General features: G+C 46.0%; 7 protein-coding genes and 1 non-coding gene across 12 annotated transcripts; 7 read left to right on the forward strand and 1 right to left on the reverse strand.

Moving 5' to 3' along the window:
• The first annotated feature begins 498 nt into the window (after positions 1–498).
• Nicn1 (nicolin 1, tubulin polyglutamylase complex subunit) lies at positions 499–5,586 on the forward strand. Its single transcript, XM_051140565.1, has 6 exons — positions 499–722; positions 2,935–3,111; positions 3,562–3,675; positions 4,104–4,175; positions 4,828–4,932; positions 5,007–5,586. The coding sequence occupies exons 1-6, from the start codon at positions 591–593 to the stop codon at positions 5,046–5,048; spliced, it is 642 nt and encodes a 213-aa protein (XP_050996522.1). The 5' UTR covers positions 499–590; the 3' UTR covers positions 5,049–5,586.
• Positions 5,587–6,926: 1,340 nt separating this feature from the next.
• On the forward strand, positions 6,927–11,892 carry Amt (aminomethyltransferase). Its single transcript, XM_051140525.1, has 9 exons — positions 6,927–7,259; positions 7,386–7,553; positions 8,200–8,280; positions 9,360–9,491; positions 9,776–9,854; positions 10,163–10,308; positions 10,871–11,051; positions 11,453–11,608; positions 11,708–11,892. Exons 1-9 carry the CDS (start codon positions 7,035–7,037, stop codon positions 11,884–11,886), a joined length of 1,347 nt encoding a protein of 448 aa, XP_050996482.1. The 5' UTR covers positions 6,927–7,034; the 3' UTR covers positions 11,887–11,892.
• A 1,683-nt stretch (positions 11,893–13,575) lies between these two features.
• On the reverse strand, positions 13,576–17,393 carry Tcta (T cell leukemia translocation altered). Of its 2 annotated transcripts, XM_051140709.1 has the most exons (3): positions 16,850–17,364; positions 16,506–16,560; positions 13,576–14,888 (listed from the first exon to the last, which is right to left on the reverse strand). In XM_051140709.1, the coding sequence occupies exons 1-3, from the start codon at positions 17,070–17,072 to the stop codon at positions 14,846–14,848; spliced, it is 321 nt and encodes a 106-aa protein (XP_050996666.1). In that variant the 5' UTR covers positions 17,073–17,364; the 3' UTR covers positions 13,576–14,845. The 2 variants fall into 2 exon arrangements, with proteins under 2 accessions (XP_050996666.1, XP_050996665.1); XM_051140708.1 differs by lacking the exon at positions 16,506–16,560 and having other exon boundaries at positions 16,850–17,393.
• Positions 17,394–17,514: 121 nt separating this feature from the next.
• Rhoa (ras homolog family member A) lies at positions 17,515–51,571 on the forward strand. 2 transcript variants are annotated; one of them, XM_051140705.1, is made up of 6 exons: positions 17,515–17,682; positions 27,185–27,260; positions 43,118–43,275; positions 45,594–45,714; positions 49,007–49,137; positions 50,715–51,571. In XM_051140705.1, the coding sequence occupies exons 3-6, from the start codon at positions 43,120–43,122 to the stop codon at positions 50,886–50,888; spliced, it is 582 nt and encodes a 193-aa protein (XP_050996662.1). In that variant the 5' UTR covers positions 17,515–17,682; positions 27,185–27,260; positions 43,118–43,119; the 3' UTR covers positions 50,889–51,571. The 2 variants fall into 2 exon arrangements, with proteins under 2 accessions (XP_050996662.1, XP_050996664.1); XM_051140707.1 differs by lacking the exon at positions 17,515–17,682 and adding an exon at positions 18,046–18,220.
• On the forward strand, positions 46,626–46,762 carry LOC127184509 (small nucleolar RNA SNORA31). The gene has a single exon (XR_007830147.1). It is a non-coding gene; the product is annotated as a small nucleolar RNA SNORA31 (small nucleolar RNA).
• Positions 51,572–53,817: 2,246 nt separating the features above from the next.
• Gpx1 (glutathione peroxidase 1) lies at positions 53,818–54,878 on the forward strand. Its single transcript, XM_051140465.1, has 2 exons — positions 53,818–54,122; positions 54,331–54,878. Exons 1-2 carry the CDS (start codon positions 53,874–53,876, stop codon positions 54,688–54,690), a joined length of 609 nt encoding a protein of 202 aa, XP_050996422.1. The 5' UTR covers positions 53,818–53,873; the 3' UTR covers positions 54,691–54,878.
• A 7,757-nt stretch (positions 54,879–62,635) lies between these two features.
• Usp4 (ubiquitin specific peptidase 4) lies at positions 62,636–114,226 on the forward strand. Of its 3 annotated transcripts, none has more exons than XM_051140005.1 (22): positions 62,636–62,801; positions 64,594–64,721; positions 71,487–71,617; positions 73,678–73,804; positions 76,389–76,534; positions 76,663–76,724; positions 79,764–79,904; positions 80,891–81,008; positions 82,143–82,316; positions 83,809–83,967; positions 85,328–85,552; positions 86,519–86,602; positions 87,162–87,256; positions 89,843–90,034; positions 90,847–90,935; positions 92,353–92,580; positions 103,682–103,752; positions 103,999–104,117; positions 104,489–104,638; positions 109,273–109,376; positions 113,223–113,311; positions 113,937–114,226. In XM_051140005.1, exons 1-22 carry the CDS (start codon positions 62,701–62,703, stop codon positions 114,096–114,098), a joined length of 2,895 nt encoding a protein of 964 aa, XP_050995962.1. In that variant the 5' UTR covers positions 62,636–62,700; the 3' UTR covers positions 114,099–114,226. The 3 variants fall into 3 exon arrangements, with proteins under 3 accessions (XP_050995962.1, XP_050995963.1, XP_050995964.1); XM_051140007.1 differs by lacking the exon at positions 62,636–62,801 and adding an exon at positions 62,982–63,135; XM_051140006.1 differs by lacking the exon at positions 79,764–79,904.
• A 1,011-nt stretch (positions 114,227–115,237) lies between these two features.
• On the forward strand, positions 115,238–120,019 carry C32H3orf62 (chromosome 32 C3orf62 homolog). The gene is made up of 3 exons (XM_051140633.1): positions 115,238–115,769; positions 117,494–117,585; positions 119,605–120,019. Exons 1-3 carry the CDS (start codon positions 115,354–115,356, stop codon positions 119,868–119,870), a joined length of 774 nt encoding a protein of 257 aa, XP_050996590.1. The 5' UTR covers positions 115,238–115,353; the 3' UTR covers positions 119,871–120,019.
• Positions 120,020–130,819: the final 10,800 nt, after the last annotated feature.

A 130,819-nucleotide genomic window follows, 5' to 3' on the forward strand; every position in this document is an offset into this window, starting at 1 on the left:
TTTATGTTCAGGCTATACACACTACTTTTTTTCTTTTTCCTGGCACTCCCTATATACCGAGTGCTAGGATTAAAGGCGCGTGCCACCACTTCTTTTTTGTTGTTGTTGTTGTTTTTCGAGACAGGGTCTCTCTGTGTAGCCTTGGCTGTCCTGGACTCACTTTGTAGACCCGACTGACCTCAAAGTCATATAGATCCATCTGCCTCTGCCTCTGCCTCCCAAATGCTGGGATTACAGGAGTGAGCCACCACGCCCGGCCTGGATTTTTTTCTTAACCTAACAAAGTAGCAGAATCTAAGAGGTTTAAACCCGCCCACAGCACTCTGGATCCTTTGGATAAAGAATGGCTGGACGGTTGCCGGGGGCGGCTGGGGGGGGGGGGGAGGTACTCATAGCCGCGTGGTGATTGGTTGAAGAAGAACTTCCGCAGGCACTTCCGACTCTGGGCCCGCCCTGAGCATCGGTGATTGGCTGGCCTGTACGAGCACTATGTCTCCTGGGAGTTGTAGTTCCTTTGGTTCGATAGGTGACGCCAATAAGGGCTACTGGTTGGAGACTGTTAGCAGTGATTTCTCTTGGTCGCCCGCATCATGTCCCGAATGTTGGTGCCCTGTCATGTGAAAAGCACCGTAGCCCTGCAAGTGGGCGACATGAGGACCACCCAAGGTCGGCCTGGCGTGCTGGTTGTGGATGTCACATTTCCCAACGTCGCGCCTTTCGAGGTGAGCGACCCCCCAATAGGCGCGACCAAGGCGGGGAAGACCTAGTAACTTGGGCGTTTCCCAGCCATTTATTCTTCCACATCCTCTGCAGTGTCCCTTGCTTTTGCGAACTGGCCTTATTCAGTACCATAGACTCTCTTATTAGACTATTAGTCTCCTGCTCTCTTCAGCAACTCTTCCCAGTGCTCAGGACATCACTGGAAATACAATTTTGAACCTTAGTACAAGAGAGAGGGTGAGTGTAGTGGCGCACGCCTTTCTTTCATCCCGGCATTCCGGAGGCAGAGGCAGGTGGATTGCTGTGAGTTCGAAGCCAGCCTGGTTTACAAAAACGAGCCCAGGACAGCCAAGCCCTGTCTCGAAAAAAAACCAAACCAAACCAAACCAAAAACAAGCGAGAGGTTTTTGGCCATAGCTGGAATCGTCCCTATTCCAATGGTCCCTGCCCCAGGTCAGGTGCAACTCATGCTTTATCTAGGGCCTCCTAATGAGTTGTTTCCAATCCCTCGTCGTGTTTCTGTCTCAGCTGACCAAGTGACAAGGCGTTGCATGACCTCAACACAAGACAAAGCCTTCCTCTAATGGCATAGCATTCTGTGCCTCACCCACCCTCTTGGCCCTGTATGCTTTGTGTTACAGTGTGTCATTCTCTCCCAAGATGTTGCTTGCCATTGGGTGGGGAAACTTAATGGAAAAACTGAGTCAGTGTGCTTGAGGCGGATCTTTGACATCTAAGTATTTATTTATTTAATGTTTTTATTTTTTAAAAGGTTTATTTATTTTAAATTTGGGAATGTTGTATCTGCATGTATTTTGAGGAGGCTAGGGAAAGTTCTGAATCCCCTGGAACTGGAGTTATGAACAGCTAGCTGTAAGGTGCCATATAGGTGCTGGGAACCAAACCTGCCTCTGCAAGAGCACCAAGTACTCTTAACCTCTGAGCTGTCTCTTCAGGCCCGATATCTATATTTTCAATTTTTAATTGATTATCTTATATATTTTACATTTTTTGGTACAGGGTTTCTCTGTGTAGCCTTGGCTATCATGGACTCGTATTGTAGACCAGGCTGGTCTTGAACGCACAGGGATCCACCTGCCTCTGCTGGGATCACAGTTGTGTCCTGGGCGACCTTACTATTCTTAGTCTGGTCTAAGTCTGCTAATTCCTTCTGAAAGAGAGAGAGAGAGAGAGAGAGAGAGAGAGAGAGAGAGAGAGAGAGAGGGAGCGGGAGGAAGGGAGGGAGTGCTCGAGTGCCTGCTTGCCTTTGTTATTACCAAGCTGATTTACGTACTAGATTCTCAGGTTCTCTCACTCTGGTACTTTTTAATTTTAAAAAAAAATTTATTTACCTTTATTTCATGTATTTTGCCTGTGTGTCTATTTGAGCATGTCAGATCTTGGAGTTACAGTTGTGAGCTGCCATGTGGGTGCTGGCATTTGAACCCTGGGTCCTCTGGAAGAGCTGTGTTCTTAACTGTTGCGCCATCTCTCCAGCCCCCCCGCCCCCTACCGCCCAGTACTTTTCCTTTTTTTTTGTTTTTTGTTTTTTGTTTTGTTTTTTGAAACAGTCTCTCTGTGTTAGCCTTGGCTGTCCTGGGCTAGCTTTGTAGACCAAGCTGGCCTCGAACTCAGAGCGATCCGCCTGCCTCTGCCTCCCGAGTGCTGGGATTAAAGGCGTGCACCACCACCACGCCCAGCTTTTTTTTTTTTTTTTTTTGAGTGTGTGTGTGTGAAATCTCAGTAATCCCAGAGTGGCCAAGAATAGCTGAGGCTTATTATGAACTTCTGATCCTCCTGCCTCTGCCTCCCAAGCACCGGGATTACAGGTATGCATCACACAGCTGCTTTATGCAGTACCGAACCTTTCACACAGAACTTCAAACGTTCTGGATAAGGCTGGCACCGTACCAGCTGAGCTGCATCTTCAGCCTTCATTGGTCCACTTAGCAAGCTCATCCTTTTTCAGGTTTCACATGCCTGTTTTCTGTCTTCCTTGGGGTTCGGGGTCTGGCCGCCTGGGATACCATCTTAGATATGTTGGCATGGTTTGTTTGCATGACTTACTGGACTGTGAGCACTTTTAGGGAGGCAAAATTGTGTTTGGGCCCCAGTACTTGTTGAATCGTTTAGCACAAGTGTACATTACGAAAGTAGGAGATGATGTCCCTGGGCCTGGGCCTCCTTTCTCATGGTGGCTTGCGTTTATTCTAGTTGCAGGAGATCACATTTAAGAATTACTACACAGCTTTCTTGAGCATCCGTGTCCGTCACCATACCACAGCACACGCACCAGCCAAGTGGGTGACCTGTCTGCGGGACTACTGCCTGATGCCTGACCCACACAGCGAGGAGGGAGCCCAGGAGTATGTATCCCTGTTCAAGCACCAGGTGAGCTGGGCTCAGCATGGCCAGGGACTTCCTGCCTAGGGAGTGGGCAGAGTAGCAGGAAGGGAGAGTGGGGCTGGACTCGGCTCGACTGAGGCTTTCAGGCAGGTACTTTGGAGGGACCGCGGTTCTCTCCTTCCCAAAGGCTTGGGGAAGCATTCGGTTTACTGTTGGTTGGGAGGTTTTTAGTACACGAACTGCATCTTCAGTTGGTGTTTTGTTTGGTTTTTTGTTTGTTTGATTGATTGATTGTTTTTTTGAAAAAAAAAATTTTTTTTTTTTTGAGACAGGGTTTCTCTGTGTGGCCTTGGCTATCCTGGGATTTGCTTTGTCCACCAGGCTGGCCCTGAACTCAGGGAAAGGAACTGCCTGCCTCTGCCTCCTGAGTGCTGGGACTGAAGCCGTGCTGCAACACCACACCCTGCTCAGTGGGCCATTTTGTATGTGTTTCAGATGCTGTGTGACATGACCAGAGTGCTGGAGCTGCGCCTGATTCTGCGGCAGCCATCACCACTGTGGCTGTCTTTCACGGTGGAGGAACTGCAAATCTACCAACAGGGACTGAAGGTAGGTGACTCTCAGAAACCTACTGGCTAGCCCCTTTACCTTAAGGGCTTCTAGCTATGGCTAGGAGAGATGGAGCACCGGGGTGGGTCATGGGCAAGGATGGTGAGACTCAGAAGGAAGCCTTCATGGAAGATGGAGGCGTGTGATTGCAGACGTTCATAATCAGAGGTGAGGTTCTGTCCACTCAGACCGTTGAGAACACCCAGTGCTTGTCAGTGCTGGGATATCCTTTTTTTTTTTTTTTTTTTTTTGAGACAGGGTCTCTCTGTGTAGCCTTGGCTGTCTGTCTTAGACTCACTTTGTAGACCAGGCTGGCCTCGAACTCACAGTGATCCGCCTGCCCCTACCTCCCGAGTGCTGGGATTAAAGGCGTGTGCCACCACGCCCGGCCTCTGCATCACTTTGGACAGTATGCCTTTGCTTTGCAGAGCCCCTCCTTGACATTCCCCACGTGGCTTTCCCACCCAGTGTCCACCGAGCAGCCTGCTCCCCGCCTTGAGGTAAGTTCTCTTGCATCAGGGCATTAACCACATATATATACATGGTTCTGAGGTCCAGCGCATGTACTAATGGTTCCTCTGCCTGTCCCTGTGGCTGCCTAGGGATGTAGCTCAGTGGTAGAATACTTACCTAGCATGCATAAGGTCCTGGGTTTGATTCCCAGCACTACAAAAGTTTGAGAGTGGACTCAGGGCCCACGGTTCAATGTCGTCTTCTTTTTTTTTTTTTTTTTTTTTAAAGATTTATTTATTTTATTTATTGCATATGAGTGCTTTATCTGCAGAAGAGGGCATCAGATTACATTATAGATGGTTGTGAGCCACCATGTGGTTGCTGGGAATTGAATTCAGGACCTCTGGAAGAGCAGGTGGCGCTCTTAACCACTGAGCCATCTCTCCAGCCCCCTCAATGTCTTCTTGAGTGCTCTGTGGGATTGGAGTCAGACCTGGTGTAGGTGTGGATTGCTTGCTGAGTGGACAGCAGCCCGCTGTCACAGGTTCTGCAGGCTATCCGGGAATGTTACCGGTTTCAGCTGGAGTGCCCATAGCTTATATCTCTAAGGGCACTTCTCAGGAGAGATTCCTGACCACCCTTCCTCCCTCCCTCCCTCCCTCCCTCCCTCCCTTCCTTCCTTCCTTCCTTCCGGAGCAGGGTCTCCCAGACCCCAGCAGAGTGTCCTCCGAGGTGCAGCAGATGTGGGCACTGACGGAGATGATTCGGGCTAGTCATACTTCCACGAGGATCGGCCGCTTTGATGTGAGTGATTGTTCCCTCTGGCTGGCCTATGTTGCTTTGAGGCGGCTCAGGACTGATGGTCTCTTGTGTTGCAGGTGGATGGCTGTTATGATCTGAACTTACTCTCCTACACGTGAGCAGCAGCTTTGATTGGGACACTGGCCTTCTGTGCCCACCCAGGCGTGGTTTGGCCACCAGAAGCTGAAGCCTGTTCCCTGTGCATCCAAGTTCTATCTGGGCAAAATTTACAGCTCGGGAACTCTTGACACTCACCTAGTTGTTTGAGCGTGACTTCCTAGTGGGGGCACTTTCTGTCTTTTCCTGTCTGACATGCAAATTCCATCTCTTCCTCTCAAAACTCACCAATTCTATTTAGAATCCTCTTCTCCTGCCTGTCCTGTTTGGTACTCTTTTCCCCATTGCTGAGATAAACCTGTTCCATGTAGCCTGGGAAGCCACTGCTGTTTTGACACTCATGACCTAGGGAGCTTGAGGAAGAGATGCCCCCTATACATCCCTCTGCTTCTGCTCATGGCCTTTTTTCTTTATATCCATAAAAAGAAAATGTCCTACAGCCAGGCAGGATGGCACACACCTTTAGTTGCAGCAGTCTGTGAGTTCAAGGCCAGCCTGGTCTACACAGTGAATCCCAGGCCAGTCAGAGCTACATAGTGAGATTCCATCTTTAAGAAAGAAAAGCTAAGCCGGGCAGTGGTGGAGCACGCCTTTAATCCCAGCACTCGGGAGGCAGAGGCAGGCGGATCGCTGTGAGTTCAAGGCTAGCCTGGTCTACAAAGTGAGTCCAGGATGGCCAAGGCTACACAGAGAAACCCTGTCTCAAAAAAACCAAAAAAAAAAAAAAAAAAAAAAAAAAAAAAGGAAAGAAAAGCTGGGCGGGGTGGCACAGGCCTATAATCCCAGCACTTGGGAGGCAGAGGCAGGCGGATCTCTGTGAGCTCGAGGCCAGCCTGGTCTACATAGGACAGCCAAGGCTACATAGAGAAACCCAGTCTTGAAACCAAAAAAGGGAGAGAGAGAGGGGGGTGGGGGGGACTGCCCGCCTTGAAATGTGTCTGCTCCCAGCCTAGGAGGCGAAGCTGGCATTTTTGGGAGCTTGAGTGTTTGAGTCTCTGAACTGGCTCCTGAAAAGTGTTCTCTGTTGGTTCTGGGCTGGTGCTTTAGTCACAGCTGGGGCCTGAGAATGAGACCTCAAACCTGTTTGTCATCAGACTCAGCACAGAGCACATCCATGGCCCTTTTCCCAGTGGCTCAGGGTGGTGAGAGATCAGCTTTGTGGGGAATGTGTCCAATGAACAGCAACTCACTGATGTTTTTGGAAGGGCCGAGGCCCTCCATTACCCCCAACACAACCACTTAGCAAAGGCTGCTGTGCTTTCCTGTGATCCAATTTTGTTTCCCTCTAATTCTTCTTGCTTGCCCCTGGGAACACCCCAACCCCACCCTCACAGCCTCCTCCCTCAGAGTTTCTCTGTGTAGCCCTGGCTGTCCTGGACTTGCTTTGTAGACCAGGCTGGCCTTGAACTCAAAGAGACCCACCTGCCTCCGCCTCACTGCACCAAACTGCCGGGTCTCCACCTGCAGGATCATTAAGCCCCATTGGGTTTTTGCTGAAAGGGTGATTGCCATAGTCCTGAGTTCAGGGAGCAACAGTCTTCAGAATGTAAGAGTAAGGAGGATCCTGGGGTGGCAGGGACCGTGCCTAATTCACAGCTGTGTTCCTACCTTCCCAGCACTGGAGCCAGTGTGCAGCAGGATCAATAAATACTTGTGGAAAACACAACTGTGTTTGCTGCTTGTGTGTGCCCAGTGGGAAAGCTAGAGGCCACGGTAGGAGGCTAGGCCAGACCAGTACTGTGCCTGCCCAGCGGCCTTCATCCTCTAGTGATCGCTCCACCCCCCACTGCTATTTGACCTGAATGTGTAATTCAGGCTTTTCAGCCATTTGCCGAACTTTGACCTTCTGGAGGCAGGGAGTTCTACCTCTAAATTCTGGTTCTAGGCAGCCTATTCAGCTCTGAACTGACTGACTTGCTTTGATTGGCTAGAGGAAGATCCTGAGGTCATCGCGTGTCAGCTCTCAGTTTTAAATCTCAGCCTGCCCTATGGGCTTCCCGCCCCCCTTTCCCAGCCTCTTCGGACCAGAAAGACCTGTCCAAGCAGGGGTTCGGACTACATCTCCCAGCGTGCCTGGCAGAGTAGTGGCCTCTGTGTGCCGGCAGCACCAGTTGCGGGTGACAATGCAGCGGACACTGAGTGTGGTGGCCCCTCTGAGTTTTCGCCTGCAGACACAACCTTTGGTCCAGAGTCGCCCGCTCAGTTCTGTACAGGTGGGATAAAGGGTGCTGGAAGTCTTTTTTTTTTTTTTTTTTTTTTTTTTAACTGGACTTGGGCGGTGGGGGAAGGACGCTGGTGGTGGCTGGGGCCCTGGTAGCATTGAGCTTGGCTGTCTGCAGGATGTGCTGCGCAGGACTCCACTCTATGACTTCCACCTAGCCCACGGAGGGAAGATGGTGGCGTTTGCAGGGTGGAGTCTGCCTGTGCAATACCGAGATAGTCACGTGGATTCGCACCTGCATACACGCCGGCACTGTTCTCTCTTCGATGTGTCTCACATGCTGCAGGTGAGTCATGGTGGACCAGGCCCTCTACTCTGCAGCTTCGTCTGAGGATATTTAGACTACAGTGTTAGGGGCGCTAGAGGACGAATTCAGGAGGTCTTCAGTTATCTCTGATCTCTCCTGTTCCTGTGGTGGTCTGTTTGTTAATTAATTAATTAATTAATTAATCTATTTATTTATTAATGGTTTTTCAGGACAGGGTTTCTCTGTGTAGCCTTGGCTGTCCTGGACTCACTTTGTAGCACTGGCTGGCCTCGAACTCAGAGATCCTCCTGCCTCTGCCTCCCTGAGTGCCGGGAGTAAAGGCATGCACCACCACACCAGGCCCTTTCTTGTTTTAATGCCTTTGGGTTTGCTAGAGCTGATACCCACTCCCATTTGCTGTGCCGAGTATTGGTTTAGAAGTTGCTTGGGTATCTCAGTAAGATGCTAGGTCCCCTTGAATTCTTACACCTTCCTGAGGTACACCGAGGCTCGGATGAATAGGGAAAATGAGAAGATGGGACTTCTGCCATCTCTAGAACCAAAAGACTGTAGTCAGTCACTTCTGAGCTGGGCTGTTGTGTGTACTGGAAGATGCTTTCCTTGACTTATTGTCTTATAGGCTGCAGATGCTGCAGCAGCCTGGGCCTTTCCATCTTTTCCCTAGACCAAGATATTTGGCTGTGACCGAGTAAAGCTGATGGAGAGCATGGTGGTTGGAGACATTGCAGAGCTAAAGCCTAACCAGGTGGGCCCAGTCAATCTCTTCCCAGTGGGTATTTTCAGTCATGAACCAGTAAACAGCGTGCCTCAAGCATAAGAGGCACAAAGCTTGCTAACTTTTTCTTTTTCTTTTTTTGGTTTTTTGGTTTTTCCAGACAGAGTTTCTCTGTGTAGCCCTGGCTGTCCTGAACTTGCTTTGTAGACCAGGCTGGCCTCGAACTTACAGAGACCCACCTGCCTCTGCCTCCCGAGTGCTGGGATCACAGGCTTGGGGCTTGCTAACTTGATGGAGCCTTTGGGTTGTTTCTAGCTACCCAGCCAGCTTTGGGGAAGCATGATCCCAGCCTTACTCCTTGGGTTGGGAGGCCAGAGACCAACATTTATATGCCCTCCTGACCTCTTCTGCTGCCCATACCTTTTCTATTCAAGGTGTGGTGGTCACTGACCCAGCAGCCTCCCCATCTTCTTGGAATATGCTGAGGCACTGCTCTGGACCTGCTGAGCCAGAATCTTAGTTTTCCCAGGATCCCTACATGGTCGGTGTGATCTAGCACAGGCTTTGTCCATCCAGTGGCAAGGGTGAGGCCAGCTGTAAGTGTTTTGAACACAGTGCTGAAGACTATGGTGGGAGCCTGTGGGATCCTGAAGATGGTCTTTGAAGCATTTATCCTGGAGGTTGGCAGGCGGGTAGAGTTACCTGGGCAGGGTGGAAGAGTAGTTCCTAGGTGTCACAGAGTGTGAGTGAAACAGGTTTCTTTTTCTTTCTTTCTTTTTTTTTTAACTCTGTAGACCAGGCTGGCCTTGAATTCAGAGATTCGCCTGCCTCTGCCTCCATAGTGCTGGGATGAAAGGCAACACTACCATGGCCAGCTGTGAAACAGGTTTCTAAGAACTGAATAGGGAGGGAACCAAAGGTCCCACTAGTCTGAGGAGACCCCTTAAAATGGGAGGGGTGAGAATTTGCCTGACAAATGAAGGTCAAAGGCTCTAGATTTGAGCCTTGCCTTCACTCAGCTCTGTGTTTATGAGTTCATGTGGTAGCCACTCCACACTTGGCTTGGGCTTCCTGGATCCGGAGACAAGGATGCTCTGCTTTACCGCTAGGGAACACTGTCACTGTTTACCAATGAAGCCGGAGGCATCTTAGACGACTTGATTGTGACCAATACTTCTGAAGGGCACCTGTACGTAGTGTCCAACGCTGGCTGCCGGGACAAGGACTTGGCTCTCATGCAGGTACCCTTTATTCTAGGCACTTTGCATTCTTTGTCCATAAAGCAGTGCCCGGAGCAGACAGGGGCTCAGAAAATGAGTCCGAAGAAAAGAACAGCCAATAGACTGAAGAGTAGGCCCTCCTGGTGCACATCAGCATTTGGGGATGGGGAGTAGAGGAGGTGGGGAGATAGAGCTGAGCCTGAAATGAGCATCCTCTGGTGAGGCTTAAGGTCTGCAGCGTCCAGTCTACAGCAAGTCCTCAGGAATGGTTGCAGGCACTGATGTGTCTCTGTTTTTCATTTCAGGACAAGGTCAAGGAGTTCCAGAACAAGGGCAGGGACGTAGGCTTAGAGGTGGTAGATAACGCCCTGTTAGCTCTGCAAGGTGAGTTCGCCGGGTCGGGGCTAGAGCCAGCCCTCATCTTCCTGACTGTGTTTGCTGCGTGGCATAGGGGCTATCCCAAGAGGAAGGTATGGGTGCTATGGTATCTGTATGCCATAATTCCAAAGTTAAATATCTTTCCTCTTTTCTCACTTCTCACCATGAGCAAGGCTGTTCGTGGGCTAGGGTCAATGGCGTCCTCTCCCCACTTGCAATGTTGGGCTTGCTGAGGGTCTCTTCTGCTTCTTGTATGAGGGCTGTAGTCCAGGGGGTGTTGGGCCCAACACTGTGGTTATTCTCTTTGGACTCAGGACCTACTGCAGTGCAGGTGCTGCAGGCTGGTGTGACAGACGATCTGAGGAAACTGCCCTTCATGACCAGTGCCGTGATGGAGGTGTTCGGTGTATCTGGCTGTCGTGTGACCCGCTGTGGCTACACAGGAGAGGACGGCGTGGAGGTACACCAAGAAGCAGTTATTATTCCGTTTGGTATCGCATGCCTGTAATCCCAGTACCTTGCAGGTAGAAGCAGGAAGATCTTAGTTCAAGGTCTAACATAATGAGCTCCAGGCTAACCAAGACTATTCAGCGAGAGCCTAGCTCAAAGAAAACAAAACCCAGCCGGGCGTGGTGGTGCATGCCTTTAATCCCAGCATTCGGGAAGCAGAGGCAGGTGGATCGCTGTGAGTTCGAGGCCAGCCTGGTCTACTAAGTGAGTCTAGAGCCACACAGAGAACCCCTGTCTTGAAAAAACCAAGAAAAGAAAAAAGAAAAAGAAAACAAAACCCCAAACCAAAAAAGAGATGGCTGTAAAGCTTGGCATGAGGTACAGACAGAAGAATAATAAATTACAGACCTATCTGGGATACCTGTCTCAGTAAGAGGGGTGGGATTAGGCAAGGTCGGGATATACTGCAGCGATGAAGTGTTTTACTCCCACACAACCAAAGGGGGTGAAAGTAATTACTGGACGTAAGACTTAGGGCTAACTGTCCATCCACTTCTTGGTTCTTTGTGCAGATAGCAGTGCCAGCAGTAAGTGCAGTCCACTTGGCCACTGCCTTGCTGAAAAGCCCAGAGGTGAAGCTGGCGGGACTAGCAGCCCGAGATAGTCTGCGCCTGGAGGCAGGCCTCTGTCTGTACGGGAATGACATTGATGAACATACCACGCCTGTGGAGGGCAGCCTCAGCTGGACACTGGGTGAGCTGGGCTAGCATTCAAGGGGTCCTGAGAGTTCAAATACTCTTTAATGACACCACTTAGCTCATGACTGCTCCCTAAGGTTGGCCTGGCTAAGCCTTCACTCCCTGAGGTGCTACTGTGTCTTTGCCTGTTATAAGCTGAGGGTTGTAAGTATGGCTTCCAGGGGGTAAGGGACGACTGATGACTGACTGAAGAACAGAGCCCAAGAGCCTGGTCAAAGCTGGGCACGGTGATGCACGCCTGTAATCCCGGCACTCGGGAGGCAGAGCCAGGCGGATCCATGTGAGTTCCAGGCCAGCCAGGACTACAGAGCGCCTTCAGGACAGGCATGCTTGATGGATGTCAGTCACTTGGGGCTCCTGTGGACTATGGCTGCCATGTGGTGTGTTATCCTTCAGGGAAGCGTCGTCGAATTGCTATGGACTTCCCGGGGGCCAAAATCATCATTCCTCAGCTGAAGGGTGAGGTGCAGCGCAGACGTGTGGGATTGGTGTGTGAAGGGGCTCCAGTGAGAGCACACAGCCCTATCTTGAACCCAGAAGGCACCGTGATGGGTAAGTGGCCCAAGATGGGGACATCGACTGGCAGGATGTCCAGGGTAGGGGGTACTGAGTTGGCAGAATGGTGTTAACCTATGGCCTATGCCTGGACAGGTACAGTGACCAGTGGCTGCCCTTCACCCAGCCTGAAGAAGAATGTAGCAATGGGTTATGTGCCGTTCAAGTACAGTCGGCCAGGAACACAGCTGCTGGTGGAGGTTCGACAGAAGCAGCAAATGACGGTGGTTAGCAAAATGCCCTTTGTGCCCACGAACTACTATACTCTCAAGTGAAGATGTGAAGATGGCCCTGGAGACGCCCTTCCTTCCAGGAGTCATTCCCTAAAGGGCAGACCACAGAGCTCAGAATAGTGAAGTAGAACTCATAGGGGGTGGGAGTAGGGGGTGGGCGGGCGCTGGAGAGATGGCTCAGTGGTTAAGAGCACTGTCTGCTCTTCCAGAGGTCCTGAGTTCAATTCCCAGCAACCACATGGCGGCTCACGACCATCTGTACTGGGGTCTGATGCCTTCTTCCCGTGTGCCAGGTGTACATGCAGATAGAGCACCTGTATACATAAAATAAATACAATCTTAAAAGGAAAAGAACTCAGGGGGTGGAAGCTAAGTGTGTGGTCTGCTTCGGGTGGGGAGAGCGCCCCATCTGGACTCTTTCCCTGACAGGACATTCTAACTTTAGGGCCCAATTTTTAGATGACAAATCACCTTAATGTGCCATTTTAATCCACAGCCCCACTAACCTTATTCTGCTGGGTGCTTGCCATGGAGCAAAGGTCTGCCTTTGTGTGGAGGATAACACCTGCCCAACCTACCTCACCATGCTGTCTCTAATTTCAAAGGGCTCTTACTGTGGGCAGTGTAGGCTTAGGTACCTTCTCCACTTTGCTTTCTATGAATGCATACTGCTGCCTTTCCCTGGACAGAAATGACTCCTGGTTCAGTGTTGGCTGAGCTGGTCCTGTGTGCAAACTTAGGGCTGGCTAAGCAAACATGGACTCACCCTTTCACATTCCTTAGTCAACTCAGCCTGCTGTGCAGTAGCCAACATGGCAGGCTTAGTACCTGGGCTGACCTCAGCTCTTGTGAATAATTATACTTTATTAACTCTTTTTTAAAAAATTAAAGTTTTTTTCTTGTTACTTGCCATGATTTCTAGCTTTATTGTTTTTTTATTTTATTTTATTTTATTTTTTTCCCAAGACAGGGTTTCTCTGTGTAGCCTTGGCTGTCCTGGCTTGCTTTGTAGACCAGGCTGGCCTCAAACTCAGAGAGACTGGCTTCCCTGAGTGCTGGGATTAAAGGCGTGCGCCACTATGCCCAGTGCTTTATTGTTTTTTGTTCACTGGATTTCTGGGGTGTCGACCCCAAGGCCTGTCTTCTTGGCCTTCAGGATAGGCTCTGGGTAGGATCTCCTTGAAAGGGGCCAGTTATATGAGAACTAACTGGGATATAGAAGTGATGTGCTCATGTGGCACGGTGTCACATGCCTTTAATCCCAGCACTTGAGAGGCAGAGGCAGGCAGAATATGTGAGTTTGAGGCCAGCCTGGTCTACAAAGAGAGTCCAGGACAGCCAGGGCTGTTCAAGACAGAGAAACCCTGTCTCAAAAAACCAAAAAAAAAAAAAAAAAAACAAAAAAAAAAAAAAGAAAGAAAGAAAGAAAAAAAAAGTGGTGTGCTAGCATCCTCTGTAATCTCAGTCCTCAGTACTTGAAAGTTGGACACAAGAGTAATGGAAGTTCAGAGTGATCCTCAGCTATATATTGAGGGCCAACTTGGACAACATGAGGCACTAACTCAGCTCCCCCAATCCCTCCTATTCTAAAATTTATGTGATATTACCCCTATTCGGCAACACACCATCACTCTAGGGAGCTGACATCACTTCTCCACCTCTGCAAGTTGCTGTATTTTGGATCCTGAGAGCAACAAACCCAAGATCCCTCACGAGTTGCCCACATGTACACACACTGTCCTGTTGGAATAACCACACAGCTCATGCATTTCAGTGTTTATTATGCCACATCTTCAGTCACTTCTGGGCTAGAATGTGAGACCTTGACTCTTTGTAGCGATGTCAGTGGGTGGGTATGGGGCTGTGGAGAACATCGTTCTGCCATACAGATAGATGACATCTCTGGGTATGTTCATGGGCATGAGGGGCTCAGTCCAGTTTCACTTACAGTATACCTGCTACAAAGTCTCTGTAGGCAAAGGCTGCCAGATGCCTATGTGACATCTAACAGAGAGTGGACACCTGAGGTAGCTAGTGGGCCAGCAGAGACAGGAGGACTACCATTAGAGAAGGCGACAGATCCAGGGCCAAAATGCTTTTTAGGAACCATAGTATTCTCCAGAAGTGGTATTTTTTGGGGGAACTGGCTACCCACCCTTTGGAACCTCTTGACTCACTGTGAAGGGCCCAGGACTGTCTGGCCTGTGGCTCACTTAGTGATATTCCTCAGGACTGAAATGATGCTAGTGGGTCCTCAAGATTAGGCCCTTCTCAAGACAAGAAGTGATAAGGCCAAATGGCACAACGAAATCATTAAACTGACTGTTTAGTGCCTCCCTGGGAGGGGGCAAGGTGCACACCAGAAACCCCATGGGTACTTAGGCAGTGGAGATGGTAGCCACCACTAGGGCTCTGAGTGAGCAGTCTCTCAGGGACTCAACCTGCTCTCAAAGAACAGAAAAGTAAGTCAGTTGGGAAATGATAAACTTCCTCTGCCTGGGCCAGGGAAGTATATGTTTGGTGCCCGAGTCCAGACCAAGATTAGCTGCCTTTTTGCCTACAAAGCAAAGGATAGGAAATCAGGGTTTAAGGGAGAACAGATTTTCCTTATAAATCTCAGAACTGGTCAATCTCTTGAGATCCCTCTTAGGACAAATTTCTGTAAGATCCCAAGGGGATGAGGAAGTCAGGAAAAAGCCAAGGCAAGAAAAAGAATGACTGACATCCTCAACTAAAATGCTTTTCAGCTCTGACCCTTGACAGACTCTTTCCTTAGGGTAACCACACAAGGGTAGAGACAAACTTCACCTGCCCAGTACCTGTAGCTGCTGGAGGCAAGGCTGAGGGCAAAGGAAGCTCACCCTGGAAGCACTGTTGTACTCCAGCCCCCCAACCCCAAGCCCTCCGCAGTTGTCCAAGGGGTCTGGGCCACAGCAAGATGCAGCACAGGAGCCAGCAGACCCAGTGGTGTCTCTGGAGACCCTTCTGCTGCTGCCTTCCCTTATTCTCTGTGGGTTTTGAGAGGTTCATTTGCTGCCATTTCCCTGGAAGAAACAAAGAGAAGCAACGTTATCTCATGGATAGCAGAGTGGTCCCTGACGTTGGCTCTTCCTTCTTGGCTAAGCTGGGCTCACTGATCTCTCATAGTCCTTGCTGGGTCCATCTAATCTCTGGAAGAGCAGGTGTTTTTGTTGTTGTTGTTGTTTTTCCCATTTTTTTGAAGACAGGGTTTCTCTGTGTAGCCTTGACTGTCCTGGACTCACTTGTAGTCCAGGCTGGCCTTGAACTCACAATGATCCACCTGCCTCTGCCTCCCAAGTGCTGGGATTAAAGGCGTGCGCAACCACGGCAGGTAGTTTTTTTTTTTCAAGATTTATTTATTCATTTAACGGGTGAATGCTTTAGCTGCATGTACACCTGCAGGCCAGAAGAGAGCATGAGACCACAGTGTAGATGGTTGTGAGCCACCATGTAGTTGCTGGGAATTGAACTCAGGACCTCTGGAAGAGCAGGTAGCACACTTAACCACTGAGCCGTCTCTCCAGCCCTCCACCAAATCTCTTACAGTCCTTTCTTCCTGGCTCCCTACATTTTGGTGATTGGCTAAGACAGTGACAACCTTCCTAAATGATGTCTTGTTCTCACTCTTCTAGTCCTTTGTCTTCTTGCCATTAAGAGGCCGTTATAAAGCCGGGTGCTGGTGGCGCAAGCCTTTAATCACCAGCACTTGGGAGGCAGAGGCGGGAGGATCTCTGTGAGTTCGAGGCCAGCCTGGTCTACAAAGAGAGTCCAGGACAGCCAAGGCTACACAGAGAAACCTGGTCTTGAAAAAAAAAAAAGAAAAAAAAAAAAAAAAAAAGAAAAGAAAAAAAAAGAAAGCTGGTAGTTATAAAGGCAAATTAGATTAGCGTATTGACTTGCTGAATCAGTTCTTCAATCGCTCCATGGTTTCCCTAGGCCTTTGTGTCCAAAGTTCACCATCACTGTCTGATCTAGACTCCTACTGCCACATTCTCCTTGCTAGTGGGCCTTGCTTTATCCGTTTTTTTTTTTTTTTCCTTGTCCAGTATACTGTGCTATTCTCCCTCTTTGGTCTCATTTTTGGTGTCACGGGGTGCGGGGGTGGGGGGGTGGCATGGGGGGCGGCTCTCCCTAGACTTTTTCCCCTGTTAGCAGAGTCTAGGTTGTCCTTGTTTTCTGGGCCTTCTGTGACCTCTGCCATCTGGTAGAAGCTCAGAGATAAGCTGAATGAAATGTCCTGATAAGCAAGTTGTTGTTTTTAGAGATTAGGAGGCTGACTTGATGAGGTAAGTAGGCTAAGAATAGAGGCTGTGAGTTACAGCTCCAATGCTAACAGTACTTGCCGAAAATAGATGCTCTTGCCTTCCTAGTGAAGGCCTTCCCAACCAACAGACCTGCCACTTCATCTTTCTGAAATTATGGTATCACCACCATCCCCACTGAATATGCTGAGGAGAGGCTCTAAAGACACGGGGAACCCACGACTGGAATCCTAAGCTCTGCCTGCGGACTTGCGGGATTCTTGTCAAGGCCACTAAATTGGTGCACTCATGTCCTGAGAATTCTCTTTCCGTCACCAGCACTGAGAGTGTCCTCTGCCTGCCAAGCATGGGGTTGGGATAGACAAGAGATTTACTCACCATGAAGGGAAATTTGTGGAGCCATCAGGTGTGGATCCATTCTGGCCACCCAGACCTGGAGGCAGGAACACACCCAGAGCTGCAGGAGGCTGAGGGTGGGGATCTGAGCAGGCATTAGCCCAGGGGCCTCTGGTATAGTTTAACAGAGATTGGGGCTGGGATACTAGGGACTAGTAGTATTGTCCGGTAAGGGTTTTGATGATGGACAGGTAGGGATTCTGGTGTAAAATGGTATAAGGCTCCTAGGGGACCAGAGGTAGTCTACGCGGACACAGGAGAACCCAGTGGTACAGCTTGGTGGTGGTAGGGGCAGCCAGGCCAAGGAGGTTCGTAGGGAGCCTCACCTGGACGGTGATACAACCCGGTCACCGTGTTCCCGTAGAACCCCCACGCCAGCTGGATGCCTAGGAGACTTAACACCAACCACAGCAAGAGCAGCTTGAAGAGAGTCACTCGCATGTCCTGGGTCTCCCACTCCCGCAGGAACTCGCTGCCCAGGGTACCCAGAGCTCCGAGCACCGTAGCGGGAAGAGCTTGTAGAAACTGCCCAGACCAAGGTTCCGCCATGACTGGCCAGCGCCCCACCGGGTTTACTGTCACCTTAGTCCTCACTGCGCAAGCGTATGGTCTTCCGGGGTGAGGCCTGTCAGTGCGCACGCGTAGTATGAAGCAAGGAAGATCTACTTTGCTTGCGCGAAGTGTTGGCAGTTTGGGGCGGGGTTTTAAAACCGCGCAGGCGCACCCGGCCCCGCCCTGGTTACTTAGAGGATGAGTGATTCGGTGAGTATAAAATAGCAACTCGGTCTTTTATAGCCCCAGAGTTCCCGTGATGCTCCACGCGGCTGCGATGATTGGTTAAGCGTCTTGCTTTTAGGGCGTGGACGCGCTCTTGAGCAATCGTGGCCGCACTGCGAGTGTGCGCGCGTGCGCGGGGCCGCGACTGGCGGCCAGCTCGAGCCCGCAGGGCGCTCGGGGGCGCGCACGTCGCTCCCCGCCCTCCCGCCACCGCCCGCCCTCGTTCGCTCTCGCTCCCCGCCCGCCGCCCGCGGTCCTCCGTCGGTTCTCTCCTTAGTCCGCCGTCTCTCACGGAGCTGCCGGTCCTCGTCTCCGAGCTTGCGGACTCGCGGACAGGCGTCCTCAGCGCGAAGAGGCCGGAACTCGGAGTCGTCGCCTCGAGGTGAGCAGGAGCAATCCCTCCAGCCGCCTCGGTTCCGGGCCCCGGCCGGTCGGCGGGCCGGCACTTTTCCGGCCACCCGCCCGTCGCCCGCCCCGCGGTCGCGCCCCACCTGCTGCTCTCGGCCCGCGCAGCCCCTAGTCCCCGGCCCCTTGACCTGGGGCCCCGCGCCCGAGGCGGCGGCGGCGGCCCCGCCCGCGCAGTCCCCGGAAGCGCGCCCCGCCGCCTCCAGTCCCCCTTCCCCCGCCCGCCCGGCGGGGCCTGGTGGAGCCCTAGCCGCCCGCCCGCCCGCCCGCCCGCCCTCCCCGTCGCTTCCTCTCAGGGCTGCGCCGGGCTGGGCGGGGGCTCCCGACCGGCCCGCGACCGCGCTCGGGTAGCCTGCCACTGCGAAGCGCGCGTGGCTGTCGGGAGTTAGAATAGGCAAGAAACTCTTCGACAACTCCATTTTGCCTTTTACATTAAACGTGTATCATTAATCACCGTTTTATACCGGGTGAAGACAGGCTCTGGGTGTTTTCAGTGCCGTGTTATTGGAGATTGTGTAAGTAAAAGATTGTTTTGAAATGGTAGCGGTTATGACTTGGGGGAAGGTATCCAGTTGAAAAAAACATTTTGAAGATAATTTGGCGAGGTTGCATTGAAATAGATGCATTTCTACTTAAAGTTACTTTATTTAAGAATCACTTACTGATGGGTTCCTCTTTCTGTTCGTTGTCATGAAATTGCACTTTTTGCACCCAGATCGATTTATTTTTTTAAAAATTCATGTTTAGTAGCTTATAGTGGAAATTGGCACCATTTTCCTTTTTGTTTTTATTTTTTTGTCAAAGAATTGGTTCTACTTGTATTTTCTAATAGTCCTCACTAAAATCTGATTTTGTTGGTTCTTTATGTGTTTGTTGCAGGTTATATGTAATATTGTGTACACACACACACACACACACAAAACTAGGTTATATTCCCCTGCAAACCTGGAAGGGGGAAAATTGAAACTTTAGGATGCTGTATGTGGTGAAAATTTTCAGCCACTTAGTGTCACATGCCCAAATATGTATGTATCATGTGGATGGTTTTTCACCTTCCACATGGTGATACTGTTTTGAGCGTTTAACACAAGTTATTGTTGTTAAACTAAAAATAAAAGGTCTTAATATTGAAGGCTCTCTTTGAGAATTTGTCTACTTATGTGGAACAGTGATGTTTCTTAGGGACATAAAATAATGTGAGCTCTCCCCCCCCCCCCCCCTTTCCTATTTTATTTTCCTCTTTGGTATTGGGGGTTCGGACATAGTGAGCAGTCCTGTGTCTCTGAGCTTCACTCCAACCCTACAACTAAATTTGGGTCAAAGTCTAATGCTCAACTTACATAGCCTCTACTCAAAAACCTACTGGAAGAAGAGAATAGGAATATATCTGATTTACTGGTTTATTTTAATAGATGTAGCGTTTTAGACTGGAAAAAAAATTAAGATTTACAAGCCAACTCTATTTGTAGGTGTAGAAGCTGAGCTCAGGGAGGTTTGTTTGTTTTTCTTTTTAAAGAGAAAGGTTTATTAGTACTACGCAGAGAGAACAGTGGGTGTGATAGTAACAGAAGACCCTTCAGCCTAAGACACCGGGTCTGACTTGAGACCTAGAACTTGATTTTTGTAGATGAAGCTGGCCTCAAATTTTGATAGTGCTCCTCTTTCTGCCTCCTGCACAGCCCTGGGCTTCCTGGGAGTGTGCCGCCATTCCTGCTGAGACTAAGAGTGTTGGAAGGTCATGTATGTAGTTAGACGAGAACTTCCTTTGTGTGAGGCACTCTCCATGCACTTTCAGCTACACTCAGGGTTCCAGGTTACTCTCTGTTTTTTCCCGTGCAGATTATGCATGTTTTTGGAGGCTCTGGCCAGTCCATTTGCCAAGCTAACTTTAAGGTTTTGTATGTAGTTCTCTTCTGGCTAGGCTTTGCCTTTAAATGTATTAGTTTTCTTAAGGACCCAGCTTCTGGGAGCTCACTGTTAGCAAGGACAACATGATGAGGTCCACCTAGAGTGTTTTCAGGCAACTAGAGGCCCCTGACTCAATTTTAAGTGGAAGTGGTGGGGCTCTGCATGCATCAAGTAAAGTGGTCAGTGCACATGTGTGAGAGTGCTTTTGTTGGAGTGCTTTCATAGTCCTTATACTTTCTCTGTTTGCCATTAACTCCTTTTAAAAGTCCATCTTGCCCAGCACTCGGGAGGCAGAGGCAGGCGGATCGCTGTGAGTTCGAGGCCAGCCTGGTCTACAAAGTGAGTCCAGGATGGCCAAGGCTACACAGAGAAACCCTGTCTCGAAAAACCAAAAAAAAAAAAAAAAAAAATCCATTCTGGTCTATCAGGGATGTAAGCTATTGGAAGAGTGGAAACATCTTCAGTGTTTCAGTGTTTCTTATTCTTCATGGGATGGAGTCAGAGTAGTAACAAGAGGTTGAGTGCTAAACTAGTCTTTTTACTCAGCTTTAAAGAGCCAAGAAATCAGCCGGGCATGGTGGCGCACACCTGTAAGCCTGTAGTCCCAGCACTCGGGAGGCAGAGGCAGGTGGATCTCTGTGAGTTCGAGGCCAGCCTGGTCTACAAAGTTCCAGGACAGCCAGGGACCCTGTTCTTGGGTGAGGGGAAACTAGAGCTAAGAGATAAGTTTCTAAGCTCAGTGGGTTTCTATAGACAGTACATTTGGTTTCCATTGCATTATAGCTACTAGCAATGATTACAAATTGTGCATAAATGCTGAATTTTAAAATTGGAAGTAGGTAAGGTGACAAATGTAATAGAAGCACTCCAGGAGGTAGGCGGATTGCTGATTTGAGGCCAGCCTCAGCTGTGTAGAAAATCCTGTCTTTAAAAAAAATAAAAAAATAAAAATCTGGGGGGCTGGAGAGATGGCTCAGTGGTTAAGAGCACTGTCTGCTCTTGCAGAGGTCCTGAGTTCAATTCCCAGCAACCACATAGTGACTCACAACCATCTATGATGTGATCTGATGCCCTCTTCTGGCCTGCAGGTGTACATGCAAGCAGAGCATTGTATACATAATAAATAAATATGACTTAAAAACAAACAAAAAATCCCAATAATGTTCTTTCCTCTTAATGGTCCTATCCAGTGGAACTCAGTTGTTACATTGAAGTGTTAATAATTAACTGTATGTTACTTATCTGCTTTTTGTGGTACTGAGAATTGAACCCAACTTTGATGCTAGTCAAGCATTCTGCTTGGCTATACTATTAGCCTCTCTATAGTTTAATTAATTACTTTTCAGCCTGAGGCTTGAACCCAGAGCATTACACATGCTTTGCAATGGCCGTGCTACTAAAGTATATCCCTAACCTTGATTGTTTAGAGATAGTCTTAGTACATTGTCAGGCTCATCTACAGCCTAGCGTATGGTCCGTGCCCCCCCCCCCCCCCCCCCCCCCCCCCAGATAGGGCTTCTCTGTGTCCTGGACTTGCTTTGTAGATCAGGCTGGCCTCGAACTCACATTGATGAAGGTGTGCGTCACCACCGCCTGGCCGCATGATATGATCTTAAACTTACAACCTTCCTCAGTCTCCCCGGTAACTGGGACTAAAGGGATACTTAGGCCTAACTGTAACTGCATTTTTATTTATCTTCCTACCTATCTTTTTGTTTATTTATTTGCTCATTTTTTTCTTTTTTTTTATTATTTTTTTGTTTTTTTGAGACAGGGTTTCTCTGTGTAGCCTTGCCTGTCTCGGACTCACTTTGTAGACCAGGCTAACCTCAAATGCACAGCGATCTGGGATTACCAGTGTATGGCACCACACCTGGCTTCCTACTATTTATTTGTTTATTTACTTATTTTGAGACAGTTTCACTCTATGTGAGGCTAGCCTGGAAACAGTTCTCCCTTAGCTTAGCCTTCCTGAGTGCTGGGGTTGCAGGTGTGAGCCACCATACCCAGCTTAAAACATTTAAGTATGCAATTTACTGTTACTGTTTTGGTGACATTAGATATTTTGAGACAATCTTGGTGTGTGTTTGTTTTTAGACAGGGTTTCTCTGTATAGCCTTGGCTTTCCTGGACTTGCTTTGTAGACCAGGCTAGCCAAGAAATCACAGTGATCCACCTGCCTCTGCCTCCCAAGTGTTGGGATTAAAAGGCGTGCGCCACCACTGCGCCTGGCTGAAATAGTCTTGAGTGTAGCTCTGCCTGGCTTGGAACTCTGTAGGTCAGGTTGGCCTCACAATTGAGCAATCTTCCTGCTTCAGTCTCCATTGTGCTAGAGTTACAGGTGTGAGCCGCCATTCCTGACTCATTTTTTATTTTATTTATTTATTTTTAGTTTTTCGAGACAGGGCTTCTCTGTGTAGCCTTGGCTGTCCTGGATTCGCTTTGTAGACCAGGCTGGCCTTGAACTCACAGCGATCCGCCTGCCTCTGCCTCCCAAGTGCTGGGATTAAAGGCGTGCGCCACCTCGCCCGGCCCTGACTCATTTTTAACCTATGGTGCTGCAGTATTTTAAGTGAAGATTTCTATGTTCATAATTATGAAACCATGTGACTGAAAACAAGTTAGGCACTAAAGATGATTATTCTGGGTATTGGTTTCAGGATGTTGGTGTTTGCTTCTGAAGGAATCTGGATGTACTTAAAATTTTTCTTTTGAATGTGCCCTTTTAATACTGAGTGACCAAAGTATAAAATACAGGATTGGTTGTTTTATTTATTTTTTATTTTTTGGTTTTTTGAGACAGGGTTTTTCCTCTGTGTAGCTTTGGCTGTCCTGGACTCTCTTTGTGGATGAGGCTGGCCTCTAACTCAAGAGGTCCACCTGCCTTCTGTCTCCTGTCTGGGATTAGAGGAATGCAACACCACACCTACCAAGCTTGCTCTTTTTGTTTGGAGACCTGTGGCTGTAGCTGAGGCTGGCCTAGAACTCACTGTGTAATTTAGGCTGGCCTCATAACTCCTGGTAGTCCTCTTGTCTTAGCCTCCTGGGTGTTGGATTATAGACATGTCCACTGAGCCTTGTCTGGATTTGGGGCTGTCCTGAGAGAAGATGCTTATTAGGTGTTACATTTGTTGCTTTGTTTGGAAGTTGGAAAATAATATGATCTTGAAGTTTTTTTTTTTTTTTTTTTTGAGACAAGGTTTCTCTTGTCCTGGTTGTCCTGGACTCACTTTGTAGATCAGGCTGGCCTCAAACACACAGATCTGCCTGCCTCTACCTCCGAGTGCTGGGATTATAGGCATGTGCCACCATGTCTGTCTCTGAAAAAAAATTTTTTTGAGACAAGGTCTCTTAGAACCTGGGCTGCCCTAAAACTAGTTATGTAGCCAAGAATGGCCTTTAACTTCTTGATCTTGCTGCCTAACCTTTCCTGGTACAGCTGTGAATTTCTGGCGTTTTTGTGAGGCTGGCTTGAACCTTCTGATCTTTTGCCTTTTGCCTAAGTGGCTTGGGTCTTAACAGTTAGTGGAGTTACAGTTACAACTCCTTTTTGTGCTTTGATTTTTATTTATTTATTTATTTGTTTGTTTTGTTTTACTTTTTCGAGACACGGCTTTTCTGTGTAACAGCCCTGGCTGTCCTGGAACTCACCAGGGCGGCCTCAAACTCCCTTGTTGTTGTTGTTGTTGTTGTTTATAATATAGAGGGAGAGTTGGCAGGCTGGAATGTTGATGGCTCATCTGTTAAAAGTGGAGGATCCAGATTGATTTCCAGCACACATGTGGTGGCTCCCCATCATTTCTAAGTCTAATTCCAGGATATCTGACATCTTGTGACTTCCTTGGGCACCAAGCATGAAGTGGTACACAGATAGGCATACAGGCAAAGTGTCTATACACATTACAATAAACAAAACTCTTGCTAGCCTGGTGGGTTTTAGTGTATGCCTGTGATCCCAGATTGCAGGAGGCTGAGGCAGGAGGATTCTTCCAAGTTTGAGGCCAGCTTCAGCTCCATACATGTTGTACATGTGTGGGCATCCTTGTGGAGGCATGGTTGCCGTTGGTGTCTTTCTCAGTTGCTCTCAACCTTATTTCTTAAAACACTGAACACTTGGCCGGGCATAGTGGTGCATGCTTTAATCCCAGCACTCGGGAGGCAGAGGGAGGTAGATCTCTGTGAGTTTGAGACCAGCCTGGTCTACAAGTGAGTCCAGAACAGCCAGGGCTACACAGAGAAAACCCTGTCTCAAAAAAAAACCAAACCAAACAAAAACCACTGAACACTTAAGCAGGCTAGCTGCCTAGGAAGTTTCAGGGATCCTCCTGTGTTAACCCTTTCCAGGGCTGGGCACTGCTGTGTCCAACTTTTACATGGGTGCTGGGCATCCAAACTCAGGTCCTCAAGCTTACAAGGCAAGCCCTTTATCAAATGAGTTATCACCAATCTAGTGGTTTCTTTTTTCTTTCTTTTTTTCCCCCAAGCCATTAGTCTACAAACAGCTGCTTTTAACTTCCTTGTAAGGTCTGTGTAAAAAGGAATATAGGGCCTTGCTGTACTGTCTTAGGGTTTCTGTTGCTGTGATAAAACAAGGGAACCAAAAGCAACTTGGACGAAAGGGTTTACTTGTGTTGAACATCATAGTCCGTTGAGGGAAACCAAGGCAGGAACTCAAACAGGGTAGGAACCTAGAGCTGATGCAAAGGCCAAGGAGGAGTGCTGCTTACTGGTTTGCTAAGCCTACTTTCTTATAGAATCCAGGACCACCAGCCCAGGGATGTACTGTGCCCTCCCCTATCAATTAAGAAAATGTCCAACAAGCTTGCCTATAGGCAAATATTATGGAAGCATTTTTTTTTAATTAAGTTTTCTCTTCTTTGACGCTAGATTGTATCAAGTTGACATAAAACTAGCCAGCCCAAGGTGCTTGTAAAACACTTGCTTATGAGCACTCAGTATTCAGAAACAAAACTTAAAAAGGAAATACTATTTGATAAGGACAATCATTAAAATGTTACATGGTCTAGAAGATGTAGTATTCACTCTAAAGGTTTTCTAACTTTAGATGATGAGAGGTTTATATAATAGGGGGACTAGAGGGGCTGGAGAGATGGCTCAGTGGTTAAGAGCACTGACTGTTCTTCCAGAGGTCCTGAGTTCAATTCCCAGCAACCACATGGTGGCTCACCACCATCTATGCTAGAGTCTGGTGCCCTCTTCTGACATGCAGGTGTACATGCAGATAGAGCACTCTCATCTATATAAAATAAATTAATAAATCTTCAAAAAAAAAATAGGGGGACTAGGATGATGCTCAGTGGTTAAGAGCACATACTATTCTTTTTTTGTTTTTTGTTTTTTGTTTTTTGAGACAGTGTCTCTCTGTGTAGCCTTGCCTGTCCTGGACTCGCTTTGTAGACCAGGCTGGCCTCAAATTCACAGCAATCCACCTGCCTCTGCCTCCCGAGTGCTGGGATTAAAGGCGTGCACCACCACGCCCAGCTAGCACATACTGTTCTTGCAGTGGACCTGGGTTCAGTTTCCAGCACCCACATGGTGGCTCACAAACATCCATAACTCCAGTTGAAGGAGATCTGGTGCCCTTTTCTTAACTTCCAAAGGCACCAAACACACATGTGATGCACATACATAATTTCAGGTAAAACACTAATATGCATAAAAAAGAGAAAAAAGAGGTGGGCGGTGTTTGCGCACGCCTTTAATCCCAGCACTCGGGAGTCAGAAGCAGGTGGGTCGCTGTGGGCCTGGTCTACAAAGTCAGTCCAGGACAGTCAAGGTTATACAGAGAAACTCTGTCTTGGACACCCCCCCCAAAACAAACAAACAAACAAACAAAAAGATTTGTATAACAGAGCCAACAAGGTAAAGATGTCTGTATCACCAAGCCTGACCACTGGAGTTGTATTGTTGGGACCCACATGCTAGAAATTAACAGAATCAACCTCTATATGCTATCCTCAGCCTTTTACGTGTGTACTGTAACATCTGCTTCTACACATGTATATACATGAACACACAAGACACGCAAGTAAGTAAATGGGGCAGAAAGAAAAAAACTGTAATGAAATTTTGGAGTTGAGTATGTTGCTTTACTCCTTAAATTCAAACCCTTGGGAGGCCACCTGGAACTCCTGAGTTTGAGATTATAGATGCAAGACCTTCAATAAATGTATGTGTTGTGTGTGTGTGGTTTTTTTGTTGTTGTTTGTTTTTGCTTTTTGTTTTTTGCTTTGTTTTGTTTTTTGAGAGACAGGGTCTCTGTATTAGCCTTGGCTGTCCTGGACTTGCACTTGCTTTGTAGACCAGGCTGTCCTGGAACTCACAGCAATCTGCCTGCCTCTGCCTCCTGAGTGCTGGGATTAAAGGCGTGCGTCACCATGCCTGGCTTTTTTTGTTTGTTTGTTTGGGGTTTTTTGTTTTTCAAGACAGGGTTTCTCTGTGTAGCCTTGGCTTACCTAGGCTGACTTTGTAGACCAGGCTTGCCTTCAACTCACAGAGATCCACCTGCCTCTGGCCTCCTGAGTGGATTAAAGGAGTGAGCCACCATGCCCGGCCCTCACATGTTTTATATACACATATTTACATCCTTTTTGTTGGAGGATGAGTTTCAAGACAGGATTTCTCTATGTATCCCTGACTGTCCTGGAATCCACTCTGTAGATCAGGCTGGCCTCAAATTCACAGCGATCCTGCCTCTGCTGGCATTAAAGACATGTGACATCATGCCCAGCTAAAAGTTACTATGTTTACAAAGGAAGGTATGAATGATAATTTTTGTGATACTAATGACAGCTTTTCCCTTTTACCATTAAATTGAGCAGAAGCTCTGGTATGTTCAGGGTTTAGCTTCACCTACATCCCCCACACGCACCACACCCGAGGAAAGTGTTGTTGCTAGAGGGGTAATGACCTTAACACTGCTTTACAACACGCACTAACGACTACCCTCATCAATGGTGGCTTAACAGGTGGAATTCATTAAGCTACCAGGGCTGTTTTTGTGTGCTTGCATCTAATTGTGATGAGCCTGTGTGTGTGTCAATTTGGAGGAAGTGGTGTGGTATTGAGCACCAGATCAACCCAGTTGAGGTTGATAACAGTGACAGAAAACCGAAACAGTGAAATAGGTAGACCTTTGCAAAATTGATTGGGGATTGATGGGGTCGGGGTAAGGGAACACAACCCATAAAACAGTGGTTCTCAACCTGTGTTGTCACCCTTTAATAAACCTATCTCCAAAAATATTTACATTATGATTCATGACAATAGCAAAATAACAGTTGTGAAGTAGCAACAGAAGTAATTTTATGGTTGGTGGTCACCACAGCATGAGGAACTGTATTAAAGGGTCAGAGAGAGCCACTGCCCTAAAGTGTGATAGGTTGTAGTCCTGTGTAATGGTTAAGGACTATGGCAAAGAATCTCAGGCCAAGGATGTCATTGGCGAGTTCTTTAAATGTAGTTAAGTGGTGCTGCACATTTTTCTGTCTGGAATGATGTTTACATTGTTTTTATCCTTATGAATAAACTTATATTTCTTATTTTTATAGCCTTGCATCTGAGAAGTTCCAGGTACTTTGTACAACTGCTGTCACAGAAGCTGTGTGTTTGCAGCGCCTTTGTAAGGTATGTTTTCCTCCTATTGAAACATCATTATTAGGATAAAATCTGGAAATGTGATTGCTGCTAATAATTACTATTAGTGATTCTCTTTTTCCCCAATCTTGAAGGCATTTAAACTTTTTCTATGACTTGCTTTGTATATATGTGCATGTGTGTACACATGTGTGGAGATTGGAGGACACCTGTGGAAATCAGTTCTCTCCTTCCCATCTGGCCAGCTTCATTGTTTTTGTTTTTTGAGACAGAGTTTCTCTGTGTAACAGTCTTGGCAGTCCTGGATCTCTCTTTGTAGACCAGCCTGGCCTCAAACTCACAAAGATCCACCTGCCTCTGCCTCCTGAATGCTGGGATTAAAGGCGAGTGCCACTATGCCAGGCTCAGCCCCATTTTCTTTAACACTTGTACTTCAGGCAGGGATGTGGTAGTCAGAGGACAACATGCAAGAGTTGGTCCTGTCCTTCCATCACAGGTGTTCTAGGGTATAATTTGGGTGGTTAGCTTTCATGGAAGTGATCTTAACCCCCTAGAGACAGCTCACTGGCCTTGTCTCTCCCCCCTACCCCCCCCCCCTTTTTTTTTTTTTTTTTAAAGATAGGATCTTGTGGGGGTTAGGCTGGTCTTGAACTCATGATATTTCTGCTCTGGTTGCCTAGCAATGACTATATCTTGCAGCTGGTTTTGGTTAACTTTGAATTCTCTGTTATAGTAAGAGGGATGTTAAGGTGGTTTGTGTGGGCTTTTGTTTGTTTGTTTTCTCAAGACAGGTTTTTTTCTGTATAGCTTTGACTATCCTGAACTTTTTTTTTTTTCTTTTGTTTTGTTTTTGTTTGTTTGTTCTTTTGGTTTTTCGAGACAGGGTCTCTCTGTGTAGTCTTGGCTGGCCTAGACTCACTTTGTAGACCAGGCTGGCCTCGAACTCACAGCGATCCGCCTGCCTCTGCCTCCCAAGTGCTGGGATTAAAGGCGTGCGCCACCACCGCCCAGTGATAATATGGTTTCTTAAAAACTACAGTATGCCAGGAAGTCTGCTGGAACATCTGAAGGAAGCTTCACTGGATGGCCAGCAACCACCAAATGGGTGAACCTAGCACGCAGAGATCCTGTTTCAAAAACCAAGTTGTAAGGCTCCTGAGGAATGTCAACTGAGGTTCACCTCTGGCCTCCATGTGCACCTTCATACATGCAAAAATACGTACATACATACCCCCCAAAATTTTTTTAGGTGGGGTCTCATCTTGTGGTCCAAGCTGGCTTCAAACTCTAAAAGATCTACCTACCTCTGCCTCCCAAGTTCTGAGTGTAAAGGTTTCCACAACCACACCAAGCAAAATAAGCATCTCTTTACATAATTTATGTTGTGTATTTCATTGACCCATGAATGAAAATTTAAAAATCTGTTATGCCACAGATTGGCTATATAAGGATAGTTTGCTTCTAAAACTATGTTCATGGCTGGAGAAATGGTTTAGTGGGTAAGAGTACTTCTGTGCAAGTACAAAGAAGAGCTCTGCCTGGCGTGATGACACACACCTTTAATCCCAGCACTTGGGAGGCAGTCATGTGGAACTCTGTGAGTTCGAAGCCAGCCTGGTCTACAAAGAGAGTTCCAGGACAGCCAGGGCTATTACACAGAGAAACCCTGTCTTGAAAAACAAAAGACAAACAAACAAAAAGACATGCACCCATGAAAAAAAAATTCAGACTGATTGTGTGAGCTTATAACCCTAGCAAGAGTGTGATGGAGCAGAGGTAGAGACAGGTGGATCCTAAGACCTTCCAGCTGAGCAAAGCCCCATCTTAGGCACTGAGGCAGAGAGCAGTGGAGCAAGACATCAAGTACCCGCACCACACAGAGACAGATTTGTTTTATTTGAACACTGCCTGTTACGTACTTGTCCAGTAATGGTGACTACTATAGATAACGTTCTTTTTTGTTGTTGTTTTTCAAGATATGGTTTTTTTTGTAGTCTTGGCGTCCTAAAACTCCCTCTGTTGACCAGGCTGGGCTCTAACTCACAGAGTTCTGCCTGCCTCTGCCTCCTAAGTGCTGAAACTAAAGATGTGCACCACATGCCCCAGCCCCCAGCAACACATAATATTCTCATTTCAGTGTATTTTGGCAAGAGGAAACCCTGGAAGAGAATTAAGATGTGTGAGGCTGCCTGGCGTGGTGGCGCACGCCTTTAGTCCCAACACTAGGGGAGGCAGAGGAAGGCAGATCTCTCTGAGTTTGAGGCCAGCCTGGTCTACAAAGTGAGTCCAGGACAGCTAAGGCTACACAGAGAAACCCTGTCTCAAAAAAACAAAAAAAAAAAAAGTGCGTGTGAGGTGCTACAAGAAAGCACTAAACGGCCTGATCTAAGTTGGGAGCCGAGGAAAGGCCTTTGAAATAGGGATGTAGCTCTAAGCTTGACGAGAGGAAGATGGATATTTTATTGTTTTGGCAAGAATAATTAAGGCTTTGGGTTTAGAATTTTAGAAGTTAATGACTCCACATTTATTTACTTATTTATTTATTTGGTTATTGTTAATTGCAGTGCAGTACTCTACCCAGAATTCAATCAAGGTGTTTTTTATACTGCTTACATTGTTTCACACAGGCAGAACACTCCTACATGTTAAACAAAAAGGAATCCTTACATTTAGCAGTAGAGGACAGAGCAATGTCTTGGCTGCTGAGAGCACTTGCTGTTCTTCTAGAGCAGTGGTCCTCAACCCCCCTGGTGCAGCAACCCTTTAATACAGTTCCTCATGTTGTAGTGACCTCCAACTATACAATTACTTTCGTTGCTGCCTCGTTACTGTAATTTTGTTACTATTATAAATTGTAAGTATCTGATATGCAGGATATTTGATATGTGACCATTGGGAAAGGGTCCTTAGACACCTCTCTCTCTCTCTCTCTCTCTCTCTCTCTCTCTCTCTCTCTCTCTCTCTCTCTCTCTCACACACACACACACACACACACACACACACACACACACACACACCAACGGGTCATAACCCACAGGTTGAGAACTGCTGTTCTAGAGGAAGCAAATTCAGTTCCCAGCACCCACATGGTGCTCACAACTTTCTGTGACTTCAGTTCCAGGGCTCCTCTTCTGGCCTCTGTGGGCACCAGACATGCAAAGTGGTATATAGACATTCATACAGGCAAAACACCTGTATGCATAAAATAAAAATTAATAAACCTTTAAAAGAAATTAACACTTAATAAAACCCAGGTTTGCAAGAAGTATTTATACATTCCAGGCTCTATTTTTTTTCCCCTGAGACAGGGTTTCTCTGTGTAGCCATGGCTGTCCTGGAACTCTGTATAGCAGGCTGGCCTCAAACTCACAGAAATCTGCTTGCCTCTGCTCCCTGAGTGCTGGATTAAAGGTGTGCACCACTATACCTGGCTAACTCAAAGTCTTTTTTGTGTTAATTTTTTTGGGTGGGGGTGTTCAAGACAGGATTTCTCAGTGTAACAGCCCTGGGTGTCCTGGAACTCACTTTGTAGACCAGGCTGACCTTGAACTCACAGAGATCCACCTGCTTCTGCCTCCGGAGTGCTGGGATTACAGGCATGTGCTACCACGCCCTGGTTTTGGCTTAAATTTTCAGGTTTATTTCCTAAAAGGCTAGACAACTTCTAATAGTCACTCGCATCATACATATTTTCAATTTAGAGAAAAACCTAAGATGTGTAAATTTTAGCATTACATGTTTGAGAGCTAAGGTTTTAAGTACTGCAAATAGGGTAAATGTTACAGCCTCAAACTTTAATGTTATATCTATTAGAGGAGGTACTTCATTTTTTTGTAATTTTAAGGTTCAAACTCGAGGCTTTGCACATATGCCAGAGGAGAGCTCTGCTGCTGAGCTGCATTCCAACCCCATCGCTGAGCCCTTGACAAATGAGATTGTTTTGCGTTTTGTTTGGTGTCCAAGTGTCTAAAAATGGTAGAAAGCTTGCTATAATCATCACTGTTTCTTCTGCATAATTAGCCTTTTTGAAGATGCATGAGGTAAAATTATAATTATGTTAAGTACAGTGAATTAGTCATTTTTAAGGCTATGGTTATTTTATCTGCATGGAAATTTATTCATTATCTTTTAAAATATTATAAACATCTTGATCCTGCAGAGGCAGTGTAATTCAGATGAATTATTTTCCACTTCTGCTTTTTGGCTGGAGGATTGTTTTGTGCTTCCTGATAATTAGTGTTTGGCTAATAAGTGAGGGTTTTTATTTATTTATTTATTTATTTGCTTGGTTTTTTTCAAGACAGTTTTACTGTGTAGCCTTGGCTGTTCTGCACTCACTTTGTAGACCAGGCTGGCCTTGAACTCACAGAGATCTGCCTCCTCAAGTGCTGGGATTACAGGCATGGGCCACCATGCTTAATTTATGTATGTATATATTTTATGTCTGAATGTTCTGTCTGCATTGTACTTGAATGACAGAAGAAGGCATCAGACCCCATTTATAGTTGGTTGTGAGCCACCATGTGGGTGCTAGGAATTGAATTCATAACCTTTGGAAGCGCAGCCTTTTTTTTTTTTTTTTTTTTTTTTTTTTTTGGTATTTTTAAGACAGGATCTCTCTGTATAGCCTTGGCTGTCCTGGTCTCACTTTATAGACCAGACTGGCCTCGAACTCACAGTGATCACCTGCCTCTGCCTCCTGAGTGCTGGGATTAAAGGTGTGTGCCACCACACCTGCCTGGAAGTGCAGCCTCTTAACCATTGAGCTAGTCTCAAAAAAGTCTTAAGGGTAGGGGACGTAACTCAGTGCCAGAGCTCTTACCTAGCATGTGCAAGTCCTTGGTTCATGCCCTAGCATTCCCAAAACAAAACAAACTCTTTTGGCCAAATGTGGAAGTAGAGGCATGTGGATCTGAGTTCTAGGCCAGCCTGGTCTCATAGTTACTTCCAGGCCACTTATGAATACATAATGAAACCCTGTCTCAAAACAATTTTTTTGTTTGTTTGTTTTTTTGAGACTGGGTTTCTCTGTGTATCCTTGGCTGTCCTGGACTCCCTTTGTAGAACAGGCTGGCCTTGAACTCACAGAGATCCGCCTCTGCCTCCCAAGTGCTGGGATTAAAGATGTACGCCACCAAGCCCGGCCCTCAAAACAATTTTTTTTTAAGCCCTCATACCTTCTTTATATGCCAGCAACACATTTATATTTGTTTATTTGAAAAGGCTAAATTCCTTAATCTTGTAAATATCTATTCAATGCGATTTTTTACCCTGCTAAGTATATAGGGACCATAGAAATTAAAAGAAAGCCCTTTGTTGCTAAACCTTATACATCAGAAAGTGCTGTCTAGAAAAAAAGTTACATCAGCCGGTACAGCTTTCCTCTTCTTCCACTGTGGGATTTAAGGATTAAATACAGCCCTTTTGGTGACAGGTGCTTTTATTAGCCCAGCTATCTCATTTACATGCCCTTGAGTTTTTAATTACAATTTTAAAATTTTTTGTGTATGAAAATGTTTTCCTGAAGTTATATATGTGAATCATATGTGTTCCTGATGCCTACAGAGGTCAGAAGATGGCATTGGATCCTTTCAAACTGGAGTTATGGATGGTTGTGAGCCAACATGTGGGTGCTTGGAACTAGATCCTGGTCTTCGGCAAGAACAAGTGCTCTTAACTAACGAACCATCTCTTCATCTCTTTTGATTATTGTTTTTGAAGTAACGGTCTTATATGGTAGCCTGAAACTTACTATGTAGCCCAAGCTGGCCTTGAATGTTTACATGTCTTAATTCTTCAAATGCTGGGATAACAAATGTCAGAAGTAGTGGAATTCAGGTTTTGGTTTGAATATAATTTGGGGTTTTGTGGAATTTAGTTCTTGGCTTGAATCTAGTTAATCTTGGTTTATTTCCTTGTAGGGAGTGACCAGTGTTGGTTAGACTGGTGTTCTTGTTTGCTTTCTGTTGCTGTGGTAAACATCATGACCAAAAGTAACTTGAGGAGAAAAGGATTTATTTCAGCTTACAGGTCACATACAGTTCATCATCAAGGGAAACCAGCGCAGGTACTGGAGGCAGGAACTGAAGCAGGAGACTCCAGAGGAAAGAACACTTGCTCGCTTGCTCCCATTGTCTTGTTCAGCCTGCTTTCTTGTACAGCCCAAGACCATTTGCCCAGGGGTAGTGATGCTCACCGTGGGCTGGGCGCTCTGGCATTGATTATTCATTGAGAAAATGCCCTCATGGACTTGCCTACAGCTTAATCTGAAGGATGCAGTCCTTCAGTTGAGGGTCCTTCTTCAGAGGTAACCTAGTTTGTGTACAGTTAACCAAAAATGGATGGGTTGTGATGGCACATGCCTTTCATCCTAGCACTCTAGAGGGCAGAGGCTGGTGGATCTCTGAGTTTGTGGCTAGCCTAGTATCCATAGTAGTTCCAGGGCAGATGGAGTCTCAAAAGAACAGACAAAACATACGCACATGAACACATACACATGCACGCATGAGGAAGGGTGAGGTGTTGTGGAGCATGCCTTTAATCCCAGCAGTTGGGGCAGAGTCCCTGAGTTTAAAGCCTGGGCTACACATCAAGGTCCAGGACTGCCTAGACTATAGAGAGACTGACCTGTCCAAAAAAACAAACAAACAAAACAAAAACTAATCAGCACACCTAGGGAGGCTCTATGGAGTTAAAATAGCAGTATACTCTTACAGTCTCAGATGGAGTTATAGTTTCTCACTCCACAAGGTCCCTTCTGCCAGTAGAGACTGTGGAGATCCACTGGTTTTGCTGCCGCCCAGAAGCATGTGCTTCTGCAGGCAGCATCTTTCCTGGGTCTCATGGCACTTGTGGCCTGTGCACACCTTGGGGCTGGTTTTCTGCAGAATGATGAGATAATGAACAGTGCATAATCCACTGCTTTATAGACACTGTGTGATGTACTTTTTCCACATGATGGCTATGCACTAGTAATTTATTACTGATGGCAACAGCAGAGGGATCAGTTATTAGCCTTGGTCAAAGAAGTGAGGACACTGAAAATGACATCAATAGTCAATTGTTAAAAACAAGGCAAAGCAGCTGGGCGTGGTGGCTTGTGCCTTTAATCCCAGCACTTGGGAGGCAGATGCAGGAGGATTGATCTGAGTTTGAGGCCAGCCTGGCCTACAAAGTGAGTCCAGGACAGCCAGGACTCAACAGAGAAATCCTGTCTTGAAAAAAACAAAAACAAAAAAACAAGGCAAAGCAAGCTAAGATACACTTTATTTCTCATTCCTTTGACCTACAGATTGTTTTCAAGTGAGTCCATCTTAAAATATATTAATGTTTTTTAAAAGTATCCTCATTTCATTTGGTAAATAAGATACTACAGAAGGATATGTGGTCCCTAGAGGGGTACGTGTCGTTGTGTATTCAATATTCAAACACTGAAATTCTTTGGCCCCACTGGAACTTAGAGTTCATTGACCTACCGTCCTTCCATTGCCGCTCCCTTTCAGTTCATTGCTCTATTATCACCTCCTTGTGTGTAAAATTTTAACCCTTTCCCAGCTTTATCCTCTCACTTCTCTCTCTTCTTTTGAGATAGTATCTCATGTGTGCCACCACACTAGGTTTCTTTGGTGGGAACTGAACTGGAGGCATTGTGTATTAGTCAGATTTTTGGTTTTTTGAGACAGGATTTCACTGTTGTAGCCTTGCCTGTCCTGGACTCACTTTGTAGACCAGGCTGGCCTCGAACTCATAGTGATCTGCCAGCCTCTGCCTCCCAAGTGCTAGGATTAAAGGCGTGCACCACTGCGCCCGGCTAGGCAGATTTTCTACTTGGTGAGCTATCAGCCCACTCCTTCTTTCTCATCTTTTTTTTTTTTTTTTTTTTTTTTTTTAAGATTTATTCACTATTACATATACAGTGCTCTGGCTCCACGTATACCTGCAGGCCAGAAGAGGGCATCAGATCACATTATAGATGGTTGTGAGCCACCATGTGGTTGCTGGGAATTGAACTCAGGACCTCTGGAGGGGAGTTAGTTAGTGCTCTTAACCTCTGAGTCATCTCTCCAGCCCCTCCTTTCTCATCTTATCTAGTAGAACTTCAGCTATGGTTAAATCCAACTCTTCACCTATTCTGTACCTGTAACTGAGTGCCAGACAAAGTATATAAGTGGTCTCATTTTGAACTAATGACTGTTGCCTTCAAAGGCAACATTTGTCCATGCCTAGCTATTCTAAAATTCCTTAGTTTATAGCCTTGTTTTTTGGAATAGTGGGATATCTCTTTTAATGCAAACACATTTCCTTTCCCAGTATCACTCTCAACTGATTTTGTTTGTTTTTTGTTTTCAAGACAGGGTTTCTTTGTTCTTCTTGGCAGGACAGCCTTGACTTTATAGACCAGGCTGGCCTCAAACTCTGAGATCTGCCTCCCTGAGTGCTGGGATGACAGGTATGCATGATCATGCCTGGCTCAACTGTTTAAGTCTTGCTTCTTTTGAGAAAAAAAGGGCCAGGGATGTAACTCAGTGGATGGAGTGCCTTATTGCTGGATCTTCTGGAAGCATTTTCTCAGTTGAGATTCCCTCCTTTAAATTCCTCCCTTTAAATGACTCTAATATGTGTCAAGTTGACATAAATCCAGCCATCATACTCACCACCAGAAAAAAGAAAAAAAAAAAAAAAAGCCTTACTTTAAAGCTGTCATCTCTAGTCTTTTATACCATTTCAAACCTTAAGCAACCACCAATTGCTCTGTTTCCATAGACCTGCTATTTTAAACACTTTATAAATGAAATCACAAAATGTTTTGTCTTTCGTGGCTTTTTTTTTTTCATATGTAGAATGTCTTCAAAGTTTGTCTTAGTTGTAATGTATTCCCTCATGCTTTGGAAGAACCTTTCACACTGCCCATCTCAACGTTTACATCTCCCCACTCTTCTCTCAGTTCTCTCTTGGTGGTAAATTAAAAGGTTTCTCTGGTTGCTGGAAACTGGAAGCTCTTGTTGGTTACGCAGTCTGGGTCCTTCCTTTGTAATTTTTTTCTTTTGTTTTTCAAAACATGTCTCATATATCCTATGCTAGTTTTGAGCTCACTATATCTGGCCACGAACTCCTAATCTTGCCTCTTCCTCCAGAGTGCTAAGATGACAGGTGTCTACTGCCACAGTCAGTTATGTGTTGCTGGAGATCAAAGCCAGGACTTCATGATTAATAGGCAGGCATTCTGTCAAGTTAGCTTCGATTTCAGCTCCGTTTACTTGTTTATCTGTTTGTGTGTGTGGGTGTTTTGCCTGCATGTGTGTCTATTACTACTTGCATTCCTGGTGTTGGATCCTTCGGGACTATAGTTTTAGGTAGTTGAGAGCTGCCATGTAGATTCTGGGACTAGAAGCTTTCTCCTGTCGGTACTAGGGATTGGCTCCAGAGTCTTTGTTTTGTTTTGTTTTGTTTTGTTTTGTTTTCGAGACAGGGTTTCTCTATGTAGCCTTGGCTGTCCTAGACTCGCTTTGTAGACCAGGCTGGCCTCGAACTCACAGCGATCTGCCTGCCTCTGCCTCCCGAGTGCTGGGATTAAAGGCGTGAGCCACCACGCCTGGCTGGCTCCAGAGTCTTATACATGCTAAGCAAGTGCTTGGACACTAAACCATATTCCCTAAACTGTGTTTGTGACAGGGCTTGCAATGTAGCTCAAGGTGGCTTCAAATTCCTAGATTTACAGGGATGTGCTGCTATGCCTTGTGTGTGCTCTCTCTTAATATTGATTTTATTGCTAAGTGTGATGGCACATGCCTTTAATCCTGGCACATGGGTGACAGAGGCAGGTGAATCTGAGTTCAAGGCCAGTCTAGTCTGTAAAGTAAGTTCTGGGCCAGTTGGGGTCATATAGTGAGACCCTGTCTCAAAATAAAGGTGCATGGTAGCGTGCACCTTCAATCCCAGCACTCAGGAGGCAGAGGCAGGCAGATCTTTGAGTTTGAGACCAGCCTGGTCTACAAAGAGAGTTACAAGACAGCCAAGGCTACACAGAGAAACCCTGTTTAGGGGGGAGACTTAATATTATTTTATTTGTGTGTATGCAGGTGCCCATGGATGTTGGAGGGGCCATTAGATCATTTGAGCTGAGCTGTAGTTAACAGGTGTTCTTGAGACGTCTATTGTGGATGCTAGCATCCTTTGATCTCGTTCATGCCTGGTGTCCTCATCAGATCCCCTGAAGCTAGAGTTACAGGTGGTTGTGAACCATCATGTGGGTGTTGAGAACTGAACCCAATTCCTCTGCAGGAACAAGTGCTCTTAACCTCTGAGCAATATCTGGCTTCCTAACATTTATTTGCCAGTCTTTTAAATCATTTGTAAACTTAGGACTCCTAACTAGTTCTTTTTTTTTTTTTTTTTTTTTTTTGGTTTTTCGAGACAGGGTTTCTCTATGTAGCCTTGGCTATCCTGGACCCGCTTTGTAGGCCAGGCTGGCCTCGAACTCACAGCGATCCACCTGCCTCTGCCTCCCGAGTGCTGGGATTATAGGCGTGCGCCACCACGCCCGGCTCCTAACTAGTTCTTGTAGTTCTGTTATCTTAACTGCTTTTTATGTACCTTTCATTCTAAAGTGTTAACTACTACAGTGATTGGCAGAACAGAGAGAGTTCCAGAAGCATCAGTAAGGAGCACTTTTACCCTTTTCAGTGAAGGAAAAAAAATCTGTTAATTAAGGACATGTGGCTGGAACTAAGTCCTGCCAATCAAAATCTGTACTAGAAAAATTCTTCCAGCTTGAGCTAGGCTATCTAAGCTCTTCTTTGTAAATTATACTAAATCCCTAAATTCCCTGAGTATCATCTGGAAAGAGGCAGCGTGGTCTACAGAGCAAGTTCTAGGACAGTCAGGACTACATAGAGAAACCCTGTTTTGAATAACAAAACAAGCTGGGTGTGGTGGTGCACACCTCTAATCCCAGCACTCGGAAGTCAGAGGCAAGTGAAGTGCTGAGTTCGAGGCCAGCCTGGTCTACAAAGCGAGTCCAGGACAGCCAAGGCTATATAGAGAAACCCTGTCTCAGAAAAAAAAAAAGAAAGAAAAGAAAAGAAAACCAACCAAACAAAAATAATGATATTTAAAAACAGAGTCCACACTATGTCCAGAAAGGGGTGGCCCACAACTTACTATGTAGACCAGGTTGGTTCCAGGTGCTAGGATTAGAGACATAACACCACTACTCCTAGCTGGCTTTACTACGTGGTGTTTTTTGTTGTTGTTGTTGTTGTTGTTGTTGTTTTTGGTTTTTCGAGACAGGGTTTCTCTGTGTAGCCTTGGCCATCCTGGACTCGCTTTGTAGACCATGCTGGCCTCGAACTCACAGCGATCCATCTGCCTCTGCCTCCTGAGTGCTGGGATTAAAGGCATGCGCCACCACGCCCGGCTTTACTACATGTTTTAAAGGTTAGTGTATACAATGTTTATAGATTTCTTTTAATTTTTATTTTATATGTAGGGTGTTTTGCCTAGTTGTGTGTATATGCACCGCTTGCAGGTTTGGTGCCTGTGGAGGCCCCAGAGAAGGTATTGGATCCCCTAGAGCTGGAGTTATTTATTATAGGTGGTTGTTAGGGGCCATGTGGGTGCTGGGAATTGGACCTAGATCATCTGGAATAGCAGCCAGGTTCTCTCAACTCTGCTGAGCCTTCTCTTCAGGGAGCCTCTGCCACCACCTTTGGATACTGGGTTGGGCTTGTTTTCCCCCCTTTCAGAGTCCTTCGGCCTCATTCCATTCAACATTTGCTACTGGCATATGCCACCATGGCTAGACCTTTATGTTTTCATACTTTCATGTATATCATTGTTGAGCATTTATTTTTAATTCCCCAACCCAGTTTAATCTAGAAAGACTCTAAGTTTAGTTAAAAAACAACAACACAAAAACTCTAGGCTAACTAGCTAGGTTTATGCCTTTAATCCCAGCACTCAGGAGGCTGAGGCAGGCAGGTCTCTGAGTTCGAGGCCACAGCTGGTTTATAAAGTGAGTTCCAGGGTAGCCAGGGCACTATTACACAAAGATACACTGTCTCAAAAAAACCAACCAACAAACACACACAAAAACTAGAGGCTAGAAGAACAGCCATTAGATTGTTCCAGAAGGACTTCAGAACGCTATTCAGACAAATGTGAGTCAAGCATAGTCATACAAACATGACTGCTGGATACAATGGAGAGAACTGTACATTGCTGTGTGATTGTGGCTTAGCCACTTGAACATCTTAAAAAATATCTGAGCTGGGTTTAGTGGCGCATGCCTTTAATCCCAGCACTCAGAGAGGCAGAGATCTACCTACCTCTGCCTCCCAAGTGCAGGGATTACAGATGTGAGGCACCGTGCTTGGCTTCTGGCAGATTTTTTGTTTTGTTTTGTTTTTCGAGACAGGATTTCTCTGTAGCCCTGGTTCTCCTGAAACTCACTCTGTAGACTAGGCAGGCCTCTGCCTCCTGAGTGCTTGGATTAAAGTCGTGTGCTACCATGCCTGGCTCTCTCTTTTTTATTTTCTTTTTAAGATTTATTTATTTTATTATTTACACAGTATTCTCCCCGCATGTGTGCCTGCACGCCAGAAGAAGGCACCAGATCTCATTATAGATGGTTGTAAGCCGTGTGCTTGCCGGGAATTGAACCCAGGACCTTTGGAAGAGAAGTTTTCTTAAGCATTGAGCCATCTCTCCAGCCCTCTGGCAGATTCTTACAGTAGTATTCTCATATGGAAAATAACACCTTTAATCCTAGCACTCAAAAGGCAGTGGCTGGTATCTCTGAGTTTAAGGGCAGCCTGGTCAACACAAGAAGTTAGAAGACAGCCAGGGCTCTATAGAGAGACCCTGTCTGGCAGAAACAAAGTACAAGTAGGTTACAATGGAGATACTCACTAACTTAATGATTGATTTCTTATTTGGCTATAAAGTGAAAAGGTGGGGCTGGAGAGGTGGTTCAGTGGTTAAGAGTACTTAGTGCTCTTGCAAAGGTCCCAGGTTCAATTCCCAGCACCCACATAATGCCTTTTAATCAACCATTTATAACTCCAGTTCCTCTTCTGACATAATATGGTACGCATATATTTGTCATAACACAGGAGTTAGAATTCACTGATGCAGCATCCATGTTTAGCATGCATATGGCCCAGAACTCCCAGTACTAGAATTAAAACAACAACAAAAACTGATAGAGGTTTTGGAAAGATAGAAAGCAAATGTTGTGGATGGTATTTTTCAACTCTAAAGGGATCTCATAGAACATCGCCAATGGCAAGGACAGAAGCAGCTTCAAGGAAATAGTTTCACTTGCTTAATCAAGCAATCAATCAATCTGTCCTCCCCGCCCCCGCCCCCTCTCTCCTCTCTTGTTTTGTTTTTCAAGACAGAATTTCTTTTGTGGTCCTGGCTGTCCTGGCCTCACTTTGTAGACTAGGCTGGCCTCAAACTCAGAGAGATCTGCCTGCCTCTGCCTCCTGAGTGCTGGGATTAAAGGAGTGTGCCACCACTGCCTGGCATCATCTGGCATTTTTATTGTGTGTTCTGAAGAGATCAAACTCAATTTGGACTCTCTCTGTAGACCAGGCTGTCCTTGGACTCAACAGTGATCCATCTACCTCTGCCTCCCCGAGTGTTGGGATTAAAGATGTGTTCCATCACCAAACTTCACCTTTTTCTTTTTAAATAATTTTTATTAAGTGCCCATGTATGTTTGCTATGGCACATGTAAGGAGGTCAGAGGACCAGTTATAGGAATTGGTTCTCTCCTACCCTGTGGGTCCCAAGAGCTGAATTAAGGTTGTTAGGGTTGGTGTCAAGTACCTTAACCAATTAAGCCATTTCAGCACCCCTAGCCTCTGCCTCTACCTTCTAAGCACTAAGATAACAGGGGTATACTACCATACATGCATATTCTTGGAGTTCTGTTTGTGGGGTGTTTTTGTTTTTTCTTTGTTTATTTGTTTGTTTTTCCTGAGACAAGGTTTCTCTGTGTAGCCTTGACTGTCCCAGACTTGCTTTGTAGACCAAGCTGGCCTTGGACTCACAGCGATCCGCCTGCCTCTGCCTCCCGAGTGCTGGGATTAAAGGTGTGCGCCACCACACCCGGCTCCTACTTGGAGTTTTGGTACAGGATCTCACTATGCCTAAAGCTGTTCTCAAACTTAAACTTGGTTTTATCTGGTTTTGAGGTCTAGGGATTAAACTCAGGTTTTGGCAAATGTTAGTCAAGTAAGTGTTCTACCACTGAGTTTCATCTCCAGTCCTTGAATGCACAATGTAGCCCAGGTTTAAAATCATGCCCCATGATACTTTGCAGAATTTATTTTGCTTTTATTTTTGAGCTATCATACTATAGTTTACACTGGCCTAGAATGAACTAGGTAGCCCCCGCTGGCCTCATACTGGAAGTAAGTAAGCCTCTTCTTGCCTGCGCAGTCAGGTGCTAGGATGACAGGATGAGCCACCACGTCAAGCTGTGAAATTGCTCATTTTCCAGATTGTTCATTGCTAATGTATAAAAATATACTTGCTTTTTAAATTTTATTTTGGTTTTTCAAGACAGGGTCTCTCTGGGTTGCCTTGGCTGTCCTGGACTCACTTTGTAGACCAGGCTGGCCTTGAACTCACATCGATCCGCCTGCCTCTGCCTCCCAGCTTTTTTATTTATTTTTATATGCATTGGTGTTTTGCCTGCATGTGTGTTTGTGTGAGGGTGTCGGGTCATGGAGTTAAGGACAGATGTGAGCTGCCATGTGGGTGCTGGGATTTCAACTCAGGTCCTCTGGAAGCGCAGTCAGTGCTCTTTTTGTTGTTGTTGTTGTTGTTGTTGTTTCTGAGACAGGGTTTCTCTGTGTAGCCTTGGCTGTCCTGGATTCGATTTGTAGGCCAGGCTGGCCTCATGATCCACTTTCCTTTGCTGGGATTAAAGGTGTGTGCCACCATGCCTGGCACAGTCAGTTCTCTTAACCACTAAACCATCTCTCCAACCACCACTTGCTGTCTTTTGATAGACTTTCTATGCTGGTAATCTGAACTCAGGGCCTTATGCTTTAAGCAGCAAGCACTTTATTGAGCCAGCACTTTGATTGATTACTTGGTTGATTTTATTGTTTTGGTTTTGATTTGAAATAGGGGCTCACTGTGTAGCTCTGGCTGTTCTGGAACTTGTTATGTAAACCAGGCTGGGCTTGAACTCACAGAGATTCAACTTTCCAAGTACTGCGCTTAAAGATGTATGCCACCATACCTGGCCTTCTTTACTTATTTTTGAGACAGCTGCCTACCTGATTACTTACTGCCCAACCCATATCCTACATTATTACATTATTCATTCTGATAATTTGTATATATTTAGTTTTTATTTGAGACAGAGTCTCATACTGTAATCTAGTTCCTATTCGTTGTCAACCTACTGCCTCAGCCTCTCAGTGCCAAAATTAAGGACACAAGCAACTATACCAGACTCTTTTTTTTTTTTTTTTTTTTTTTTTTTGAGTGGATTCCTTTAAAATTTTTACCTAATGGCTTTAGGTAGAAGTGTCAAGGAAAAAGAAAAAAGAAGTGTCAAGAACAAATCTTTGTTTTGTTCCTCATCTTATGGGGATGGTTGTTAATCTTATACCATTAAGCATAGTTTTTGGTGTGTAGCTTTTGAGTGCCAAATAGAACTTCGTTGCACATTTTGGGGTGAAGGGCTTTCAAGAACAGTAGTCCTACTTGTCCTGGACTCACTTTGTAGACCAGGCTGGCCTCAAACTCACAGCGATCCGCCTGCCTCTGCCTCCCAAGTGCTGGGATTAAAGGTATGCGCCACCACGCCCAGCTGTTTACGGATTCTTACACATTCTAGATAATACCTTTTGTTTATGTTTAAGCGATGGCTGCCATCAGGAAGAAACTGGTGATTGTTGGTGATGGAGCTTGTGGTAAGACATGCTTGCTCATAGTCTTCAGCAAGGACCAGTTCCCAGAGGTTTATGTGCCCACGGTGTTCGAAAACTATGTGGCAGATATTGAAGTGGATGGAAAGCAGGTGAGTACAAAGTCCACAATAGCTGTTGCGATTGTGTCTTAGTACCTGTTTATGTGGCTTGTTTTGTTTTTCTTGATTTTGTTTTTTGAGACAGGGTTTCTCTGTGTAGCCTTGGCTGCCTGGAACTCACTCTGTAGACCAGGCAAGGCCTTGAGCTCACAGCAGTCCACCTGCGTCTGCCTCCCAAGTGCTGGGATTAAAGGTGTGCACTACTGCCGCCTGGCTCGAGTAGGCTTTTTTTTTTGTACATAGTGTAGCAAAAATGTTAGAAACAGAAATCTATTATCCCCTGCCACATTTATTTATTCTGAAGCAGGGTCTCACATGTTCAGGATTTTTCTTCCACAGCTTACTACATGGGATAGTTACAGGTGTGCAGTAGTACCCACCTGGTGTCGTGGGTTAGATAGCTGCTCTGAGTACCTATTTTGGCCAAGAATACTGTAGAGAATAAAAGTTGGACATGATAATTCATGTTTGAAATACTACAGAGTAAGTTCCAGATTGGGGCTAGAAGATGACTTGTAGTTAAATGCTTTCAGGGGACCTGAATTCAGTCCTTAGAACCCATGTGGTAGCTAACACCTATCTGAAACTCCTGTCTAGGAGATCTGACATCGTTATCCCCAGCTACATACATACATACAAACAAACAAACAAAACACTTATACACTCACAGAGATTGGCCTGCCTTTGTCTCTCTTGAATGCTGGGGTTACAGGTGTGCACCACCATGCCTAGCTAAAAATAGTATTTTTTTAAGTTCCACATCAGCCTCAGCTAAAGAATAAGACAGTGTCCATTAAACAAACAAACAGACAGACAAGTAAATATATATGGGTGAGTAAACAGGACTTGGGATGTAGCTCAGTTGGTAGACTGATTGCCTGTAGCAGGACATTAACCGGATATGGTGACACATGTTTCTAATCCTGGTGCTTGACAGGTAGAGGCAGGAAAGTCAAAATTTTAAGGTAATTCTCAGCTACAAAACAAGTTTGAGGCTAGTCTGTAGTACGTGAGGTCTTACCTCTACAATAAAATAAAATATAAAGATATTCTAGCCCAGCATATGGCGTGGTAGTTATACACATCAGTTGGCAGGCAGAGGTGGACTGCAAGTTAGAGGCTGAAGTAGGCTGAATAGAAAAACCTTGCCTCAGAGAATCAAAGAAAATTGTTAATGGTAACACAGGCTTTTAGTTGAGGCTACTTAGAAGGTTGGAGCAGAGGGATCACAAGTTCAAGGTCAGTCTGACAACTTAGTGAAATGACTCAAAATTAAGCATGTGCACACATATACATAAAGTAGCGGTTATGTAGCTCAGTTGTATAGCACTTGCCTAACATGGTCCATTGTCATCTTTTTTGTGCTGTTATCCTTGAGTATGACTTACCTAGGAAAGATAGGAGAATCCTTCATTCAGGAAGAGGTACTGTCTGCCCCAGAGCCACTCAGCAGCCCCAATGGAGAAAAGTTACCTAGTCTGTTACTCAAAGCTTGATTTTCTTTCTTGGGTGTCCTTTTTCTCTTGTAGCATGGTAATATAATAAACACTTTAATAAAAATGACTTTTTAAATTTTTTTGAAATTATAATTACATTTTTTTTTCTCTTTCCCTTTTCTCCCTCTAAACCAGTGGTTCTCAACCTTCCTAATGCTGCAACCCTTTAATACAGTTTCTCATGTTGTGGTGACGCCCAGTCATGAAATTATTTTTGTTTCACTTCATAACTGTAATTGTGCTACTATTCAAGAACTGTAATGTAAATGTCTGGTATGCAGGAGATCTGCTCTATGACCCCTGTGAAAGGGTCATTCCACCCCTAAAATGTTCGCAATAGATAGAGCTAGAAAGCCACTGCTCTAAAGCCTCCCACAAACCCTTTCTGTTCTTCAAGTTCGTGTGTGTGTGTGTGTCTGTGTGTGTGTGTCTGTGTGTTTCTAAATACACATACATACAACCTGTTCAGTCTGTATGTTAACTTTTATGTATGCTTTCAGAGCTGACCATTTGGAGATGGTAACTAGTTGATGTACTCTTTGCCCTTAGTTCTTTGTGTAGGATTTCATAAACTACAATGTTTTATTAACTGGACATTTTGAATTGTAGGCTTTGTTCTGTTTATAAATGGGCTATTCTGATAAAATAAAACTGTTTTAAACAGCCTGTATTTGGATTTGATTCTCATAAAGAGGATCAGCTGTCTCTGTAGATTGGATAGTCTGCTGTTGGAGTGTATGTAGTGAGTGCCCCTTTTTTGAAAAATGGGGAGTAAGTTAACATTGCACTTTTGTGGTTGTTTTCCTGTCACAGGTAGAATTGGCTTTGTGGGACACAGCTGGACAAGAAGATTATGATCGCCTGAGGCCTCTCTCTTATCCCGACACTGATGTTATACTGATGTGTTTCTCCATTGACAGCCCTGATAGTTTAGGTGAGTGGGGCAGGCTGCTGGGTTGTCACTATTTAGATAGGAAAACATGTGGTTTCTTGGGCCCTTTCTAGTATCAAGTGGTTCAAAAACATATTCTGACATTCTTTCAGAAAGTGAGTCATGCTGGGCAGTGGTGGCGTACACTTTTAATCCCAGTGCCCCAGAGGCAGAGGTAGGAAGATCTCTGAGTTGATGTCCAGCCGGTCTACAGAGTTAGTTCTCAGACAGCCACGGCTACACAGAGAAACCCTGTCTCAAAAAACAAAACCAGAAAAGGAATCATGGTATTCAGAGTTCTGGGCCAATGAGAGTGGAGCATGGGCTTGTGATCCCATTTCATCTTAGGTCTCTCATGGCTTGTGTGTGTGTTGGAGGTGGGGTTAATTTTTCAAAATGATCACATGATGGGTCCCAGTGCGATGGCTCAACAAGTAAAGGCACCTTTCACCAAGCCTGATGGCCTGAATTTGTTGTATGACGGGAGAGAAGTCACTCTTGCGTTGGCTCTGACCTCTGCAGGTATACTGGAATACATGTATGCCCATACACACACACTAGCACATATGATAGGTTCTTTGTTTTGTTTTGTTTTTTAAGTGTTTTTACACTGGCAGAATTAAATTTCAGGTTTTCCCATGTGTTCAGAAGTGCCTGCCAGCTGCGCTGAGATTCTCACACTTGGGAAGCAGAAGCAGGTGGATCTCTGTGTGCTAGAGGGCAGTCTACAGAGAGAGTCCAGGACAGTCAGGACTACACAGAGAACCCCTGTCTCAAAAAATAAAAACGAAGGAAAAGAAAAGCTAATGTCACCCTAAAGTTGGTGTTCAGTTTTCTCAACCTGGTTGGATGTTTAGTATCCTAGCCTTGAATTTGCATGTTGGGTAACCTGCTGGGCCTCACATCATAATTTTGTGCATCTATTTGACAGACCTAAAGCAGTTAACGGTCTGCTTCTTAGGTTTACATTACAGATGCAAGAAAAAAGTGTTTCCTTGCGCTTTCTGTCTGTCTCACTGTGGCAGCCAAGATTGAATAAAGGAGTACAGAGACAAAAGAGAAAGATTTACTCACCCAGTAATAATCTTGTGAACAGCCAATAGACTGTTGAAGCAAAACCTAAAATTTTACTTTATACAAGAAATTGCTGAGAAATATCCCTTATTACATCTAGATGATTACATCTTGATAGTTTAAAGGTTAAAGCTAATTTAAAATGCAAGCATAGACCTAGGCTAAAGGTCTGTGGTAGAGGACTTGCCAAGCTTGCATTAATCCTGAGTTGGAAGCGGAAGCAGGGAGACCACATAGTGGGTCTGAGGCCAGGCTGGGAGCCATGAGACTGTTTCAACAGGAATCTTACGGTTTTGAACCCAGAGCTTCACAAGCTCTAGGCACATGTTCTACCCCAGAGCTACGTCTTTGTCCTGTAACATTGGAATCTTTGCACATTTTGACCCCACCGCTGGCTGACCTATGACAATCAGATTGCCTTTTGAGACTTCTGCTGTCTCATTAACGGTTGGTCTGAAATATACATTATAGAGAAGGCTTGGGTTAGAGAGGTTGTTATTTTATGATGCAGAAGAAATGATCTGGTGCCAGTGGTGGTAGCAGTGCACGCCTTTAATCCTGGGACTTGGGAGGCAGAGGCAATGGATCAGTCTGAGTTCAAGGCCAGCCTAGTCTACACAGTTAATTCCAGGACAGCCAGAGCTGTTATGTAGAGAAGCCCTGTCTCGAATTGAATTTGGGGCTTTACAAATGCCAAACAATAACTTTTTATTGTTGTTGTTGTTGTTTTTTGTTTGGTTGGTTTTTTTGTTTTGTTTGTTTTTTGTTTTTCGAGACAGGGTTTCTCTGTGTGGCCTTGACTGTCCTGCTCACCTTGTAGACCAGGCTGGCCTCGAACTCACAGATCTGCCTGCCTACTTCCCAAGTGCTGGGATTAAAGGTGGCAATAAAAGAAATATTTTAGTCTTTCGTGCTATGTTTAGCTTTATCTTATCTACTCACCTCAAACATCCTTAGGACTGGAGAGAGTTCAATTAGTAAACTACTTGGTGTACTGAGTTTGGGTCTCCAGCAGGCAGCATGCATCTGTAATCCCGGCTGGAAGAGGGACGCAGGCAGATCCCTCATGCCTATCCATCAGCCTAATTGGTGAGCTTCAGTTCAGTGAGAACCTGTCTCCAACATGGTGATTGAGAATTAAACCTGATGTCAATGTCTGACCTACAAAGGTATTATCCACAGAAATAAGAGAGCACTTCATTTTGTTGGGGTTGTGGTAAAGCTTTAAAGACTTTACCTGAGCATGGTGGCACACAGTGATAATCTCAGCATGTGGGAAAGCAGAGGCAAGAAGATTACTGGTAGTGTGCCTCCATTCTGCCTACATAGTAAGCCAGGCCAGTTATATATAACAAGACTCTAAAAACAAAAAGAGCACGAAAGGATGTCTCACTCATTTCTTTAGTCCCCTGCTTTGGAGGTAGAGGCAGGTGGATGTGTGTTGAGTTTAAGGCCAGTCTTGGTCTACATAGTGAGTGTCAGGATTATAACAGAGAAACCCTATTACTCTTGTGTTTTCTGTTTCTCTCTGTAGCCTTGGCTGTCCTGGACTCTGTAGATCAGACTGGAATTAAAGGCATGCGCTACTATGCTCTGAGAACCTCAGCAACTCTTTTGATGGGGCTGAGAAAGGCTAGCACTATTTAGTATTTTTAGTGTTTGTAGAGTGGAAGTTAGGTTTTGCCTTTTTTCTATATTTTGTTTTGTTTGAAGATGGGGAGCCCTGGCTGTCCTAGAACTCACTCTGTAGACCCAAGGTAACCTCAAACTCAGAGATCCTCCTGCCTCTACCTCTTGAGTACTGGGATTAAAGGTGTGTATCACCACTGCCCAGCCCACTTTGCATTTTTCTTTGATTTTGAAATTAATGGATTTTTCCATTACATGGGTCTCAAAATGTTTTTTTGTTTTTACACTGTGTGTGTGTGTGTGTGTGTGTGTGCGCGTGCGCGCGCGCATGCATCATGGTATACATGAAGGTCAGAAGACAACAAACAGGAAACAGTTCTCTTCTACCATGTGGGTCCTGGTGTTGGAACTCAGGCTTGACGGCAAACTCCTTTACCTGTTGAGTGATTTCGCCTGTCCCCAGTGTGCTTTTGCAACTACAGAGGAAAGGGAAATCCCCCTGAACTTAACTAGGGTTCTTGGAGTTTTTCAAAATGAGATTACTGTATCTTCAAATTCTGTGTGTGTTTTTTGTTTTGTTTTTTCCTTTCAGAAAACATCCCAGAAAAATGGACTCCAGAAGTCAAGCATTTCTGCCCAAATGTGCCCATCATCCTGGTTGGGAACAAGAAGGATCTTCGGAATGATGAGCACACAAGGCGGGAGTTAGCCAAAATGAAGCAGGTGTGCTTTGGGGCAGGGCAGCTGGAGCTCTGTTACACACACTTTAAGACAGGGTCTCACTGTAACTAGGCTGGCTTCAAACTCAAATCTCATTTCCTCTTCCTTCTGAGCCTTGGGATTAAAGGCTTGAGCCACCACACCTAGCTTTCCTATAGCAGTCTTAAACTTTGTTACCAGAACCCTGTTTTAGAATCCCTGAAGTTCTAGCTGGGCATGGTAGTGCCTTTAATCCCAGTACTCAGGAGGCAGAGGCAGGTGGGTTGCTATGAGTTCCAGGCCAGCCAGGTCTACAAAGCGAGTCCAGGCTACACAGAGAGACCCTGTCTCAAAAAAAAAGGATTCCTGTGGTGGTTCTCTGCCCACCTGGTATTCATTGGCTGAGTCTCACCAAGGAGATCCCTAAGGCTCCTTATTTTCTGATATGGGAGTTAGGAGTTCCACCTGGAAAGAAACCACCCTAGCAATAGTTACTGCTTCAGACCCAAAGAGTTTGTCAGACACCTCCTTTCCCTCTCCAGCAGCTAAAGGGTCAGGAAATCTTAAAGGTGCTTATTAGTCCAGACAGAAGGTGCAAGTTCCTTTGTAATAAATAAACCTTGACCTTTCAGGTACCAGGTGTTTTAATGTCAGGGCTTCTCCAGTGAAGGAGGAGTGTTAAGGTCTTTAAAACACCCCCCCCCATAAATAAACAAACAAAAAACCAACCCAGGTTTCCCCTCAATATCAAGGACAAGCACTATTGCTAATCTCAGGCATTCATTCCTCTGTAAACCTGGACACAGGCAGATTATTATTATTACCTAACCTGTTGCTCCCTTGCACTATACTTAAAGTATTCTCGGATTGAAACTACAGTTCAATGGCTTGGGGAGTACCAGTTGGGTAATATATCTGTGTGTGTGCGCGCGTGTGCGTGTGTGCTGTTTTCATGCACACTAGAAAAGGGAATCAGATTCCATTATAGATGGTTGTGAGCCACCATGTAGTTGCTGGGAATTGAACTCAGGACCCCTGGAAGAGCAGCCAGTGCTCTCAACTGCTGAGCCATCTCTCCATCCCGCCCGCCCCCCCCCCCCCCCCCCCACACACACACCGTTATAGGTTTAATCACCAGCATCATTGTAATAAAAAAGGCTTAGGACCAAACAGCTTGCCCTGGATTCCTTGCTTAATCTCCCAGAGTCTGGCTTCCTCTATGTACAAAAAAAAATCAGGCTTAAATTTGGATTGGTGTAAGCCAAGAGTGGTGGCATGTACCTGTAGTCCCAGCTGTTTAGGAGGTTGAGGCAGGAGAATTACCAGGTGGTCATCGTCAGGAATGTTAGTGAGGCCCTATCTCAAACAAAATAGTTGGGAGGAAAATGTTTCAAATGTTCTACATCTACATAATAAGATTTAGAGGCTGGGTGTGGTGGTACATGTCTTTAATCCCAGCACTTGCAGGTAGATCACTGTGAGTTCAAGGCAAGCCTGGTCTATCTACAAAGGGTAGCTAAGGCTACACAGAGAAACCCTGTCTTGAAAACAAGGGGAAAAAAGAGTAAGACTTATCTAAAACACTCTTCTTTTTTTACTAGGAGCCAGTAAAACCTGAAGAAGGCAGAGATATGGCAAACAGGATTGGCGCTTTTGGGTACATGGAGTGTTCAGCAAAGACCAAAGATGGAGTGAGAGAGGTTTTTGAGATGGCCACGAGAGCTGCTCTGCAAGCCAGGCGTGGGAAGAAAAAGTCTGGGTGCCTCATCTTGTGAAGCCTTGTGAAGCGCAGCCTCATGCGGTTAATTTGAAGTGCTGTTTATTAATCTTAGTGTATGATTACTGGCCTTTTCATTTATCTATAATTTACCTAAGATTACAAATCAGAAGTCATCTTGCTACCAGTATTTAGAAGCCAACCATGATTATTAATGACGTCCAACCTGTCTGACCAGCCAGGGTCCTCTGACACTGCTCTAACAGCCCTCTCTGCACTCCACCTGACACCAGGCGCTAATTCAAAGAATTTCTTAACCTCTTGCTTCTTTCTAGAAAGAGAAACAGTTGGTAACTTTTATGAATTAGGCTGTAACTACTTTATAACTAACATGCCCTGCCCATCTGTGAGCTGCAAGGAGCTCTGGTGAGTCATTCCTTCAGGGTTTCCTCCCTCACAGACTCCATTGGCAGAGCTCTGGGGTGGGCATCCAGTTTTTTGAAAACTTGCTCAGCCAGAAAGGCCCAAGTCCACGTAGCTGTGGCACAGTTACAGTTCTGTGGTCTCATGTTAGTTACCTTATAGTTACTGTGTAATTAGTGCCACTTAATGTATGTTACCAAAAAATAAATATATCTACCCCAGACTAGATGTAGTATTTTTTGTATAATTGGATTTCCTAATACTGATATTTGTCATTCCCACAGAAAGTGTATTGCTTTTTTTTTTTTTTTTTTTTTTTTAAAGAAAGTGTATTTGGAAATAAAGTCAGATGGAAAATTCATTTTTTAAATTCCCATTTTGTCACTTTCTCTGATAAAATATGGCCATATCTCCCCAATGCAGCTTATGTATCATCCCAGGACCCCGTTCCAGACTGGACTAAGTGAATAGGAATTTGGTTTCTCGCCTGAGGCAGTTAGACCTTGGAGGCGCATGGCCTCCCACCTGGACTGCAGGGCCTGGCTCTAAGTCACACTGCTCCTTTCTCCACACTGTATCCAAGGTGCCTCCCAGAGCAGCCACCAGTTCTTATGGGTGGCAAGGGGGGTTTCTCTTCTCTCCAGCTGACTAAACTTTTTTTCTGTACCAGTTAATTTTTCCAACTAATAGAATAAAGGCAGTTTTCTAAACTTCCTGTATCCTGGTGTGTGTTTTGCTTTCAACAGGGCTAAGGGCAGGAAGGTGGAAAGGCTCTGCCTCACTGACTAATCCCTTGATGGAGAAGTTCCCTCTTGCATGGTACCAGCTCCTCCCACTCCCATACTCACCCAGACTAACCTGGCTCCTGCCAAGAGCATGGAAGTGACTATCCTGTGACACATTCAAGTCTAAGAAGTGGGGTGGAATACCCTGTAGTGAGACAAAGGGGCACTAGAGTCCTTGATGCTGGTGGGGGGGGGGGGGGACCGCATTGAATCCTCCACCCTTACTGAAACCACCAAGGCATGGTTGCACACGCCTTTAATCCCAGTACTTGGGAGGCAGAGGAAGGCAGATTTCTGTGAGTTTGAGGCCAGCCTGATCTACACAGTGAGTCCAGGACAGCCAAGGCTACACAGTGTCTCAACCAAAAAAGAAAAAACAAAAAACAAAACGCCTTTGACAGGGCTGTTTTCAGTGCTATTAAAAACACTAGGCCGGGCATGGTCGCTCACGCCTTTAATCCCAGCACTGGGGAGGCAGAGGCAGGCAGATCGCTGTGAGTTTTGAGGCCAGCCTGGTATGCAAAGGGAGTCCGGCACAACTAGGACTGTTAGAGAAACCCTCTCTCAAAAATAAAGTAACACAACATGGGACTGGAGAAATGGCTTAGTGGTTAAGAGCGCTATCTGCTCTTCCAGAGGTCCTGAGTTCAATTCCCAGCAACCACATGGTGGCTCACAACTGTCTACAATAAAATCTGGTGCCCTCTTCTGGACTACAGTTGTACATGCAGGCAAAACACTATACATAATAAATAAATATTAAAAAAAAAAAAAAAAAAACAGGCTGGAGAGATGATTCAGTGGTTAAAAGAACTGGCTGCTCTTCCAGAGGTCCTGAGCTCAATTCCCAGCAACCACATATTGACTCAAACCATCTATACTGGAATCTGATGCCCTTTTCAGGCCTACAGGTGTACATGCAAACAGAGCACTCATATACATAAATAAAATCTTAAAAAACAGATCAGTGTGGTGGCACCTATAATCCTAGCACTTGGGAGGCAGAAGCAGGTGTATCTCTGAGTTCGAGGCTAGCCTGGCCTACAGAGCAAGTTTCAGGGCTACATAGAGATACCCTGTCTAGAGAGAACCACCACGCATACCCCCCCCCCCTTCCCTAAAAACTGTACTTGGGAGCTCCAGGGCTCTGTAAAAGACCTTATCTCACAGAAACAAAACTGCACCGCTGATGTCCTGAAATGGTTCAGTGTGTAATGGCATTCACTGGCCACGCCTGGGGTTCAACCCCCAAATTCTCACAGTGGAAGGAGAGAACCAACTTTGACCTCCATATGCATGCCCCCACAGTACAATTTAATTAACCAATAAGAGTAATTAAACGTTTCTGTTTTTAAAACCCTATAATATTGCTAGATGCATGATCTCTGGTGGTAAAGTGGCACAATATAAGGGAGCTGTTCGTGAGCTGCTTTAGCCGTGGTTACCGCCAGCGGCCAGCTTCCTAGGCGGAACCCTAAACTAATTAAGGAACGGTTGAGGACTAACCCAGATCCTGGCTTTGGCGGGAGTCTAAGCGGTTGCTTTCAGACCATTGCTTCTTTGCCCGGGCCAGACCAGACCGGCCCTAGGCTCTGCCGGGCGCTTAAGCCTGGCCGCACCCTTTTGCCTGTCTCTAGATGGGGGAGGGTAGAGGCCGGATAAGGCGGGACCCTGAAACCTAGAGCAGGCAGTGGAGCTGGGAACAGAGGAAAAAAAAAAAAAAAAAAAAAGCGGATGCCACGTGACCCCAGCACCATCCAGTTAAAAGGAGGTTCTGGGCGCTGATTGTGTTAGTCTGGGTTCTGCTTGTTTTTGAGTTCACTAGCTCCAACAATATGTGCGCTGCTCGGCTCTCCGCGGCGGCGGCGCAGTCCACCGTGTATGCCTTCTCTGCGCGCCCGCTGGCGGGCGGGGAGCCTGTGAGCCTGGGCTCCCTGCGGGGCAAGGTGCTGCTCATCGAGAATGTCGCGTCCCTCTGAGGCACCACGACCCGGGACTACACCGAGATGAACGATCTGCAGAGACGCCTGGGGCCTCGTGGCCTGAGGGTGCTCGGTTTCCCGTGCAACCAGTTTGGACATCAGGTGTGTGCGGCCGGGTGGGCGTCCTTGGGCTCCAGGCTCCCAGAGGCGGGACACCCGCTCGCTTTCCCTCCAGTGCTACGGTTGGAATTCAGCCCTATCCTCGGGCGGGCGGGGGTGGTGGTGCAAAGAAGGCAACTTCCTGGTGACTCAAAGGGAAACTCCATTCTTTCTGAAATCCTGGGCCATAAAATGCCTTTCTCTTCTCTAGGAGAACGCCAAGAACGAAGAGATTCTGAATTCCCTCAAGTATATTCGACCCGGTGGTGGGTTCGAACCCAACTTCACATTGTTTGAAAAGTGCGAAGTGAACGGTGAGAAAGCCCACCCGCTCTTCACCTTCCTGCGGGAGGCCTTGCCTGCGCCCAGTGACGAGCCCACTGCGCTCATGACCGACCCCAAGTACATCATTTGGTCCCCGGTGTGCCGCAACGACATTGCCTGGAACTTTGAGAAGTTCCTGGTGGGCCCTGACGGTGTTCCGGTGCGCAGGTACAGCCGCCGCTTTCGCACCATCGACATCGAACCCGACATAGAAGCCCTGCTGTCCCAGCAGCCTAGCAACCCCTAAGGCATTCCTGGTATCCGGGCTTGGTGATCAAACTGGCTGCACTCTGCGGGGAGGTTCTTCCATGATGGTGTTTCCTCTAAATCTGCATGGAGAAACACCTGATTTTTTTCAGGAACACCCCTCAGACGGGTGCTGGTTTTGTCCATCCCCGATGCCTTTCTGCTAATAAAGTGCTGAATGTCAAAGAACTGCATGTGTGTCCAGTGTCAAGGTCACTCTTTGGATGACCTCATTGTCCGGGATAAAGAACTTAGGCCCCAAGTCTTTTTTTTTTTTTTAAAGGCCCTAAGTCTAAACTTCCCTTTTGACCACATCTTGTCCTTTCCTTTCGGGAATCCCTCTCCCGGGACATGCTTAAGGGTGGTCCCTAGGCCCTGTTACAGCACACTCCTTATTCCACAAAGAGGAAGGCCTAACCCCAAACGGCAACTTCTCCTTTCACAGTTTTGCTGGTTGTGGAAATGGCCGAGGCCCCTATTCAGGTTAAAGACTCAGGGTCTAGATCCTTGCCCACAGAAGTCTGTCTTTGCAGGGTAGCCTTGTATCTAATGTGACTGGCTTTTCTTTGCTGCACCAATCGAGTGCCTTAAGTTATGTTGGGTAGCCGGACACTGGTGGCACACACCTTTAATCCCAGCACTCGGGAGGCAGAGGCAGGCAGAGCGCTGTGAGTTCGAGGTCAACCTCGTCTACAAAGCAAGTCCAGGACAGCCAAGGCTACACAGAGAAACCTTGTCTCAAAAAACCAAAAAAAAAAAAAGTTATGCTGTTGGTCGATTCAGGGAGAAAAGGTGGGGTAGACATGCCTACTAAAGTGTGTGGTAGGGGGCTGGAGAGATGGCTCAGAGGTTAAGAGCACTGTCTGTTCTTTCAGAGGTCCTGAGTTCAATTCCCAGCACCCACATGGCAGCTCACAACTGTCTGTAACACCAGTTCCAGAAGACCCAACACCCTCACACGGACATATGTGCAGTCAAAACACCAATGCAAATAAAATGAATAAATTCAAAAAATAAATAAATAAATAAAGTGTGTGGTAGCGGGGAGGAGGACTTGTGACCAGCCTGGCCATTTGAGGGAAAGAAAATAATTGGCAAAACATGCAGAGTTTACACTGTAACTGGTCTGTGTGAAGATATACTTCGCCCTGAAGTGCAGTTACATGCTTAGGCCTAGGCTAGGACGTATCTTAGAGACCAGCTGTGGCTGCTGCTTGGGCTCCCCACCCTCACCCCACCCACCAGTACCTCAAGACACACCTGGAACGTTTCTTATCACAGCCTCCTGGGGACTCTGCAGTAACCAGGCTCAGCTTTTTCTTGGGAACAAGAACCCAGAGACTTGTGGGCAGTATGAAGCAGTCTATAGTGTGGGCCAGAGGTCATTGCCCTCCTAGCGTACGTGCCTAATTGGTTAATTTAAGAGCTTTCTTACTCTTGAACTGAGTCAAAAACATATCCCTTTGTTCTAAACAGAAATACGTGTGTATTCAGTTAGATGGGGACTAAACACTTAGGGCCTCCCACCTATTACATACAGTGCTCACCAGCCAAGCCGGGCGTGGTCATGCACACCTTTAATCCCAGCACTCAGGAGGCAGAGACAGGCAGATGGCTGTGAGTTCAAGGCCAGCCCAGTCTACAAAGCAAGTCCAGGACAGTCAAGGCTACACAGAGAAACCCTGTCTCGAAAAAAAAAAAAAAAAAAGACTAGCCTAAGGTGACCCCCAACTCCTAGCAATCCAGGTTCTGCCATCATGCTCGAGGGCTAGCCTGTAACAATATCCTACGTCCACCGAAAGCTGGAATTACGTGAGAGCCACTACGCCCCAAGGTACAGCTTCTTGTTATTTCTTTTGGAGACCAGGTCTGTCCTCAAACTCCTGATCCACCTGCCTGCCCTGGTTCCTAAGTGCTGGAATTATGGAGCTGTACCACCTCACCTGGATTCCCACACAGACACACCAAAGTATACAAGCGTTGTTTGTTTCTTTGAAACAGTTTCATTATGTAACCCTGGCTAGCCTTTAACTCATATTTGCCTGTCTCTGCCTCCAGAGTGCTGAGATTTTTTTTTACTTTTTTTTTTTTTTTTTTACATTACATTGATCTTATCTTCCTGCTCCTTCCTTCCCTCCCTCCCTCCCTCTTCCACCCTATCCCCCTTCCCTAGACCTCTGACAGGTGGGGTCCTCTTCCCCCACCATCTAACTACAGTCTATGAGGTTTTAGCCCTGGCTGTCCTGGAACTCTGTAGACCAAGCTGGCTTTGAACTCACAGAGATCTGCCTGCTTCTACCTCCAGAGTGTTGGGCTTAAAGGCATGTGCCACCACCACCCCGCCAAAGCAATTTTTTTTTTTTTAAACATACAGCCCTCCAAAGCTACTTAACTAAGGAAAGTCTGCTCTTGCCAGTGACTGAAGGAGAGAGGTTTTCCACTGGAAGTCTTTCCTAACTGGTACATGATCAGAGTGCTGAACCATCTCCAGTTAGGCAGTTAGGCGTTAACTAAGCTTCCCAACATTGCTGACCACAGGTGGGGAGCACTGGCCCTCAGACTCCAGGCAGCAGGCTCCCACAAAGGAAACTTTCCCAAGCCTGTCTGTCTTCTCCAGAAACACAAACACTCAGAATAATGCCCATTACCATTTCAGCATTTTTGCCAGAAGTCAAACACCTCCCCTCAATACACATGCGCACACACACACACACACACACACACAAAAAAAAAAATCAATCCTGTAACCGCTTCTGGCTCTGCCCCATGCCCAGCAAACCTCCTGACTCAGCAGTTTAAACAAGTGAGCTCTCCCCTCCCGCTGCCATGACTGCCAGGGGACAGTTTGCTCTGGGAACTTGCAGGGGTGTTAGGTCATAGACCTTCTGAGAAGCCAGTGGGCCCGGTAGTTACTTAAGTGTTTTCAAAAACCCTCCATTCTAGCAGTTCTAGCAAAAGTGCTGTTTTTGTTTGTTAGTCAAAACGACTGACAAAATGAGGTCAGGGGCTTCAGGCGCACGTAGCCTTTGATTCTATGACTCCCTTGCCTCCCAATGTAGTTCCCCAAACAACAAATTCTTCACTTTTATAAAAGTTAAGTTCCCCTGGTTCTGCTGGTTCTGAGGACATGCCCTACTTCCTTGAAACTACCATAAATGGTGTAGAAGAAACCACTAAAAAAAGAAGAGGGAAGTTGCCACCCTCTAACGTAGGTTCTGAGCTAATGTCATCAACAGCTTTCTTTTTCCATAAATAACAAGATTAACGGTAATGTTTGCAATTCATACCGTCTTTAAAGTCTTTCATTCTGTGGTACCAGATGGAGCCCAGGACTTGACTCTGCCACTGAGCTGTATCCCAGGCCCTTCTGGGTTTTTTGTTTGTCTGTTTGGTTGGTTGGTTGGTTTTGGTTTTTTCAAGACAGGGTTTCTCTGTGTAGCCTTGGCTGTCCTGGACTCTTGTAGACCAAGTGTGCCTGGAACTCACAGAGATCCATCTGCCTCTGCCTCCAGAGTGCTGGGATGAAAGGCATGTGCCACCACGCCCAGCACAGATTTAGCTTACATGTGTGTTAGGGGGAGGAGGAAGAGGAGGAGGGAAAGAGAGAGAGAGACTAGAGATTGTATCCAAGTCCAAGTCCTTCAACATGTTTGGCACTGTACCAGGGAACTGCATCATCAGCTATTTTTGAGACAAATCTTATTAAATTGCCCAGGCTGGCCTTGAATTGACTCTGTAGCTCAGGCCAGCCTTGAAGTTTTGATTTTTTCCTTTTAGCTTTCTGAGTATCAGGTATCACAGTCCCAGATCTAACATTCACAAAGCACTTTATTTTTATTAAAAAAAAAAAAAAAAAAAAAAAAGCCAGGCATGGTGGTACATGCCTTTAATCCCAGCACTCAGGAGGCAGAGGCAGGTAGTGAGTTTGAGGCCAGCCTGGTCCAGGCTGTCCAGGACAGCCAAGCTACACAAAGAAACCCTGTCTCAAAAACAAACAAACAAATAAATAGGTAAAAAGGACTTACTAGACAGGTGGTGGTGCATGCCTTTTATCCCAACACTCAGGAAGCAGAGTCAGGCAGATCTGAGTTCAAGGCCAGTCTGGGCTAAAGATCAAATTCCAGGACAGCCAGGACTAAAACCCTGTCTAGAAAAGCAAAACAAAACAAAAAAGGATTTTTTTTTAATGTGTGTAAGATTTATTTTGTGGGGCTGGAGAGATGGTTCAGTGGTTAAGAGCACTGCCTCCTCTTCTAAAAGGACCCAAGTTCAATTCCCAGCACCCACATGGCAACTCAAAACTGTCTGTAACTTCAAGATCTGACACCCTCACATAAATGCACATAAATTAAAATTAAATAAAATGTTTAAAAAAAAAAAGATTTATTTTGTTTTGCTTTTGTTATGTGTATGAGTGTCTTTCCTGAGTGCATGAACATGCCTGCTGTCTGTCCATGGAAGTCAGAAGACAGTCTGGATTTTTTGGAACTGTAGTTATGGACAATTGTGAACCTTCATATGTGTAGTAAGAATCAAAGCCAGGTCCTCCTAAAAAACAAATGCTCATAACTGTTAAGCCACCTTTCCAGTCCCTCCCTCTCAAAGAACTTTTATAGAAGAAACTATCAAGGTTGGCCTCCCAGGTATAATACAGAATTATCACATGGTGGGTTGTTTCACATTTATTGTCATACTTTTATTTTGCTGAGATAGGATTGCCTGTAGGTAAAACCAGGACATAAAACCAGTCTTCTCAAATGACCTGCCTAGCCTTCACTGGACATTCCCCCATCCACCACCCCAGCACTAACCTGTTTCTTCTCCCAAAGCTACAGAAATCAGTTCCTAATGGCTCTCTGTCCTGGATGCAGCTCTGTGCTGTGAAATCCCCTCAGGCATTTCACTTCTGCTCCCAAACCTCCAGTGGCTGCCTGTTATTAAGCTAGAAGTCCCACTGACTTCCTTTCTGGCTTTGGATCTCCTTAAATTCTTTTAATAGCCAGAGCTCAGCTCTTTGACCTAATCCTCACCCTGGCACTGAATTTTTTTAGTTCAGGAAAATTCCCTTATATCTTTGCTTCCTTCCAAGAGTTTCTGCAGAACCATACTCAAATGCTCCTTAAGTCAAAGGCTTCCTTTTACACTGGCATTCCTACAGCCATTGTTGCACCATCTAATGATTCCTATCACACTGTCTTTCACTGGAGTGGTTTATAATTGAGTGAAGAACTTTTTTGTTGTTGTTCTTTACAATTTTTCTTTTCTTTCTTTCTTTTAGTTTTTGGTTTTTCAAGCCAGGATTACTCTATATCACCCTGGCTGTCCTGGACTCACTTTGTAGACTCAGCTAATTTTTCTTTCTTTCTTTCTTTTTAATATTTTAATTAATTTATTTTGTATAGTGCTTTGCCTGCATATACACCTGCAGGCCAGAAGAGGGTACCAGATCTCAGTTTAGATTGTTGTAAACCACCATATGGTTGCTGAGAATTAACTCAGGATCTCTGTGAGTTCGAGGCCAGCCTGGTCTACAAAGAGAGTCCAGGACAGCCAGGGCTCTGTGTAACAGAGAAACCCTGTCTCAAAAAACAACAACAACAAATTTTTTTATTCGTGTGTGTGTGTGTGTGTGTGTGTGTGTACGCACGCACATGCGCGTGCTCCCTCTGGGTAGTTACCTATAGAGGCGAGAAGGGGGCATCAGATTCTCTGTAGCTGTAGTTACAGGTAGTTGTGAGGTGTCTGACTTGGGTACTGGGACTCAGGGTCCTCGAGGTGGGCAAAAGTACTCTTTACTCTGAGCCATCTTTATACCCCTGTTTTGAGACAGTATCAGCAGTACACAAGAGACCACAAGGCCTGAGGTGTTCCCTTTCTGCTCGAGTAACTGCACAGAGGTGCAGCGGGAACAATGTCAAGACAACCCAGAGTAAGGCAAAGTTAATGAACTTATTCAAGTTCACAAAGAGGGGCCGAAGAGATGGCTCAGCGGTTAACAGAGTGCACTGTTCTTGCAGAGAACCCAAGGATGGCTCCCAGCACCCCTGTTAGGTGGCTCACAATGGGGCAGCAGTCCTCCACCTGTGGATCACCACCCCTTTGGGTGTCTCATATATCCTGCATGGCAGATATTTACATGGCAATACACAACAGTAGCAAAATTACAGCTAGGAAGTAGCAACAAAATAATTTTATGGTTGGGGGGGTCACCATGACATGAGGAACTTTATTAAAGGGCCGCAACATGAAGTCTCTAGGGGATACAATGCTTCTGGCACCTGCATGCAGGTGGTGCATGTACACTTATGTGAGGACACATACACACACACACACAAACACATACAAAATAAATAAATATTTAATCTGTATTATAATAGGTTGTAGGAAGATGAGGGAATTGGATTATTTTTGGAGGGCTACTGGGAACCAAGGGCCCGCACATGCTTGTCTCTCCCCCAAGAAATTGTCTTACTGGCCTTATTATTGTTTCAGAATAGGATTTCTGTGAGAAGTGGGGATTCTGCAGCTCCGGGGCTCGTCCTTGATGCAGGCTTACCTTTTTTTTTTGGTTTTTCAAGACAGGGTTTCTCTGTGTAGCCTTGGCCATCCTGGACTCACTTTGTAGACCAGGCTGGCCTCGAACCCACAGCGATCTGACTGCCTCTGCCTCCCAAGTGCTGGGATTATGGGCATGTGCCACCATGCCTGGCTTCCTTAAGTTTTTTTAAAACAGTCAGCGCTCAGCTCTCCGTCCTAATCCTCCCATTCTTACCTTCAGAAGAACTGTGCTTAAATCTGTGAGGGAGCCATTGGAGAAAATGTTTTAGGACACAAAATCTTGCATTTATTTATCTCTGATTTTCGAGACTGGGTTTCTTTGTGTAGCCTTGGCTGTCCTAGAACTTGCTCTGTAGCCCAGGCTGCAGGACACTCAGTCTTTGTTCCGGGAAAGAATTAAAATGCCTGGACCTCATTCCTCTCTTGGCTGCTATCGGCTTCGACATGGAGTGCTGACAGGATTCTGGGTAACCAAGTTGTTGAAGACAACTTTGTTTTTTGAGACAGAGTTTATTTATGACAACTTGTTTTTTTGCCAGGTGTGGCGGCGTATGCATTTTATTCCAGCACTCTGAGTTCGAGAGCAAGCCTGGTTTACATAGGGAGTTCCAGGACAGCCACCTACAAGAAACTCTGAAAAAAAAAAACAAATTTCAGTATTGTGTGTCTGCTTGGTGAACGCATGCCAGGAACAAAGGACAACTTTAAGGAGTCAACATTTTCTTCTTTCACTTTCACCATGGGTTCAGGGGATCAGGGAGCCATGTCTCCAGGCCTCGTTTGAGACAACTGTTAGTGGCTGGATCACACTCGTCAGTCCAGTTCCCAGTGTGTTTGTGCACTTAGCTACAGGGGCTGCGCGAGGCAGTAAATTCAATCACGCCTTTTTTTTTTTTTTTTTTTTTTTGGTTTTTCGAGACAGGGTTTCTCTGTGTAGCCTTGGCCATCCGGGACTCACTTTGTAGACCAGGCTGGCCTCGAACTCACAGCGATCCGCCTGCCTCTGCCTCCCGAGGGCTGGGATTAAAGGCGTGCGCCACCACGCCCGGCTTTCAATCACGCCTTTAGGCCATCTTCCTGAAAGCGAAATGGCACCGAGTAGAAGACAGAAAAGCAAGTGGCAGGTTTCTCTCACACTGATTTAGCATCAGGATAACCCCGCAGGCTGGCTGGGATGGAGCGAGCGCCTGCGGGTTAGAGGACCGGCCAGTTGTCAGACCTCTAAGAGATGCAGGGAAGCGTGCGACCCGACGCGGGTGGATGTGGCCACCGCCTCTGAGCGTCCAACCCTCCGCTGTCCGCTTCAGCGCGTGGGGGCGGGGAGAAGAGGCGGAAGCTGACCGCGGCGCCGGGCGCGCGCACGTGCGTGGTTACGTGCGTGCGTGGGCGCGGCCCATAACACGCCGTGCGCTAGGCGGATGTCCGGGCCGGCTGGGCTGGGGCAGCGGACGAGATGGCGGAAGGCCGGGGCAGCCGTGAGCGACCGGATGTGGAGACCCAGAAGACGGAGCTCGGAGCCTTGATGGGGACCTCGCTCCAACGTGGGGCGCAGTGGTGAGCGTCCGGCCTGCCCTCCCACCGCGCAGAGCCTCAGGCAAAGTCGCTGGTCCACAGGCCGGACCCCTTTCCTCAGTTTTAAGTAGAGGCGGGCCGGGGGCGGTGCCTGGAGTTCTGTAAGAGTGGCTTGACAGCCGCTGCTTACGAAAGAAACCCCGGGATCAGCTGGGGGACTGGGCTGACAGGGCTGGGGTTTGTCTTGGCCCATTCGGATTCCCAAGGATCTTGGGCCGGCGGGGACAAGGGACGTAGAATGTGGGAAAAGTGCTCGGGTCGGCTGGAGCGGGAAGGTGGGAGAGCACTTAACCACGGAAGATTTGAGCGCTTGATGGTGACCTTAGGGGCGGGGGGGGGGGGCTGAAGGGGGGAGCGGGAAGAGAGCACCTTCGTTCCTTAACAATTAAAACCTGGGTAGCGATTTGTGGCTAATGGCGCACAGGGAGTTGAGAGAGAAGATCCGAAGTAGACACTTTGTAACTTGTAAACTCCGGGACAGAATTCAAGGCCAGAAGTTGAACAAATGTCTTAAGAACCCAGATAATCACATGCCAGGAACAGTTGTAGCAATAGTTAGGTCTAGGAGTGGGAGAGGAGCAGAGTGTGAATCCTGGAGCAAAACAGAAGATTGAAAAAAGTTCCAAGATTTTGCCAGGCATGGTGGCATATGCATTACTGTTTTTCAGGGGCTGGAGGATTGCTGCAGTTTCGGGGGTGGTCTTTTGCACAGGGAGCATGACCCCTCCAAACAGAAAATTTCAAGGCTTATTAGAGCAGATTCAAATATCGGGCGTCTTAATAGATTAACTAGAAGGAATAAAACTCACCAGTAGTGGAGAAATGCCTGGGTGGTGCTACTGTGTAGGAGTCAAAAAGTAGGGTAGGTTTTGCATTGATTATAACCACTGTGAGAGTACAGATTGTGCGTTTGGGAGAGTGCAGTTTAGGAATAGTTTTATGGTGTTTAAACTGAGCTAGTTTAAAAAAAAAAAAAAAGGCCAGACAAAAAGAGAGAGGTACTTTAGAAATTAATTCTGCAAAAGGATGACACATAAAGACTATTCAGCTTGGTGTGGATGTACATGCCTGTAGTCTTAGCTCTGGAGAGGTGTATTGCTGCCATGTCTCAGGGCCAGCCTGAGTGACATTTTGAAAAAAGGTGGTGGTGGTGGAATGCAATGAAAAACTTAGCATAATTAGGAAGAATCCACTTTAGATGATTGCCCATGGGCTGGAGAGACCGCTCAGCAGTTTGGAACTCACATTGTTCTTGCAGAGGACGTGAGTTTGAGTCCCAGCACCCATGTTGGGTGGCTCACAGCTGTTATAATTCAAGCTCTGGGGATATCCGTCTCCTCTGGCTTCCATGGGCACCTGTCTGCATGCACACATACAAGCGCAGAATTAAAAATAAAATCCTAAAAATAAATAAATAAATTAATTAAAAAAAATAAAAATAAAAATAAAAGTAAAATCCTAGCCTGGCAGTTGTGGCACGTGCCTCTAGTCCCAGTACTTGGGAGGTAGAGACAGGCGAATCTCTCAGTTCAAGGCCAGCCTGGTCTACATAGTGAGATCTAGGAAAGCCAGGGCTACACAGAGAAACCCTGTCTTGGAAAACAAACAAGTGATTTTAGTGGGAATTGCATATTACCTTAGTGAAAAGACCAGAAGAGGCCTACCTACTTAAGGTAGGCATCTAGAGTAAAAAAATTAAAGGAGAGTTGTAAAACTTAAAACTGGCTTTTCCCCCCTTTGCTATATTTTATCTTAAACTGTTGTTTCTCTCTAGGTATCTTATCGACAGCCGGTGGTTCAAGCAGTGGAAGAAGTATGTGGGCTTTGACAGCTGGGATATGTACAATGTGGGTGAACATAATCTCTTTCCTGGACCGATTGACAACTCTGGACTCTTCTCAGGTGCAGTAGCCTAAGTTCTAACTGTGTCTGAGGTGGTGTGTATCTGTACCATGGATATCATGAACGTGTAACTTCCACGATGTGAAGAGATAGAAGTGTTGGCTTACATCTACAGTAGACATCTTTGAGATTACCAGGGAGCAGTTAAGCACCTTTCCCCAAATAACTACCTTTAGCGAGAGCACGCTTTATGTCTTACTGTTTTGTTGCTGTAAAGAGACACATTGACAAAGGCAGCTTATAATTGGGGGCTTGCTTACAGGGTCAAAGAATTAGTTCCTGATCATCATGGTGGGGAGTGTGTGTGCCAGCAGGCAGGTGGGTGGGCTGTTGGAGAAGTAGCTGAGAGCTTTATATACTGACCAACTGGGAGAGAGACAGACAGACAGACAGACAGACAGACTGGGCCAGGTAAGGGCTTTTAAGACCTGAAAGCCCACCCCTCGGGGTCACACCTCCTTCAGCATGGCCAGACCTCCTTATCCTCTATCCTCTGCTGACCATGGAGTCAGACATGTGAGCCTAGATAGCCCATTTGCATTCAAACCGATGCACTTTGTAACATTTAATTTTTTTTTTTACATTTTTGTTTTCACTGTATGTGTGCGCTTGTGTATGATATGTGTGTGTAGCCAAGACATATTATGTATTTTGAGGCCAGAGGACAGCTTTATGCAGTTGATTCTCAGGTTACCAGACTTTTTAGGCAAGCAAAGCTGAAAACATCTTTATAACCTTGATTTGATTTGATTTTTTTTTTTAGTTGAGTGTATGCATGTGTATCTATGAATGAGTGTACCTGTGAGCGAGTGCCTGAGGACCCCCAGAAGGGAGTTCTGGATCCCCTGGGGCTGGAGCTGCATTAGGTTGTAAGCTGCCCACTGATGGTGCTTACTAGGACCTCTGTCTCACTGAACTGCTTCTCTGGCTCCTTAGCTTTCCTTTTCTTTTTTAGATTTTAGACTTGTATGTAAACATGAAAGAAGAAAAGTTATTTAAAATTGCACCTGTAATCCATATCTCTCCCACTTTTCTTTCAATTCTGTGGATTAAAGTCAGTATACTAAGCAAGTAGTATCTAGTAATTGATATGTGTTGGGTTTTTTCTTGTTGTTGGTTTTTTTTTTTGTTTTTTGTTTTTTTTTCCTTAGTTTTTCGAGACAAAGTCTCTTTGTGTAGCCTTGGCTGTCCTGGACTCGCTTTGTAGACTGGGCTGGCCTAGAACTCACATCGATCTGCCTGCCTCTGCCTCCTGAGTGCTGGGATTAAAGGTGTGCGCGACCACGCCCGGCTCTCTCCTCTCTCTCTCTCTTTTTTTTTTTTTCCGAGACAGGGTTTCTCTGTGTAGCCCTGCCTGTCTTGGGCTTGCTTTGTAGACCAGGCTGCCTTTGAACTCTGCCTCCCTCTGTCTCCCTGAGTGCTGGGATTCCAGGCCTGTGCCACCACACCTAGCTGTTTCCATGGAATTTTAGTTTTTGGGAGAGGGGCGGGCAGGTTCTGAGACAGGGTACCCACAGATTTTTGGTATTTGTAAAGTGGAACAAACTGTAGTATTAAAGGTCGTCAAGCATTGCTGTGCTGATTCTGTTTGTCAGAGAGACAGTGTAAGGAGAAGTAGAAGGTCACTAGAGTTGTGACCTCTGACCTCCTCACTTCCTAGTAAGTGTCGTAGCAAAAGTGATGCATTGTCTATTGTAGGGAATGCATGGAAATGGCATGGTTATCGTTTTCAGATGACCTCTCACCTGGGTCCAGAATCCAGGCAGGTATGATAACTAGTATCTAGTATTAACCTGGCATTTTCTTTTTTTTTTTTGCATTTATGTCTCTCTCTCTCTCTCTCTCTCTCTCCCCCCCCCCCCCCCCCCCCCGGCCTCTTGTGCTCGTGAGTGTTCTGTGGTGTACATGTGGCGACTGGAGTACAGCTTATAGAAGGTGGTTCTTAGCCGAGCATGGTGCGCACGCCTTTAATCCCAGCACTCGGGAGGCAGAGGCAGGTGGATCGCTGTGAGTTTGAAGCCAGCCTGGTCTACAAAGTGAGTCCAGGACAGGCAAGGCTACACAGAGAAACCCTGTCTCGAAAAACCAAAAAAAAAAAAACGGAGGTGGTTCTTTCTCCTCCTCCCATGTGGGACCTAGCTCATGCCCTCGGTGTCTCTCTCTTTGCTATTTTACTTTACTGAGGCAGTGTCTGACTGGAGCCCTAGCTGGCCTTGCACTTGAGTCAGTCCTGCCGTTGCCTCCTTTGTTCTGAAGTTGCAGGAGTGGGCCACTACAGCTATATTCTTGTTTTGTTGTACAGATAGTGTTTTGCTGTGTTCCTTGGCTGGCTTTAAACTTGCTATGTAGCCTAAGCTGGCCTCAAAATCACTGTCATCCTGCCTAAGCCTCCCACGTGATGGAATTAAAGTCTTGTATTACTGAGTCTGACTTCTAAATTTTGAACTTTTTTAGAATTTTTTAAGTTAAAAATTTTGTATGTGTATGTGTGAGGAAGATTGGTTGTGTGCTTGGCATGGGGCGACGTGTGGACGTTAACGACAGCTTCTCTCCTACACCATCGGGTTCTGGGGACCAAACTCAGGTTGTCACACTTGATGGCAAGTGTCGCTACCTGCTTAGCTGTCTTACCACCGCTTTGGTTTTTTGTATTTTTCCAAGACAGGATCTTAATTATGGGTCTGAGGTTCGCTTCAAATTTGTGATCCTCATTGTGTCAAGTGCTAGGATTCCAGGTGTCTTCTGCCGTGTATGGCTGTTCCCTGGTTCTTGTTGTTGTTTGTTTGTTTTATTTTTAGATATGGTCTCACTATGTATACCAAGTTGGTCTCTGACTCACAGAGCTCCTCCAACTTCTGCCTCCGCTGTGCTGGGATGAAACCATGCTCTGTGCTCTACCATGTCTGGCCTGCTTATTTTTATTTTATTATTTATTTATTTGTTTATTTTGAGTTTTTATTTGCCTTGTTTGTGTAGAGGTGTGAGGTCATGTAGTTCAGGCTGGCCTCAAACTAGCATTGTAGCTGAGGATGACCATGAATCTACCTCCCAAATGTTCAGAAAGATAATTCTATTTATTTACTTACTTATTTTGAGGCAGAATCTTGCTATATAACTTGGATGCATAGCAAGTTTGTGACCTAGAACTATGTATGTACCCCAAGTGAGTCTTGAACTTTCAGTCTTCCTGATGCCGAGTCTTGGGATTAAAGTTGTGAACCATAGTGTCTGGTTAAAAGGAAAGTTCTTTGTTTTCTTGCTTATTGTTTCACGGTGGTAGTGGTAGGGTTTGCGACTCTCTACTGCCCATGCTGCCCTCAGAATTGACACAGCCGTGTTAAGCCTCCCGGAGCCTCTGGGATGGTAGTGATAGTGTGAGGATCATAATGTGGGAAAGGCTGCTTGGCAGGTGTCACCTGCAGAGCGGCCCCTCTCACCCCACCTGTCTACTGAAGATGACATGTTCTAGGTTACGTTTTTGTTTTTTGAGACAGGGTTTCTCTGTGTAGCCTGTGCTAGACTCACTTTGTAGACCAGGCTGGCCTCAAACTCACATCGATCCACCTGCCTCTGCCTCCCAAGTGCTGGGATTAAAGGCATGCCCCACCACGCCTGGCTTTCTAGGATTTGTTGTGAAGACTTTCACATAGTCTAGGCATGATACCTGTGAAGCAGAACAAGTTGTAAGTGCATTAAAGATCATCAAGCGTTGCTTTACTGACTCTGTCATAGAAATAGTATAAGGAGAGGTGGAAGGTCAGTATAGTTGTGACCTCTGACCTCACTGCTTATAAGTGTTGAACATATAGCCTGGTGTGGTGGTGCACGCCTGTAATCCCCATACTTGGGGAGACAAAGGCAGGCAGATCTCTATGAGTTCGAGACCAGCCTGGTCTACAAAGCTAGTCCAGAACAGCCAGGGCTATACAGAGAAACCCTGTCTCGAAAACAAACAAAGTGTTAAACTTAGAATCATTAAACTCCTTTTGTAGCCGATGACCCTGTAGCACCTGATCCTCCTGTCCCATCTCCTGGGTCCACAGGGCTAACAGGTGTACTCCACCACTCCTGGTTTTTTCTTTTCTTTTTCTTCTTGAGACCAGATTTTACTATGTAGTCCTGGCTGGTCTGGATCTTACAGGGATCCACCTGCCTCTACCTCATGAGTGCTAACAGTGTGTGTGCTACCACGCCTGGCTCCTCATTTTAAAAAAATTCATCTGCTACATCTGTTACAGCTGAGTCGCACCTTCATGGGTACTTTCCTGGCTTTACTGGTCTGAGGAGAACAGTGACTTCTGCCCTTCTTAGAGTGAGTGTTGATAGACAGGCTTAGCAGGGAGTACCCTTTGTGGCTGGCAGTGATTCGTCACCTCAGATGTTTCCCTAAGTGTGTTTCAGGGATCTCTGTGGTGGATGTAAAATGAATGTTGAACGTGTTAAATATTTCATTTCACACATTAGTATCCATGTGAACTCTGACTTGGATGTGTAATACCAAGAATGCTTAGGTACTGGGGGGTGTAGCCTAGTGGTGGAGCACTTGGACTGACATGCGTGTAGCTTTGGGTTTGACCATTGCACTACAAAACAGTAATCACATAAACAGGGCTGTAAATGACACTCAGAGAGAAAGTACTTGCCTAGGGTATGCAAGGCCTTGGGTCTGATCATAGAACTACAGACCAGAAGTCAGTCTACACTGCTGGACATGGCGTGCTCACCTTTGACACAAGCACTTGAGAGGATGGGGCTGGAGGATTGCTCTAAGTTCAGACCGCCTGGGCTATATACGGTTTATTCCAGGCCAGCCTGGATAGGAAGATCTTTTTTGTTTGTTTGGTTGATTTTTTTTTTTGTTTTTTGAGACAGGGTTTCTCTGTGTAGCCTTGACCATCCTGGATTCACTTTGTAGACCAGGCTGGCCTCGAACTCACAGCGATCCGCCTGCCTCTGCCTCCCGGGTGCTGGGATTAAAGGCCTGCGCCACCATGCCTGGCTCGATAGGAAGATCTTATTTCAAAACACTACACCACTAACCCAGTGGGTGGCTGGGAGGTGGTGGTGAGCACCTTTAATCCCAACACTCGGGAGGCAGAGGGAGGTGGATCTCTGTGAGTTCGAGGCCAGCCTGTCTACAGAGCAAGTTCTAGATGAACAAGGATACAGCCACACAGAAAAATCTTGTCTCAGAAAACCAAAGGCAGGCATAGGCTTTGGCTGTAGCTACTGGCAGAGCGTTTTCCTCACAAGCAAGGCTGTAAGTTCAACTCCCAAGTACCTCCCCAAGAAAAGAGAAAACCAAAAGCCAGGCATCAGAGCACTCAGGCAGGCTGAGGCTATCTTGGCCTACATACAAACTTCAAGGCCGGCCTAGGCTACATTGGAAGACTGTCTCAAAACCAAACCAAAACAAATACACAAAAGAGAAGAAAAATAAGATGGTTAATTATGAGTGCTTATAATAACAATCCTAGTGTTAGTGCATGAACTCAGACATCATCTATACATGAAACATTGACAAAGAAGACAAATAATAAAATTTTAAAAAAGATAAATACTGAGGCACTGAAGGTTGGGGGCAGGGCATGTTCTCACTAGTCAATCACGCCCAGAGCCCTCCGTTTAATTTCCAGTGTGGCAGAAAAAACAGGTGCGGGTGGAAGGGATCAACAATACAGTTTTCTTTCACTAATTAAGAGTTAGTCAATATATTTTTCCCCCCAAGGTGTCTGCAACTGTTGCTGTTTTTTTTTTTTTTTTTTTCCAGAAACTGGGAATGAACCTAGGATATCAAACATGACAGCCAAACAGTCTGCTGCCCTTGGTTAACGTACTTAGTCTTTTTTTTTTTGGGGGGGGGTGTTTACATTTAATTTTTCCTTATGGAAGTTGAGAGTGTTGCTCATTCCACGGGCCCAGTGCAGGTTAGAGGACAGCGCTGTGGATCCATTCTCCCCTTCACCTTTATGTGCGTTCCTGGGATTGAATTCAGATTGGCAGATCTGTATGCCAAGAGCTTTCACTTACTGGTTTTTTGTTTTGTTTTGTTTTCATTTTTGATTTTTTGAGACAAGGTTTCCCTGTGTAACAGAGCCCTGGCTGTCCTGGAACATACTTTACAGACCAGGCTGGCCTCAAACTCGCAGAGATCTGGCTGCAAGCACCTTTACCTGCTGAGCCATCTCTCACTCATTTTCTCTGACCCTGGAGTACTGTCTCCTCCCAAGTTTTTGTTTCCTGGGAAGTGGACACAGTAAGATCAGAAATTAAAGGTCATTCGTGGCAATGTAGAGATCAAAATCACACTGGACTACGTGTGACCTCTCAAAACAAGAACAAAAATGAGAAGTGTGGTAGTGGTGGTGGGGGTCGGGGAGGAGAGAGAATATCGCTAAAATATATTCTTTTTGAGATGGAGTCTGGCTATGTTACCTACCCTAACCTTGAACTTGAGGGATTAAACAGCTCTTCCTCAGCTTCCTGAGGGCTGCAACTACAAGGATGAACCTCTGACTCCACCTCACTTTTCTTTCTAATTTTAGACGAAATACAAGTGCCTCAAGAAAACATGACTAAGGATAAAGAGTAGTTAGTTAGGTCTGCTCTGTGTTATGGCCGGTGACAGAATTTGGGAGTATTGTGCTTATTCCTGTTGAATCTTTTCTTATGAAAAATACATATGACCTTGTTTTTTAAAAACAATAAACAAAAAGACTTTTCTGGGGAAAGGAAAATGAGATACGTGCTGATTTCCCTTTTCAGACCCTGAGAGTCAGACCTTGAAGGAGCACTTGATTGATGAGCTGGACTATGTGTTGGTCCCAACCGAAGCCTGGAACAAGCTGCTGAATTGGTATGGCTGTGTGGAAGGCCAGCAGCCCATTGTCAGAAAAGTGAGTGCTCAAGTTGTTCCCTGCTGGGTGCGGGGGTTCTCCTTGGTACATTGACTTGTGTTGATTTTCTGGGAAGATGAATGTACTTGAGTGGTTGAAGCCTTGCTGAGATCTTGTTTTTGTTTCACGAGACAAGATGTCTGTGTGGCCCAGGCTGGCCTTCTACTGGTCATCTCCTGCCTCTTTAGTGCTCAAAATCTGGCCTGAGAGACTATTTCTAGGAAATGAAATGTTTGTGAGTACCTCAGGATGTTACGAAGAGGCCTCCAAATGCCAGAGCTTCCTGGTAGGTTAGGATGCTCATTAGAACACTCCAGTTGGGCCATATGGACATAAACTAATATGTTGCTGCTCTCTCTCTTCCCCAGTACTGGGAGGGACTTTAGGGCCTTATACATGCTAAGCAAATGTCCTACTTCTTACTAAGTTATCGAGCTAGCCATTTCCCCTATGCTCATGAGGCTGGCTGCACTGCTGAGGAGTCAAAAAGTAGGTGTTTACACACAGAGAACATTAACTTGTCAAGGGCGGGCACACACTGAGACAGAACACGGCTCAGTGCCTGTAGTGGACAGAAAAATGGGGCTGCTACCTTGTCTCTCAGGTATTTGCTTTTCTTGCTAGAAAGGAATCACAGGTGTCTCCATTCATGCTTGTTGATATTTAGACAAAACATAAATTTCTCATTTTTCTTGGGTATATGTTTTCTTTAGTAGGAGAAAGCTTCATTTTTATTTTCCTGGTTTTTTTAAAACAGGGTTTCTCTGTGTATCCTTGGTTGTCCTGGAACTTCCTTAGTAGACCACGCTGGCCTCAAACACACAAATAATTCACCTGTTTCTGCCACCCAAGTGCTGGAATTAAAGGCATGCACCACTGTGCCCGGCTTAAGAGCTATACTCTTAAGGAGTCATTATTCAAGATCAGAAGCCCCACTACCACCAACCCTTCTCCCCCTTTTTAAAAAAGGCTGTTTCATGTACTCTAGAATGGCCTCAGGCGCCTATGTAGCTCAGCTGACCTTGAACTGCTGGTCCTTCAGCCTCAGGTCCCTAGAGCTGAGATTAGTTTTATGTCACCATGCGTGGTTTCAGAACTTTTTTTTTCCAGTTTGAAACCCTTGGGAGGTTAAGGAACAAAGAAGGTTGCAGCCTTCTTCAGAGGTCTGCAAATGTGATCATGTAGTCATGTAAGCATTCTGCTAAGATTTTTGTTGTTGTTGTTGTTTGTTTTTATTTTGTTTTGGTTTTTGGTTTTTTGCAGCAGTTTCTCTGTGTAACAGCTCTAGCTGTCCTGGAACTCACTCTGTAGATCAGGCCTGCCTCTGCCTCCGAAGTGCTGGGATTAAAGGCATGCACCACTACCGCCTGGTTCTTCTAAGATTTTGCCTATATTTTTTAGCACTTTAATTTGACAAACCCTACAAGGGCCAAGACAAGAGTCTTTTGTTTTTTACTTTATCTGTTTTTGGTTTTTTGAGATAGGGTTTCTCTGTGTGGCTTTGGCTGTTCTGGACTCCCTTTGTAGACCAGGCTGGCCTCGAACTCACAGAGATCTGCCTGCCTCTGCCTCCCTAGTACCAGGATTAAAGGCGTGCACCACCACGCCTGGGCCTCAAAACAAGAGTTTTCTGTTCAAAGCTGACCTGAGACCTGCCTATAGGGCCTGGTACCCATACAAATCTCTCTCTGGTTCCTTGAAGGCATACTTGGTTCTTCATTATAGGGGGGAAATTGTATATGCTGATGAATACCATACTATATTTTCTAAAAATGAATAATATTTGTTGTTCTTAGACCATATGTGGGGATGCATGCCTTTAATTGTAGCACTTGGAAGACAGAGGCAGGTGGACCTCTGTGCATTCAAGGCCAACCTACTGTATACAGTGAGTTTCAAGATAGCCAGGGCCACCAGAGAGTCCTTGTCTCAAAAACAAACAATTCCTGAAGAAAACGTTTCTTGAGAGGTTTTAGCCTTCTGCTAGTGAGCCATGTTGCTTCTGAGATTGTTCATGTGTCCAGCAGCGGCTCCTTCACCCTTGCCTCTTTTGCTTCTAGGTTGTGGAGCATGGCCTGTTTGTCAAGCACTGCAAAGTGGAGGTGTATTTGCTGGAACTGAAGCTCTGTGAGAACAGTGACCCCACCAATGTGTTAAGTTGCCATTTTAGCAAAGCAGACACCATTGGTAAGCGGCTGGCCAGGGTTCTGGGTATCTGTCCAGAGAATAGAGCATATTGTAATTGAAGGGAGAGAAGATGAGATGCACGCGCGCGCACCCTCCCCCCCCCCAGATCTTATTTATTTTGTGTGTATGAGTGCTCTGCCTACATGTACACCTGCAGGCCAGAAGAAGGCATCAGATCTCATAGATGGTCATGAGCCACCATGTGGTTGCTGGGAATTGAACTCAGGCCCTTTAGAAGAGCACATTGGGCATTTTAACGACTGAGCCATTTCTCCAGCCCCTTGGGTGCTCTCTTAACACTTGTTACTAAACTGCGGTTGTCAGTCCTGGCTTGGAAATCTTTTTATGAGGGAGCTTTTTGAAGAACCAGACCTAGGAACTGTGTTCTATAGAACAGGACTTGGGCAAGCAAGATGGCCCGGAAAGAAGCTTAAGCAGGCTTGAACTCAGTATTTAGCCATGGGTAACCTCATATTCTTCTTTTTTTTTCCTGTTTTTTTGTTTGTTTTTGTTTTTTGAGACAGGGTTTCTCTGTGTAGCCTTGGCTGTCCTGGACTTGCTTTGTGGACCAGGCTGGCCTCGAACTCACAGCGATTCGCCTGCCTCTGCCTCCCTAGGGCTGGGATTAAAGGCGTGCGCCACCACGCCCGACCTTAACCTCATATTCTTAATCTTCCTGTCTATACCTCCTAAGGCCTGGCTTATGTAATACTAGGGATTGTACTCATGGTTTCAGAGCCAAAGCTAACCAAACAAACAAAAATAAAACATACAGCCTCTATTCCTTGAGTTGGGCATCGTGGCTAACACTGTAATCCTAGCGCTTGGAGTACAGAGACATGAGGATCTGCCGGGAGTTTGACCCTAGTGTGCTCTACTGTGAGACTCTATTTCAAAGGGGAAAAAAAGGCTAGGGAGATGGCTGTGCAGCACAAGGGCCTGAGTTGAGATCCTAGGACCCACATCAGACCCCCCATGTGGTGTGTTCCTTCAACCTCAGCACTGGGGGAGGTGAGACAGGCAGGTAGGCCCCTGAAGCTCATTAGTCAGCAACCCCAGCTAAGCCAATGAGGCTCTAGGTTCAGAGGGAGATCCTGTCTCAAAAAATAAAAGATGGAAAGTGATGCAAAGATACCTAGAGATGGCCTCTGGTCCCCACAGACACATACTCCCACACAAACGCTTGTGCATATACACACACTAACAAGTCATATGCTACACACAGAAAACTCAACAGTGGCTGGAGAGATGGCTCCGCAGTTAAGAGTACTGGATATTCTTCTAGAGGACTTGAATTTGCAGCATCTACCTAGCATTCATAGCCATCTCAGTTACTGCTTAGTTCCTATGGAGAAACACCATGACCAAGGCAGCTCTTTGCTGTTGTTTTTGTTTTTCAAGATAGGGTTTTTCTTTGTAGCCTTGGCTGTCCTGGCCTTTGTTTTGTAGACCAGGCTGGCCAAGGCAATTCTTAAAAACAACAGTATTTAATTGGGGGCTTCCTTACAGTTTTAGAGCATTAGTACATGATCATTATGGCAGGAAACAGTAGCATGGTGCTGGAGCAGTAGCTCAGTTCTACATACTGATCTGTAGGCACAGAGAGGGAGAGAGAGGGAGGGAAGGAGGGAGGGAGATGGAGAGAGGGAAGGAGGGAGGCAGAGAGAGAGAGAGAGGGAGGGAAGGAGGGAGGGAGACAGAGGGAGGGAGGGAGGCAGAGAGAGGGAGGGAGGGAGGCAGAGGGAGGGAGGGAGGCAGAGAGGTCAGCACTGGGTCTAGTGTGGGCTTTTGAAGTCTCCCAGTTACATACCTTCTCTAACAGCACAATCCTTCCCAGATAGTTCCACAAACCAGGAAGCAAGCATTTAAGCACATGAGCCTATTGGGGTGGGGGGTGGGGAAATTCTCATTCAAACCACCACATCAACTCTTTTTAACTCTAGTCCTGCAGATGGACACCCATCTGCTGTCCAGGACAGCCAAGACTACACAGAGAAAACCTGTCTCATAAAACAAAACAAAAATAAGTAATTACATTGCTTCCCTTTCCCTCTCTTATAGTCCTTTCTTCAACTCTTTCCTGTGGCTTTCCTCACTTTCTCTAAAGTTGGTGAAATAAACTCAGAAGGTTGTATTTATATATTTTTGAGTGTGTCTAACAATAATGATCTTGGAGCTAGCTTCTTTTTTCTTGGTTTGCTTCTCTTTTTTTTTTTTTTTTTTTTCTAAGATTTATTTATTTAATATGTATATATAGTGTTTTGTCTGCATGTACACCTACATGCCAGAAGAGGGCACCAGATCTCATTATAGATGGTTGTGAGCCACCATGTGATTGCTGGCAATTGAACTCGGGACCTCTGGAGGAACAACCAGTACTCTTAACCTCTTAATCATCTCTTCAGTCCTTGCCCGCCCCCCCCCCTTGTTTTGAGACAGGGTTTCTCTGTGTATCCCTGGCTGTCCTGGGCTCACTTTGTAGACCAGGCTTCAAACTCAAAAGGATCCACCTGCCCATGCCCGGCCTGCCTCAGCTGTCTTTGTCTCTGGAGAGAGCTCTGAGTGATGTTTTTCTTGCTCCTAGCAACCATTGAGAAGGAGATGAGGAAGCTCTTCAATATCCCTGCAGAGCGTGAAACACGGCTTTGGAACAAATACATGAGCAATACCTACGAGCAGTTGAGCAAGCTAGACAACACTATCCAGGATGCTGGGCTGTACCAGGGTCAGGTAGGAGGGCCCAGGCCATGCCCAGACAGGCAGCTCCGACTAGGGTGTGTGTCGAGCAGTCTTCTGGCAATGAACATGTCAGAAGTAGGATGTTGCTCTGTGCTCATTTGGTTTCCCCTTTCACTCAGGTGCTAGTAATTGAGCCCCAAAATGAAGATGGCACATGGCCCCGGCAGACTGTACCAGCAAAGTAAGTGACTCTTCTCTCCTGTGTATCTGCTCACAGCTGCAGAGAAAGGGGAAGAGGGAGAGGGTTGTTCTGAATTAGATGGAAAATTGGTTTCTCATCCAAATCACCGTGTGTGAAGTGCCAGCCTTCAAGCAGCCTGCTTGACAGTCACGTAAGAGATGCCTGTCATGGTCACACCAAGGACAAGAGGGGGAGGGAGAGAAGTGGTCAGGTCTGACATTACTGCTTTGCCAAAAATTGCTTTGTTTCTGCAAAGCTCCTTTACTTTTCTACTTGGGAGTTTAGCGGCTTTGAGAGAGAAAGGAAGGAGGGAGTTTATGGTGAGGGCTTGTATGGCTTAAAGGTGATGGTGGCTCTCTTCCACTCACCCTGTGGCCTGTCAGGGATTACTGCTCAGTTGCTAGAGTTGGATTCCAAGCACAGTTACCTCAGGAGACATTCCTGTGACTTGTGGAATTGTGCACAGCCTTAGAAGGTCGCAGACGGAAGATTGGGAGTGCTCTTCTCTAGTGCAGAGAAATGACATCACTGTTTGCTGACGCGATGGCAGAGAAGGAGGCAGGTGTGCGGCGTGCCCATAACCCCAGCCTATGGGGCCTTTGTTAGGGGGAGGTAGAAGGAGGAGCTCAAGGCCATTCTTGGCTACATAGTGAGTTGTAAGCTAGCCTGCTCTACAGGAGACCATGGCTACAAAAACAAGCAAACCTGCAGCTGAGGTGATGGCTCAGGTAAATTGCTTGCCATGCAGGCAGGAATGCCAGAGTTCACATTTCTGGAACCCACCTGTGTTGTGTCAGTGTGGTAGCCTGCCCATAATCCTCATGCATAGGAAATGGAGACAGTCTCTGGAGCAATCTGGCCAGCCAGTCTAGCCAAAATGGTAAACTCTGGGTTCAGCGAGAGACCTTTCCTCAGTATAGGGTGAAGAGCAATCAAGGAAGACACCCAACCTGAGCCTCAGCTTCTGCATGTACGAATGCACACGCACATATTTCCCACACAGACGCTCATGCTGCTCCACATATGCGCACCGAAAAAGAAGAAATACCCTGTTGTCACAAAATGCCTGTCTCCTTATCAAAAGAGAGTATCAATATGTTTTGCAGATGTCATTAAAATAATTAGTTGAAACCGGGAGACACTGCAGGCAGACCATTGTAATCACAAGGCTCCCTGTAAGTGAAAAGGAGGCTACAGAGTCATAGCAGGTGTGAGGTCAGACGCAGAGTCAAAGCAGTGGGACGTGAGAACCAGGATATGTGAGCAGCCTTAGAAGAACCCCAGAGTTTCCACAAAGGACTAAAACTTGGACACTTTGACTTTAACTCAGAACTCTTTTTTTTTTTTTTTTAATTATTTTATGTGCATAGGCATTTGCCTGTATGTATGTCTCTGTATTATGTATGTAGCTGATGCCTGTGCGCAGTGTAGAAACCAATAGAAAAGTTCAGACTAGATAGCTCCCTTCTTTTTCTTTTTAAAAAAGATTTATGTATATTATGTATACAGTTCTCTGCCTGCATGTACACCTGGAGGCCAGAAGAGGGCATCAGATCACAGTATAGATGGTTATGAGCCACCATATGGTTGCTGGGAATTGAACTCAGGACCTCTGGAAGAGCAGTCAGTGCTTTTAACCTCTGAGCCGTCTCTTCAGTCCCACAGCTCCCTTCTTAACTAGAAGTGCCACAGAACATAGAGAAAGTAACCCCCAAACTGTGAACTGTCTAGGGCAGTGTTTCTCAACCTGTCGATTAAATGACCTTTTCATAGAGGTCACCATCTAAGATGATCAGAAATACAGCTATTTAAATTATGATTCATAACAAGAGCAAAATTACAATTATGAAGTAGTAATGAAAATAATTTTATGCCTGGGCGTGGTGGTGCGCACCTTTAATCCCAGCACTTGGGAGGCCGAGGCAGGTTGTTCTCTGTGAGTTCAAGCCCAGGTTGGTCCACAAAGAGAGTTCCAGGGCAGCCAGGGCTCTTATACAGAGAAATCCTGTCTCGAAAAACCAAAAAAAAAAAAAAAAAGGTTTATGTTTTAGGAGGGGTGGTCATCACACCATGAGGAACTCTATCAAAGGGTCACAGCATTAGGAGAGCAGAGAACCAGTGATCTAGGGAAAACACTCTGGGTGGTTGGCTTGCCACCTGTGAGGTGCAGTTGGTGACATAGAGTAGAGGCAGGCTGGCTGTCTTCTCCGTGTACTACTTTGTCTTCTTAGCTTTGCTTTTCTTTATCTGTCCTACACTCTGAAGTTAAGAATTTCCAGTAAAGGAGACAGCTTTTGGAAAATAGCAGTGCTCCCTTGAGATTCCATGAAGACCTGAGTCTCTTGTAAGATGCGTTGGCTAAGTGAGCATATACTGGAATTCCTGAGGCACATTCCTTTTCTTGATCTCCAGTGCAGTGTCAGACCCTGGTGAACATGAGCCTACAGCCATAAAGTAGACATTCTGTTTGGTCAGGAAACAAGATCAATAAGGAAAACACTTGTGCCCACTGACTTAAAAGCAATATAGCCAAAACTGAGGGAGAAAATTATCAAGTCCCAGGATTTGAGATGGGGCAGATTTAACCTGGCCCTTGAGAGAGACAGAGACTCTTCATAAGTGTAAATGCAGGCACATACGTGTTAGAGTATGCTTGTGGAAGTCAGAGGTCAACTTCAGATGTCAGTTCCTGCTCTCCACTAGCTTGAGACAGAGGTCTCTTGTCATTTGCCACCTCCTCCAACCTGGCTGACCAGCACCTGGCCCACCTTCTCCAATAGCTCTTTTATGTCCACTTCATAGCTCCTGAGTATAAGGGATTTTGCAACTGAGGATGGAGAGTGCTACTTCCTTTCCTCTTTCCTCTTTCTATGTAGACCAGACTGTGCTCGAGCTTTCTGAGTTCTGGGTAACTTGGTATGAGCCATGAGGCACACCTAAGAATACTGGGTTATTGAGAAAAAAAAAAGACCTAAGGTAATGAACAGGGCCTGTACTTTTCAAAAAGTCAGTGGTATTATTTTTGCTTCTCTCTCTCAGATCAAGCACTGCACCTAGCAGAAATTTTACTACCTCTCCAAAACCATCCGCAAGTCCCTATTCCTCAGTGTCTGCCTCTCTCATTGCAAATGGTGATAGCACTAACACCTCTGGGATGCACAGTTCCGGTGTCAGCAGGGGGTAAGAACAGGCCTTTTACTTTGCTTTCCTTCCCTCTGAGTCCTTTCTCGGGAGTTCTGGACTGCTCATCTGTTGCTAAGATAACGCTTGTGGGATTAGAGCTTCCTGGGAGAGTGTGCTGCATGTGGTTTTTCAGTCCATTTCCTACCTGCAGTAAAGCATGCCTCCTACTTCTGACTTCATTACTTGTCATTTTGCAGTCTGGTGTTTTCTCCAGTCCATGCCATTGATAACCTTTTTTTTTTTTTTTTCCCCTCCTCAAGAGGGGAAAGCCTTGTGTAGCCTTGACAGTCCTGGGCTCTCTTTGTAGACCAGGTTGGCCTCGAACTCACAGACATCCACCTGCCTCTGCCTCCTGAAGGCTGGAATTACAGGTGTGCACCACTGCACCCAGCTGCCATTGATAATCTTGAGGGCAGGATGGCTGATGTAGGGATATCAGAACATTTGTGAAGGGATGGCCTGATCAGATGGCAGATGTGAGTGGACTGTTCTCAGTTCTGGCAGAACCTTGATCTCCTCTTAGTAGCTGTGTTCCTTTCTCTGTGTGGGTTAGGAACATGTGCCGTAAAACAGACAGGGAGGAAGAGAGTGAGAGAGAGTGGATGAGCACTCAGGGCCAGTCAAGGCTGGGGTGGCCTAGTGGATGGTGGCCCGTGTCAGCTCTTGATCTTGGTACCTAAAATATTCTTTCCTGAAATCATCTAATAGTTACTAGCTTTCTAGAATGTTATAAAATTAGTTGCCAAAATCTAAGAGAAGAAAATTCAAATAGCATTTCTCCCTTTAAGGCTCTCCGTACTACCTGCTAACATGTCAAGTGGAGGCAGAGAGGGAGGGCTAGAGGACCTGATGAGGTAGGGGACATTTATATTGTGAGGTTATGACCAGGCACAGTTCTGGAGGCCCAAGCAGAGCTCCGAAAGTCGCCCTAAAGGCTATGTACAGTACTTGCTTTCATTGCCAATGTGGGTTGTGTTTTTCAGTGGATCTGGCTTCTCTGCTTCGTATAATTGCCAGGAGCCCCCATCGCCTCATGTACAGCCTGGCCTCTGTGGACTTGGAAACCTGGGGAACACCTGCTTCATGAACTCTGCTCTGCAGGTAATAAAACTGGGTCTTTTTTTTTTTTTTAAATGTATGCAATGTTTTGCCTGCATATCCACCTGCAGGCCAGAAGAGGGCACCTAATCTCAGTGTAGATGGTTGTGAGCCATTATGTGGTTGCTGGGAATTGAACTCAGGACCTTTGGAAGAACAGACAGTATCCTCAACCTGTGAGCCATCTCTCCAACCCCCAAAACTGTGGGTCTTAGTTAGTGAGGAATGCATCTTCTCTTAGTGTCACTCCCTCCACCTCACCTCCTGTTAGTGCTTCAGAGGTCTCTGCCAGGATACCTCCTACTGGCCAGTTCTGAATGGCTCCATCAGTGTTTGTGGTCCTAACATGTCTGTTGTTTGCTTAGTTGGCTGATGTTTTTTTGAGACTCAGACTCTTCTCTCAAAATGAAAAGGTGAAAGGGCTAGGGATATCCAGGACAGCCAAGTCTAATACAGAGAGACCTTGTCTCGAAAAACAAAAACAAAAAGAAAAGAAAGGGCTAGGGATATAACCCAGTGATGGAGAATGATAGGCATTCTCAGTGCAGGCCTCAATCCCTAGCACTACTGCTACAAAACCAAACAAGAACCAGTGTTAGCGTGGTCAGGAGCAGCTCAAGTTCAAGTCCTAGACTACAGAGGGATCTCACCTCAGAAGTTCATCTTTATTCATTCATCAGGCATTTATTGGGTAGATACTATATAATAACATGGTGACAGACATGGGCTGCAAGGGGCTCAGAATCCAACTGCGATATTAAAAGGTCATGGTCTGTAAGAATGCCCTGAGTTGTGAAGTCAACTGCAAGTCAGAGTTTTCCCAGGAGCACTCTTGACTTTGATATTTGCTAGCAGGAGATAGGAGTTTACTGACAGCTATCATAGCTTATTCATGGTAATGCTTTGTGATGAGGAAAGGATATAGATTAAAGTTAGTCAAGGGAAAAAGCAAACAGTGTCCAGGACGGGCCAAATGCAGAACTCTGGTGTGTTTCTGTTTATCTGCCGTCCCAGTAGTTGGAAGACCATGGCAAAAGTTTGGAACCAGTCTGGTCTAAGCGTGAGAAACAAAAAGGACTCAGTTTGTCATTAGTCTGCATGCTGTGGGCTGTGAGCGCTGGTTTTGTTCTGTTTCAGTGCCTGAGCAACACTGCTCCGCTGACCGAGTACTTCCTCAAAGATGAGTACGAGGCTGAGATCAACAGAGACAACCCTCTGGGGATGAAGGGGGAGATTGCGGAGGCCTACGCAGAGCTCATCAAGCAGATGTGGTCTGGAAGGGACACTCACGTGGCACCTCGGATGTTCAAAGTAGGTTGAGATATAGTACCTTTTTCCCTCAAAGCAAAAGCTTGTTTTTACATTTATATGTGTGTGTACACACTCGCCTGCATTTGTGCACACATGCATGTACCATAGCACAAGTGTAGAGGTCAGAGAACAACTTGCAGGAATTGATTCTCTCTACCATGTAGGTCCAGAGGATCAAACACAGGCTTGGAGGAGAGCATCAGTCCTGGTTGCCCTGGACTAGCTTTACAGACCAGGCTGGCCTTGAACTCATAGCGATCCACCTGCCTCTGCCTCTTAAGTGCTGGGGTTAAAGGTGTGCGCCACCGCCTGGCTGAAAGGCAGTTCTTATTCTTTTTCCTCTTGGTTAATAATATTGATGACTCTCTTTCATATGCTTGGCCACATTGATCCCCGTGAAATACAAGTAAATCACTGTTTGTATAATAAATCATAAGAAATACTAGAATTGAATGGCAACACACTGGGCTCATAACAGTGTAAGCAATTTACAAATAGCATGGTAGGATAGTGTAGCGTTTTCTCTCTTTACTGATGGACACAGTTGATATCTACACTGTCTGGTAGTTGCCATTAGCCCAGGCGCTACTGAGCACTTGTAGTGCGCTTGGTATGAACAAGAATCTGAACTTGGAGGGCTGGATCCAGATTTGATTCCCAGCACCTCCACGATGGCTCACAACCATTGTAACTCTAGTTCCAGGGAATCCAAAGCCTTGCTCTGCCCTCCGTGGGTACCACATAGTACATGGCACAAAACCATATACACAGGCAAAACCTCCATACACAGAAAATAAAGTATTAATATTACCAAAGAGTCTCAATTGTAAATTGTGCTAACTTTCTCCTTGGTGTTACGGATATAACCCAGGGCTTTGCGCATGCTGAGTAAGCACAGGTGAGCTCTGTCCCAGCTCTTCTATTTATACAACACAGATATAGAACAGTGCTTGTCCAATTTTAGGCTCCATCATACTGTCTGGGAAGCTTATTTCAGGAGACTCTGGCCCATCCCTGGAGTTTCTGGCTGAGTCTCAGTGGGGCCTTAGAACTCCTTTCTGATAAGCTCCCAGTGGGAAGCTACTTTTCAAGCATGGCTGGTAAGAGTGTTGCTGCATAGTCAGATCCAGGGATGTGCGTGCTATCCTGTGTGTGACTCCCATACATGATGCACTCTGACCCACAAGAGGACATTAACGTGGGGTTCCCATCACTGCTTGGATATGTCAGCTGAGAGGGCCTCTCTTCCCTTAGGATAAGGGCCTGGTTTCAGGCCTGTGTTTTTCTTGGCTCTCTGACCTGAGCTGTTCTCTGGTGGGCCCATTAGCATCAGGGTGGCTCTTGAGGCATTTGTTGAGCTGTCACTCCGGTGAGGTTTCTCATGTCCCAACTGACTGTAAAGCTATTGTTGTGGGCAGTGCCCCTCTGACTTGTTTGCTTCTTTCCCTTTACTATTTTATTACACCTCCTGATGGAGTTGCTTTTGTTGCAGACACAAGTGGGACGATTTGCCCCTCAGTTTTCTGGCTGCCAACAACAAGACTCTCAGGAGCTGTTAGCCTTTATTCTAGACGGATTACACGAAGACCTCAACCGAGTAAAGAAGAAGCCCTATCTGGAGCCAAAGGATGCCAACGGGCGGCCAGATGCGGTATGCTATTGCAGCTGTCTGCACAGGGTCCCACAGAGACTTCCTTCTGTTGGTGGCATGGGAACAGTCTTCTGGTGTTGGGGTTAGTGCGAGGGCCCTGGTTGCCTCTCACTGTTATTCGTGACAGGATGCATTCCTAGGCAGAAGGAAGCTAACTGTAGTTGCCTTGGTTCTTTCCCAGCGCTCCAGATCGTTCTCTCAGGGCCTTTTGAATGCTAGACAGGCCCTCAGCCTCTGAGCTCCAGCCAGCCCGGCTACAGCTGGGATAGTTACGGCTGTCCTAATACATCCTCAGGGTTCTTCAAGTGAGTTAGTTTGGTTAGCATTTTTTGGCAAGCCAGGAATGAAAGAACTCCAGAAACTGTCAAACAGTCGTGACCTCAGTCTCTAACCCATGCAGAGCTCAACTTCCCAAGTAGCCAGTTGTGGGTCAGGATCTTATTAGTAGTCTAGGGTGGCATCGGACTGTAGCTGAGGGTGCCTAGAAATTTTTGGTGTTTTGCCTCTAGAGTATAAAATAGCCTCTTCTCTCCTTGATTATTAGATGTTTCACTAGGACTAATTAAGACACAGGTAATTGTTGCCTTGATTTTCTGGTGCATGGACCATACTGCATCAAAATGATTGATATGAGTGTTTTAAAATAGCACTCAAATCTTAAAGAAAACACCATGAATTAAAGCTGGATATGGTGGCGCACGCCTTTATATCCCAGCACTCGGGAGGCAGAGCCAGGTGGATCTCTATGAGTTCAAGACAGCCTGGTCTACAAAGTGAGTCCAGGATAGTCAGGGCTACACAGAGAAACCCTGTCTCGAAAAATTAATAAACTCAACAACAACAAAACTCCATGAGTTAGCTTAAATATACTATTGATTAAAAATCTACCCTAAGGGAGCCGGGCACGGTGGCGCACACCTTTAATCCCAGCACTTGGGAGGCAGAGGCAGGTCGATGTCTGAGTTCAAGGCCAGCCTGGTCTACAACATGAGTTTAGGACAGTCAAGAGTACACAGAGAATCCCTGTATTGAAAAACGAAAAGAAAAACAAACAAACAACAACAACAAAAAAAACCCCAAGAAATCCCTTAAGGGCCTTTAGATCATTGGACACAGGGATTGGTTTATTGGACACAAAGCCTTTCAGGTTGGCTCTGTGCCTGTAGTGTCTCAGGAGCTCTCACTCTCCATATTCTTGGTTGGCATCTTAGTAAGTATGGCTGTGGTAATAGAGCTAGCCTGTGGCGGGAGTTCATGCCCACCTTCCGCTCCATCCTAGTGTTTGTTACAAAGCATTCTGGATTCAGGGGAAAGTACAAATGTGGAGAATCTCTTACTTGGTCCTTTTTTTTTCATCCAGGTGGTAGCAAAGGAAGCCTGGGAAAACCACAGGCTGAGGAACGACTCTGTGATTGTGGATACTTTCCATGGCCTTTTCAAATCTACTTTGGTTTGCCCAGAATGTGCTAAAGTTTCAGTGACCTTTGACCCATTTTGCTATCTAACTCTCCCACTGCCTTTGAAGAAGGATCGAGTTATGGAGGTCTTCCTGGTTCCTGCTAACCCTCAGTGCAGACCTATCCAGGTAACAGAATCCTGTCTTTCATAGCACCCTTCACTGAATGGACTCTGGCCCCTAATGGGACATCTTTCTATCTGTTGCACGGGAAACTCCATCAACTGTCCCTGGGTCCCCTTGGGCTTAGTTTGTGTGTGCACACTGGGCCTCTGTCAGACCTTTGTGTAAGCCCATCAGGACCTGTTGTGATGGTCCTTGGGGTTTCTCGGTCACTTTCTCATTATGTACCTGTAGTAACCTGGCTTACCTGCTAATGTCCTTGGATGCTGGGGGAAATGTAGTGGAGTTTCCTTAAGTTTGTCTTCAAATCCAGTAGGTGAACAAGCCAGATGAGAGGGATGGCCAGTGGGTCTTCATGTCCAATTCTGCTGGTGGCAAGGTGACACCTGCTGGGTGTGGTGGTGCACACTTTTTCTCCAGCACTCATGGGAGGCAAAGGCAGCTAGAGCAGATCTCTGTGAAATTGAAGCCAGCTTGGTCTATGTAATGAGTTTCAGACTAAGTAGGGCTACACAGTGAGGTTCTGTCTCAAAAAACAACAACAACAACAACAAGCCGGGTGTGGTGGCGCACGCCTTTAATCCCAGCCCTTGGGAGGCAGAGGCAGGCGGATCTCTGTGAGTTCGAGGCCAGCCTGGTCTACAAAGTGAGTGCAGGACAGCCAAGGATACACAGAGAAACCCTGTCTTGAAAAACAAAAAAACAAGGCAATTTTTAGGCTTTTAATAATTCTTTAAAGGAAATAGTGACCTGATCCAAAAAGTAAAGGATAAACAAAAACAATATTGGGGAGGGAAGGAGGTGGCTGCCTGGATTTGCAGCTATGCTGACACCAAAGACTTGGCTCTGTCAGCTGCTGACATGACTCATCTGGGTCGTGCACTGCCTCTGAGGAGCCCTCGTGTCCCCCTCCCTGTTCATTCCCTATCTCTTTTGATTCCCCCTGTCACCTTGACTATTTCTCCTTTGCAGTACCGTGTGACAGTGCCATTGATGGGGGCCATTTCTGACCTGTGTGAAGCTCTCTCCAAGTTGTCTGGCATTGCTGCAGAAAATGTAAGGCGGGAGTGTTTACTGGCCTTGACAACCTTAAGTCACTTTATGGCCCTTTGGAGTTTACTCTCAAACTCTTAGGCACTTTACCGAGGTGGTTGTTATCGGACAGCACAAATGTGGTCATTGGTGTGTGTCTTGGGTACCTCATGGCTCTGGCCTTGCTCACAGTCCCTTCCAGCACAGGGAGGCACCAACTTTCTTCCATTGTGATAGTGCTACCCAGAGGGACAAGAGTAGGGTGCTGCTTTCGTCATCGTGTGCTGCGGGCTGTGGGGACTGGCTCTGGGAAGGCCCTGGGGCTTGTAGGCAGCAACCTGGTCAGTCCCTGGTCAGTACTCAGGTCTTGCCATTCCTACTATTTGAGGGCAGATGTCACCAGCAGGGCCATTGCTGCTGACAGCCATGCTGCTCCTGCAGGTCGTGGCCTTGCCTTGGGACCACTCATAAGGTGGCCCTCTGCAGGCAACGCCTGAGTAGGGCGGTTTTGCCCTGGGTTTGTACTCAGTGAGCAGGAGCTCTGTGAGCCGTCCTGTCAACTTTCTGTACTCTTGATTCTTAGATGGTGGTCACTGATGTATATAATCACCGATTCCACAAAATTTTCCAAATGGATGAAGGTTTAAGCCACATCATGCCTCGAGATGACATTTTTGTGTAAGTACTTCACAGTTTGTGGTACATGATCAGAGGAAACACTGGAGAGGCTCTGCCGTGTTTGCCAGGCCTGACATAGGTGCTTCTCACCACAGCCCTGGTAGGTGAGTGGTGCTACTAAGTACGCAGACAGGAAGTTAGTGTGCTTCTCTGAGTCACCCTAGTCTGAAAGAGACAACAGTGAACCTGGAACTCAAGTCCCAGGTGCTAACCGTTGCTCACTTCACAGTCTTTGAGAATGTATCTTGTGAGTTGCTCTTTAAAACCCTGCTGTACTGGCCAGCAAGGTGCCTCAGTATTAGGTAAGGCTATGTGTTGCCGAGCCTAACAACTAGAGTTTAAACCTTCCAACCCACATAGAAGGAGGAGAGAACCTTCTCCCCTCAAAATGTCCTCTCATCTCTACACCTGTGTCATGCACTTGTGTGCACACACACATACTCACATGCTCACCCACACACTTGAACTCACAAGAACAGTTTTTCAGAAAACATCTCCTGAGCTTGAAGTTGCGGTCAGTGAGCACTGCTCCTGCAGCAGTCATGATCGCCTGTCGCGCTGGTTCCAGGTGCTCTGATGCTGCAGGCCCGAGGGCACCATGCACCTGTGTGGTGTACGTAACCCACGAATTCGTACACTCAAACATCAGTAACTCTTTAAAGAATTTTTCTGTTTCCTGCATGAATCCTAATCAGGACCACTTAACTAAGCATTAGGGAAGAGGGCTGTTTGAAAGTTTTCAAAAATTGAACCAGTAAGTTTGTGTCTACCCTGCAGAGAGGGGGAAAGACTGTAGTCAGTTGCCAATACTTTTGGTAACATCTTTTCCAGAACAACAAATTTACCCCTAAATCTCCTGATCCTATCAGGTTGGTGTTGTTGATTCACTATTTAAGACACAGATTTCAAAATCATTTGTTTGTGCTAGTAGTTTCTTTGACTTTTTAAAACACTGGATATGGCTGGACGAGTTGATGTTGCCTTTGACCCAGTGTTTGGGCAGTGGATCTACGTACCTTGTAGACCAGCCTGGCCGAAGTAACAAGTCCCTGGCCAGCCAAGACTGCGCAGTAAACCTTTTTAAAACAAAATGGTGGGAGGGATAGTTATTTTACTTCTGTGGTTTTGAATAACAATGGCAAACAGCTGGTTTTATAACTTCACCTATTTGGTAAGGCTGGCTGGCGGTCTGTTTCCTGATAATGAATCCTTGTGTTATATTTGACTTTATTAAAGAGCAAAGCACTAAGAATACAGCTTTAAAAGTTGAGCTTTTAAGCCAGCTGTGGTGGTGCACGTCTTTAATCCCAATACTCGGGAAGCAGAAGTAGGAGGATCTCTGTAAGTTCAAGACCAGTCTGGTCCACAGCGAGTTCAGGACAGCCAAGATTACACAGAGAAACCCTGTCGGGGGGGGGGGGGGGGCAGGGGGAGTTGAGCTTTTAGCTGGGCAGTTGTGGCGCACACCTTTAATCCCAGCACTCAGGAGGCAGAAGAAGGCAGATCTCTGTGAGTTCCAGGCCAGCCTAGGCTATAAAGCAAGTTCCAGTAAAGCAAGGGCTAGAAAGAAAAACCCTGTCTCAAAAAACCAAAAAGGAAAAAAAAGTTGGGCTCTTCTTAACAAGGCGTGTAGTCAGAGTCTGTCGTCCTAACCCTCAGGGACCAGGGCAAGATGATTGCAAGTTTGAGACCAGCTGGAACTAGTGAGATGCACAGATACTAGTCAGCTTTGGGAAATTCTGTAATCCCAGCCTTTGGGAGTTTTAGTCAGAAAGGTGTCTGTGAGTTCAAGGCCCAGCTTGGCCTACATAGTAAGTCTAGGACAGTTTGGAGGACCTAACAAGATCCTCTCTCAAAAACAAAAGAGGGAGGAGGGGGCCTGGGAAGGTGACTTAGTTGGCAGCTTGCTTACCACTCAATAAACCACGACTGTAATCCCAGCACTGGGAAGGTGGGAGGGGAAGGGTTAAAAGTTTAAGGTTCTCCTCAGTCTTGTATAAATTTGAGGCTTGCCTGGGATATGGAAGGAAGGAGAGAGACGGAGACTGAAATTTTTGATTAATTTTTAAAAGTTGAGCTCTTGCTGAAAAAGGTGAAGTTGATGATGAGTTCTCCGTGTGGTGCAGACGATGGCCCTTGTGTCTTCTGAAGACTGGCCCACGGTTTAAGAGTTTCTGAGGGGAGGAGCAGACTAGTCTTGAGTTGTGTAGGTTCACATGCATTGACAGTGGTCCTTGATGAGGCTGTTGACTCACCCTGGAACTAGCTTATCTCCCCTTCCTCCTAAGAGGCACTTGACTTGTCTTTTAGAATCACTGTCCTGAGCTAGAGAGATGGCTCAGCGGTTAGGAGCACTGACTGTTCTTCCAGAGGACCCGGGTTCAATTCCCAGTACCCACATGGCAGCTCATAACTGTCTGTAACTCCAGAGTCTGACACCGTAGACATACAATGCACATAAAATAAAAATAAATAATTAAAAAAATATTTGTTTAGAAATCACTGTCCTCCCCGTCTGTTTGCAGCATATAGCTATTTGCTGACAGGGCCTGCTGCTAAAGGTTCCCTCTTGTGTGACTCATGCAGGTATGAGGTCTGCAGCACTTGCGTGGATGGCTCAGAGTGTATCATTCTTCCAGTCTACTTCAGAGAGAAGAAGTCCAGGCCGTCAAGTACTTCTTCTGGGGCCGTGCTCTATGGACAGCCGCTTCTTGTTTCTGTCCCTAAGCACAAGCTGACCCACGAGTCTTTGTACCGGGCTGTTTGCGATCGTATCAGGTTGGTACCAGAAAAGTAATCTGGTTGTTACCTAAGATTAACTGATCCAGCAACTTTAGTCCCTTGCAGTTTCTCTGTTGATCCCATGTACTCAAGCTCTGGAATTGGGCCAGCCCCTGGGAGGGCCAGGGCAGAAGCTAATAGGATGGAGTGACTGGCACACAACATGACAGGAGCCAGTGTGTGTTCAAGCCACTGATTCCTAGAACTTTATCAACTATCTTAGAGTGCAATGTGCTTGGATGGCGTTCAGTTGGAAGAGAAGAGGGCTTTCCTAGCATGCACAGAGCCCTGTGTTCAGTCGCCACAGCTCTGTAAACCAGGCATGGTTATAGTGCACCCCTGTACTGTTAGCACTGGAGATGTGGAGGCTGGTGGGTCAGGAGTTAAAAGTTATTCCTAGGTATATAGCAAATTTGAGGCCAACCTGGGATACATGAAACTCTGTTTTTCTAATTAAATAACAGCAGGCACATGACATTCCTTTTCTTTTCTTTTTGGATTAACAGTCCTGGTTTTCCTGTACGCTTTGTAGACCAGGCTGGCCTCGAACTTGGAGATTAAAGTGCTGGGGTTAAAGGCACGCACCACCATGCCTGGCCTGACTCCTAAAAGACCCGAAACCAGTCAGCCTTTCTTGGTATCTTCATTGGCTTCTTAGGTTAACATGTGATCTCTTAGGTTCCTCTTAGTTTCTTGAGCCATTGCATTATGTTTGTGAGTAACTGAATATGTAAGTCATTTATTGCTGCATATTTGTATAGTGGAAAAAGAGTTAAATGTTAATACTAATAATCTTTTGGTTTTTTAAGCCGCTATATAAAACAGCCTTTGCCTGATGAATTTCTCAGCTCACCCTTGGAGCCTGGGGCTTGCAATGGCTCCAGGGGCAGCTATGAAGGTAAGCATTCCTGCTACTGGGCTGTGGGGCCTTGGAAAGTGTTAAACATGGAAGTATTTGACTCTGTGCTGGTAGACAGTAGGTCTGTCAGTCCCCATTGTCAACTCTGGGACTTTGTAGAGTCCCCACAGCTTCCTGGTCACACACGTGTGTTTCATCTCAGTCACACTGTGCCTGGAGAGATTGGGTAACAAAGCTAAGGCTATGAAGCGAAGTGAAGATGTTTGGTTTTGTAGCGCTGGGTTAGAACTTACTATGCAGTCTATGCTTGGTTTACTTTTCAGTCCTGCCAAGCACTGGTCTTACAAGATTTACATGTTTGTTTTTGTTTTTCAAGGCAGGGTTTCTCTGTGTAGCTATGGCCGTCTTGGACTCACTGTAGACCAGGCTGGCCTGGAACTCACAGAGATCCACCTGCCTCTGCCTCCCTGAGTGCTCGGATTACAGGCGTGTACCACTGAGACCAGCTGGGATTACAAGATTTTAAATTTGACTTTCAATTTTATAATTTATTTCATGTAGAATTGTGTTCTTGGGTGTTGAGTGTTTTATTTTAGTGCATTCGTCTCTGTGAGCTAATGATGAAGTCAAGAGTAAGATCATGTGATGTGTGGAACTGATTCCAAACACTCATTTAAATTTTCTGGGTCAGCTGGGCAGTGGCAGTGCACGCCTTTAATCCCAGCACTTAGGAGGCCAAGGCAGGCGGATCTCTGAGTTCGAGGCCAGTCCGGTCTACTGAGCGAGCTCTAGGACAGCCAGAGCTGCACAATAAAACCCTGCCTCAAAAAACAAAATAAATAAATCCATTCATTCTTTTTCTGGGTCTCTGCTTCCTTATCATGGAATAGGATGCCTTGTCTACCCCTTGAGGACACCATATGTTAAATCCAGCACCCGGCAACTTTAGACATGTACAGGGAAGATGCACTTTAACATACACAACAGAATATGCAGGGAATAACGATGCACTGGGTATTATGCAATTGTTTATGGTTTACTTGTGCATTTGTGGGTTTTGTTGTTTTGAGACAGGGTCTCTTGTAGCCCAAGTCAGCTTCAGACTTGCTGTGTGCTTGTGGCTGACCTCGAACTCACTGTGCTGCCTCAGACTCCTGAGTGCTGGGGTTATAGGTAGATAACACTTGAATTGGCTGAGTAAAGATTTTTTTTTTTAAACATTGACATATGGCGCCTATAGGCTGGAGAGATAGCCCAGCGGTTAAGAGCACTGGCTGCTCTTCCAGAGGACTTGGTTTCATTTCCCACGCCCACAGGGCAGCGCACACCTGTCTGTAACTCCAATGCCAGGGACCCATGTCTTTCATAAATGCAGGCAAAGTATCAGGGTACATTAAATTTTAAAAATTATTTTAAAACTATGGCACCTGTCTGGATTGTATTTCACGTGTATCAGGAGATGAAGAAGAAGAAATGGATCATCAAGAAGAAGGGAAAGAGCAGCTTTCAGAAACAGAAGGCAGCGGGGAGGACGAGCAGGGGGGTGACCCCAGTGAGACCGCCCCGAGGAGGGGGAAAGGCCAGCCCCGCCACAGGAGGCTTTTCACCTTCAGTCTTGTGAACTCCTATGGAACTGCCGATATCAACTCACTGGCAACTGATGGAAAACTTCTCAAACTCAGCTGTAAGTGCTTCCTCTGACCTTTCGGCTAGACTTGGGGCAGCACTTAGGATCCCTTTGAAAACCATTCTATTTGACATTGTCTACATCAGGTTTTACCTAAGCTTAATGCAGCTCTAGAACCGGACATGGGGATCCCTTGGGGAATGACAGAGGACACACACATATATCCCTAAAAGGATTTTCACCTTATTCCCTTTGGTAGTGGAGGTGGCAAGTTTGAAACAAGCATTCTCTCCCTCCCCCTCTCTCTCTTATTTTTGTGTGATGTTTTACCTACTTGTACGTCTGTGCACCACATGTGTGCCTGGTGCCCATGGAGGCCAGGAGAGGGCATCAAATCTCCTACGTATGAAATTACATCTGGGAACCACCAAGTGGATGATGGGATCTGAGCTCAGGTTTTGTTTTGTTTTGTTTTGTTTTCCCAAGGCAAAATTTCTCTATGGTATCTTGGCTGTCCTGAACTCGCTTTGTAGACCAGGCTGGCCTGGAACTCAAAGTGATCTGCCTGCCTCTGCCTCCCGAGTGCTGGGGTTAAAGGCAGCTGCAACAAGTGCTCTTAACCACTGAACCATCTCTCTAATCCCAAGAGACATCGTCTCTTGTAGGTCTAAGTTGGCCTCAGACTTCCTAGGTAGCTGATGTTGGCCTTGAACTTCTGATCTTCCTGTCTCTAGCTCATGAGTCCTTGGATTTCAGGCATGCCCAGCTTTCCTCTGGCACAGGGTTCTTGTGGACATGTTAGGAGCATTTCTGTAGACTTTATTCCATCATAAGAATAAGTGCTATTGTCCCTCTGTTCAATACAAACAACTATATTTCATGCCATTAGAGGGGAGTGTGGCTGTCAGGTTCATAGAGCTTTGTGATCAGGACAGCCGAGGGCTGTGGGCGTGCATCATGTGTGATGTCTCCACGGTGGGGCACCCTCTGTGCCCTCCACCTTCCCTTTCTGTATTGTATGTGTTTCCCCCCCTCCTCCCTCCCTTTTTTTAAAGATTTATTTATTATGTATACAGTGCTCTGTCTGCATGTACACCTGCGTGCCAGAAGAGGGCACCATATCTCATTATAGATGGTTGTGAGCCACCATGTGGTTGCTGGGAATTGAACTCAGGACCTTTGGAAGAGCAGTCAGCACTCTTTAACCTCTGAGCCATCTCTCCAGCCCCCTTTCCTTTGTCTTAATTTTTTAAAAAGTTATATGTTTGAGTCTTTTCTTACATGTACACTGCATGTAAATGTGTGTGCCTGGTGCCTGCAGAGTAACTAGAGCTACAGAAAATTATGAGCCTCCCAACCTGAGTGTTGGGGACTGAACCCCAGTATGATCTTCACTACTGAGCCAACTTTCCAGCCCCAACCATCCCTTTCAAAAAACTTTCATATGAATGGGTGTTTTACCTGTGCATATGTCTGTGCACCATGTGGGTGTCTGCAGAGGCCAGAAGAGGAAATTAGATCCCTGGGACTGGAATTTCAGACAGTCAAGAGTTGCCATTGGGTGCAGGGAACTGAACCTGGGTCTTCTGGAAGAGCAGACGGGGCTGTTAGCTGTTAAGCCATCTCTTCAGCTCCTCCTGCGTCTACATTTTCTTCTTATATACTTCATGCTTCCTTAGCTCAGGAGCTTGTGCATAGAAAGCAAGGGCTCCAGTACTGAACTGTATTTCCCTGTCCCCTTTATACATGTTTATCTATTTTGTAAATTTCTGCATGTGTGTATATATGCATACTACATGCATGCCTCATGTTCACAAAGCCCAGAAGAGGTCATCAGATCCCCAGGATGTATGGTGATCCACTATGTAGGTGCTGGGAGCTGAACCTGGGTCCCCTGCAAGTGCAGAAGGTGTTGTCAACCCCTGAGCCATATTGTCAGTCCCCTTTATGTTTTCTTTGTTTTGGTTTTTCAAGACAGGGTTTCTCTATGTAGCCTTGGCTGTCCTGGACTCACTTGGTAGACCAGCCTGGCCTTGAACTCACAGTGATCGACTTGCCTCTGCCTTCTGAGTGCTGGGATTAAAGGCGTGCGCCACCACACCTTGCTTACATTTTTAATAAGAGTATAATTGAGGTGTTTTTATAATTCTGTCCATTGTTCTCTGTGATCTTTCTTTTTTTAGTTTAGGGTCTGTTAAATTCTAGTAAGCTCTTCCAGTGTGGCTGTGTGTGTGTGTTTGCTGTGTGCGTCTGTGCTCCAGAGATCAAGTGTGCTGCTGCCATTCACCTTTGTGTTACCTCAGTGAATGATCCAACAACAAATTAGTGTGTGTGTGGATATATGCTATCTGTGTGTGTGTGTGGGGATATATGCTATCTGTGTGTGTGTGTGGATATATGCTATCTGTGTGTGTGTGAGGATATATGCTATCTGTGTGTGGGGGGGGATATATGCTATCTGTGTGTGTGTGGGGATATATGCTATCTGTGTGTGTGTGTGGATATATGCTATCTGTGTGTGTGTGGGGATATATGCTATCTGTGTGTGTGTGGGGATATATGCTATCTGTGTGTGTGTGGGGATATATGCTATCTGTGTGTGTGTGTGGGATATATGCTATCTGTGTGTGTGTGTGGGGATATATGCTATCTGTGTGTGTGTGAGGATATATGCTATCTGTGTGTGTGTGAGGATATATGCTATCTGTGTGTGTGTGGGGGGGATATATGCTATCTGTGTGTGTGTGTGGGGATATATGCTATCTGTGTGTGTGTGAGGATATATGCTATCTGTGTGTGTGTGTGGATTTATGCTATCTGTGTGTGTGGATATATGCTATCTGTGTGTGTGTGTGGGGATATATGCTATCTGTGTGTGTGTGGATATATGCTATCTGTGTGTGTGTGAGGATATATGCTATCTGTGTGTGTGTGTGTGTGTGGATATATGCTATCTGTGTGTGTGTGTGAGGATATATGCTATCTGTGTGTGTGTGAGGATATATGCTATCTGTGTGTGTGTGTGGATTTATGCTATCTGTGTGTGTGGGGGGATATATGCTATCTGTGTGTGTGGATATATGCTATCTGTGTGTGTGTGGGGGGATATATGCTATCTGTGTGTGTGTGTGAGGATATATGCTATCTGTGGTGTGTGGGATATATGCTATCTGTGTGTGTATGTGAGGATATATGCTATCTGTGTGTGTGTGTGGATTTATGCTATCTGTGTGTGTGTGGGGATATATGCTATCTGTGTGTGTGGATATATGCTATCTGTGTGTGTGGGGGGGGATATATGCTATCTGTGTGTGTGTGGATATATGCTATCTGTGTGTGTGTGAGGATATATGCTATCTGTGTGTGTGTGGGGATATATGCTATCTGTGTGTGTGTGAGGATATATGCTATCTGTGTGTGTGTGAGGATATATGCTATCTGTGTGTGTGTGTGAGGATATATGCTATCTGTGTGTGTGTGAGGATATATGCTATCTGTGTGTGTGTGAGGATATATGCTATCTGTGTGTGTGTGTGAGGATATATGCTATCTGTGTGTGTGTGTGAGGATATATGCTATCTGTGTGTGTGTGTGAGGATATATGCTATCTGTGTGTGTGTGTGAGGATATATGCTATCTGTGTGTGTGTGAGGATATATATCTGTGTGTGTGTGAGGATATATGCTATCTGTGTGTGTGTGAGGATATATGCTATCTGTGTGTGTGTGGGGATATATGCTATCTGTGTGGGGGGGGGATATATGCTATCTGTGTGTGTGTGTGAGGATATATGCTATCTGTGTGTGTGAGGATATATGCTATCTGTGTGGGGGGGGATATATGCTATCTGTGTGTGTGTGAGGATATATGCTATCTGTGTGTGTGTGTGTGAGGATATATGCTATCTGTGTGTGTGTGTGAGGATATATGCTATCTGTGTGTGTGTGGGGGGATATATGCTATCTGTGTGTGTGTGTGAGGATATATGCTATCTGTGTGTGTGGGGGGATATATGCTATCTGTGTGTGTGTGTGTGAGGATATATGCTATCTGTGTGTGTGTGAGGATATATGCTATCTGTGTGTGTGTGTGAGGATATATGCTATCTGTGTGTGTGTGTGTGGATATATGCTATCTGTGTGTGTGTGAGGATATATGCTATCTGTGTGTGTGTGAGGATATATGCTATCTGTGTGTGTGTGTGTGTGGATATATGCTATCTGTGTGTGTGTGAGGATATATGCTATCTGTGTGTGTGTGTGGATTTATGCTATCTGTGTATGTGTGAGGATATATGCTATCTGTGTGTGTGTGAGGATATATGCTATCTGTGTGTGTGTGTGAGGATATATGCTATCTGTGTGTGTGTGTGAGGATATATGCTATCTGTGTGTGTGTGAGGATATATGCTATCTGTGTGTGTGTGTGGATTTATGCTATCTGTGTGTGTGGGGGGATATATGCTATCTGTGTGTGTGGATATATGCTATCTGTGTGTGTGTGGGGGGATATATGCTATCTGTGTGTGTGTGTGAGGATATATGCTATCTGTGTGTGTGTGAGGATATATGCTATCTATGTGTGTATGTGAGGATATATGCTATCTGTGTGTTGTGTGTGATTTATGCTATCTGTGTGTGTGGGGGGATATATGCTATCTGTGTGTGTGGATATATGCTATCTGTGTGTGTGTGTGTGGGGATATATGCTATCTGTGTGTGTGTGTGTGGATATATGCTATCTGTGTGTGTGTGTGAGGATATATGCTATCTGTGTGTGTGTGAGGATATATGCTATCTGTGTGTGTGTGAGAGGATATATGCTATCTGTGTGTGTGGGGATATATGCTATCTGTGTGTGTGTGGTGGATTTATGCTATCTGTGTGTGTGTGGGGATATATGCTATCTGTGTGTGTGGATATATGCTATCTGTGTGTGTGTGAGGATATATGCTATCTGTGTGTGTGTGAGGATATATGCTATCTGTGTGTGTGTGTGAGGATATATGCTATCTGTGTGTGTGTGAGGATATATGCTATCTGTGTGTGTGTGAGGATATATGCTATCTGTGTGTGTGTGAGGATATATGCTATCTGTGTGTGTGTGGGGATATGCTATCTGTGTGTGTGTGTGAGGATATATGCTATCTGTGTGTGTGTGGGGATATATGCTATCTGTGTGTTGTAGGATATATGCTATCTGTGTGTGTGGGGATATATGCTATCTGTGTGTGTGTGGGAGGATATATGCATCTGTGTGTGTGTGGGGATATATGCTATCTGTGTGTGTGTGGAGGATATCTGCTATCTGTGTGTGTGTGGGGATATATGCTATCTGTGTGTGTGGGATATATGCTATCTGTGTGTGTGTGGGGATATGCTATCTGTGTGTGTGTGGGGATATATGCTATCTGTGTGTGTGTGAGGATATATGCTATCTGTGTGTGTGGTGAGGATATATGCTATCTGTGTGTGTGTGAGAGATATGCTATCTGTGTGTTGTGGATATATGCTATCTGTGTGTGTGTGAGGATATATGCTATCTGTGTGTGTGTGGGGATATATGCTATCTGTGTGTGTGTGTGAGGATATATGCTATCTGTGTGTGTGTGGGGATATATGCTATCTGTGTGTGTGTGTGAGGATATATGCTATCTGTGTGTGTGTGGGGATATATGCTATCTGTGTGTGTGAGGATATATGCTATCTGTGTGTGTGTGGGGATATATGCTATCTGTGTGTGTGTGAGGATATATGCTATCTGTGTGTGTGTGAGGATATATGCTATCTGTGTGTGTGTGAGGATATATGCTATCTGTGTGTGTGTGTGAGGATATATGCTATCTGTGTGTGTATGTGAGGATATATGCTATCTGTGTGTGTGTGAGGATATATGCTATCTGTGTGTGTGGGGGGGATATATGCTATCTGTGTGTGTGTGAGGATATATGCTATCTGTGTGTGTGTGAGGAATTCTATCTGTGTGTGTGTGTGAGGATATATGCTATCTGTGTGTGTGTGTGAGGATATATGCTATCGTGTGGTGGGGGGGGGATAGATCTACTGTGTGGTGTGAGGATAATGCTATCTGTGTGTGTGTGAGGATATAGCTATCTGTGTGTGTGTGTGAGGATATATGCTATCTGGTGTGTGTGGGGGGGATATATGCTATCTGTGTGTGTGTGGGGATATATGCTATCTGTGTGTGGGGGGGGATATATGCTATCTGTGTGTGTGTGTGTGTGAGGATATATGCTATCTGTGTGTGTGTGTGTGTGGATATATGCTATCTCTGTGTGTGTGTGGATATATGCTATCTCTGTGTGTGTGTGGATATATGCTATCTGTGTGTGTGTGTGTGTGGATATATGCTATCTGTGGTGTGTGGAGGATATATGCTATCTGTGTGTGTGTGTGGATTTATGCTATCTGTGTATGTGTGAGGATATATGCTATCTGTGTGTGTGTGAGGATATATGCTATCTGTGTGTGTGTGTGAGGATATATGCTATCTGTGTGTGTGTGTGAGGATATATGCTATCTGTGTGTGTGTGAGGATATATGCTATCTGTGTGTGTGTGTGGATTTATGCTATCTGTGTGTGTGGGGGGATATATGCTATCTTGTGTGTGGATATGCTATCTGTGTGTGTGTGGGGGGATATATGCTATCTGTGTGTGTGTGTGAGGATATATGCTATCTGTGTGTGTGTGAGGATATATGCTATCTATGTGTGTATGTGAGGATATATGCTATCTGTGTGTGTGTGTGGATTTATGCTATCTGTGTGTAGGGGGGGATATATGCTATCTGTGTGTGTGGATATATGCTATCTGTGTGTGTGTGTGTGGGGATATGTGCTATCTGTGTGTGTGTGTGTGGATATGCTATCTGTGTGTGTGTGTGAGGATAGATGCTATCTGTGTGTGTGAGGATATAGGCTATGTGTGTGTGTGAGTGTGGATATAGGCTATGTGTGTGTGTGAGTGTGGATATAGGCTATGTGTGTGTGTGTGGATTTATGCTATCTGTGTGTGTGTGGGGATATATGCTATCTGTGTGTGTGGATATATGCTATCTATCTGTGGTGTGGGGGGGGATATATGCTATCTGTGTGTGTGTGGATATATGCTATCTGTGTGTGTGTGAGGATATATGCTATCTGTGTGTGGGGGGGGGATATATGCTATCTGTGTGTGTGTGAGGATATATGCTATCTGTGTGTGTGTGTGAGGATATATGCTATCTGTGTGTGTGTGAGGATATATGCTATCTGTGTGTGTGTGAGGATATATGCTATCTGTGTGTGTGTGGGGATATATGCTATCTGTGTGTGTGTGGGAGGATATATGCTATCTGTGTGTGTGTGGGGATATATGCTATCTGGTGTGTGTGAGGATATATGCTATCTGTGTGTGTGTGGGGATATCTGCTATCTGTGTGTGTGTGAGGATATATGCTATCTGTGTGTGTGGGGATATATGCTATCTGTGTGTGTGTGTGAGTATATATGCTATCTGTGTGTGTGTGGGGATATATGCTATCTGTGTGTGTGGGGATATATGCTATCTGTGTGTGTGTGGGGATATATGCTATCTGTGTGTGTGTGGGGATATATGCTATCTGTGTGTGTGTGAGGATATATGCTATCTGTGTGTGTGTGAGGATATATGCTATCTGTGTGGTGTGAGGAGATATGCTATCTGTGTGTGTGAGGATATATGCTATCTGTGTGTGTGAGGATATATGCTCTGGTGTGTGTGGGGATATATGCTATCTGTGTGTGGGTGTGAGGATATATGCTATCTGTGTGGTGTGGGGATATATGCTATCTGTGTGTGTGTGTGAGGATATATGCTCTCTGGTGTGTGTGGGGATCTATGCTATCTGTGTGTGTGGATAGCTGCTATCTGTGTGTGTGTGGGGATATATGCTATCTGTGTGTGTGTGAGATATATGCTATCTGTGTGTGTGAGGATATATGCTATCTGTGTGTGTGTGAGGATATATGCTATCTGTGTGTGTGTGAGGATATATGCTATCTGTTGTGTATGTGAGGATATATGCTATCTGTGTGTGGTGTGAGGATATATGCTATCTGTGTGTGTGGGGGGGGGAATATGCTTATCTGGTGTGTGTGTGAGGATATATGCTATCTGTGTGTGTTTGGGGATATATGCTATCTGTGTGTGTGTGAGGATATGCTATCTGTGTGGTGTGTGAGGATATATGCTATCTGTGTGTGGGGGGGGGATATGCTATCTGTGTGTGTGTGGAGGATATATGCTATCTGTGTGTGTGAGGATATATGCTATCTGTGTGTGTGTGTGAGGATATATGCTATCTGTGTGTGTGTGGGGGGATATATGCTATCTGTGTGTGTGTTGGTGAGGATATATGCTATCTGTGTGTGTGAGGATTATGCTATCTGTGTGTGTGTGAGGATATATGCTATCTGTGTGTGTGTGGATTTCATGCTATCTGTGTGTGTGTGAGGATATATTCATATCTGTGTGTGTGTGTAGGATATATGCTATCTGTGTGTGTGGGGGGGGGATATATGCTATCGTGTGTGTGTGTGAGGATATATTCTATCTGTGTGTGTGTGGGGATATATGCTATCTGTGTGTGTGTGAGGATATATTATGTGTGTGTGTGGGGGGGATATATGCTATCTGTGTGTGTGTGTGGATATATGCTATCTGTGTGTGTGTGTGGATATATGCTGTGTGTGTGTGTGGATATATGCTATCTCTGTGTGTGTGAGGATATATGCTATGTGTGTGTGTGGGGGGATATATGCTATCTGTGTGTGTGTGAGGATATATGCTTTCTGTGTGTGTGTGTGTGGATATATGCTATCTGTGTGTGTGTGAGGATATATGCTATCTCTGTGTGTGTGAGGATATATGCTATGTGTGTGTGTGTGGGGGGGATTATGCTATCTGTGTGTTGTGTGGATATATGCTACTGTGGGTGTGTGAGGATATATGCTATCTGTGTGTGTGTGTGAGGATATATGCATCTGTGTGTGTGGTGTGGAGGATATATGCTATCTGTGTGTGGGGGGGATATATGCTATCTGTGTGTGTGTGTGAGGATATATTGCTCTCTGTGTGTGTGTGGGATATGCTCTCTGTGTGTGTGTGTGTGGATATATGCTATCTGTGTCTGTGTGAGGATATATGCTATGTGTGTGTGGGGGGGTATATGCTATCTGTGTGTGTGTGAGGATATATGCTATCTGTGTGTGTGTGAGGATATATGCTATGTGTGTGTGCGGGGGTATATGCTATCTGTGTGTGTGTGGATATATGCTATCTGTGTTGTGTGAGGGATATATGCTATCTGTGTGGTGTGTGAGGATATATGCTATCTGTGTGTGTGTGTTGGATATGCTATCTGTGTGTGTGTGAGGATATATGCTATCTGTGTGTGTGTGGGGGGATATATGCTATCTGTGTGTGTGTGAGGATATATGCTATCTGTGTGTGTGTGAGGATATATGCTATCTGTGTGTGGGGTCCCTGGAGCGAAGACGTGCAGGTGGTTGTGAGCTACCAGGTTCCAGGGATCTGAACTCAGGCCCTCTGGGAGAGCAGCCGCTGCTGAGCCATCTCTACAGGCCCTCCCTGGCTTTTCTCTACAATGTTTTTTGCACACCTGAAACTCACCAAGTGGGACACTGGCTGTTCAACCGTCCCCTGAGCTCTAGCTCTACCTCCCTCTCCAGCACTGGGATTATAAGTCTCTCCTACTATGTCCAGCTTTTTCTGCTTGTGTGCTTGGATTGAACTTGGATCCTTTTTTTTTTTTTTTTTTTTAAGATTTATTTATTTATTATTATATATACAGTGCTCTGCCTGCATGTACACCTGCAAGCCAGAAGAGGGCATCGGATTATATTATAGATGGTTGTGAGCCACCATGTGGTTGCTGGGAATTGAACTCAGGACCTCTGGAAGAACAGCCAGTGCTCTTAACCTCTGAGCCATCTCTCCAGCCCCTTTTGTTTGTTTTTTCCAAAAAGAATTTCTCTGGTAGCCCTGGCTGTTCTGGAACTCATTTTGTAGACCAGGCTAGCCTCAAACTGAGAAATCTCTCTGCCTCCCAAGTGCTGGGACTAAAGGTGTGTGCCATCACACCCAACCCCTTTTGTTTTTTGTAGCCCATGTTAACTGTTCCTGAACAGTCTCTGTAGATGAGGATGATTTTGAACTCCTGATCCTGCTTCTACTTTTTTTTTTCCTCTCCTTTCTTTTAAAGCTTTTATTTATTTATTTTATGTATAGGTGCTCTATCTGCATGTATGCTCTGCATGCCAGACGAGGGCATCAGATTCCAGTATAGATGGCTGTGAGCCACCATACGGTTGCTGGGAATTGAACTCAAGACCTCTTACCTACTGAGCCACCTCTCTAGCCCCTTGCTTCTACTTTCTAAAGACTGAGATTATAAGCATAAACCACCACACCATGCTCTCAATTTTTTTTTCATGCTCTCAATTTTAACTTTGCTCCTTAATTCAGTCTCCCTTGCTGCCTCTCTCCAGCAGTCAGTACCCTGGGGTGTGGCCAGCAGTAACCTGGGAGAGCGGCTGCTGTATGTTCATCTTCCAGGGCTCTTTGTTCTGGCTGACGTCTGTCCAGTGTGGGAAAGCAGTTTTTCTGTTTGTCGGGCTTTCTTGTGGCTCAGGCAAGAGGGTCAGTCTGCTTCCAGTAATGCCATCTTTTTTTGTTGTTTTGTTTTGCTTTGTTTTTTCAAGACAGGGTTTTTCTGTGTTAGCCTTGGCTGTCCTGGACTCACTTTGTAGACCAGGCTGGTCTCGAATTCACAGCGATCTGCCTGCCTCTGCCTCCCGAGTGCTGGAATTACACCACCATGCCCAGCTGCCAGTTATTCCATCTTGACTCTGTACATCCTGTCAGATTCTGAGTGTTGGTTTTTTGTGTAGCACTGAGGGAGATTTTGTCAAAAGCTTTGGGAGGTTGGGGCTCAAAAGGGCTGCCCCAAGGCCTAGCCTTGCTTTCCTCAGTGGCTGGTGGTGAGTGAGCAGGTGTGGTGCTGCCTGAGTGTGTCCCTTCTCACTCTGGTCACTTGGAGAGCCTCTCTAGTTGTTGGTTATTCCATAATGAGTGACACTGTGGTCCCCTCCACAGCTCGATCCACACTGGCCATTGACTGGGACAGTGAGACTCGAAGCCTTTACTATGACGAGCAAGAAGCTGAGGTAGGTCAGTGGGGTTTGTGGCCAGTTTGTGTTCTGGTTTCTGCTCCTGGATATATTAAAATTCCTCTCACTGACTGGACAAGAGTTTAACAAGCTTTCCTTACTACTTGAAATGAAAAGCATCCAAGCTTTTGTCATTTGGTGTCCAGAGACTGCAGAAAAAATAGTGTATTTCAGGCAGAGCGCCACTGCATCTTGAGCCAGGAAGCTGTTTCTCTACCAGAACTCAATGGCTCTTTCTCGCAGGCCTGTGAGAAGCACGTGAGCATGTCACAGCCTCAGAAGAAGAAGAAGGCTGCAGTAGCCCTGAGAGAGTGCATCGAGCTCTTTACCACCATGGAGACCCTTGGGGAGCACGATCCCTGGTATGCAAGTCCCACACTCTGAGCAGGGCACCCAAGTATCCCAGAGTCGGAAGTTTGCTGGGACAAAAACCCCTTACTGTACTAGGCAGGTCATCTTTTCATAGCCACACCTGGTTGTGTGTGTGTGTGTGTGTGTGTGTGTGAGAGAGAGAGAGAGAGAGAGAGAGAGAGAGAGAGAGAGAGAGAGAGAGAGAAGGCTGCATTTTCTGGACTGAAAAGGCCATTGCCCTGTTGAGAAGGCCAGTCCTTGCTCTGGTACTGGTGTTGAGTCTTGCCTGAAAGATAGTTTTTGTGGCATTGCAGCTGTGTCTCCATCAAGTGCCCAGGTGGCTTCTGGCTGCCCTGGCTAAGTCAGTCTTCTCACTCCTCAGGTACTGTCCCACCTGTAAGAAACACCAACAGGCGACAAAGAAGTTTGACTTGTGGTCCTTGCCCAAGGTCCTGGTGGTTCATCTCAAACGCTTCTCCTATAACAGATACTGGCGGGATAAACTGGACACAGTCGTGGAATTCCCAGTCAGGTGGGTGTCTGCATGAGTGCTGAGTGGGTGACAGGATGCTCGGGTTAGGTTGTCTATTACTTGGCTCTGAGAAGTTGACTTCTGGAGCCATCCTACCCTCCACTAGTGGGAGGAAGAGCCCTCCTGACTGCCACTGCTGCTGCTCCTCTTGGATCTGCACACCAACCAGTGGCTGCTTTTTCTGGTCCGTCATTGCTGTCAGGGCTCCTGACTTCTGCCAGGGCAGCACAGGCTCAGTGCTGTTTCCCATTAACAGGAGTGTGGCACCAGAGAGTAGCCTTCCCAAGGGGACTGATCCTTAGTGGGGTATGGCTTTGCATGCTTGTAATCCCTTGCTGAGGCAGGAGGATCATTAATTGAATTCAGGCCACCTTGGTAATTTAAAATTCCTTTGCCTTTTTCTTTATTTTTGTTTTTGTTTGTTTGTTATTTTTTTTCCAAGACAGGGCTTCTCTATGCAGCCTCAAGACTGGCCTAGAACTCACAGAGAAATGCCAGTTTTTGCCTGAGTGCTGGGGTTGAAGTGTATGTCACCATGCCTGACTTTTCTTTTTACCTTTTTTATATTTTTGAAAATTTCAGAAATGGCTGGTGAGACAGTTCATTGAGTAAAAGCACTTGCCACACAAGCCCGAGGACCTGAGTATGATCTCTGGGCTCCATGGTAGAAGGAGAGGACCAGCTCCTGAAAGTTGTCCCCAGTGCACTGTGGGTTTCAGTACAGATCACAGACAGTGGTGGTGCTAACACAGCCAGCTCTTTGGGCCCCGAACAACAACACCCCAATGTCAGCAGGAAGTAGCCATAGACAATTAGGTCGCCCCATATTCATTTATTATCACTAAAAGCTGAAATGTTGACCAAGTCTGAGAAAAGCAGGCTGTTTTACTTGCTGTCCAGGTTCCGTAGGAACATCTGGGGCTTGGAATGTGAAGGCAGTAGTTGGATCATTTTGCAGCCTTTATTTGATCGAAAGTCTGCTAGAACAGATATATTAGGAACAGACAGTAAAGTTAAGGAGTTTGGGGGAATTTTTTCTTAGGTGTACAATTGAAACTTTTAGGCCCATCTTCCTGGTAGGTGCGGGGAAGGGAGTCCCAAGACCATGGAAAAGAGAATAGATCCCACCCTCAGGAACTGGCAGGTGAGGACATAGGCTGTTGATTGACAGTACTTGTATGGACTCCATTTGACCTATGAGAAATCCCCTAAAACTTACAAGATTTTTGTTGTTGTCATTTATTTGCTTTTTAGGGTTTTTTTGTTGTTGTTGTTGTTGTTGTTTTTGTTTATTTGTTTGTTTGGTTGGTTTTTCAAGACAGAGTATCTCTGTGTAGCCTTGGCTGTCCTGGACTCGCTTTGTAGACCAGGCTGGCCTCGAACTCACAGCGATCCGCCTGCCTCTGCCTCCCAAGTGCTGGGATTAAAAGCATGTGGCACCACCACCGGGCAGTTGTTGTTTATAAAAAGAGATGTTTTAAATAATGTTAGCATTACCACTGTCTGTAATCTGTACTGAAATCTACATTGTAGAACAAGCAAGTGACTCACAACTTTGAATCATAGTAAAAGCTTGAAAACCAAAAATGACTTTTTTTACAGTAAGACTCAGGTTATTGATCACTGAGAGCAGTCATTGTTAAGTCCTTCAAGTGAAAGACAAGTGACACGTTACTTTGAAACCTGCCCTGTTAGTGCCTCTCTTTAGATCCTGGTGGCAAGGTAAACTGTCTTTCTCAGATCAAAGCCTGGTTTTTAGTTTTGTTTTGTTTTTTGTTTTTTGTTGTTGTTGGGTTTTTTGGTTTGGTTTGGTTTGGTTTTTTTGAGATAGTGTTTCTCTGTGTAGCCTTGGCTGTCCTGGACTCACTTCATAGACCAGGCGATCCACCTGCCTCTGCCTCCCCAGTGCTGGCATTAAAGTCATGTGCCACCACGCCCGGCTGTATTTTACTTTTTGCTTTTCAAGACAGGGTTTCTTTGTGTAGCCCTGGCTGTAGACCAGGCTGGCCTTGAACTCACAGCGATTTGCCTGCCTCTGCCTCCCGCGTGCTGGGATTAAAGGAGTGCGCCACCACTGCCCGGCTCTGGCTTTTACTTACAAAGAGACTTGAGAGTGCAGCTGAAGTTCAGATGCTGCTGTTAAACTGACAGACCCATCACTAGCCTCGTCCTCGGTCCAGAGACCTGAGAAGGATACATCTCCAAATCCATTAAAAATGACAAGAGACTTACTGGCCACCTGGACAGTCACCCTAGGTTCCTCTGCGGTTGGTGGAGGGCTGCATGAATTTTTAGCTGCGAGGCCCAGGAGATCTGAGAGACTTTCCTGTAGAGTAGGAATTTAGGGAGACTATCCTACTTTGTCTGGGCAAAGCGGGGCAGTCAGCTCTCCAGTGTCCTGCTTGTCCACAGTTTGGACAGTGTGCTGTCAGCAGTGAGGTGAAGGACGGTTTTTGCGCAGTAGCCAGCTTTGCCACATTTAAAGCAATCTTTGGGTAGAAGTTCTTCTGTGCCCATCGTTGTCTTGGGAGGAGATTATAGGTGCTCCCAGCAGCTGGCAAGTCTCTGTCATGAAAAGCTAATTAATGTCAGTACTTAGCATGCCCGTAATATAAGTATTGTACATGTTAAAGAATTTTATCGTTTATAAGTTGACTCACCACTAACTTGCGTGTCTTAGTTATCTCTAACAGTTAGTAGCTTATATAAGGTTAGAATTTTGCAGTTTTATCCCTATTTAGTTTGAGTCCTTAAAAATGACAAATTTGGGGCTGGAGAGATAGCTCAAAGGTTAAGAGCACTGACTGTTCTGCTGTTCTTCCAAAGGTCCTGAGTTCAATTCCCAGCACCCACATGGTAGCTCACAACCATCTATAATGTGATCTAATACCCTGTTCTGGCCTGCAGGTGTACATGCAGACAGAGCATTTGTATACATTAAATAAGTAAATCTTTAAAAAATATTAAGGAAAAAAAAAAAGGAATTCGGGATATTCTGCTTATGCAGCGGAAAATGTTACTACAATTTGGGACAATTTGGAACTTGAATGTGCCATCTTTGACCACTAAGCTATACTGAGGCCAAGCTGTTTTCAGTTTCAGTAAGACAGGGGCTTTAAAAAAAATCTCTTGAGTCCAAGAAAGGAATTGAGTCAGAGGAGAAAGGGTGGTGAAATGAATTCCACTAAGGAGGAGTAGGCAGTTAAGAGACAGAGAACAGTGCAGCCATAAGAGATGGTGGGAACCAACGGGAAGTCCACCCAGGGAGGGTCCCAGTGTCATAGAAGCCACAGGCCATAGAGAAGCTGCAGGACTCAGCAGGCAGCTCCAAGGGGAGCAAGGAAGTTCCAGGAAGGAGCTGAGAGGAGCCATGAGGGAGCAAATGGGGTTAAGTGTTATGGTAACAAGAACTTCAATCCAGGGCATCCCCAAGCTGGCTGAGAGACTTGTTAAAGAGAAATGTCCCTTTCCTCTGTGATGGGTACTCAGTAGGGCAAGGAAGCTTCCTGGCATACCAGTGTGGCTTTTGTAGTAAACTAGACAAAGCTGGGAGTGACACTTAGCCAGTAGAAGAGGAGAGACAAATGGTTAGAGCAGGTAGAGGAGAAAACAGCTGGAGAGGTGCAAGTGTCTTAGTAAGTAGAATGCCCCTGTGGTGGGGGTCAGACAGAGCACGTAAGGAGAACAGCCCAGAGGCCGTGGCAGGGAGATGGGATATTTACTGAGTAGGTGAGGAGAGATGGACGGGTGGAAGAGGCTAAAGGGCGGGGGGGGGGGGGGGGGGGGGGCTCTAGAATCAAATTCGGAGGGTGGAAAAGTCAACAAATGACCCATACGTACCCTAGGAGAGTCAGATCAGCTGCTTGGAAGTTCCTTGGAGGGATCTCATTTTTGGCACCAGATGAATGAAACAAATAAAGGAAAAGAAAGGACATGAGTGCCTCTAGGTGTGGTGGAGGAGAAAGTTTATTACAGACACCTGAGAGAGCACAGCCAGAGGCAGACACATCTGGGAGAGTCCAGAGTAGGCCTGACCCTAACCATGGAGGGGGAGGTGGAGGGGGAAGAGAAGGAAGCACAGCAGCCCGAGGTAAATGGTGTAAAATGTGGGGGGTGGGTAACCAAAGAGTCTGGCATAAATAAGGAAGAGCCCTGGGGGAAAGGCGTGCCAGCCATACCGTAATAGGTAGGCCTGGGGGATGCTAGGAGAACCCAGAGGCCAGGCCACTTTGATATGCTTGTCCTCTTGTCCCTGCTTTGAAACTTAACACCCCTCTGCATTGTGCATTGGTGGCCACACCCAGCTACTCAACTCAAACCTGCATTACCATACACAGCAACAACAACAGAAGGAAATCTCAAGTTCCCAGGGCCTGATCTGACAGTTAAATTACTATGGCCTTGGTCACACTTTGGTTAGTAACAGCCTCCCCTACTCAGGTGCTTGATTCCTCTTGGCACTGGAGCCCCACATGCTAAGAAGTGCCCTGGAGCCTGCTCCCACTGTCTGGTCTGACAAATAGCCACTGCGCCTGGTCTGGTTCTCACAGCTGAGTGTTGGGTGAAGGGGTTGCCAGGGTTCACTGACTTCTTTGAATTTAACATATTTATGGACTATTATGTTCTTTATTCAGAGCCCTGAACATGTCCGAGTTTGTCTGTGACCGGGCGGCAAGGCCTTACGTTTATGACCTAATTGCTGTGTCCAATCACTATGGAGCCATGGGGGTTGGTCACTGTAAGTATTGTCATCTGCTTCCTTCTGAGGTGTGCAAGTGTCCCACCTAGTCTTCTCTCAGCCTCTTCCTGGCTGCCAGCCCAGGCCGTGAGCACCTGGCTTCTGCTCAGTCCATGGGCTTTCTCAGCCCCCGTGTTCTGCCTCCCTCTTTTCTCCTTTCTAAGTTTCCATATTGTTTAACTCAGTAGTGGTGACTTTGTGAATTGTTTTGTTCTTTTTTCAAGACAGCTCCACTGATTAGCTCATGTTGGCCTGGAACTCATCATGTGGTCCAGCCAGGGTAACCTGGGACTCCTGGCAGCCCCACGGGTTACAGGCAGGAGCCACCATGCTGGGTTTACCTCTGGGAACCTCTCCTAAGGCAATGATACAACAGTTTTATGCATGAAAACATTTGCCGTTTTTAATTTTAATTTTTCAGTCAGGGCTTCTCTGTGTAGCTCTGGCTGTCGTGGGACTTGCTCTGTAAAAGTTGTTTTTGTTTTTGTTTTCTTTTTTTGGTTTTTCAAGACAGGGTTTCTCTGTGTAACCTTGGCTGTCCTGGACTCACTTTGTAGACCTGACTGGCCTCAAACTCACAGCGATCCACCTGCCTCTGCCTCCCAAGTGCTGGGATTAAAGGCATGCACAACCACGTCCGGCTTCTTTATTTTTCTTTTTTTAAGATTTATTTATTTATTATGTATACAATGCTTTGACTGTATGTACACCTGCAAGCCAGAAGAGGGCATCAGATCACATTATAGATGGTTGGGAGCCACCATGTGGTTGCTGGGAATTGAACTCAGGACCTTTGGAAGAACAGACAGTGCTTTTAACCTCTGAGCCATCTCTCCAGCCCATTAACTCTATTCTTGTTTTGTTTTGGGTTTTTCAAGACTGGGTTTCTGTGTGTAGCCTTGGCTGGCCTGGACTCGCTTTGTAGATCAGGCTGGCACAGCGATCCACCTGCCTCTGCCTCCCGAGTGCTGGGCGTGGGCCACCATGCCTGGCCCTTTTCAACCCTCCAAGGTAATCTGGTAACACCCCTCCAACTGCACCCCCTCCCATCCCCAAAATACTTGGACTTTTCCTGCTCCAGCTGAATCTTCCTCCCCTCTCCTGCTGTCTCCTGGACCTCTGCCAAGGAGGAAGGTCATTCCCTTCCTCCTCCCCTGGCTGGCAGGAAGTCCAGCCCTATTCTCTCCCCTGCTCAGCTGTAAGCTGCTTTTGTTTGTTTGTTTGTTTGTTGTTTGTTGTTTTGTTTTGTTTTGTTTTGTTTTTCCCCTGGTCTCACATTGTAGACCAGGCTGGCCTTGAACTCACAGCCATCCACCTGCCTCTGCCTCCCAAGTGCTGGGATTAAAGACATGGGCCACCACTGTCTGGCATTGTAAACTGCTTTTTTGGCATATTGGGACAATAGTGAGACCAGAGATTCTCAGAACAAAAATTATAAACCAGATATGGTGGGTACAGCAATCAGCATTTGAATTACATAATAACCTTATGCTTAGAAGGTTGGCCTTAAACTCTGACAGATCTGCCTGTCTCTCCTGGAATTAGAGCTGTGTGCCACCCCACCTGGCTCCTTCACCTGTTTATAACAGTGGTGGTAGTAACAGTGTTAGGGGACGGGCACAGCTGACACTGCCATTCAGGTGCTTGATCAAAGAGTTTCTAGCCATTTCAAAGTAAAGTTACGACATGGGGAAGTGTCCCTAATAATTGAAAACAACCACACAAAATTAGTGTCATTACAAAAGTGTCCCAGCTCTGAATACAAGGGGTGCAGAGCCCTGGAAGGAGAGATGCCAAAATTAGTTCACTTTTGGTTTCATGTGCTTTGGTTTTAAGAAGGCTCTCACCATATAGCCCAGGCTGGCTTGTAACTTGCCAGGTAGCCTTTGATGGACTTGAACTGGTTTCTTTCCATCCCAGACACTTATGTGAGAAGATGATGGGTACACATTACCATACTTGGCAAAAATAATGTTTTTCTTTTGCCCTATTTCCCAGAACTTATGTAACATTTAGGTTCGTTTTAATGAAAACTTTTTGTGTTCTTTATTAAGACAAGACTTTACTATGTAGCCCTGGCTGCCAGACTACTCACAGTAATCCTCCTGCCTTCCAACTTTGTTTTAGTTAAACTGTACTAGTCTTGAAGAGGGCATTGTCCCATCATTTCCCCCTCCCCTGTGGTGCTGGGGATGGAATTGGGCCGTGCACGTCTTAGATAAGCAGTCCACCCACCACAGAGTCTCAGTCACAACCACAGTGCCAAGAAAGGAAATGTAAAGCTGCTTATCCGTGTTGGTAGCACACGCCTTTAATCCCAGCACTCCAACGCAGAGGCAGGTGGATCTCTGAGTTCAAGGCCAGCCTGGTCTTCAGAGCAAGTCCAGGACAGCCAAGGATACACAGAGAAGCCCTGTCTCAAAAAACAAAAAACAAACAAAAAGCTTCTTGTTCATATCCCCACCCTGCAAACCCAGATGGACAGTTTCCTAACTGAAGCTCCCCTACTGGCTCCAGACATCACCAGAGTGTTCTGTGAAGATGGTAGCTGGCTGCTCTTGTTTTGCTTAAGTCTTAGCAGGACAGCTCCTTCTCTGAGTCCCTCTGTGGCTCTGGGCTATACCCATGACCACTCTTGTTTGTTTGGCATACTAATGAAGATTTAGACAAGTACTCTCCCATTGTGATGTCTCCAGCCCTCATCACAGCCATTAAGTAGACACTATGGCAGCTGGAGAGATGGCTTAGCAGTGGCAAACACTGTTCTTCAGAGGGCCTGAGTTCAGTTCCCAGGAGCCAAGTCAGCTGGTTCACAGCTTCAAGGGATCCAGCCCCACCTTACAGCCTTTGTGGGCCCCTGTACACATGTCTCATCCCCACCACTCTCCATATAATTAAATAATCTTTACTGAAAAATAAACAATGCTAGGCATGGTGGCACTCAGGAGGCAGAGGCAAGTGGATCGCTGTAAATTTGAGGCCAGCCTGGTCTTCAGAACAAATTTCAGAAATAGACACTTGGGTTGGCAAGATGGCACAGCAGGTAAAGACACTGACCACACAAACCTGGAAACCCAAGTTCAATTACTAGAAAACAAAAAAGGTGGGAGGAGAGAACCAGCACCATGGAGTTAACCTCTGACCTCTACACACATCATGACATTCATTATTTTAAATACTAACAGTGAGTGGCTCTGTCTTGTTGATTAGTGTCCCAAAAGTATAGGTGACCTTATCTCTTTGCTTACCCTTCCTAGCTTTTCTGAAAGGCCCAGATTGGGGAAAAAGATGAATTGTTTCCACTGGGTGGTAGTGGTATAGGCCTTTAATCCCAGTGGAAGGCAGAGGCAGGAGGATCTCCGAGTTCCGGGACAGCCAGGGCTACACAGAGAAACCCTTTCTCAAAAACAAACAAACAAACAAACAAACAAAAAAAAAACAAACAATGAGCCATAGGGGTTGGGGATTTAGCTCGGTGGTGGTACACTTGCCTAGCAAACAATAAGGCTCTGGCTTTGGTCCCCTCACCTCTGGGTGAAAAAATACAAATTATTGTTACTTATGTGTATGTGCATGTTTTTAAATTAGTTATATAATTTGGTGGTAGTGATTTTTCTGTTTTGAGACATGGTTTCAGTATGCAACCCTGCCTAGATGTGGCTAGGTCAGCTTTGAACTCCTCCTGTCTTTGCTTCTTGAGTGGATTCACACTGGCTATACATTATTCTTAATTTTAATGTTAATACTTTTGGGTGTGAACATGTGCTTGTATTTAGTGCTAACCTAATAAAATAACCAGATTAAGTTTTCAGTGGCCATTAGAGCATTTTGTTTGTGACTTGGCAGACACTGCGTATGCGAAGAACAGACTGAGTGGGAAGTGGCATTACTTTGATGACAGCAATGTGTCCTTGGCCTCTGAAGATCAGATCGTGGTAAGGACATGTCCCAGCCCCTGCCTCTCTCTGCTAACTCAACAAAGAAAAGCTAACAAGGTTCTCTCAGGCCGATGGTTACTTCAAGTCTGGAGGGCTCTGGGTGGAGTAGAGTGGTCTGCCATTCTAGATCTTTCCTAATAGAGAAGCTCAATTTTCCTTGAGGTGCTGTATCAGGAGCTACTTGGCTGTGTACACGTAGAGCAAGATGGCAGATTCCTGAGGGTACTTGTTCATTTGTTCACTCACTCACTCAAGGTGCTTGTTCATTGTGATAGGGCCTCCCTATGTGTCTCTGGCTGGTCTGAAACTCACTTTGTATGTCAGGTTAGCCTCTAACTTAGGGTAATTCTCCTGCCTCTGCTTCTTGAATGCTGGGACTACAGATGTGTATCACCATATCCAGTTTAAAAGATTTATTTATTTATTATTTATTTTTGAGATAGTTTCACCCTGAAGCCCAGGTTGGACTTAAACTTGAAAAAAATTCTCCTCTCCCAGGTTCTTCTCCTTGCTGGGATTATAGGCAAGAGCTACCATGGCGTGGTTAATAATACAGAACAGCGAGGAAAGTGGGGGAATGGGTGATTTGGTTCTCAATAATGGACCCCTTCCTGTGTTGTAGACGAAAGCTGCCTACGTGCTGTTCTATCAGCGTCGGGACGATGAGTGCTACCGCGCACCGGGGCTCGCCGCTTTCCCCAGCTGTTCTGATGGAGGCATGAGGCTGAGCAGCTCACAGCAGGGCTTAGGGGATGAGGAGGCCTACAACATGGACACCAACTGATGCTGACTCAGCCACCCCGCCACCCCACAGCACAAGTCATCCCCTAGAAGACTGTCTTTGGCACTCTTGAAGACTGCTCTGTCAACCTAAAAACCAGATGAGGAATTGCCTTCTTTTATGAGAAGAGGGGGGGGAAAAAAAGACCATTTTCTCAGAGGGGTTATGTTAAGAGGCTGAATTATTTTTCTTTTAAATAGGTGGTGAGATAAAAACCTGTGGAGCTGCAATGCGGGGTGGGATTTGGTACACAGTGGAGTGTGTCTCATGGATTCCAAAGAATGGAGAGGAACGCCCTGTGATTGAATATGGTGCAGCTGTGAAGACCTACCTGCAGGGCTGCTCTGAACTCCTGGGTTTTGGGTTCTGGTGCCCATACTGGTCACCCCAGTAGTCTGGCCACAGTAAACCAAGCCTCCAGTAAACTTGATGCTGTCCTCTAGTTCTTTGCTGTTCATTGAGATGGGTTTATAGTTTTCTTAACAGTCACTGAAACCCATTTCTATAGTCTCTGTTCTCTTAGAATTTCCAGCCTTCTCCCCGGTTATGAAATGAAGTTAGCATTGGGGTCTTGTTTTCAATTTCTCACAGAACCTAGAAGTTTGTTTTGTCCCCCACTGTCCTTGATAAACTGATAAGATGGAACTTTCATTAGCTCTCCCCTAAAATAAGTCCATTCATAAAAGTGGGTGCAATGTGTGGCATTTTTCTTCAGAAGAACACGATGGGTGTTTTTCAGGTCCCCAGAGCACTCTAGTTAATGAGGTTTAAGACGTTATCGGTAATAGACTCCTAGTCATGTAGCCCGCATACTAAAAGGCCTTCGTGGTCATGTGAGGCTCGACCGACCTTTAACCTAGCACGTGGGGGTTGGGCGTCGCTGGTCTTGGCACGTGAGGACTCAGTGACCGTTGGGCACTGTTGTGCGGCCACAGCTGGGTGAGGACGCAACGGGGGCCCCTTCCAGCCTAGTTTGGGGACCCAGACAGCAACTGGGTGTAGCAGACAGAGGACAGAGGGAAAGACCTGGCCGCCAACCGGCTAAGGAAACTCGGGGCGGTGAGATGGGGCATCTCGGGCCCTTCCCGGTGATCTGGGGTCCTCTGAGAATGGCGGGCGATACTCCCCTCCCAGAGGAACAAAAGATGATGTTTAACTGTAGATCAAACTCGAAATCCGGGTAAAATCTCCGCCTCTTGTAGAGTAACATTATTCTCAAGTTGCTCCGTGCATTTCCGATTATTACTTAAAGGAGGGCATGGTCACTTTTAGGGAAATGTCTGAAAAACTACGAAGATGCAGAAAGGAGCTGACTGCTGCCATAGACCGAGCCTTTGAAGGAGTCAGGCATTCCCAGGAGTGCACAGGCCAGCAGAGGCTCGACGCCCCGTCACTCTCCTCCCTGCCGGTGCACAGGCTCCTCTGCAGAAACCCACTGGTAGCTTGCCCCTCTGCTGTCCCCTGCCCTGGTCCCTCATGTGCCCCTGAGAATGAGAACCCTGCCTTTGCACCACACCATGTCCCAGTTAATGCAAAACCACAGCCTTTATACCCCAAAAGAAAACCTCTGACCAGCAAGGAAAATGTGTTGATGCACTCTTCTATTTTGGCACGTGAGAGACAGTTTTGGAGAGCTGCAGGAGATGGGGAAAACTGGAGAAAAGAAAGCTTAAGGTGATTCTAATTTGATAGCTTACTAGCAACAATTACGGAGAATTGTTTATTTAAAAAAAAAAAAAAAAAAAGGTGAATATCCCAGATCTGATTCATGACTGAGCTAGCCTCCTCTTGGGAGTGCTGACTATATACAGGAAATTCAAACGTATTTTTCAAAATCTGGTTATTGCAGATTTGGGTTGAAAGCCTGGTTGCCAACTCTAGATTTCCAGTCATGGAAACTACTGTACCCAAAGGTAATCAGTGTTGATAGCTATTCTTAAATTGGTGGGAAGTGCTGAGGATTGAGCCGGAGGCCTCGTGCACTCCACTCTAGCACTGATCTACAAGTCTTAGCATTGCTTGTTGTTATTTTTACTTTTATACTTTGAGGATTTTTTCCCTAATTTAAAAAAAAAAAAAAAAAAAAACTTTGTATTTTGTGTGTGTGTGTATGTTTTGCCTGCACAGGTCAAAAGACGGTAGCATCATATGCCCTGTAACTAGAGTTACTGACAGTTGTTAGCTGCTGTGTAGGTCCTGCATATCTGGGACAGCAGCCAGTGCTCTTAATCAGGCGAGCTGCTGGGTTTTTCCCCCCTAATTTTAAAAAGAGAGAAAGAGGTGAGTGTGAGCGCACACATGCCACAGGACACCTGTGGCAGCTGAAGGGAAACCATCAGGAGTTGATTCTCTCTCCATCGTGGCTTCGGGGATCCAACTCAGGTTGTCACACTTGCATTTGCATCGCTGAGTCATTTTGCCAACCTATTTTTGCTTTTTAAAAGACAGTCTAATGTAGACCAGCTGATTTCCAACTCCTATGTAGCTGAGTGTGACTTGGAACTCTGATGTTCTTTAAGTCCTAAGTGCAGAGACTACAGGCACAAGCTACCAGTCCTGCAGAAACCCTATTTAAACACACAAGCTATTTTATACTGTAGAAATAGAAATAACACATACCATCTTTCATATTTAGAGCCAGGGAACGCACCTGCCTTTACCACACAAATCTACGGCTGGACCCAACTTTCTGGCTTTGTCTTCTTCTTCTCTGTTTCACTCACCTGTTTGAAAGCCTTTTGGCAGCTGGGTAAACACCTTTAATCCCAGCACCCAGGAGGCAGGAAGATCTCTGGAGTTCTAAGCCAGGACAGCCAGGGCTATGCAAAGAAACCCTGTCTAAGGGGTGGGGGGAGCCTTTTGGACTGTCTCCTGTAGACCTATTAAGTAGCTACAAACTGTCTCTTCCCAGGCACTTTGTCTTAGAGCATGTGATGTGGCTTAGATGTCTGGCCATCTTGCCTATTCCAAAGCTAAGGAATTGAGAAGCCATTTAAATGCAAATATATGTGTGTGTTTCATAAACATTAATGCATTGTGCAGTAGGGATGGGTTATTATGATGTTGCTGTTTGTTTCTTCACTGACGTATTAGCAGTGTCTGGCTATTCTCATAGCATAAACCAGTCACTAGTACATATTTGCCTTAGCTGGGCATGGTGGCACATTTCTTGGACCCCAGGCACTCCAGAGACAGAAGCAGAGGGCTCTCTGAATTTGAGGCCACCCTGGTTTATACAGTGAGTTCCAGGCCAGCCAGGGCTGCATAATGAGACCTTGGCTCAAAAACAAAGCAACAAAACATTTGCTTTTTGGGTTTTCTGAAGTTTTAAAAATACTTTCCTGAGTATCTAATGCCCCATCTTCTCCCCCCAAACCCACCCCCAATCTGGACCGCAGGAAGGATATGGAGAGAGATTTAAAAGTTGACTCAAATATGCTGCTCAGCAGTTCTAGCCAAGAGGTCACAAAGGACCTGCTAGATATGATCGGTAAGTAGACCGGGCTACTTGGTCTTTCACACAGGCCAAGAGTCCACACATCTTATTTGGTAAATTTAGTTTGCTCACAGCAGACTCTGCAGAGAACATTGAAATAATCAAACACTGCCCCACTTTTCAAAGGAACTGGTAACCTAGAGAGGTCACACATCAGTAAGACCATTAGATGGTGTCTAGTAATGATCTGGGGTCCCAGAAGGAACAGGGAACAGCCTCCATGCCTTAGTGCTTGAGTGTAGAGCTGAAGGAACTGGGATATAGGCCTAACGAGGGAGAGAATAAGCAATCCGCTCAGCATGGGAAACAATAGTGGAAGAAATCTGGCAGCTGAGTAAAGTGGTGCCTGTCTTTAATCCCAGATTTGGAAGGCAGATCTCTATGAATTTGAGGCCATCCGGTTTACATAGTGAGTTTTAGGCCATCCACGGCTGCAGAATGAGATACTGTCACAGAGAATAAAATCTCTTGTCTCTCTAGAAGTAGCCACGTATGTCTTAATAATCTTGTTTTTGTTTTGTTTTTCGAGACAGGGTTTCTCTGTGTTAGCCTTAGCTGTCCTGGACTCACTTTGTAGACCAGGCTGGCCTCGAACTCACAGAAAGCCACCTGCCTCTGCCTCCTGGGTGCTGGGATTAAAGGCATGCATTACCATGCCCAGCTAGTTTTCTTGTTCAAATATTTTCATTTTTAGTTAATTTATGTGTGGGTGTGTGCATGTGAGTGTGGGCATGTGCATGTAAGTGTGGGTACCCTCAGAGGCCAGAGGTGTTATACCCCTCTGGGGCTAGAATCAACAGGTGGTGGTGAGCCACCAGGCATGGGTGCCGTGAACTAAACTTGGGTCCTTTGCAAGAACAGTAAATGTGCCAGTGGAGGGGGGGTGGCTCCCGCCTTTAATCCCAGCACTTTGGAGGCAGAGGCAGCTGGATCAGTAATGCTCTTAACTACTGAGGCATCTCTCAAGCCCCATTTTTTAAAAATCATTTTTTATTAATCTAGGCACAATTCAGAGATTATTTTGTACATATGTTTTGCCTGTACACTTATATGCCATGTGCATGCCTTGTGCTCATAGAGGCCAGAAGAGGGTGTCTGGAATTCCAGAGTTGTGAGCCACCATGTAGGTGCTGGGAACCAAACCCATATCTTCTGCAAGAACAGCAACAGCCATCTCTCCAGCCCCTAGCCTACTGCACCCCATTTTTGTGGTTACTACTTTGTTTTTGAGACTCCCTAGGGCTATGCCAAGCTTTTCTTTTTCAGGCAGGATCAGGCTGGGTAGGCCAGTCTGATGTCAAATTTGTAATCTTCCTGCTGATTCCTCTGAGTCCTGGGATTATCAGTGTGTACCACCACTTGCATCTATGTGCTCTCTGAACTGTGTCCTATTGTCTAAATGACTTATTCACAGTGGAACAGCAGCTCCTGGTTAAGGCTACATAGCCTCAGGCATTGCGAGAAACTACTGACATGGAAGAACCCAGGTTAGAAAGGACCCAGAGGGAGGTCCCTAAAGCTCGCTAAATCTGGAGGGCTGACTGCCCTCTGATGGCCGCAGGAGATAGGCTGCAGACTCACTGCTTCTGCCCATCACTCCCTTCGACTTCACCAGTCTGCATTCTGATTACTCCAAGATGGTTTTTCATACTGTCTTGTCACCTTCCACAGGAGAGCAAGAAACAAGCATGTGTATTCCATTTATCCCTTCCTCGGGAACAGACAATTGGGGTGGATGAATTCTGGGGTGTGAAGGAAGGTATCAGGCCAACCTTACTCTGCTTGCCACTTGTCTGTGCTAGAACAGGCATGCCTAGCCCTGCAGTCTCCGAAGTGCTTACTTGTTTATGGTGCGTGTGTCTGTCTGCTTGCTAGGTTATGGGAATAGGTATCAAGCTAAAGGTTCTTTCATGAGTTACAACAGTTTTGTGCTTTTTAACTTATGCCTCGAATGTCCTTAGAAACTTGTAAGTAGAACTATAAAGCTGAGTGTCCTTTTGTCATTGTTTTAAGACCATACAAGTATCAGAACTATTGAAGAACTGGCTGGAAAACTAGAATTTGAGAATGAATTGAACCGTGTGTGTGGACGCTGCCAAGATTCACCCTTCAAGGAGGAAGCCTGGGCCCTGCTAGTGGATGAGAGCCCGCAGAAGGCTTTGGATGCTGACCCCAGTAGCCTCAAGCAGGCTTTGGATGATCAGAACATTGTTGAGACTGTTCTGGACTTGGAAGAGGACTACAACTTGATGACCTCTTTCAAATACCAAATAGAGTGAGGAGAGCTGACCCAGAGCAGCCACAGTGCTGTCAGAAGCCAGTCTTTACAAGGGGTTGGCTGGGCCTGACTGGCCACATTCTGGTTAATCCCAGTTGAATCCCATTTTGAGCCGAGAGCCCAGATTTTTAATATTCTGTTATTTTGAAATGTTGGGAGTTTTTTTTTTTGTTTGTTTTGTTTTTTTTTGACTTGACATTTTTTTAAAGTGTGTTTTTGATTGGTGTTCAATATATATAGTTCTTGATTGTGCCTCTGCTCTTTCTCCTCGTAATCTTTTACATGAATCCATGGAAACGTATGGACACCATAACTAGGATGGGTTTGTTACCTGGGACTAGCCTGCCACGGCCGAGCTCCACACAGAAGAGCCAGGCGCAAACTGCAGTTCGGCTGCCACCTGTGTCCATGCTCTCCTCGTACACTTTGCACACAGGGACCTGTTTCCTGCCTGTGTCCATGCTTGCCTCAAGTCCTGAGTTTACTTCTTCATTCCCTAATGCTAACCCTACCCAGAGCCTGGCCTCTGTGCAGGTTTGCTGGGTGTCTGGTAGGATCCTGGGCTGCCTCCTTTAGGACACTCCCATGAGGCCCCTTCCCTCATCAATCCTCCATAGACATGTGTACCTCTGCTGAGTGGAGCAGAAGGGGAAGGTGAGTAGAGGTTTGCCTCCACCCTCAAGCCTGAACCACACTGTTCCATAGCGAGACCATGCTAAGCCCAGACAGGGGAGACCAGGCCACTGCCCCAAGGCAATGTGGTGACACACACCTTTCATCCCAGCACTCGGGAGGCAGAGGCAGGTGGATAGCTGTGAGTCTCAGGCCACCCTTGCCTACATAGTGAGTTCAAGACAGCCAGGCTACAAGGAGAAACCCTGTCTCCAAAATATAAAAAATAACAACAAAAAACAAAAAAACACACACACTCCAAAAACAAAACAAACAACAACAAAAAAACCCTGAGATCCACACCTCAAAGTATATCTTTTTTGTTTTGTTTTTGTTTTTTTGAGACAGGGTTTCTCTATGTAGCCTTGGCTGTCCTAGACGCACTTTGTAGACCAGGCTGGCTTGAACTCACAACGATCCACCTGCCTCTGCCTCCCGAGTGCTGGCATTAAAGGTGTGCCACCACGCCTGGCCAATTTTGCTTGGTTTGGGTTTGTTTGTTTTGTTTTTGTTTTGTTTTTTTTTTTCCAAGACAGGGTTTCTCTGTATAGACTAGGCTGGCCTTGAACTAACAGAAATCTGCCTGCCTCTGCCTTCGTGAGTTGCTGGGATTACAGGCTTGTGCCACCAAGCCTGGCTTCTCGTTCAATTATTTTTAACAGCTATTTAGCTCTGGGGGTTGACTCAGTGGTAGAGTACTTGACTGTTGTATGCCGTGGAGGAAGCATTCACACCATCACCTGGAAACCTCTCAACACACCTAGCTACTTCGTCACACGGACCTCCGTGATGAGTGCATCCCTGGCTTCCCCCAGGGATGGGCAGCCTTGGCATTACCCACCTGAGGCGAGAGAGAAGGACAATTCTAAGCAGTGGCTCCTCTTGGCTAACTGCCATCTAATCCATGCAGGAGGTATCTATTCAGTAAACACTTGCAGGTTGCGGCATTAGAGGGCAGACTCACAGCAATCCTGGTGCCTCTGCCGAGGCTGTTCGACTTGGAGAGATGTCAGCCTACTTGAGATTCATGTTCATAACCCAGCACATTGCTCAGCTGGTGTGGATGTGGACTTTGAGTTTTGTTTTTTGTTTTTGAGAGGATATATTTTGCAGGCAGAGGCAGGCAGATCTTTGTGATCTGCATAGGGAGTTGTAGGACAGCCAGACTTAGCAGATGTGGAGGTAGAGCCTAACCCTGCCCTTACTTCTTACCCCACCACCACCCTTACGGATGAGCTAGACTTGGTTACTCTTATCCAAGGACAAAAGGAAAGGAAAGGAAAAAAATCAACAACCCACAATCTTAAAAGTAGAGAAACCGCTCTTCCTTTCTCCCTCTCTGTCTCTGTCCCCTCTCTGGGGTACCCCTCCCTCTTTCCTTCTCTACCCATGCTCACTTAATAAACTCTATAACACTGGGGCGGGGGGAAGGGCCAGGTGGTGATGGTGGCACACACCTGTAGTCCCAGCACTTGGGAGGGCAGAGGCAGGCGGGTCACTGTGCGTTCGAGGCCAGCCTGGTCTACAAAGCGAGTCCAGGACAGCCAAGGCGACACAGAAACCCTGTCTCGAAAAACCAAAACACAATAGCAAAGATATTTTTATCTTATAAAAAGCTGGACTCGGAGCCAAGTGTGGTGACACACACTTTTAACCCCAACACTCGGGAGGCAGAGGCAGGCGGATTGCTGTGAGTTTGAGGCCAGCCTGGTCTACAAAGCAAGTCCAGGACAGCCAAGGCTATACAGAGAAACCCTGTCTCAAAAAAAAAAAAAAAAAAAAAAAAAAAAAATAGAGAAACCTAGCCAGGTGGTGGTAATGCCTTTAATCCCAGCACTTGGGAGGCAGAGGCAGGTGGGTGTCTTTGAGTTCAAGGCCCGCCTGGTCTACAAAGCCAGGGAGGTACAGAGAAACCCTGTCTCCAAACACCAAGAGAAAAAGTGGAGAAACTTGCAGACCCAACAAATCATGAGACACCAGTAATGTCAGAGAGCAAGAAGACAGGTTTGGTGATGCATACCAGTCAGCACAGCACTTGGGAAGACTCACAACCATTATACCTCCAGCTCTGGGGGATCCAGCGCCCTCTTCTGGTCTCCCCTCACTCTTGTACACATGCGACACACAGAAACACACAAAATCTGGCTGGAGAGTTGGCTCAGTGGTTAAGAGCACTGACTGCTCTTCCAGAGGTCCTGAGTCGATTCCCAGCAACCACATGGCAGCTCACAACCATCTATAATGAGATCTAGTGTCCTCTTCCGGCGTGCAGGTTTACATGAAGGCAAAACACTGTGTATATAATAAATAAATCTTAAAAAAAAAAAAAAAAAGAAAAGAAACACACAAAATCACCAGGCAACGGTGGCGCACACCTTTAATATCAGCGCTCAGAGGCAGGCGGATCTCTGTGAGCTCGAGGCCAGCCTGGTCTACAAAGTGAGTCCAGGACAGCCAAGGCTACATGGAAAAATCCTGTCTCAAAAAAACAAAAGAAAAGAAAAAGAAAAACCAAAAGCAACAACTATGTGCGGTGGCTAAATTCCTGTTATTCTAGCACTTAGGAGATTAAGCAAGAGGACTGAGCTCACAATCACTCTTTACTGCATCACAGTGCGATGGTCTCAACCCCCTTGGAGCTGAATGACTTCATATATATATATATATATATATATATGGTCACATATATATTCTGCATATCAGATTTTTATATTATGATTCATAACAGTAGCAAAATTATGAAGTAGCAATGCAAATAATTTATGGGAGCCGGACAGTGGTGGCACACACCTTTAATCCCAGCACTCAGGAGGCAGAGGCAGGTGGATCTCTGTGAGTTCAAGGCCAGCCTGGTCTACAGAGCAAGTCCAGGACAGCCAGGGCTACACAGAGAAACCCTGTCTCGAAGAAAAAAAAAGAAAAGAAAAGAAAATTTATGGGGCTAGAGAGATGGCTCAGAGGTTAAGGGCACTGACTGTTCTTCCAAAGGTTGTGAGTTCAATTCCCAGCAACCACATGGTGGCTCACAGCCATCTATAATGAGATCTGGTGCCCTCTTCTAGCATGCAGGTGTACATGCAGCCAGAGCACTACATACATAATAATAAATCTTAAGAAAAAAAAAAAAGAAACCCTGTCTCAAATTAAACAAATAAATAAATGGATTCAAACCCCCTATCAGGGCTAAGAAGACAGTGGCTCGGCCAGCATGTGAATCCTGGACTGTATGCTAAACAGTAAGAGGCATTAGTAGCAATGAGTGGACTCTGCATGAAGGCTGATGGTTAATGTACTAATACTAGCTTCCTGGTTTTGGCAAATATACCGGTTATATGTCAGTACTGGGGAAGCTGGGCAGAGTATACACCTGCTCACTATATTTAAAGTTTTCTGTAAATCTAAAGTTATTCCAAAGTTTAACATTTACAAATGCAGTAGTGCACGCCTGTAATCCCAACACTTAGGGAGGCAGTGGCAGCCAGATCTCTGTGAGTCTGAGGCCAGCCTGGTCTACAGAGTGAGTGGGCTACACACAAAGAAACCCTGACTCAAAAAACAAAAAACAAAACAAACAAACAAAAAAAGCAATCAACTCCCCCCCCCCCTTTCTTTCAATATTTAAGCAAACTTTGTAGGGAAGCATCAAAGGGAATTACAGTGGTTCTTAAAGAGATTTTCTATTTTATCTATAGTAGATATGTATCACTTCAATAAAAAGAAATCCGTGTGTGTGTGTGTGTGCGCGCGCGCGCGCGCACGTGCGCGCAGATCAACCCCAGAAGTCAGCCCATCACCAGGCAAGCGCTTCTCACTGAGCTTCACCCCCAGCCCTGAATCCCCATTTCCATCCATCACCATGGATATTTGTCACTAGGTGCCTATCTGCTGGTGTTTGTGAGAAATGGATGGATGGATCCCAGGGCCACACAGGACTCTTGTAAGACCCCTGTCATGAAGGCTCTGGGTCCTCAGGCTGGTGGTTGCAGGTCTCACCAAATAGTCCCAGTTGAGTTCACTGTCAAAGTGTAGAGGAATTTTAATTCAGAACATGGCTGCTCTGGCAAGATACCACATACAATCACATTCTAAGTCTGTGTGATCCAGCTGGAATACCAACACGCCTTTAATCCAGGAGACAGAAGCAAGTGGATCGAGTTCCAGGTCAGCCTGGTATAGAGCAAGTTTCAGGTAAAGAAAAGCTTGGTCCAGGTGTGGTGATACATGCCTTTAATCCCAAGCAATGAAGGTAATGTAGTTTGTAGAAAGAAGCACCTATGTTTCAAATCAACGTTTAATTGAATGGCAAAAAAGTGACATCAGAGAAAGATTTGACTGAATAGGATCTGCCCAACTCTCAGAGAGCAGAGAGGAAAGGGAAGCTACTTAAGGGAGCAGCGCAGAGAATGAGCGGGAGAGGAGGCAGTTTACTGGGAGAGTTTTACAGACATAGGCGGAAAGCAACTTAGACACAGGTGGAGACAGAACGAGCCAGAAAATGAGGAGCCAGAAAATTAGAACAGATTGCTGGAGTTAGCTTGAGGCCAAGCAGGGCAATTAGAGGGCCAAGAGAAAAGGCTAGATTGAATAAATCAGCTTGGAAAGGCGTTTGAGCCAGAACAGCTGAGTTGAACCAGCCAGCCCAGAGTTCAGTAAAAACAAGAGGCCAGCCTGGTCTACAGATCAAGTTCCAAGACAGCCAGGGATGTTCCACAGAGAAACCCTGTCTTGAAGAACAAAAACAAAACAAAAAATCACAAGAAGCCAGGCGGTGGTGGCACATGCCTTTAATCCCAGTCCTTGGGAGGCAGAGGCAGGCAGATCGCTGCTAGTTCGAGACCAGCCTGGTCTACAGAGTGAGGCCAGGACAGCCAAGGCTATACAGAGAAACCCTGTCTCAAAAAGAAAAAAAAAGGAAAGAAAAAGACAAACTTATTAAGCAAGAAGTCTTCTAGGCCCAGGTTACATTGTACAGAGGCAAGAAGCTTCCAGGACTAACTAGGCCTGGGTTAGCAGAAGGAGGCAGTAAAGCCTCCAAGGCAACAACTGAAACACGCAAATAAAAGTTCCTTTTCCAGCCAAGGTCTTGTCTCTGCCAGGCAGGGCTTTGAGGGAAATGGCTACGGTGGATGAGAATGGAACCCTAACTGTGGAACTCTTTGAAGTGACAGTTTTTGCTCACAGTAGAGACTGGCCCTTGAGAATGTGGGCCTAACACATGGAGATGACAGACAAGGAAGGAGGACCCAGGCTCCCTCTGGCTAGATAGGTGGGTAGACTTTGGTTTTCTTTTAGATTAGATTTATAAAATAAGTAATTCATTCAAAGTACCATCCAAATGGGGGATATTTTTCCTCACTGTAAAAACAGATGTTTGGCAAAGTAGGTGAGCCCCAAGTCTCTGACATGGCAGCCCCGGATGACTTAGGTGAGCACACAGACTTCCTCCTCACCTATTTACAGTCCCTGGCTCCCCAATGTCCCCTTAACCCCCTTCCTGCCTTTGTCATTTCAGTGGGAGGAGAAGGAATTGTTTTTCAGGAATTTGCTGGAAAGGATATAGGAGCCTAGAACATTGCATTTAATAAAAACTCAAGGTTTTCAGGGTCCAAAGCATTCATGATATATGACAGTTGACCCTGGTCATGTCTGAAAAATTTTAAGTGTTTGACGTCATTCAGTTCCCTCCCCCGCAGTTCATCTTGGCACACCAAACAATCACTGAATTGTTTCCGTGGAAACACCAAACTGCAATTTGGATTACCAGAATCAAAATAGAAACAAATCAAATTCAAGAATAAATAGAAACTGAGGAACCTGCTAGCTTCAAACTGCAAATTCAAATCATAGCGTAAAGCATATGAGAGTCTGAGCCCAGCTGCAATCATGATTTTCAGGTTCTGTGGCTGCACCCCACCAATTTGCTAAACCCAAAGCTTTAGGAGCAGGCTGGTTGACTCTGAGACAACAAGGCAAGAACTAGCCTGCAGATGTTTCTAGAACAGAAGACTGGATGGCTGGAGGATGCTTAGGAAAGGGGAAAGCAGGCCAGGCAAGGGCAGGGCTTGAAAATGACACTGCCCTCAGGCCAACTATGTGGCAGTGCTCCACTCCCAAGCATGGCTGCAGCGACCCAATAACACATGGAGGGCCCATGCCAAGGAGCACCTCCTGGAAGAATTATGGGCCACACAACAGATACGTTATGAGGAAGCTTATTGTGAGAAGGGACAATGGGGTCCTGGGGATGGGATAGAGACAGTGAGTGAGGGAGGCAGGAAGGGAGGGAAAGGGGGTGCCCAGGACAGAGAGAGACAGAGACATAGAGAATGTGGGGACCGAGGGAAGCTGGAACACAGAGAGAGGGAAAGAGAGGGCTGGAATGGGAGGAGTCCGTATATCCCCACACACCTGGTGTATCTGGTGGCAGCTACTGATTGCTAGGACCTGAAGGTAGGCCAGCTGAATCGCCTGTAAGCTAACACTGGCTGCCCCTGGCCACCTGGATCTAGTTTAATATCTGTCCCTGAACACCCTAGCCAGGTGTCAGGGCACTCCAGTTAGCAAGCCTCTGTGCCTGTGCCCGAGGGGAGAGGCTCCATCAGGTACGGAACCTGTGTTCTCGCCTGCCTCCTGCGCTCCACTCGGGGAGGGCACAGTAACCTCTTGCCCTCTTTCCCTAACTCCTTGACCTTCTCTTGGACTTTCTCCTTTCAACCTCAGAGAAGATTCCAGAGGAATCAAGAACAGGCAGCTGAGGGAACCTTTGCCCCTCAACTTGGCACCAGGAACAAGCTAGCAGCGTGTTAAGGCCATCCTGACACAGAGATGGGATGGTAAGATGCTTGAAGAAGGCTGTGAACGGCGCTCATCTAGGACCCATGTGGTATGTACTTCTCTGCCTGAGGCACTCGACCTTAAGACAGCAGGGAAAAGGTAAGAGCCATGTATACAGCTGTTTACCTGATCGCCTGATTGCTGAGAAGACTCACTCCCAGATCACGTAACGTTCTGGCGTAGGAGAACATTAATATTTTAGGTTTGAACTAAATATTTACAGAAAGAACAAAGTTTTACTCAGGAAATGTACTTGACAAGGGATCCAAGGAAGGACTTTAGTCAGAGCCTGTCTGGAAAACACATGGTAAAGAGTGTTGTCCTAGGCTGGAGAGAGATGGCTCAGTGGCTAAGAGCACTGGGTGCTTACCCAAAAACCCTGAGTTCAATTCCCAGCAACCACATGGTAGCTCATAACCATCTGTAATGAGTCTGATGCCCTCTTCTGTCTGATCTCTCTTCTGGCATGCAGGCACACATGCAATAGAGTGCTTATATAAATAAATAAATAAATAAATCTTTTTTAAAAAGAGTTTTGTCCTATGACTGGCTTTTAATTTTTATTTTGTTTTTCAAGACAGGGATTCTCTGTGTAGCCTTGGCTGTCCTAGACTCGTTTTGTAGACCAGGCTGGCCTTGAACTCACAGAGATCTGCCTGCCTCTCCCTTGCAAGTGCTGGGATTTCAGACATGTGCCACCATGCCCAGCTAGAAAGCACAAACTTCAAGATAAGGTTTTTGGTTTTGTTTTGCTGTTTTGTTTTTTGTTTGTTTGTTTGTTTTTTTGTTTGGTTGGTGTTGTTGGTTTTTTTGTCTGTCTGGTTGGTTTGTTTTTCAAGACAAGGTTTCTCTGTGTAGCCCTGGCTGTCCTAGATCGCTTTGTAGACCGGGCTGGTCTCGAACTTACAAAGATCCACCTGCTGCTGCCTCCCAAGTGCTGGGATTAAAGGGGTATGCTGCTGGTTTACAAAGTGAGTCCAGGACAGCCAAGGCTACACAGAGAAACCCTGTCTTTCCTTTTTCTCTCTTTTATTTATTTATTTATTTTTAAATTTTATTTACATTTGTATTTTGCCTCCATATATGTCTGTGTGAGGGTGTCCGATCCCCTAGAACTGGAATTACAGACCATTCTCAACTGCCATGTGGGTGCTGGGATTTGAACCCTGATCCTTTGGAAGAACAGCCAATGATCTTAACCACTGAGCCACCTCTCCGGCCCCGAGAAACCCTGTCTTGAAAAACAAAACAAACAAAAAAGTTGTGTGCCACTGCCACCAGACTTCAAGACAGGGTTTTAAAGGAGCTATTTGCCTGAAAATGCAGCCCTGCCCTCTGTAAGTGCCAAGTGAGACAGGCTCCTGTATAAGGGGCAAGGACACGGCAAATGTTCTGGAGTTTACATCCCTGGTTAAGGCTAGTGAGACACGAACACTAACACAGCTAGATGAGTGTGAGACACAACAGGGCAAGAGGATGCACGGTCCTCAGGACCATTCCACGAGGTGGAAGGAGAGAACTGGTGCTCTCTAGCTCTCTCCGGGTCTCTCTCTGTGTCTCTGCCTGCCTGTCTGTCTCTCTGTGTGTCTCTGTCTGTCTGTCTCTCTCTCTCTGTGCCTATCTCAGTGTAAAGGGCAGTCTTGCTGATGATATGTAAAGCAATTCTGGACTGTCAGGCACTAAGCGCCATATCACCTCATTTCCATCCTGGAGTAACAGAGGGAGGAGCCCTCGGCAGGCTCTCCATCCTCCCACTCTGTCCGCCCCTGTGTAGCTACATACAGCTCAGGAGCATCTGAAGAGCCAAAAATGTTGCGTTCCAAGGGATGTGCTTGGGACTGTGTCACGCTCACCAAGTCTGGCAGGAATATTAAAAAGAAATGGGGGAGGGAGGTGGCGGTAAAAAGCATAGGAATAAATAACAATACCTTTTCCTGGTAACTGCCAGAGATATGCAGTGTAATTTTTAATTATCGCAGCCTTGTTAGTGGTTAAGTTTACCACTTATCCTATGTTTACCACCCAACTAGTGCACATGGAGTCACACTGAACTTTGACACCATAACACAAAATGAAGTACTTCTGAAGAAAGAGCATGTTACAGCGGTAGAGACTAACAACACAGGGTCCATCTTTGACACTTTACCGTTACAGAAGGCTCAAGAAGGGCTCAGTCATAAACACAAATTGAAAAAGTAACTATTTAAAGTCACAGGATTTCAACTTTGAATTCAAACATTAAAACAATAAACATCAACAAGATAAAAATAAAATATAACCAATACTATATTGCTTAGCAGGAATAAGGTCCTTTGGTCTCACAGCTTCCTACTGCTGGCTCTGTAAGCACCAGCAGTCAGTCTGGGGAGGCCTGGAAGGAAGGCCCGCTGCTTCTCAGACTTCTGTGCACCAGCAATGAAGCCCAGCTGGGGTTGCGCTGGAGGCTACAGAGGGGAGTAAACAGCCCCTAGATGGTCCACAGGAAGGAGAGGCCAGGGCAGCCTGAGGCAGAATCCAGGCTTGGACTTCCTTGGCTTAAGAGAGGATGGCTGTGACTGCTCATATATGTAGGCCGAACAGGCTACGGAAAGCCCTTAGGTGGGGTCTGGTACCCTGCCATTGGTGTAACAGATTTAAATCCTACAGAAATGTATGGGAAACACACTCCTAAAACAAAGAAATTAAGAGTCACTGCACAGCAGCTGGAGACTGGCTTGGAAACAGGCAATTCTAGGACTCCACTCATTCCATGAAGCTTCTCCCAGTTCAACTTCCTTCACTATCACTTTTCTGTTTCTCTCTCTCTCTCTCTCTCTCTCTCTCTCTCTCTCTCTCTCTCTTTCTGAGTCACAGTATCACTATATAGCTTGGGGTAGCATTAACTTAGGGCCCTGTTGTCCCAACCCCCTAAAATTACAAGCATGTGTCACCACACCTAGAGGTTGAGTAGTTGTTATTTTCTTTTTCTACTTTGCACATTGTGTTGGTGTGGTGTTCCTGTTTGGGCAGGTGTGGGTGTGGCTGCACATACATGTGGAAGCCCCAGATTAATGTTAGGAATCATCTTCAACTAACTTCGAACTCACAAAGATCCACCTGCCTCTACCTCCCAAGTGCTGGGATTAAAGGCGTGTGCCACCATCACCCGGCTAACATTCTGTTCTTAAGTAGACTGATTTACAGCTAAAAACTGAGACAGGTTTGTAGTTCTAGCACTCTGGAGGCTGAGGCAGGAGAATTGTAAATTCAAAGCTACATAATGAACCCCTGTCTAAAAGTGTACCTGTAATATATCCTTTCATGGGAAAGAGAAAACTCCTTGTCAGCATAACTAGGTAAGGAAATAAGATGCTGTGGCTCAGAAAGGTGTTCATCAGGTGCAGGGAATGCTTTGAGAGCTAGTCAGGCAGCCACAACAGTTTTGTTAGAGTTCCCCTAAATACT

The sequence above is a fragment of the Acomys russatus genome, chromosome 32, assembly GCF_903995435.1.
Source record: "Acomys russatus chromosome 32, mAcoRus1.1, whole genome shotgun sequence".
NCBI classification, from domain to species: Eukaryota; Metazoa; Chordata; class Mammalia; order Rodentia; family Muridae; genus Acomys; species Acomys russatus.

Excerpts from the sequence above, each read along its gene's own strand:
- Nicn1 (XM_051140565.1), top strand. The coding sequence starts at position 591 with ATGTCCCGAATGTTGGTGCCCTGTCATGTGAAAAGCACCGTAGCCCTG. Across the intron at positions 3,112-3,561 it reads TATCCCTGTTCAAGCACCAG|ATGCTGTGTGACATGACCAG; the intron begins GTGAGCTGGGCT and ends TATGTGTTTCAG. Across the intron at positions 4,176-4,827 it reads AGCCTGCTCCCCGCCTTGAG|GGTCTCCCAGACCCCAGCAG; the intron begins GTAAGTTCTCTT and ends CTTCCGGAGCAG.
- Amt (XM_051140525.1), top strand. The coding sequence starts at position 7,035 with ATGGGCTTCCCGCCCCCCTTTCCCAGCCTCTTCGGACCAGAAAGACCT. Across the intron at positions 7,260-7,385 it reads GCCCGCTCAGTTCTGTACAG|GATGTGCTGCGCAGGACTCC; the intron begins GTGGGATAAAGG and ends GGCTGTCTGCAG. Across the intron at positions 9,855-10,162 it reads CGCCCTGTTAGCTCTGCAAG|GACCTACTGCAGTGCAGGTG; the intron begins GTGAGTTCGCCG and ends CTTTGGACTCAG.
- Tcta (XM_051140708.1), bottom strand. The coding sequence starts at position 17,072 with ATGGCGGAACCTTGGTCTGGGCAGTTTCTACAAGCTCTTCCCGCTACG. Across the intron at positions 14,889-16,849 it reads CGGGTTGTATCACCGTCCAG|GGAAATGGCAGCAAATGAAC; the intron begins GTGAGGCTCCCT and ends TGTTTCTTCCAG.
- Rhoa (XM_051140705.1), top strand. The coding sequence starts at position 43,120 with ATGGCTGCCATCAGGAAGAAACTGGTGATTGTTGGTGATGGAGCTTGT. Across the intron at positions 43,276-45,593 it reads TTGAAGTGGATGGAAAGCAG|GTAGAATTGGCTTTGTGGGA; the intron begins GTGAGTACAAAG and ends TTCCTGTCACAG. Across the intron at positions 49,138-50,714 it reads AGTTAGCCAAAATGAAGCAG|GAGCCAGTAAAACCTGAAGA; the intron begins GTGTGCTTTGGG and ends TTTTTTTACTAG.
- Usp4 (XM_051140005.1), top strand. The coding sequence starts at position 62,701 with ATGGCGGAAGGCCGGGGCAGCCGTGAGCGACCGGATGTGGAGACCCAG. Across the intron at positions 76,725-79,763 it reads CGGCAGACTGTACCAGCAAA|ATCAAGCACTGCACCTAGCA; the intron begins GTAAGTGACTCT and ends TCTCTCTCTCAG. Across the intron at positions 82,317-83,808 it reads TGGCACCTCGGATGTTCAAA|ACACAAGTGGGACGATTTGC; the intron begins GTAGGTTGAGAT and ends CTTTTGTTGCAG.
- C32H3orf62 (XM_051140633.1), top strand. The coding sequence starts at position 115,354 with ATGGTCACTTTTAGGGAAATGTCTGAAAAACTACGAAGATGCAGAAAG. Across the intron at positions 115,770-117,493 it reads TGGAGAAAAGAAAGCTTAAG|GAAGGATATGGAGAGAGATT; the intron begins GTGATTCTAATT and ends TCTGGACCGCAG. Across the intron at positions 117,586-119,604 it reads GGACCTGCTAGATATGATCG|ACCATACAAGTATCAGAACT; the intron begins GTAAGTAGACCG and ends CATTGTTTTAAG.